The sequence below is a fragment of the Lasioglossum baleicum genome, chromosome 19 (assembly GCF_051020765.1).
Source record: "Lasioglossum baleicum chromosome 19, iyLasBale1, whole genome shotgun sequence".
Lineage (NCBI taxonomy): Eukaryota > Metazoa > Arthropoda > Insecta > Hymenoptera > Halictidae > Lasioglossum > Lasioglossum baleicum.
In genome coordinates, this window is record NC_134947.1 from 1,189,404 (window position 1) to 1,333,582 (window position 144,179).

Below are 144,179 nucleotides of genomic sequence, written 5' to 3' on the forward strand. Positions count from 1 at the left end.
GGGCCTCGTCCAGCTTCTCGTCCCACCGATTGTGGTGGTTCCCGGTGTACTGTGCCAGCATCGTTTTTACCACCCTGTTCGTCCGCTCCACTGGGTTACAGTGGGGAGCGTACGGCGGGGTTCTCCGGTGTTCGATGCCCGCCGCCCGCAGGAGTGCCGTAAACGGCTCGCCGATGAACTGTCGCCCGTTGTCCGATATGATGATTCACGGTGCCCCGTGGCGTAAAATGACGTCCTTCTGTATGGCGGCGGCGACTGCGGTACTGGTGGCTTTCCGGAGTGCCGTGAGATCTACCCACTTCGTGAACCTGTCGAGTGCGACCAGTAGCCAAATGTGGCCTTGGCGAGACCTCGGGAGTGGACCGACCAGGTCGACTGACACCGTGTGCCACGGCTGCGTCCCTGGGTTTGCATGCAGGCGTCCCGGTGGCGGTTGCGGCGGTGTTTTGTATCGCTGGCAGATGTTGCAGTTTCGCACGTACCGCGCGACCTCCCTGAACATTCCCGGCCAGTAAAAGTACTTGGCGATCCGTACTATCGTCTTGGCCACTCCTAGGTGTCCCGCAGTCGGGTCGTCGTGAAACTTCCGGAGGTTGGCTTCCCTTTCTTCGGTCGGTACACACAGTTTCCACGCGTTGCCGGGTTCCGGTTCATTATAGTCTAACTGGTGTAGTATTCGGCGGTATAGCTTTCCCTCCCGGATCTGGAATTCTGGCACGGAGGCGGGGTTCCTTTTTACATCCTCGACCTTCTTCACGTACCACGTGTCCCGCCGTGGTTTCGGCCCGAGCAGGCTAACAGCGGGTGTGTGCTCGATTCTGGATAGGGCGTCGGCCACGTGATTTAGCTTTCCTGGGCGGTACTTGACGTCGAAGTCATACTGCTGTAGCTCGAGAGCCCACCTCGCTAGTCGTCCCGTCGGGTTGTCAATTTGTTGCATCCACCGGAGCGCCTGGTGGTCGGTGACGACAGTGAAGCGGTAGCCCTCGAGGTACGGTTTCATCTTGCGGATGCCCCAGACCACCGCGAGGCACTCCTTTTCGGTGGCACTGTAGTTCCGTTCTGGCTTGTTCATCGTGTGACTGGCGTACGCGATGACCCGCTCATCGGTGTCATCGCCCTGCGTGAGTACGGCGCCCAGGCCATGGTCACTGGCGTCCGTTTGTAGGGTGAACGGTCGCGTGAAATCCGGGCATGCGAGTACCGGTGCGGTGACTAGTTTTCTCTTCATTGTCTGGAACGCCTTCTCCTCGGCTTCGGTCCATCGCCACTTCGCGTTCTTCCGGGTGAGCTGCGAAATCGGCTCCATGATTTCCGCGAAGTTGGGCACGAACCTCCGGTACCACGATGCCATTCCGTGGAAGCGTCGTACTTCGCGGATCGTTTTTGGCGCTGGGAACTGTGTGATGGCACTTGTTTTCTCCGGGTCGGTGCGGATCCCTTGCTGGTCCACTATGTGTCCAAGATACCTCAGGCTGCTGACGCAGAACCGGCACTTCTCCGGGTTGAGTCTAAGCCCAGCGCTGCGGAGCCGACGGAACACTTCTCGCAGGTGTTCCCGGTGTTCTTCGAGGGTGGCACTGACGATAATAATATCGTCCAGGTAGGCGAATGCGTATGGTTCCAGCTCGGGGCCGATGATGCGGTCGAGTAGACGTTGGAACGTTGCGGGGGCGGAGTGCAGGCCGAACGGCATGACCCTGAACTGAAGCAACCCTTTTCCAGGTACCGTGAAGGCGGTGAGCGGTCGGCTAGTGGCCTCCAATGGCACTTGCCAGTAACCACTCTTCAGGTCCAACGTCGTTAGGAATTTTGCGCCCCGGAGTTTGTCGAGAGTGGCCTGTATGTGTGGCAGTGGGTAGGCGTCCTTCTCGGTTCTCTCGTTGAGGCGGCGAAAGTCCACGCAGAACCGTGGTTTTCCGTCTTTTTTCTTCACCACCACCACAGGTGAACTCCAGGGGCTGCTGGAGTGTTCAATGACCCCTTCCGCCAGCATTTTCTCGACCTCCTCGGTAATGACCGCTTGCATCGCCGGATTCCGGGGTTGATACCGCTGTTTGAGCGGTGTCTCGTCCAGTAATTTAATCCGGTGTTCGGTCAAGGTAGTTCGGCCCGGGACGTTGGTGAACAGGTTCATCTCGGTGTCCAGGAACCGCTCGAACTCGCTCCTGTCCGCTTCACCGGGGACACGGAGGCCCATTTCCTGGCATGGTTCGGCTCTGCAGTCGGCGGGCCACGAGGCAACGTTTATCGGTGGTTTCAGTTCCAGCTGGAGTGCTGCGATTGCCTGTATGCCCAATAACACCGGAGGGCCCATGTTCGGCAGCACTGTAAAGTCTTGTAACCACTCGTATCCTTTGGTACAGAACGGCAGTTGAATGACACCGGTGGGTTGCATTTCGGACCCATCTGCCAAGCTGATGTCGTTGGCCGGTGTCGTGGGTCGACGGCCTTGTTGCATCGCCCAACCTAACACCTCGGCGTTGATGCAAGAAATCTGGGACCCGGTGTCGAGCAGAGCGTCGATCTCCCGACCGCAGATCAGTATCGGTAGTAGTGGGCGCGGTGTATATTTTATTGCGGGGGCCGGTATTCGCCCATCGGTTGTGGGCCCCGCATTCCGTTTCCCGGCGGGTGACACTCGCGGGTGAGCACGCCGTCGCGTCCGCAGCGTGAGCAGAATTTTTGGTATTTGTTCCGGCACTCAAATCGTACATGTCCACGTTGTTTACAGCGCCAACAGTGCGTGACCGGGCTGTAATCGCCGGGGTTCTCCGAGGTTGTCGGGGTCTGGTGCATCGGGGGCCTCGGGTTCATGGTTGCGGTCGGCCGATTCGTATTCTGTGTGCATAGGGCCTCTGGTGTTACTCCGGCTGGCCCGAGTGTCGCGGTGGCTACGGGGTTTGTCCCTGCTCGCTCCATCTTAGTCTTTCGTTCGATCGCCATCTCGATCCGTTGTACCTGTCGCAATAAATCGTCCAGGTCGGTGAGACTGTCGCTGCTGATCAGCATTGCGTAATCTGGCAGCATATTTTCGTACGCTGTCTCCAGGTGTTCGTCTTTCGGAATCTGGGCTCGCCGCAGTTTCGTTAACAGTGCATTTAGGAACAGATGGAACGGCTCCCCGGGGCGTTGTGTTCGGGCCCGAGCCTCGCGTTCTTTTTGCAATCGGGTCTGCAGCGGCGTGAAAAAGGCCAGAAATTTTTCACTGAACACTGCCCATGACGCGATCTGGTCCTCGTTGTTCCGGTACCAGTCTTGGGCGTCTCCTCTCAAGAGTTCGGGTATGCCCAGCAGCAGGTCCCGGTTCGACAGGCGGAACGTCCTCCGTAGTTCGCTCACGCGTTCCAGGAACGCGTACGGATCCTTTCCGTCTGTCGTGCATCCAGATTTACGCATCTGGATTGCCCCGAAACTTTCCTCCTCGGCCGTGTCCACATCGTGGATTCTGTCCTTCCTCGACGTGCCCGGCGTGGGATCGCTCTTCTCGGTTGCCATATCGAACAACTGTTCAGTCTGTGCACGTATGATCTCGTCCCAGCTTCGTTGGAGGCCACTCTGCCTGTCCAGGACCGGTAAATTTCTTCTCTGGAGCTCGGCGGTGATCCGTCGTTTAGTCGGCCGTAACGAAAATTTCCGCATACCCGCCGTATTTTTCGAATCGGCACGTCGACATCGCGTAGTGTCTCACTTTCTCGAGAGATGTCGCGCGCGGTACTCACTGGCGGCCGTTCCGCGGTCCGTTCGCGATCCGGTGTCGCTAGATGTCGCACTTTTCACTTTTCACTTTTCATTTTTACCTAGCAGCGGCCGGTTAACCTCACTTTGTCTCGTCGGCCACGTGTTCGTTATTCGCACTATGTCTGGTTTACACACGCCAGGTCCCTGTTCGGGCGCCATGTAACAACCTGGTTTCGTCGTCACGTTCGGAGACTTCCTCTTCGTCCTTATAGCTCGCCGATCCAGAGTTCGATGTTCAACGAGAGGAAAATGTCGATGGGGAACTGGACGTGATACGCGGGTTTCGAAATAACGACACAGGCGGTTTCACTGACGATGCTCGCTACCGGCGCGTTCGCGAACGCGGTTTTCTGGATTCGCTCGTCGCGAATGTTCACTCGGTAACCGCGACTTTCGGATACGATTACGAGTACTTTTCTCGGACGCGCACGTCGCGGTTTTCAGGTACGGAACGCGTTACTTTCTCGGACGCGACGCGGATATATTTTCGGGACAGGTAAACGGAAGGATCAGAAGGTCAGGAAACCCCTGCCCGAGTCAGGTCGGTCGGATATGTGACGTGGCGGTTCGCCGTACGTCATGATCCTCTCGGGCGGTTCTACGGCGGCGAGTGACGGTTCGTCGTGCTCGCCGTTCGTTCTTGTCGACGGTACGCCTTAACAAGCTCGCTGGTGGTACACCTTGGCGAATAGAGTGACGGTACGTCGTGCTCTGGCTATGCTACAGGAAAAAGGACATTTTCGGGAAGGGAGGAGGGCTCCCTGCCTGAGTCGGGTCGGTCGGACTTCAACGTGGTGGTTCACCGTGCGTTTACGTCCTCTCAGGCGGTTCTACGGCGACGAGTGATGGTTCATCGTGCTCGTCGGTCGTTCTCGTGGACGGTACGTCGTGACGAGGAGGCTGGTGGTACACCTTGGCCTTTCAGGGCGGCGGTACGCCTTACCCTGTTGCAGTGGAACGTAGTTCGTCACCGGTGGAATGCCTCCATGGAACGGGAACACTGGTTGACAAAATGGCGGTGCGCCGTATTCTGTTCAGTGAAATGTGGTTCTTCACCGGAAAGGATACTTACAGGAATACTAAGCGTAACGATCTTCTCTTAGTAACGTCTCGGCTAAGAAGAGCTCTCCCGGGGACGTGTGGCGCCTTTTATAGATGCGATCTCGGCTTCTAGAACGTTCTTCGTCGATTTCCGTACGCGTGGGGGAAACACTGTCGACTCCTTCCCGTCGGTATCGGTTTCGCGGCGCGGTGGTCGCGCGGCGCGGGGCGCGTATCGGGTGTGCGCGGCGGTTCGGTTCGGTCCCCCTTCGGCTCGGCTCGGTTCATTTCGGCGCGCCTTGATATCCGGTTCTACTAGTAACAGGCCTGCCCAGTGCAGGTCTGTTACATTTCAATACCACGCGCGGAAAATTTTTTTTAAATTTTTGCTATATATCATTTCCCGTAGATTTTTTCACGCCGATTTTAAATCTGGTCTCAAAATTTGTCTACGACCTCAGGATATTGCAAAATCGATTTCTTTAAATTCTACATGTTTAACGAATTTTCTCGGTTAAAAAACGTTCGTACCATAACTTCCGCATTTTTCCCATATTCTGCAAAGTTTCAGCTTTCATTTATAAAAAATTTCATCGCTCTACCTCATTTCTATCGTGTTGAGGGTTCCAATGTCTCCCGTCTCGTTATCCGTGCATACGGCACTGCGGACCGCCGGTCTGCGGCAAGGTGGCGATACGGCCACCAAGCGAGCGAGACAGTAGAACGTTCATGGCGTTAGCCACGGAACGATGTTTCGTACCACGTGTAGACCCTGATGGGTGCTTCTTTCTATAATATTATATAATAAAGTGTTCAGTCATATTGAATATCCACTGTGCATTAAATTGCCTGCCCATATACTCTAACAGGTTATGGGCCCAGTTTTACGAAAGTTTTAATAGAACAGTTAGTGATTTCAAGTTTGAGGTTAGAATATCCACGTGCACGTTGTGAATTGGCGGGATGGCTTCCAATGAATATAGAATTGAACGTTTAGCGAGAGATAATTATGAATCGTGGGTCATACACATGAGAGCTATTCTCAGAAAGAAAAAGCTATGGAAATACGTGGACGGATCTGTAGTTAAACCAGAGCCAAATGCCGAAAATGCCGCTATTATCCAGGGATGGATAGAGAAAGATGAAGACGCGAGGGCAGAAATAGAATTGGCCATTGCTTCCTCGCATGTAAACTTGGTAAAGAATTGTGTAACGTCGCGCCAAACGTGGGACAGAATTAAAGAAATTTATCAGTCAAGAGGACCTGCCAAGAAAGCCATGCTGTTAAAACAGTTAATAACGACAAAAATGGACGAAAATGGTGATGTGAGGCTACACTTACGACAGTTTTTTGACATAGTCGACAAGCTGGACGACTTGGATACCCACATTAATGATGATTTACTGGCTATAATATTGCTGTACAGCCTACCAAAAATTTATGATAACTTTCGATGTGCGATTGAATCGAGAGACCAGCTTCCAGCACCGGATATGTTACGAATTAAGATAATCGAAGAGGGTGATGCACGTAAGGAAAACCCTTCGGGTTCTGAAGTACCTAATGCAAATGCAATAACCAGTAAGACTGTAAGAGATCACCATGCAGGGTATCAAGGTAAGCCAAAACCATCTTACCAAAATAATCAAAATACCTCTAGTCATTACAGCCAAAATAAACCTAAATGCTATAAGTGCAATAAGATGGGCCACAAATCGTTTGAATGCAGAACGAAAGATAAGTTTATGCGAAACAGACACAATAATGACATAGTTATGTTAACCATGACTAATAATGTAAGTTACGGAAGAGACTCGTGGTGGTGTCTAGATAGTGGAAGTACAAGCCATTTGTGCAATAATCCAGATAAGTTAACAAATATACTTGCTTGCAAACCAGAGACTCTAAAGTTGGCTAACGGAGATTCAATCGGTGTAACCGCCAAAGGAAGGGCTCAGATAAAGATAACGCATAGACACGGTGATATTAATAATGCTAATCTTGATGATGTTTTATGTGCACCGCAGTTAAGTATGAATCTACTATCAGTAGGAAAGATAACAAATAAAAATTTAGAGGTACTGTTTCAAAAAGACAAAGCATTAATCCTAAATGCAAATGGACACGTGGTGCTGGAGGCGCAACGGATTGGTGACCTATACTATGTAATAAGTAATAATAAGGAAGAGGTACATCAGATCCGCAACCAATGCAGTGATATGGAAATATGGCATCGAAAACTGGGACACTTAAACTCCAAGGATGTATTAGAATTAGAAAAACGAGGAATAATACCAAATCTGAGGAACAAGAATCCTAACATGAACTGTGATGTATGCCTGAGGGGTAAGCTAACCAATATACCCTTTCCTAAGAAATCTAATAGATCGACCAAATTATTGGAAATTATTCACTCTGACGTGTGTGGTCCAATGAGGGTCGAATCTCTGGGAAAATCAAGGTATTTCTTGACGTTTACCGACGATTATTCAAGATATACAGAGGTTTTCTTCATAAGACATAAAAGTGAAGTATTTCAGAAATTTAAGGATTTCAAGGCAAAGGCCGAAAATTTAACAGGCAAAAGAATTAAGTATTTACAGAGCGATAACGGAAGAGAATATATCAATAATGAATTTAACGAATATTTAAGAAGGAACGGTATCCAGCGAAGAATCACGACGCCATATTGCCCGCAGCAGAACGGCGTAAGTGAAAGGAAGAATAGGACATTGGTAGAAATGGGCAGATGCCTGCTAATGCAATCTAATTAACCTCCAACATTTTGGGCGGAAGCCATTGCCACGGCTAACTATATTAGAAACCGATGCCCGACCGCAAGTTTAAATGGAAGAATACCATTCGAATTATGGTATAATAAGTTGCCATACACGATGCATTTTAAGGAGTTTGGCCTAGTCGGATATGCCATGAGAGCTGGTACAAATAGTGGCAAATTTGATCCGAGATCTGATAAATGTATATTTATTGGATATAGCGACGAAACCAAGGGTTACAAGGTATGGCTAATTAATAAAAGAAGATTCGAGATAGTTAGAAATGTCAAATTCATAAATGCAACGATGGATAATGGAAACAACTACCAAGATTTCTACTCTGAGAGAGATTCAAATCTGGTAGGAAGCTCAGAGGAAGACCGGATCGTCGAAGACTCGAATCCGCAACCAAAACCCAAAGAGTTGGAAGAGTTGGAAGATCCAATTGAAAATGAGTTGGAAGATCCAATTGAAAATGACAACGAAACGGATAACGAGACAAATTCTCGAACAAATGAAGAAAGGTATAATATTCAAATGTTCTCGGCGCAACGGTTCGATCAGTTAATAGGAAAAAAGCAAAATTTGCACGTCGATCGACATCGATCGACGATTGACTTTGTTTTGATCGATCGACCAGTTACGTTCTGTGTCTAACGACTTTGATGGTCTATGATCCAGTATCCTGTCTGACGACATGAAAGCAGCATGTGCTAAGACAATTTCAATTCCGTATTTATAATCTTTATAAAGCAATGTAAGTAAATTATTGCAGTATCTTGTTACATTGTTACATTCTGGTTACGCAGATATTTTAAAGTTTCTGGTTTTACATTGTGAAAATATATTTTTCAGACGCAGTTTTTTCTACTTTCTTGAAAATGATCTGAATGAAGATCGAAACGTTGAAAGTTCCTAACTAACGTGCAAATTTTGCTTTTTTCCTATTAACTGATCGAACCGTTGCGCCGAGAACATTTGAATATTATACATTTCATTATCTTGCGATCGATATTTCAAACAACATTTACAAATGAAGAAGGTGATGACAATCCTACAAATGAAAATATCGATTCAGAAGATACACCAGTAGGTAAAAACTCGAGAATTCAGAGAGGTCCCGGCCGCCCAAGATTAGAACGGACAGGGTCAAGGGGGAGACCTCGGAAGTTGTACAATGAAATCATTGTAAGAGAGAACGATGAGACGAATCTCATTGAAGACGGATTCGTATATGCAACTGAACTAAGGATCGATGACATAATGAAGGATTCAAATATAAACGGATGGTTAGAGGCTATGAGTTCAGAGATCAAATCTATAATAAAGAACAACGCCTGGGAAATAATTAAACGACCAACCGATCAAAATGTCATAGGCAGTCGGTTTGTACTTACCCTAAAAAGAAACTCAGAGGGTATAGCTGAGAAGAAGAAGGCAAGAATAGTTGCCAAGGGTTTTGCTCAAAGATATGGCGTGGACTTCAACGAAACTTCATCACCGGTAAGTCGTATGAGCTCGATTAGGTTAATAATGTCTTTGGCTTCCAGGTTCAACATGAAGGTAAACCAAATCGACATAACAACAGCCTATTTAAATGGAACTTTGAAGGAGGATATTTTTATGGAAGCTCCTAAACACCTTAAGATTGGGCTTGAGTATTTAATTAAAAACGAAGCAGACAATAGTAAAATAAAAATGACAGCTAAGAGAATGTTGGCTGAATTGGAAAAGGGAAATCGAGTATGTCATTTAAGAAAAGCTTTGTACGGTCTTAGACAGGCCGGTCGACAATGGTTCCAGGAGCTGAGCGAAAAATTGTTAAATTACGGTCTGAATCAATCCAGACATGATCCCTGTGTATTTTTCTGTAATAGGTCACAGAATCTATTGATCGTCTAAGTCTACGTTGACGATATTCTAATTTGTTGCCAAAATGAAGGCAGAATTGACAAATTGAGAGAGCACCTGCAAAGGTACTTCGAAGTTAAAAACCTTGGGGAAATTTCAAATTGTCTAGGTGCTGAATTTAAAAGACAGGGCAAATACGATCACCATGAAGCAGTCGAATCACATTCAAAACCTGCTGGAAAAATTTAATATGAGCGACGCAAATGCGTGCAAAACGCCGATGGTGACCGGTTTACGATTGGAAAGGGCAACCGAATGTGACAACAAGCCCTACTGAGAATTAATCGGTGGTTTGATGTACCTAGCCACCACGACAAGGCCGGACATTGCTCATGCGGCCAGTGTATTGAGTCAGTTCAATGACTATCATAATGAAGAGCACTGGATAGCCGCAAAACATGTCCTACGATATTTAAAAGGAACGAAGGATATTGGCCTGGTATTTGGAGCCAATAATGATTTGCTGACGGGGTATGCAGATGCGGATTATGCGAATGATATAATGGATCGTAAATCATATACTGGCTATGTTTTCTCCTTTGGAGGAGGTGCCATATCATGGGAGTCACGAAAACAAAGATCCGTTGCCACGTCCTCCGCGGAGGCAGAATATATCGCAATATCCGAGGCTGCCAAAGAATCATTATACTTGAGCGATTTTCTGTTAGAATTAGGTTTCCACGATCTATCGAGCAAGGTTATCTACAATGATAATAAGAGTGCTCAATTGATAGAAGAAGGTGGCGGACGATATAGCAGAACCAAGCACATTGATGTCAAGTATCATTTCTTGAGGAGCTTGGTGCAGGAGAGATCCATCATTATACGATATTTGCCGACAAATAATATGATTGCAGATATTCTGACAAAAGGTCTCCCACGAATGAAACATGAGGATTTCACGGCAGCTATGGGTTTGTCAACATTGAGGGGGAGTGTTGAGGGTTCCAATGTCTCCCGTCTCGTTATCCGTGCATACGGCACTGCGGACCGCCGGTCTGCGGCAAGGTGGCGATACGGCCACCAAGCGAGCGAGACAGTAGAACGTTCATGGCGTTAGCCACGCAACGATGTTTCGTACCACGTGTAGACCCTGATGGGTGCTTCTTTCTATAATATTATATAATAAAGTGTTCAGTCATATTGAATATCCACTGTGCATTAAATTGCCTGCCCATATACTCTAACATATCGAAAGTTCTTTGATTTTGAATCGAGTCTGGTCCAAATTTTCCACTGTGCGCCGACGCGACGAAATCTCTCCGTATTTAATCATTGTTTAAACATGTTTAATCAATCATAATGTATTAATATTGGATATCACGGTATTCGGGAAAGTCTACAGAATCTTTTGCCAGAAAGAACAATTCAATATCTTTTATAATAACATCACAATATTTGTTTGAAGTTGAAAAATATGTTTTTTTTCAAAGCCTTGTTCCTGAAAAACTGTGCGTATAGGGAAAAAATTGAAAACAGATTCGGAATCAGCGCGAAAAACTCTATAAGAAGGACCCTACAGTAATTGGGGAACATAAAAAAAGTTGAAATTTGTTGGACAGTGTAATTCTACTCCATTCAATAAAAATAGATCAGTTAATGAAGCCTCGTTTCATTTAATTCATACATGTTAAGAAAGACACGCTAAAAATATGTGTATAAAGAAATGGAATTTCTAATGTTTCATAAACAGAAATTTTGTACGCAGTTCGCACGGTCTGGGATAGATACGGGCCTGAGCTGTCTCGAGGATAAAGGCCGTTACGGAGAACGAGACGTGCGGCCGGTGAAAGGAGGCGGCCTGAAAAGTCTCATCCGTGCCGACCACTGAGTTGACAATTTCAGAATTTCCAAGAACAGCAAGAAAAGAAACTCGAACCGTTTCACGATATCTAAATTGCTTTCGAAAACGTCGATAAAACTGGGCAATTACTTTGACCGTCGCGAGGGCCAATAAGTCCTGGGTAGTTACCAAAACAACTCTGGATTTTCTGCACGAAATTACCTGAACCTTTTCCCAGAATGTTCGTTTGACAAGCAAATTTTCACATAATCATCCATTTCATTTCCAAAGTACAGTACCAGGACCTCGACGAACCGGCTTGATCGAGAGACAAACAGCCCGGACAAATTAAGGCCCGATGGATAATTGAGACCCGAGGGAAACCACGTCTTACCCTGCCATAGTCCGGCCACTCTAAGCGACCGTGATTATCCTTACGGGCACCGTCGCGTCGGTTCTTCCACGCCATAATTAATCCTCCGGCAACCCTCCCTCTCTTCCCAGTTTTCCCCGAAATTCTATACTCTATACAATTGTACTTGCAGCTTGCAGCTATTCCTTCTGACGCGATAACGGTAACGTTAGCGTATCTGCTTTATAATATTTGTCATTGTTGTAATATCCTGCAATTTCTACCATCTTTAACCCTTAGCACTCCAGTGGTGACTCGAAATCACCACTAAAAATTGCTGTCCCATTATGCAAAATATTGTTTACATTGTTAAACATGTTGGTAGCTAATCAATTACTAAACCTTTAATTATTGTATGAGGTATTACAATCAATTTCATATCCATCAAATGAAAAGAATCGTATAGAACGAAATTATTCTACCTAGAACGAGATGTTTCATTTTCGAGTTAAAACAGCTCCGAAATTAAAACAGCTGCAAATGGTTAATTATTATAACTATCTTTTAAATTTTCAATATAGGCCCCACATAAAAAAGTTGTGAAGTGCAACATTTAGTACCTATTTTCTCTACAATTCCGGCCAACTGCAATTTCTGGAAAAATATCTTTAGGGTGACGGGTAATTCAGTGTCTATGATGTTTCGCGTGGTTAACAGACAACGATATAGATATTTATTAAAACAATAACACGTAACAATAACAAAACAAAACAAGATGTAATAATAATAACAATAACGAGAAAACTAGATTATAAACGTTAATGACTATCGAGTACTAACAAAGTACAGAGATATAAATTAACGTAGCGCGGGCAACTCTAGAGCGATGCGTTCTCGACGAGTGCCACAAGCTTTTTTTTCACTGGTAAAAATCCTTTTTGGTGGGAGGATTAGCAACGTGAGAAAGACCGTTAAAATAAGGGGAGGAATTCTCCGTTCCTCAAGAGTAAGGAGAAAGTTTCCTTCCCCAAAACAATTCAAAGTCGTCGCTGCCAAGGACATTGCAACGGTTGAGTCAGGGTTCTGGTAATCGTCACTTTTACGACCGAACCCTCAACGCAACCGTCCACAGCGCGCACTTGAGAAGGATGAAATTTCCGCGTCCGGAAAGTCCCTCTTTCCAACGCGCCATGTCCACTACATATCTTTTCACATCGTGCAGTAAACTAATTTCTCCAACTTCTCACGAAAAGTCCAAATCCATATAGTCCAACATTAAAAAAGTTACAGTTACTCGAATTAATACAACCCCTGGCAGAAAGTTTCCGATCCGGAGGCATTGATACGGATTTTACAGAAAACTATTACTTTATGGAGTTGAAACTGATGGGAAATTAAAAGGGGCTTATTAAAGAATGAAGAACAACAAATTAACATAAGCTTCCATTTATTATAACAAAGAAACGAGAAAATAAACAAAATGTTACACGGAAAAAAGTTAATAGACCCATTAATAGATCTGCTGGAAGAAAGTTTCCCATTTGATTTACAGTCTCCGCAACACCAAATTTCTTCAACAATTACTGTTGGATGATTCTTATAGAGTTTTTTGCGCTGATTCCGAATCTGCCCTTAATTTTTCTCCTAGATACAAATTTCGGATCACGAATAATAGATACAAAATTTGTAATTAGTTACTCGAAGATATAGATACACAGGGGACCACCTGTAGCGGTATTTTCGAATACCTCGAAACCATTCTGCACTTCGCAATCATAACTTAAATTGTGTTTCTTTTTTTTCAATTACAGAAAGTGGACAGCGAAAGTCGACAGCGCGAACTGCATCAATTCTTTAAGTTGAAAATAAATGTAGACAATTAAAAAATGTTTTTGGTTAAACTTTTCATTAAAACTCGAAGCAATAAGTATTTACCGAACAAAACGATTATAGATGCGGGATTCGATTCGGGGCCAGAAGATTCCCAGCCGTATATATGTACTTGTTTTGTTAACGACTACCCAACCTCTAAAAAATTATAAAAAAATTAAGAACGGTTGCTTCAATAATATACAAGTACTGAATTCTTATAAAACTGGAGTCTCTAACACTTCAATACAAAACATGCATTTTCTTGGAATTTTTGGAGGTTTTCAATTTTTTAAAACATGTTTCCGTAATCCGAAAAATCTGAAAAATACACATTAATAATCAGGATGAGACACAACTAACGTAATAATATAAATGTGGTCAACTGAAGACTTTGATGTATGTATATACATAAAATCGGCAATTTTATGTTTTCCGATTTGTTTAAAAATCGATTTTGCAACCAAAAATTTTGAAAAAAATCTCAGTAGTGTATGCTATTCGGTAGAATATTCATGAATTTTTTCATAATTTTCTGTTGAACATGACGTGACTAAAAACAAATTTGGTTGGATACTTCTGACCATCTTTTCCGGCTATACCTTAAGAATCAACGAAAACATTATTTAAAAAATACAAAATATATTTCTTTTTACATCGTTAAAACCGATTTTTCAAAAAAAATTAGGCCTAATTTCTCTTCGATATCTCTTTTAGATCAAAAGTTATAGCAAAATGTGCGTCGCGCCGCGTGCTGTGCCCGAGATTCAAATGCGCGCCGTCTCCAGATTCCGACTTTTCGCCTCATGCTTCCGAAACTTCGGCAACATGAAAATCGAAGGAACGCCTCGGCGTCGATCAGTCGAGCAGGTAGTCACACGGACATGGTAGAGGTACGTTTGTGTGTAGCGCGCGTGCAATCGAACATGCACCAACACGGGCAAGCGCGGTCGACACCGCTCACGGATACGACGATACGTCAGGGAAGGGGAAACTGCCTTTCAGTTTTCAGCAGTTTTCAGTTATTCTCTCAACTCTCAACAGTTCTCAAGTTCTCGTTCGCTTAGCTCGGTCGTAATATCTGTGGTTGTCAGGAGGACGCCGCCGCATGTCACATTGTACTTTCACTTTCGAGATATTGTCGTTTAAAGTTTTGATCACTAATGCTTTGACAAGAACATTGGTTATAAATTGTATTATTTTTTCGAGCCTTTTGAATTGATTTTCGTGACGTTTTTTCTGGTAAATACCTAATTCTACACTATAAAGTTCAATAAATGCATAAACTGAAATTTTTTGAAATTGTGACATGCAGCGTTTTTCTTGACACAATCACAGATATATTTACATAACTTCGCTCTGTGGTTACACGTTATGCTTCGTACAGACTAGAACATTCCGACGAACTGCGCCGCGGACCGCGCCGCAACCCGCGCATTTCGACAAACATTTCGACGAACGTTTCGACGAATGGCGATCGGAACGGATTTGTGTTATTTCCAGATTTTCTTGCGAACAACTATGGGAGCTGCAGCGGTATATACTACACAAAGAAATACAGAAAATGTTGGCACTTTATTTAGATGTAATGTTCAGGTCTCTACGAAGCATCAGATTCGAGATTAAATGACTTGAATTTGTGGATATTTTATGACATTTCGACGAACATTTCGGCGAACATTTCGACGAACATTTCGACGAACGTTGCCACGAACGCCGCCACGAACTTCGCCGCGCGCATTTCGGCGTGCATTTCGGCACGCATTCGCGCGAACGGTCCATCCATCAGCTATGGGAACGCCGCCGCGCGCATTTTGGCGAACATTTCGACGAACATTTCGACGAACGGTGCCACGAACGGTGCCATGAACGCCGCCACGCGCATTTTTGCGCGCACGAACGCGAACGGGCTGGCACTTACAAATCTGTTTGCAGGACAGATAGCATATCCTAAATATTCATAATATAATTTATAAATGTCAAGAAATGCACATAAATTTATAAACAAAGACATCGGTGATTTAAATTATATATTGTAGTAAATTAAATTAAATTATAATTTGTCTCAAATTATTAAAGATGCCCTTGCTATGAAAACATTGCATTTTTTCCCCTGATATTTTACGCGAATTCTGAACATTTTCGGTAATCTTGCACACCCCTGCAGAAATCCCGAAAAAATTCACGGGAAACCCGAACACCACCGGAAATCCCGAATATTCTCTGAAAAAACTCAGGATTTTTGGGATCCCGTTCCGACATGATATGAGGCTTCCCATCTCGTTCCCGGCATCGGGATTCGGGAACTCCCGGGTTTTTAGCGGGGTTGCCTCAAACTTTTTCTATAAGAACTTTATTTCTCTCGATATTAAATAAAATGTATGTCTCTTGACAGTAGCAGCATCATCGCGCAGCCCAATGACGTTCGTCGAAATGTTCGTCGAAATGCGCGGTTCGCAGCAAGGTTTAAGGCGCTGTTCGCGGCGCGGTTCGTCGAAATGTTCTAGTCTGTACGAAGCATTACACTCGCGAGTGCGGTCAGCGTTGCGGCATTTGACTATTTGACTATTTATTAGATTGACTTGCTTGGATTATGTGATTACGTGGATTACTTGGATTACGTGCACTACGTGGAAGGAAGGAAGGTTTTAATACCTTTAATTTAATCGGTTTCATTTTGCTCAAATGTCTCCCAAAATCTTCGCGTGAAAAAGCGTGAGAACGCTTGTCGGCACACCACGCGACAGTGCCATTTGCCATCACGTATGAGGTGCTACGGGGCGAGTATGTTCACTTCAATGTAGAGTCCAAAATAGTAAATTGTTTGTTTCTTTATCACTTTATCACTCTCTTTTCATTATCATTATTATCATTTATCACTTTAAACAAATCCAACACAATTCAGCTTTGGCCCATTCAGATTAGAATTAGCTTAGCAATATTCTAAATCGGCAAAATGATGGCTTAAACCAATTCAGTAAGGCAAGTATTTAATCTTCTTCACTTGCTTCCCCAACCAGCACACATCGTCTCATAGATGTCTGTTTCATGTCGTCGTCCCGTCTGAACGTCTATGTCCCAAAGATACGTCTTTTAGTCGTCAAAAAGATGTCTTTATGGAGACGTTGTTTTCACAGCAGAGGGTGAACGTCTTTCAGCTGTCTCATTTCAGTCGTAAAAGCAACGTCTCCATAAAGGATATCTTTTTGGCGACTGAGAGACATTTTCCGGAGACGTTGTTTTTCCTACGCCGCCGGTAAAGGGTGGGGTGGAGTAGGGGGATACAGCTTCTAAGGAAGAACTTTTTTCTGTACACTTTTTCGAAAAAAGAGCTCTGCATGCTAATCCGCAATAATACAGAGAGTATTTCAACGCAAAGAGCATTTGGAAAAAGTGTACAGAAAAAAAGTTCTTCCATAAAAACGCGCTCCGACTTCGGGTATCAACAGGATCACGCGAGGATGATCCACCAATCATCGATCCGTTATACTCGCGTGATCCTGTCGAGCCAATCATCCAACGACACCGCCTTGAGGAATCTCCGGGTCCTCGCAAACGGACCAGAGATCCATGACTCGTTGTAATCGCCAGTCGCGGCATAATCACCTCATTCATTTTTCTACTTTGTCTCAAACGGAGTACAAAGCCGTTTCTCAATTTTCTTCTGTAATCATTACAATAAATAAATACACGCCGCTCGCAGTCACTCAATTCTGTGTTGAATATCAAGTTATTTTCCACGGGATTTCACTTTCTCGCACAGCGCTGTGCGAAGTCACCGGCGGCACCGCGTACGGTTCGACGAAGTGTTCGACTCGTTCCGCTACATAAATTTGGTCCTTCGAGAATACTCAGCGTTTATGAGCGACTACGAAAGACTCGGCCACATGGAGCGCGTGCACACCGGCTCCTCACTCCCTGATCGCACAATATACATCCCGCACCATCCAGTTCTCCGGCCCTCTAGTTCGACCACGCGATTGCGTGTGGTATTCAATGCTTCGGCACTCACATCAAATGGACGCTCATTAAACGATTTCTTGTTCTCCGGGCCGAAGCTTCAGACGGACCTGCCATCCGTCATCCTGCGATGGCGACATCATCGGTACGTATACACCGCTGATATCGCGAAAATGTATCGTCAAATCCTAGTAGACCCTCGCGATACAAATTTCCAACGAATCCTCTGGCATGACTCTCCGTCACAGGCGCCTCATGAATTTTCGTTACGCACCGTCACATACGGTATGACATGCGCTCCATTTCTCGCACTTCGAGTCCTCCAGCAGCTCGCTTCCGTCGAAGGCGCAGATTTTCCACTCGCGATTCCCATTCTAAAGGATCAAATTTACGTCGATGATGTTTTATTCGGGGATGATACACTCGACACCGTTCGCACTCTTCGTGACCAACTCGCTGGTCTCCTTCGCCGAGGTAAATTCGAACTTCGAAAATGGGCAAGTAATTCCCCCACACTCCTGCAGGACATCGATCCAACCAATCATGGGCTGGCTTGCTCAAAAGATCTCGCCGTAGACGACAGCGTAAAAGTCCTTGGCGTTTCTTGGAACCCGTCGCGCGACCAGTTTATAATCAACATTGCGTTGCCGGCGGTTCCCCAGCGTACCAAACGTTCGATCCTTGCAACCATTGCAAAATTATACGATCCATTGGGCTGGGTCACCCCTGCGACTATCACGGCAAAGATATTCATGCAAACTCTATGGCGTCGTCACCACCAGTGGGACGAACCCCTTTCGTTAGATTTGGTCAATCAATGGGAAACCATCTATTCAGGTTTATCACAATTACACGACCTTAGCTTAGCCAGATGGACTGGCCTGTTATCAAATGCCCATACCGTCGAACTTCATGGGTTTTCAGACGCCTCGTCCTACGCTTACGCGGCGGTCGTCTATTTGAAAGTCATCACTCATGACGGAACGGCCGTCATATCCCTCCTAACTGGGAAGTCAAAGGTCGCACCGATCACTCCAACCTCCATTCCGAGGCTCGAATTATCTGCGGCCGTGCTATTAGCTCATCTCATAGAATTCGTCCGCCCGTCGCTGGGCTCGAGATCCATTTCTTGCTACTGCTGGACGGATTCGTCCATCGTTCTCGCCTGGTTACGCGATCACCCATCGCGATGGAAAACTTTCGTTGCGCACCGAGTCCACGATATTCAATGTCGCGTTCCTGATTCCGAATGGCGCCACGTACCTACGTCTTGCGATCCAGCCGATTGCGCTTCACGCGGTTTGATCGGTCAGGAGTTGCGCGATCATCCATTGTGGTGGACGGGCCCCCAATGGCTACGCGGGCCTCAACACTGTTGGCCTTCCGATCCCCCGGCCCCCTCTGACGAACCGCTCTCGGAGGCAAGAGCCGCTGCGGTGCACACCTGTTCGCAAACTTCTCCATGGACTCTCGCTTCTCGCTTCTCATCCTGGGCGAAGTTAATCCGGATCACCGCGTACATATTCAAATTCATTCACGCCCTTCACTCCCGGAAAAATACTTCAGCTCCGATTTCCTCTGACGGTAGCACCGTGTCAGTCGACGAGTGCTCGGAAGCTCGCATCTTTTGGATAAAGTCCATACAACGCGAACAATTCTCTACTGAGCTTGAAGCTCTCACTCACGGTCGATCTGTTTCCACCAAAAGCTCAATCATTTCTCTTAATCCCTTTATCGACAGTGACGGCGTACTTCGTGTAGGAGGGCGACTTCATAAAGCTCCGATTCCCATTGCTCAAAAACACCCCGTTCTGTTGGCCTCTCACTCGCTAGTCGACTTAATCATCTCTCAAGCACGTCTTCGAACATTACACGGAGGGTTACAGCTCACCCTAAGCACGCTCCGTCGAGAGTTTTGGATATTGAGCGCGCGATCTCTTGTCAAACGCGTCATTCACCGATGTGTAATCTGTGTGCGCGAACGAGCGAAAGTTCCGGAGCAACTCATGAGTAGCTTGCCCGCCGCGAGAGTAAGTTCACCTCCCCGATGTTTTTCGCATTGTGGCGTTGACTATGCCGGACCAGTTCAAGTCCGAGCATCCGCCGGCCGAGGCATTAAAACCCGGAAAGCGTACATCGCACTCTTCATCTGCTTAGCCAGTCGTGCCATCCATTTAGAGCTTGTCGGGGATTACTCTACCCCGGCGTTTTTAAACGCATTTGATCGATTCTGTTCGCGGCGTGGGCTTCCGTCCGACATGTATTCAGATAACGGTACGACTTTCACCGGCGCCAATAATGAAGTGGCTCGTGCGTACCGCGCAGCTTTACGCGACCCTAACTTTCAGAATAAATCGGCCCAGGACAAGATTTCGTGGCACTTCATTCCTCCAGTAGCACCACATTTCGGCGGGTTATGGGAAGCTGGGGTGCGCAGTGTAAAGCGCACGACGCTTCTATGTCGAATCGAGGCCTGCTTGAATTCGAGACCGATCGCCCCCCTCTCCGATGCGCTGGACGACTGCGAACCATTGACTCCGGGACATTTCCTCATAGGGACTGCTCTAACTACTTCTCCGGAGCCTTCCGTTTTACACCTCAACGAAAATCGACTGTCGCGATGGCAATTAGTTCGCCATAAAGTCGAACGTTTTTGGAGATTGTGGCAATCTGACTACGTCAACACCCTCCAACAGCGTAGTCGATGGCGACAAATTCGAACCCCGTTGGAACTCGGACAACTAGTCCTAATTCGACATCCGACAGCCCCCCCCCCCCCCCCGGTAAATGGAAGCTGGGTCGAGTCACGCGGCTCCACCCTGGGTCGGATGGACTCACACGAGTCGTCACGGTACGCACCGCTCAATCCGAATTCCAACGACCAATCGTGCAACTCTGCGCTCTGCCTGTGAGCAGTTCCTCGACTTCGAATTAGATCGCGTCTATGTCTCGCGACCGTCAGTGTACTCAATCACAACATTGTCGATTTTAGTTCTCAAGTACTCGCTTATTAAAAAAAAAAAAATGACGAAAAGCATTCTAGCGCCTTCGTTGCGGCGTCGGCTGCGTCCGACATTACTTTAAGTCAATCTTCGCGCCTCCCTCGATAACTGTGTTGAAATCGAGATTTCAAGGCTGGCAGTATGTTCGCGAGCGAATCGAGCGAGCGTCGGCGAGCTCGACACACCGTCATTCGTCCCGTCGTGACGTCAGCGTCCGATCGCGATTTCACGCGAAGTCGCTCATCGGCTCGCGCTCAGGGGGTGTAAGCTGAAATGGAAATAGTTGGTCCAGTATATGTAGTTCGACCCTAGTACTGAGGTGGCGTTGGTGTCGCTGCAGTTTTTGCGATACATATACCAAAATTTTCAATGCTTTTATAAGATCGTCGGTGGGCCAATCAGCTAAAGAGTTGGACTACCAAGCGGTGGACCGAGGTTCGAATCCTGTTGGGGTAAACAGTTTTTTTTACAACCGTCTACCGCTTTATATCTATATATACTGCCATTAGTTCGGCCCTACTACTGAGGTGGCGCTGAAATACTGGCCACTTCTTTAACACGGCAGCTTGCACCCCCTGCTCGCGCTCCGACTTCGGGTATCAACAGGATCACGCGAGGATGATCCACCAATCATCGATCCGTTATACTCGCGTGATCCTGTCGAGCCAATCATCCAACGACACCGCCTTGAGGAATATCCGGGTCCTCGCAAACGGACCAGAGATCGATGACTCGTTGTAATCGCCAGTCGCGGCATAATCACCTCATTCATTTTTCTACTTTGTCTCAAACGGAGTACAAAGCCGTTTCTCAATTTTCTTCTGTAATCATTACAATAAATAAATACAGTCCGCTCGCAGTCACTCAATTCTGTGTTGAATATCAAGTTATTTTCCACGGGATTTCACTTTCTCGCACAGCGCTGTGCGAAGTCACCGGCGGCACCGCGTACGGTTCGACGAAGTGTTCGACTCGTTCCGCTACATACACTTTTGTTGTTTACAAAGTTCCAAGAGCCAAATTGCAAAAAAGGGCTCTGTACGGGACCCCGCAATAATGCAGAGAATATTTCAACACAAAGAGCATCAAAAAATATTGCTTCTTCGCGAAATGCGGCTTACCCGCGTGATCGAAAAAATCAAGCTGTTTCATATATTCTCTGTCAGTGTCTTTCCTGCGAGAAACATATCTGCTTCTCTGTCTTCGTAGTTCACCCCGAGTGGCGCTGTTGAAGTTACTATTTTTGGTCCGGCGCACATGGTCGACACCCCCTGGTCGGTTTAGAGAAGTGTCTAATTGTATTAGTGTATTGTAATAGTGATAATTTATCCGACGAGTGTATATTTACAAAAGTAAGTACTTCCATTGCTGTTATTTGTTACCGTTAGTGTTTTTTGCTGATGCCCTTCCGCTATATTCGAAGTTTACTATTGGGTTGGCAAGAAAGTCAAAGAAAGTACTTTCGGTATTGTAAGGGGGTAGACTGCTTTTTCCAGGATTGCAAGGGTGCGGGATTGCAATTGATTGCAATCCTGGAAACGAGTCTACCGCCCTAATGTGTAAATAAGTGTGAAGTCAAAAAATGAACAAAAATTGGTCATATTTCCATTCCTTCATTCTATTTGCTATTTTTCTAAATATATTCTCTAATTAATTATATTTACGTCGTAATTACATATATGTTTAAATTAGTCTCTAAATTTTACCATACTTTTCAATTCTTAGAATATATACACACAAATGGAGATGCCTACAAATACATGGACCGTTGTCCAATTTTTGGCGGACGGAACGGTAGAAGCAGTGCCAAATAGTTGGCTGGAAGGCGACAAATGTTATTGGCCACCGGTACACAAATCAAAATTGAGCAACGTAATCCAACAATGTGAACTGCCTCAACCTTCGTGGGAGCACTTTTCTGTAAAGATCTTCAAAAACAGTACCTTTGGTAAGTTAAAGTAGTTACATACCATACATGTACAATTAAAATAATAATTATATAATGCTTCTAGACGACTACACGAAGGCTAGAAGAAAAGCAAAGGAGGCCGAAGAGACCAGCGACTTGTTTAATAAATACACTTAAAATTATACTGACATTTATCTTTCATTTTCATTAAATTAGCAGAATGTGATATGCTACATAACAATTTTTTATTTTAGGCAGCAGAAGTGCACAATACGGGGGGCACAACAGCTACAACTTTGCCAGCAAAGTCTAGAATCATTATGACTGACGTGCTGGGATGGCGGTCTGCTATAGCTGATTGGGCCGAAAGGGCAAAAAACCGTTTGCAAATTATCGAACGGCCAGCCTTGTTATATGTAATTATCACCCTTATTTTAATATTATTATTATAATGATTATTCATGTGCAAATTAATAAACAAAGATATTCTTATTCAAGGTGCAGCGGAGAAAGCCAAAGTGGACGGCAGCTGCAAGAAACATGAACAAAGCGAGTGTGACCAAGTGATTTTAATTTCAATATATCTGTGGTTATCAGGAAGAACGCCGCATGTCACATATACTTTCACTTTCGATCGCTAATACTTTGACATAGGAGGTTGGTTAAATTGCATTGTTGTCTGAGCCTTCCAAACGTGTTTCCATGACTTTTTTTCTGGTAAATATGTACAGTAGCGGACAAAAGTGTAAGACCGCTCTAGAGAAAACGATAACTTTTTTAATATTTTACTATACGATTTGAACTTTTTTGGGAAACTACAGCAATTAGTTTACTAAAGGACGCGAAAAGAAATTTTTTCAAAAATTGCAATTGATCGGAATTGTTGAAAAAATACTAAAAGTTGATTGTTTATTTAAACATATCCTGAAAATTTCGTCAAAATCGGTCGACGTTGCAATGAGCTACAAACGTTTAAAGATGGTAAAAATTGCAAATTTTCGGCAATAAATCGTGAAAATCTGCAATTTCTACCATCTTTAAACGTTTGTAGCTCATTGCAACGTCGACCGATTTTTACGAAATTTTCAGGATATGTTTGATTGACACAGATGTACACAAAACGTGTTTTTTAAATTTTCAATATAGGCCCACATAAAATAGTTAAAAAATCAACTTTTAGTATTTTTTCAACAATTCCGATCAATTGCAATTTTTGGAAAAATTTCTTTTCACATCCTTTAGTAAACTAATTGCTCTAGCTTCCCAAAAAAGTTCAAATCGTATAGTACAATATTAAAAAAGTTATCGTCTTCTTTAGAGCGGTCTTAAACTTTTGTCCGCTACTGTAAATCCTATACTCTAAAGTCTAAAGCTCAATGAATGCATAAACTCGAATTTTTGAAATTGTGACATGCGGCGTTTTTCCTTACAACCACAGACATTATCAGTAATATTTTATTTTCACTTTTATATTTTATTTTAATTTTTATATTTTTTAATTTTAGTATACAGGGTGAGGCGCCAGAAACAGGCCCCCTGAATAAGCATTAATCAGATGTTAGTAGCTTTTTTGTAGATGGACGCGTAAAGGACATGTGAAGGTCAACTTAATTTTTTTAAATGGAATGAGGTATTTTTTAATACATCAATGATGCAGCTGGACATTCATTATAAAAAGTACTAACCTATGTATGTCGAAAAATTAGTAGTTCAGGGGATATTTCAATTTAAATAACTCTAAAATACCATTACTGTCGTACTAAGACGTTAGTGTTTACTTATTTATGTAACGTCTTAGTACGACAGTAATGGTATTTTAGAGTTATTTAAATTGAAATATCTCCTGAACTATTAACTTTTCGACATACATAGGTCCAGCTGCATCATTGATGTATTAAAAAATACCTCATTCCATTTAAAGAAATTAAGTTGACCTTCACATGTCCTTTACGCGTCCACCTGTAAAAAAAATAATACACTACATAATGTACCCCTTCAGACCATGCAACTTCTGTATACAAAACTTTTTCGTGCAACGCATCCCAGACAACCAAGCGGGTCGAATAATAAGTGGACACCCTTAAAAATCGCACAACTTTTTAGAAATTGGTCCAAAGGACTTGAATTCTTTTAAGATGTTAGACCGGTTAGTTCGCTAGAGAATAAGTAAACAAAAATTTATTATGGTTGCAATTGGTAGTAATTATACAAAATATTAAAAAATGATGTTTTGACAACTTTTTTATCTGGGCCTGTAACGATAATTTAAAAAATGCGTTTTATAGATTTCGGTAACTTATATGTTTGGTAGATCTCTAGTGAATTATATTAGAGATTCCAATAAATAAATTAAGATGAAGTTTATTAACAAAACTTTAATAGAATTAAATTCTTTGATCACAATATTTTTAGATCCAACTTCATTGATGGCAAACTATTGATTAAACAAATTGTATTTTGTCAATGACAAGAAAATAACTAATTTAAACATTTGAATTTAACGCCAACTTCACAACGCTAACTTCACATTGGTGAGTGTCGCTACAGTCGCCACATTTACTCCCCCTAATAGTTGAGTAACTTATAACTTTTAGGTTATGAATCTGACTCTACGTTTAGGTTTACATTTTCCATTAATCTTAAAGGAATCTAAAATGATATTATCATCGAATTTAGAACATTCTTGAACTTCTAGAACATTTTCTAAAAAAGCTGGTTTTAATCTATCTATGTTAATGGTGGTAGGAACACCTTTATAATTAATTTTATACAGAAAATCTGTTAATCTTTCTATAATCTGATAAGGACCTTCATATGGAAGTTCAAGAGATGTTTTAAGTTTGTCTACTCTAACAAAAACATATGTACAATCTTCTAATTCCTTGTATACAAAAGGTTTTCGTGAAGCGTGATGAGATGTAGGTGTTGGACGAATTGCTCGAATATGTTCCCGCAACTTTTCAAGAAAAATTTGAGGACACCCAATAGGATCTTCAGCTGCAAAAAATTCTCCTGGAATCCGTAATGTTGTACCGAAAACCATCTCTGCAGCAGAGGCCTTGATATCATCTTTATAACTGATTCGGAGACCTAGAAGAACCATAGGAAGAACATCTACCCAATTAGAGGAATTATGACACTTAATTGCCGATTTGAGAGAACGATGCCAACGTTCAATTATTCCATTAGATTGAGGGTGATAAGCCGTTGTCCTAATCCTTTGACTACCAATAAGTTTTATTAATGCTTGAAAAAGTAGTGACTCAAATTGAGCTCCTCTATCAGTAGTAATAACAGCTGGTGCTCCAAATCTTGCGACCCACGTAGCAAAGAATGCATTAACCACCGTATCTGCAGAAGTATCTGGAATGGGTGTAGCTTCAGGCCATCTTGTACTTCTATCAATCATAGTAAGACAAAAGCGAAATCCTTTTGAAACTGGTAAAGGACCAACAATATCAATATGTACATGTGAAAATCTAATTTTAGGAACTGGAATGTGTTCAGAGTTTCGAATAACATGTCTATGAATTTTCGCTCTCTGACAAGATAAACATGTTCTAGTCCAACTAATAATGTCTTTACGCATATTTGGCCATACAAAACTTTGAGAAATAATCCTTTTAGTTGTTCTACCGCTTGGATGAGATAAATTATGAGAGACGTCAAAAATTCGTCTTCGAAGACTTGTTGGAACATATATTCTAATATCTCTACTCACGTCACAATAAATTGTCTTTTCACCGTTATCTAACCTGAGAGGTTTTAAGGAAAGAACTGTTTCAGACTCTAATAGTGATTTAAGTTCTTCATCTTTCTGTTGTTCCTCAAAAAGTTCATCTGTAGAAACTATTACAGGTAAGTTAACAGCGCCTATTCTTGAAAAAGCATCAGCAACTTGATTATTATGTCCTGCAACATGGATAATTTTAGTGGTAATTTGACTAATGAAATCAAGCTGTCTTCTCTGTCTTTCAGAAGCTTTTTCAGAAGATTGTAGAAAGGCATATTGCAACGGTTTATGATCAGTGAAAATGGTTACATCCCGACCATCAACCATATGACGAAAAAATTTTAGTGCAGCATAAATTGCTATTAACTCTCTGTCGTATGTACTATATTTTTGTTGAGATTCTGATAGCTTTTTGGAAAAGAATCCAAGTGGTTTATACGACTCATCTTGAAATTGTTCCAAAACAGTTCCGATTGCTACATTCGAAGCATCTGTTCTAAGAAAAAGTTTTGAATTTTCTAAAGGATGAACTAAAAGTGTATTTTCCGCTAAAGATCTTTTACTTTCTTCAAAAGATTTTTCTGCATCAGCGGTCCAATTAATTTGTCGTTTATCTCTTCTTTTAGCACCTGATAAGTATTTGTTTAATGGTGCTAAAATTGATGCTGCATTCGAAATGAATCTATGATAAAAATTTATGATTCCAAGGTACCGTCTCAGTTCACTGATATTATTTGGTTTCTTGAAATCAATAATAGCTCTAACTCTTCTATCCAAAGGACGTATTCCAAAACAATTGACCATATAACCAAGATATTCCACTTCATCTTGTGCAAATTTACTTTTAGCAACGTTAATGGATAACCCATATTTCTTAAGACGAAGAAAGACCTGCTCCAAATGAATACGATGTTGCTCTTCATCCTTCGAAGCAATCAGAAGATCATCAAGATAGGCTTGACAGAAACTTAATCCTCGTAAAACAGTGTCAACAAATCTTTGGAATGTTTGTGCAGCATTCCTTAACCCAAATGGCATCCGAGTGAATTCAAATAGTCCAAATGGAGTTGTAACCGCAGTTTTGTGAAGATCTTCTTCAGCAACAGGAATTTGAAAGTAGGCTTTAACTAAATCAATTTTGGTAAATACCTTACATCCAGCTAGATGATGAGTAAAATCTTGAATATGAGGTAGAGGATAGTTGTCCCTAACTGTAATATTGTTTAACCTGCGAAAATCTCCGCAAGGTCTCCAATCTCCATTCGGTTTGCGAACCATGTGTAACGGACTTGCCCATTGAGAAGAAGATGGTCGACAGATTCCTTGTTCCAGCATAAATTCAAATTCTTGTTTTGCTGCTGCAAACTTCTCAGGAGTCAATCTGCGTGGTTTCTCAGAAACAGGAAATCCAGAGGTAACAATTTGATGAGTTACATCATGAACTACTCTAGTAAGAGCTGATGGTTTTGTTATTTCTATATATTTGCGAAGTAATTCTTTAAATTTGCAGGAATTACTTACTGTTGCAACAGAGATTTGTTTTTTACTTGTTAATTTAGCCTTAGTGCTTAATAACGTCTGTTCATCAATTAATCTCTTGTTCCTTAAATCTGGAAGAAGACCATGAAATTCCAAGAAATCTGCACCAATAATTGGATGCTTGACATCAGCAATGATAAACTGCCATCTAAATGGACGTCGAAGACCTAAGTCTAGTATCCTTGTACTACAACCGTATGTATTAATTACAGTATTATTAGCTGCATATAATTTGAAATCGACAACAGATTTAACACCTCTGACCATATTTCTTGGAATAACCGAAACATCAGCTCCAGTATCAACTAAATAGAATATGCCATCTTTCTTATCAGAGATTATCAGGCGTTTATTCCTCTTAAAACCGTCAACGACCGCCTGAGCACGTAACGGTTGACTTAGTTTTCCAACAAGGTTTTGTCACCAAATGAACATGGTTGTACACATTTGTGTGCTTTATCACCAAATTTATCATGATAAAAGCAGTACTTCTTACCTTCTTCATTTTTCTTTTTACTTTGACTAGTTGACCATCTTTTGAAGTTCGATCGTCCTCTTGAAAAACTGCGTTCTCTCCTTTGATTCTGATGAGTTAATCTTTCCATTTGTTTCCTTAACTCAGTAATTTCCTCAGACATTTTCTTAATTAATCCTCCTTGCGAAGATTCGATGGAAAATACTGAAGAAGATGTTGGCCGAGACATATCTAAAATCTGATCAGCTTGAATAGCTAATTTGGAAAGATCTTTAACTTCGCTAATTGCAAGAATGGATCTAATATTTTCCGGAAGTTGTTCTAGGAAAATAGATCTAAGGACCTCATTATTAATTTGTCCAGGTGCTAAATTATTCAGTCTGTGTAGAAAAACTGAAGGTTTTTCATCCCCAAGCACATGTGATCCAAGTAATTTTCTAATTTTAGCCTCTTTACTTTCTCCAAAAGCGTTACATATTCGTTCTTTTAACTTTAAATATTTATTATTTTCAGGAGGACAAATTAAAATATCCTCAACCAAAGGAAGAACTTTATTATCTAAATATACAGTAACGTATCTAAATTTTGACTCATCTTTTACTATTCTATTTATTAAAAATGCCGCCTCTACTTGCGTAAACCATAGAACAGGATTTTCCTTCCAAAACGGCGGTAAACGCACTTTTTGAGCAACTTCGATACTCGCACCATCAATAAGACTGGCGTTTTGATTTAAGCTAAGATTATCTTCCGATCTCACCGTTTCTTCGAAAGTTACTTCAGTAGGTTGTTGCATTGTTCTTTGTCCAGAAAAAGCTTGACGAGTAGGTGAATGTTCTAACGGCATTTTCTTAAATAATCGGGGTCACCAATTTGGTAGATCTCTAGTGAATTATATTAGAGATTCCAATAAATAAATTAAGATGAAGTTTATTAACAAAACTTTAATAGAATTAAATTCTTTGATCACAATATTTTTAGATCCAACTTCATTGATGGCAAACTATTGATTAAACAAATTGTATTTTGTCAATGACAAGAAAATAACTAATTTAAACATTTGAATTTAACGCCAACTTCACAACGCTAACTTCACATTGCTGAGTGTCGCTACAGTCGCCACATATGCATACTGAAAATTTCATCGAAATCGGTCAACATTGCAATGAGCTACATACGTTTAAAGATGAGAGCTTAAGGGTGAAAGTCGCAGATTTTCAGCCTTGCCAGGGCATTTCGCCCTTACGTGATCATCTTTAAACGTTTGTAGCTCATTGCAATGTTGACCGATTTCAATGAAATTTTCAGTATGCATATAAGTTACCGAAATCTATAAAACGCATTCTTTAAATTATCGTTACATGCCCAGATAAAAAAGTTGATAAAACATCATTTTTTAATATTTTGTAAACGTTACACAAGTATGTAAACGCTAACGTCTTAGTACGACAGTAATGGTGTTTTAGAGTTATTTAAATTGAAATATCTCGTGAACTACTAACTTTTCGACATACATAGGTTAGTACTTTTTTTTACAACAAATGTCCAGCTGGATCGATTGATGTATTAAAAAATACCTCATACCATTTAAAAAAGTCAAGATGACCTTGATATCTCTAAAAAAATGACATAAAACAAAATTTTTTTTGGCATCGTGTCAGCCCCATTGTACCATTCAACTTTGTCCTTACCATATTTTTCGTATCTTTAGAAACAACAAAGATATTTGAGGTACAAACGTTAGGTGACTCATCCTGTATATATTGTGATTATTACACGTTGTTGCCTCTGCTTCCCCAAACTTGTGGCCCGTAGTACGTTCTGGCATAGGCGGGATACCTCAAAAATACAAAGAAAATCAATAATGTACAATATATGTATGTGCGTTGAATGGCATAATTAGATATACGTACCACGCGAAAAATTAGAGGTCTTCCTCTTCCCCGGTTGCCGCAGCTTCCTTCTCCTCCTTCCTTGGAGAGCACATTATATTTTTCCTCCGTTCTGTAAATTAGATTTTCAATTACACAGTGAGTAAATGTGAGTATTTAATCTTCTTCGCTTATTTCTCATCTCAACGAATTTTCTAATTTCTGGTGCTACAATTACAAAAGGTCTTCTGATGTTTTTCATCAACTAATATATCTAACTGATTCAAATATTGCAATTATATTAATAAAAAATCGATTAAAGTTGAACGACAAACAAAAAAATGTACTACCAGAAATGAAAAAATTCCATGATGAGAAGCAAGTGAAGAAGATTAAATACTTGCCTTACTGAATTGGTTTTAGCCATCATTTTGCCGATTTAGAATATTGTTAAGCTAATTCTAATCTGAATGGGTCAAAGCTGAATTGTGTTGGATTTGTCTAAAGTGATAAATGATAATAATGATAATGAAAAGAGAGTGATAAAGTGATAAAAAAAAGTGATAAAGAAATAAACAATTTACTATTTTGGACTCTACATTGAAGTGAACATACTCGCCCCGTAGCACCTCATACGTGATGGCACATGGCACTGTCGCGTGGTGTGCCGACAAGCGTTCTCACGCTTTTTCACGCGAAGATTTTGGGAGACATTTGAGCAAAATGAAACCGATTAACCAATATAAATATGTACACATACCTTCCTTTCTTCCTTCCTTCCACGTAGTGCACGTAATCCAAGTAATCCACGTAATCACATAATCCAAGCAAGTCAATCTAATAAATAGTCAAATAGTCAAATGCCGCAACGCAGTCCGCACTCGCGAGTGTAACGTGTAACCACAAAAAATTTCAGTTTATGCATTTATTGAATTTATAGTGTAGGATTAGGTATTTACCAGAAAAAACGTGATGAAAATAAATTCAAAAGGCTCGAAAAAATAATACAATTTAAACAATGTCCTTGTCAAACCATTAGTGATCAAAACATTAAACGACAATATGTATCTCGAAAGTGAAAGTGTGTGACATGCGGCGTCCTCCTGACAACCACAGATATTACGACATTTACGACCGAGCTAAGCGAACGAGAACTTGAGAGACTTTTGAACTGTTGAGAGAACAACAGAGAACAACTGAAAACTGAACGGCAGTTTCCCCTTCCCTGACGTATCGTCGTATCCGTGAGCGGCCGGTGAGGTGTCGACCTGTGCTGGGTCGACCGCGCCTGCCCGTGTTGGTGCCTGTTCGATTGCACGCGCGCTACACACAAGCGTACCTCTACTCTGTCCGTGTGAACTACCTGCTCGACTGATCTACGCCGACGCGTTCCTCCGGTTTTCACGTTACCGAAATTTCGAAAGCATGAGGCGAAAAGTCGGAATCTGGAGACGGCGCGCATTTGAATCTCGGGCACAGCACGCGGCGCGACGCACATTTTGCTATAACTTTTGATCTAAAAGAGATATCGACGAGAAATTAGGCCTATTTTTTTTTGAAAAATCGGTTTTAACGATGTAAACAGAAAAAAATATATTTTGTATTTTTTAAATAATGTTTTCGTTGATTCTTAAGGTATAGCCGGAAAAGATGTTCAGAAGTATCCAACCAAATCAACGCGCGCGGCAGCGCGCGCACCAAGTTCCCCTCCCGCCACCTCTAAGCTGCCGAGTAGTTATTCTCGTACGATAGTTTTGCGCTTTTTAGCCATATTGCCACCGCCGCTGCCGCTCTCCCCGGTAACCTAGGTCAACCAAAATTTTTATTTGAGCTAGATATAATATCAACTAACTCTCATGTAAAAAGCAACTTTCTACCTAGCCTGAAACCTGAGATAAAAATACCCCAAAAACGCATAATTCTTGGAATATATATAGGAGGATGATGATGATGATGATGATGATGATGATGATCATGTTAATTCTAACCCACTTCCAGACAAGCTAGAAACTTGAAATTTTGGAATCAGGTTTCTTTTATATCCAAACCAACAGGAAAAATCGAAAATCCCGAAAAAAATTTTTTTTTTTCGAAAAACCCGAAAAAAAATTTTTTTTTTCTTAAAATCAAAATACCACCTACGTCATGTGGTTGGGCATAGCGTATATGCTTTAGGTTAAAGCCTTTCGAAAATTTCGTTATTTTTGCGATAGGACGCACCGTTCCCGAGATACAGCCACGTGCGTGTTTTAAGTGAGATGCATCATGCTATTTTCTGCAAATTAACTTCCGTCTATGAATCCTCCGAATATCTGGTCATTTCTTACAAAAATAACATGATATCCAAACCAAAACACTTCGTGTAAAGGTTGACCAGGTTCCCCGGCCCATCCACTTCAGTGATATGAAGGATGGACCAAGTTCCTCTCGCCTATCAAAGTTGTGATACGATGGATGGACCAAGTTCCTCTCGCCTATCAAAGTTGTGATACGATGGATGGACCAAGTTCCTCTCGCCTATAAGGGCTGTGATATCGGGAAGGACCAATTCCCAGAGGCCAATGATTGTTGTATTCAAACTTTACAACCTACGGAACTTGGCGTCTGCGCTGGCAATAGTATTTTGAATTGCAAGAGAAAAATTTATATCCGGATTCCCAACTGCTCAAGCAAAAATCTTACGAATTTTTTTAAATCTGCCGTTGCTGCGTCTCCTGCAGTATCGTCTCCTTCTGCGCCGTATCCGGATATAAATTTTTCTCTTGCAATTCAAAATACTATTGCCAGCGCAGACGCCAAGTTCCGTAGGTTGTAAAGTTTGAATACAACAATCATTGGCCTCTGGGAATTGGTCCTTCCCGATATCACAGCCCTTATAGGCGAGAGGAACTTGGTCCATCCATCGTATCACAACTTTGATAGGCGAGAGGAACTTGGTCCATCCTTCATATCACTGAAGTGGATGGGCCGGGGAACTTGGTCAACCTTTACACGAAGTGTTTTGGTTTGGATTTGTTTTTAGTCACGTCATGTTCAACAGAAAATTATGAAAAAATTCATGAATATTCTACCGAATAGCATACACTACTGAGATTTTTTTCAAAATTTTTGGTTGCAAAAACGATTTTTAAACAAATCGGAAAACATAAAATTACCATATTATTACATATTATTATTGCCATATAAACATATTATCACATTAGTTGTGTCTCATCCTAATTATTAACCCCGACGGCACAGTCTGCCCGAGCCCACCGCCGGACCCAGCTAGCCGAGCCCCAGCCCGACACCTTACGGGCTAACGCAATGCTTGGCTCAGCGTTGAGACCAAATCAGGACGATTTAGCCTGGCCCCTGTGCACAAAAGGGCGCGATTTTCACCTGCCGGGGGCTCGAGCCCAGAGCCTGACGGCCGGACTGGGATTCAGCCTGTTTTTGAGAGGGCAGCACGGTATCACACTAATGTGGCCAATCAGTGCTTCGATTGGGCCCAACTTTTCTCGCGCATGCGCGACACAGGGCGGGTTGCATCAATGTGGCAGTACTTTGCAAATGCGTAGCAGTCTCCCTTGTTACCGACAAAAGTATAATAAGTTAATAAATAAGACCTTTGAGGGCGATTGCTGCCTAGGTTGACCTTTATCTGGCGTTTTTGACTACTGAAAAATCCGTGTTTGTATTATCACGCAATGAGAACGCGAATCCCGCACCCTTGCAATCTTGCAAATCGGCTGAATCCTAGCCCGGCCGGCAGGACCTGGGCTTAGAGCCCTCGGCAGGTGAAAATCGCGCCTTTTTGTGCACAGGTGCCAGGCTGAAACCGAGCCGGTGTGCCGTCGGGGAATGTGTATTTTTTCAGATTTTTCGGATTATGGAAACACGTTTTAAAAAATTGAAAACCTCCTAACAAACTTAGTTTCAGTACTTACAATTAGATACAATTCAGTACTTAGATATTATTGAAGCAATTGTTCTTAATTTTTTCATAATTTTTTAGAGATTGAATCTTCGGGCCCCGAATCGAATCCCGCTGCTAATCGTTTCTTTCAGTAAATACTTGTTGGCTCGGGTTTTAATGAAAAGTTTAATCAAAAACATTTTTTAATTGTCTGCAGTCTACATTTATTTTCAACTTAAAGGACCGATGCAGTACTTTAAGTTGAAAATAAATGTAGACAATTAAAAAATGTTTTTGATTAAACTTTTTATTAAAACCCGAAGCAACAAGTATTTACTGAAAGAAACAGAAGCAGCGGGATTCGATTCGGGGCCAGAAGATTTGCAGCCACATAGTTGTTTTGTTAACGACTAATCTCTAAAAAATTAAGAACAGTTCCTTCAATAATATCCAAGTACTGAATTTTTATAAAACTGGAGTCTCTAACACTTCAATACAAAATATGCATTTTCTTCGAATGTTTGGAGGTTTTCAATTTTTATAAAACATCCCAGACAACCAACTGCTCCGTTCTGCAGCTGTACTGCGCCGCAGCTATGTCGCGTTTTGGATCCCTGCTGCCGCGCCACTGCACGGAGAACGGGGCTCGATTTTGCCTCGCCGTAAGAGGGCAACACGGTCGCGCCAGGTCGCATTAATGTAGGACGTGCTATGTGGTAGATGTCGCTAAAGTAAATGTCTATTATACAAATGTGTAGCAGCAGCAGTCTTTCTTTTTACTGACAAAATTAATATTTTTATTTAAATTACATACTACATACTATCAGGTCGTTCGGAAAGTAATTTCGTTTATCGTGTAGGGATGGCAATGCTTCCGTTTGTCATTACTAGACTGCGAATCTTTCTGCAAAGTAGAAATTGACTACATCGATTGCAAGAAATAGAAATCAAATTGAATGTTATTTCTTCAGCAAAGGAGAAAACGAAATGACTTTCCGAACGAGCTAATACATTAACATATTACAAGGAGAGCTGCATAAAGTCTAAATAAAATCAATCTCATCACTTTCATACAAAGAAACATTTACCAGTTACTTTTAAGGTTCGGTAGGTGTAGAGTGTTGAAATTTATAATTTTCGGCTCGAGCGCGTTTCAAGCTACCCGAGTGCATCGGGCTGCCAAGGGGTTTCGAGCTGCCCGGGAGTGTCTCGATCTCGTCGGGCGGGTTCGGAAAGAATCGGACAAGTTCGGGCGAGCGAGTTTTCGCGCTACTCGAGATTCAATTCTGCGTTCGCACGAACTTGTCCGCTTCTGTCTGACGTCTGAACGCGCTCGACGAAGTCGAGCCACTCTCGGGCCACCGGGCCACCTGATAGTGTGTCACGGATAGACTGCGGATCTTTATGCAAAATAAAAAATGTCAGCGTCGATTACAGGAAATAGAAACTAAATTGAATGTCATCTCTTCCCTTAATGATTTTAATAGAGGAGAAATCATATATTGACATCTTCAATTTAAAAAATTTTCCAACAACTACCAATTTCATCTACTCAAGTTTGCTATAAATGCATAAAGATCCGCAGTCTATTCGTGACATATCAAGCGGCCCGAGAGTGGCTCGACTTCGTCGAGTGATTTGAAAATTACAGTCAAAACGTGTTGGTCGAGGAAGTGTCGACTTCCAGCTCAATAGTAATGACCTGTCATAAATCTCTCTGTAGAGAACAGCCCCGGGAACGGCACTGAAAGAAATCGAGTCTACCGGGTTGGGTCTGCCTAGGTCTGCCTAGACCGACCCCAGCCGCGCGCCCGTGGTCTGCCTAGCCCGACCCCAGCCGCGCGCCCGTAGTCTCAATGTGTTGACTTCGATGGCGCACGCTGCGTAGTATGTGTGACCGGTGTAATAAGTATTTCAATATAGCCGAAAATGCATGTGAAACGAGTCCTGCCTCCTCCACTCTGATCCAATCGTCCGCGCATTCGCACCTAGACACGTCACCGTAATCCTGCCTGGGAACCTTCTTCTCAGGCTTACACCAAGTACAATGTCACCAGTTCGAATCCATGCGTGTTGGCGTCTTGCCGCCATCCCCTACAATTGCGTAGTATGTAGTGGGCGGTAACGGTATCGTATCCTAACCCACTGCTGTTCCGCTATCGCTCGTACTTACGAGGCAGTGTATTGGATCACTTGTTGGACATAGACAAATCTAAAATGTTTTTTGACTACGTGAATGAAATATGTAATTTCAGGACCGACGCTGTCGATCCTTACGTCAGAAAATGTCTGTTCCAGGGTTGTTACCTTTCACTTAAAAAGGCATCGTTGGTCAAGACTGGTTGCTAATATTATTCTCGAGGTGTAAATGGGGTTATTTAGTCGTATACAGCGTCCGTTGCCAGCTCCTTGCGACGCCAATTTTTATATCTCCATTTCTTTTGAAGGGCTCATTTTACAGTGGAAACTCCAAGGAATATAAACATATTTTGTTCAAAATTTAAATCACTGACGCACAGTGGTCTGGATTGGAAAATCGTGTGCCATTTTGTTATAACTTTTGAACCAGTAGAGATACTGCAATGAAATTTTCACTAAAAATATTTAAAAAATAGTCATTTTTAACTATAGGTAATTAAATATTTTTTGCATTTGTTAAACAATAATTTTTTATAAATTTTCATTGATATTTTTGATTTAAAAAAAAATTTTTGGAATATAATCGTACATACTATTTTTCACTTTCTAAATATGTATTTTTTATATTTATGTTTCACACATGTGTAACGTTTTATGGAATACGTAAAATATAAATTTGAGAAGTCTTGTTGCAATCAACATACACAAAAAAAATTACCGTAAAGGTAAAAACGCATTACAAGCGTGTCAAAGATATTTTTTATAATAATTTATAATGATTAAAAAACGAAACGAGCCTACTACCTTATATCTTTATTTTACTAGAGGTGAGCGAAATATCAGAACGAAACAGAATTGAAAAACTTCTATTATATTTTAATACTAAAGAATTACCTCGGATGCAATATTTAACACTAAAATCTTACATTTTTCGCTATGTGAAGTCATCTGATAATAATTTGTACCAACAATATACCTCGCAAACATTCTATTACCAACTTTAATGGCTTTAAACAATAATAATTTGAGCGGGCGGAGAGGGGCGGAATTAATTTTTTCATGATTATTTAGAAGGAAGGTGTACTAAAAATATTCCAATTAATTAGAAAGCTAAACTCGGCTAAACTTTAAAGATATACCATCTTAAATGGAAAGGACTTCACAAATTTTTCTTACGGCATTGAGCATTATTATATAAATAGAGTATTTACGTTAATAAATAATAGAAAGATATGATTTTTATCACAAAAGTCTGCTCTTCAATATAAAAAAAAAAGCGAGAGATAATATTAAATAGGAACGTCAGGGCACCGCATCACAGAGAAGCAATTTTTCTCGTGAAAAATCCTCCTCTTAAAATGTCCTATTTTCAATGTTTATTGCAACTATTATATTTATTAAATTGTACTATTTTCTTCATTTCCGAGGTCTGTGAACATTTGGGAAGCAATGTTTATAGATATCGATACGAGAAAGTTCGTTTTTGGGCAGAAAGGCACACGATTTTCCAATCCAGACCACTGTGTGACGGCTCATCGAAAAAGACGTAAAAAACGAATTAGTTTAAATTTTTCGACTCCATACAGTTGATGGTCGAGGTTAAAAAAATAATTTTGCAATAGCCCAATCCTTTCCTAATAAAACCACCAAAAAAAAAAGTGTAGCTCAATCGGATTTCAACGAAAATATGATTTCATGATGTTTCGTTGACAAAAAATTCGATTTTTTGGAAAATCCTGAGGTGGTAGACAAATTCTGAGACCAGATTTGAAATAAGCGTGGAAGAATGTATGGGAAATGATGTACAGCATGTTGCAAAAAGGTTTTATTGAAATTGTGCAGGTTTAACGAATTTTGTCAAGGTTAAAAAACGTTCGTACCATCATTTCCCTACTTTCCGCATATTCTGCAAAGTTAGAGCTTTAATTTAAAAAAAAATTCATCGTTCTATCTCTTTTCTATCGAAAGTTATTCGACTTTAACACAGAAACTTGCGGCGACCCGTGCAGCGACCCTTGCAGCGACCCTTGCAGCGACCCAATAGCTGCACGGGTCGCTGCAAGGGTCGCCGCCTGGATCGCGACGGAATGGCCAAAAAAGGTGTGTCACAGCTCTGACCGACCAGTCCTGAACCGCTAGAGGACTCATCAGTAAGGCGGGCCCTGCCCGAGACGCTGCGATATCGGAAGGTGGTTTAAGACTGTATATATAGAAATCGGTGACGGATCAGGTAGCAGCGAGAAAGGTCTTTCTTTGACTATCTGTCCATCTTGTGGCAAATGTAGGAAATTAGCTGCCACAAAAGAGAGCGAGTTATTATTGTCCGCTTCTGTCCGAACGCGCCCGACGAGGTCGACCACGTTCGGGCCACCCGCCCGATGTGTTACGGATAGACAGCGGGTCTTTATGCAAAATAAAAAACTTCAGCGTTGATTACAAGAAATAGAAACTCAAAAGAATGTCATCCCTTTCCTTAATGATTTTAATAAAGGAGAAATCATATATTGACATTTTCAATTTTAAAAATTTTCCAACAACTATCAATTTCATCTGCTCAATTTTGCTATAAATGCATACAGATCCCAAGTCTATCCGTTACACATCGGGCGGCTCGAGAGCGGCTCGACATCGGCGAGTGATTTGAGGAGTTGGTGACAGATGAGTTGGGCATTTAATCGGTCATCCGATTGACGATTGATAATCGTTAGTCGCGATTAACGACTAAAGTAGAAATTTAATCGTTATCCGCAATTAACGATTAATAAGTATTTAATCTTATCCGCAAATATAACGATCAATCGGTATTTATTCGTTAACCACAATTAACGACTAAATGAGGATATTAATTGTTAATCGCGATTAACGATTGAAGTAGAAATTTAGTCGTCAATCGTCGATTGAATTTTTGCCCAACACTGGTTAGTGATTTTATTTTTATTCTATTTTCTCGAAAATGAATAAATCCATGAATACTTTCGGCCAACTCGAGGCTACAATGAACACGACCGACGCCCGAGGGTCGAGCCCTGAGGCCTGAGCCCAGAACACAATAGTAGTGCAATAAACACGGCCCGACAATCCCCCGGCCAGCCAGGTAGCTCGGCATGAAACCGCTAAGGAGCGAATGCTGAACTTAATTATTTTCCGTGCTGCCCTCACGAAAGTCACACGAGCCAATTCGTGGCGTTCTGCCGATTAAGAAAAGCCTAAACTCGACGGAATTAGGACCGTTTCTAGTGGTTTTATTCATAACGGAGTGTACACTTTCCACCTTTAAATATAAGAAATTTAAAAATATGTGCTAGGTGTCTCTTTTTATTATGTCGAGCACCCTGTATATGAGCACCAAAAACTAATTTTCATCGTTTTGTTAGTGTTTGACACGCGATTGTAAATACGTTCAAAGCATTGTGCTACCGTCTCGTCCCGTGTTATTGTCTTTACCGTTCGCGTTCAGTTTGAACGATTTCTAACGAGCTCCCCAGTATGAGAGTATGGTGGGGATGCCCGCGTATTACGCGAGGACCCCGATCCGCTACAGTCGAGATTGATGACTGAGAGAGATCTCTGTTCCTCCGAAACGAGAACCGTGAGTCGTTCCTCCGAAACGACATCTCAATTGTCAGTTATTTGTACCGCGTGTTTAAAATTATTATTAAAAGTGATCTTGAAGTCGCAGAAACCCGGCTTCCCTGTTTAAACCAGTGGTTTTAATTCACCCACTTACACTTTCTCCACTACTGGACTGATCCAACCCTTCATACCTGATTTTAAACGAAGTGCTCGTGTCGGGGTAAACAGTTAGTTTGGCCGTTATAATTTAAGGGAAAACTTGTGACACCTCATATTACACGTCCGTAAAACCAACAATTTTCAAAACTTCAAGGAATTGTTTGAGATACGTTTTCTCATATTTCACTAAAGACTGCAACATATCCAAATTTGAACAAAATCCGAAACAGTAGTTCTATTTCGCATGGAAATATGGATACTCGAAAACAATTAAAAATTAAAACAATTATAAGAAACTGCGATTTAGATCAATCGTGAGCAGAAAAATTCAAAGATTCTTTTCTTTACATCTTTCAATGCCTACTATGTATATCTGGTTTATGTGTTGACCGTTTTCGATGACATTTCGGGTAATCGGATAGTGTTTTTTCATTTTCTTAGTTTTAAAAATCTTAAGCTTAATAAATATGGATTCGAAAAAATCGTTTGTCCCGCTGTTTCCAAAACCGTTGTTCAACGCGCGCGGCAGCGCGCGCACCAAGTTCCCCTCCCGCCACCTCTAAGCTACCGAGTAGTTATTCTCGTACGATAGTTTTGCGCTTTTTAGCCATATTGCCACCGCCGCTGCCGCTCTCCCCGGTAACCTAGGTCAACCAAAATTTTTATTTGAGCTAGATATAATATCAACTAACTCTCATGTAAAAAGCAACTTTCTACCTAGCCTGGAACCTGAGATAAAAATACCCCAAAAACGCATAATTCTTGGAATATATATAGGAGGATGATGATGATGATGATGATGATGATCATGTTAATTCTAACCCACTTCCAGACAAGCTAGAAACTTGAAATTTTGGAATCAGGTTTCTTTTATATCCAAACCAACAGGAAAAATCGAAAATCCCGAAAAAAAAATTTTTTTTTTCGAAAAACCCGAAAAAATTTGTTTTTTTCTTAAAATCAAAATACCCCCTACGTCATGTGGTTGGGCATACCGTATATGCTTTGGGTTAAAGCCTTTCGAAAATTTCTTTATTTTTGCGGTAGGACGCACCGTTCCCGAGATACAGCCACGTGCGTGTTTTAAGTGAGATGCATCATGCTATTTTCTGCAAATTAACTTCCGTCTATGAATCCTCCGAATATCTGGCCATTTCTTACAAAAATAACATGATATCCAAACCAAAACACTTCGTGTAAAGGTTGACCAAGTTCCCCGGCCCATCCACTTCAGTGATATGAAGGATGGACCAAGTTCCTCTCGCCTATCAAAGTTGTGATACGATGGATGGACCAAGTTCCTCTCGCCTATAAGGGCTGTGATATCGGGAAGGACCTATTCCCAGAGGCCAATGATTGTTGTATTCAAACTTTACAACCTACGGAACTTGGCGTCTGCGCTGGCAATAGTATTTTGAATTGCAAGAGAAAAATTTATATCCGGATTCCCAACTGCTCAAGCAAAAATCTTACGAATTTTTTTAAATCTGCCGTTGCTGCGTCTCCTGCAGTATCGTCTCCTTCTGCGCCGTATCCGGATATAAATTTTTCTCATGCAAGTCAGAGTAGTAGTGCCAGCGCAGACGCCAAGTTCCGTAGGTTGTAAAGTTTGAATACAACAATCATTGGCCTCTGGGAATTGGTCCTTCCCGATATCACAGCCCTTATAGGCGAGAGGAACTTGGTCCATCCATCGTATCACAACTTTGATAGGCGAGAGGAACTTGGTCCATCCTTCATATCACTGAAGTGGATGGGCCGGGGAACTTGGTCAACCTTTACACGAAGTGTTTTGGTTTGGATTTAAGTGTTTTAAGAAATTGTTTTTCCGGTTTTTCGATTTTCGATTATAGTCATGTTTAATAGTTAGAAGCCTTTTAGGGGGCAAATAACGGATGGGTTTTATGAGGAAGCGCGGCCTCGACGACCACGAGGTCTGCCGCGGGGTCGTGATGGACCTCTTGTTGATCCACGACTTCTTACACTGATAGAAGACCTAGGGGGTCGCATGCGTGTACGTTCTCTTCCGCGACCACGACCCCGTACCACGGGCTGTGACGTATCATCCTGGATCTCGTCAATCCCAGGCATGGCAGTCCACGGACGGTCCAATGATCGCTTAAATCGCGTTATGACCGTCGGATAGGGTTTTAAATCAGGCCTGAAGCGGTAGCGTAAACGATTAATTTCTGTTAAAGCAGATGGAGAGGCTTTGATTGAGTTGGGATCTAAGTTGATCAATTGTAAACCGTTCAACGAAGTGACTCTTGAGAGTGCCACGTAGGCCTGACCTGGCGCAAAAACATGCTCGCCTAAATCAACAATGACGTTACTTAGACTCAAACCCTGGCTCTTGTGTATTGTAAAAGCATATGCCAATGTAATAGAGAACTGCTTTCTGTGAACAAATGCTTTGGGTAGAATCTGAAACTTTGCTTTCACAGGTTCCAAGGAATGGATGCCACTTGCAAAAGCTATCTGCAATGATTTCGCCTGCGTTTTATCATTCACATCCCAAGTAACGCCTTGGAGTGTACCTATTGCTCCGTTAACCAGTCCAATGGTGACATCAATGTTACGTCGAAGCATTACTTTCGCCCCTAACTTTATTACTATCTCCTGTTCTAGTCCGGCTGTTGCTGTGCTGTCATCATCAGTCTTCTTTAGCAACGTCTCGACCCGTTTCCTTAGATATTTAGAACAATCAATAGAATCAATGGCCTTCAAGCTAATGACAGGTGTAGGTAACCTATCAAGCATTGCTTGATTCAAAACAGAACACATGTGCCGGGTTGGTAAAATGCACACGGTATCCACAGGTGATGTGGAAAACGCCTGAGCAACAACAAGCAGGTTAGCAGAAATGTTGTTTGGAACCAGATTCATTTTTCTACTGTTGAAGAGATCGATATCGTTAGGAGTGAGTGCCCCAACCCGGGCTCTATCTAAAGCGGCAGCGAACGTTGCATCGGACCGTTGCCTCATGTTTATGGTTAGTTCGTCATAACGAAATAGTTCTTGCCAGATATTAATGGAACACATGCCGCCGACATACTTGTCCATAGCTTTTGGGCTGAGTTTAACATAGACTGGGTCTTCATGTACAGGAGGTAATTGCAGTAAATCTCCAAATAACAAAATTGACCGTTTTCCAAACCATCCATTAGCATCGCCGTCAGTGCCATATATTTCTGTAAGTCGTAAATGTATATACATGAACATCAGATTAGACACCATAGAGATTTCGTCAATGATGAAGAGCACTGTGTTTTTCAGTTCTTCTCGAAATCGTTGAAGAGTGATGTCAGGAAGATGAGCAAACGGGGGTATCGAACCATGTTCCACTGGCAACTGGAGCAACTTGAAGATCGTCAGGCCGTTAATATTGTAAGCTGCCACACCAGTTGGAGCACTCACTGCAACAGATTTGGAAAGGTTTTTGGCCACCCATTCGGGAATCGTTGAAATAAGGAAGCTCTTGCCGGTGCCACCAGTACCACTGACAAATTGATGGATAATCCGTCCTTCAGATAAAGCTGCTTTGACATTTTCGAAGACACGCAACTGATCAGGGTTTAGGGCGTTGACCATAGCATCAACATCAGACACTGGCCGAGGAGCATTAACGAGTTGCAAATCAGCTAGTCCATCATCCTGCGGGGAAAACTGTAGGGCATTATCAGGACCATCTTCATCGTTAACAATTGGTTCATTGTCATCTGCATTCATGCGCTCTACTGCTTCATCTATCAGTTTAAAAGCCTTCTCAGTTGATTCTTCAAATGCTATTTGTGCATCAACGCGCGCGGCAGCGCGCGCACCAAGTTCCCCTCCCGCCACCTCTAAGCTGCCGAGTAGTTATTCTCGTACGATAGTTTTGCGCTTTTTAGCCATATTGCCACCGCCGCTGCCGCTCTCCCCGGTAACCTAGGTCAACCAAAATTTTTATTTGAGCTAGATATAATATCAACTAACTCTCATGTAAAAAGCAACTTTCTACCTAGCCTGGAACCTGAGATAAAAATACCCCAAAAACGCATAATTCTTGGAATATATATAGGAGGATGATGATGATGATGATGATGATGATGATGATGATCATGTTAATTCTAACCCACTTCCAGACAAGCTAGAAACTTGAAATTTTGGAATCAGGTTTCTTTTATATCCAAACCAACAGGAAAAATCGAAAATCCCGAAAAAAATACCACCTACGTCATGTGGTTGGGCATACCGTATATGCTTTGGGTTAAAGCCTTTCGAAAATTTCGTTATTTTTGCGATAGGACGCACCGTTCCCGAGATACAGCCACGTGCGTGTTTTAAGTGAGATGCATCATGCTATTTTCTGCAAATTAACTTCCGTCTATGAATCCTCCGAATATCTGGTCATTTCTTACAAAAATAACATGATATCCAAACCAAAACACTTCGTGTAAAGGTTGACCAAGTTCCCCGGCCCATCCACTTCAGTGATATGAAGGATGGACCAAGTTCCTCTCGCCTATCAAAGTTGTGATACGATGGATGGACCAAGTTCCTCTCGCCTATAAGGGCTGTGATATCGGGAAGGACCAATTGCCAGAGGCCAATGATTGTTGTATTCAAACTTTACAACCTACGGAACTTGGCGTCTGCGCTGGCAATAGTATTTTGAATTGCAAGAGAAAAATTTATATCCGGATTCCCAACTGCTCAAGCAAAAATCTTACGAATTTTTTTAATTCTGCCGTTGCTGCGTCTCCTGCAGTATCGTCTCCTTCTGCGCCGTATCCGGATATAAATTTTTCTCTTGCAATTCAAAATACTATTTCCAGCGCAGACGCCAAGTTCCGTAGGTTGTAAAGTTTGAATACAACAATCATTGGCCTCTGGGAATTGGTCCTTCCCGATATCACAGCCCTTATAGGCGAGAGGAACTTGGTCCATCCATCGTATCACAACTTTGATAGGCGAGAGGAACTTGGTCCATCCTTCATATCACTGAAGTGGATGGGCCGGGGAACTTGGTCAACCTTTACACGAAGTGTTTTGGTTTGGATTAAACATGTTTAAACAATCATACTGTATTAATATTGGATATCACTGTATTTGAAAAAGTCTACAGAATCTTTTATATGGCGGGGGTAGCGAGCATACGGTAACCCCAAGGAATCTGGTTAGACCGATTTGGTCTTTAATGTCTTTATGGTTATTACGGCTATTAACTCCTAAGGGTACGGCTGGTGGCACATTGCAGTTCGGCCATGGCACAACAAAAGCCCAAACTTCGTTTTTCAGGAGCTTTTGCTCGAAAAAGTATATTAACGGTTTCGGTGTTATTTCAGCCACTTGGCATAGTACCGTTACCGGTATTGTTCGGTATGTATATATATTTTACCGAGATTAAGTCCCTGATTTCACACAGTGAATTAAAGTTTCAAAGCGAAATGTTCAGCTCTGTACGAAGCATTAACGACATTAGATTCGAGACTAAAAGACTTGAATTTTTGGAGATGTTATGACATTTCGACGAACATTGCGCCGGACGGCGCACACGGTTTTCGCCGACATTTCACCGACTCCAGATTTGACCGGCAACAAATTTGATCGAATTGATTCAATCGATTGATGAAGTTAATCGCCATACGGTCTATCCATCTGTCACCAACTCCTCAAATCACTCGCCGATGTCGAGCCGCTCTCGAGCCGCCCGATGTGTAACGGATAGACTTGGGATCTGTATGCATTTATAGCAAAATTGAGCAGATGAAATTGATAGTTGTTGGAAAATTTTTAAAATTGAAAATGTCAATATATGATTTCTCCTTTATTAAAATCATTAAGGAAAGGGATGACATTCTTTTGAGTTTCTATTTCTTGTAATCAACGCTGACGTTTTTTATTTTGCATAAAGACCCGCTGTCTATCCGTAACACATCGGGCGGGTGGCCCGAACGTGGTCGACCTCGTCGGGCGCGTTCGGACAGAAGCGGACAATAATAACTCGCTCTCTTTTGTGGCAGCTAATTTCCTACATTTGCCACAAGATGGACAGATAGTCAAAGAAAGACCTTTCTCGCTGCTACCTGATCCGTCACCGATTTCTATATATACAGTCTTAAACCACCTTCCGATATCGCAGCGTCTCGGGCAGGGCCCGCCTTACTGATGAGTCCTCTAGCGGTTCAGGACTGGTCGGTCAGAGCTGTGACACACCTTTTTTGGCCATTCCGTCGCGATCCAGGCAGCGACCCTTGCAGCGACCCGTGCAGCTATTGGGTCGCTGCAAGGGTCGCTGCAAGGGTCGCTGCAAGGGTCGCTGCACGGGTCGCCGCAAGTTTCTGTGTTAAAGTCGAATAACTTTCGATAGAAAAGAGATAGAACGATGAATTTTTTTTTAAATTAAAGCTCTAACTTTGCAGAATATGCGGAAAGTAGGGAAATGATGGTACGAACGTTTTTTAACCTTGACAAAATTCGTTAAACCTGCACAATTTCAATAAAACCTTTTTGCAACATGCTGTACATCATTTCCCATACATTCTTCCACGCTTATTTCAAATCTGGTCTCAGAATTTGTCTACCACCTCAGGATTTTCCAAAAAATCGAATTTTTTGTCAACGAAACATCATGAAATAATATTTTCGTTGAAATCCGATTGAGCTACACTTTTTTTTTTGGTGGTTTTATTAGGAAAAGATTGGGCTATTGCAAAATTATTTTTTTAACCTCGACCATCAACTGTATGGAGTCGAAAAATTTAAACTAATTCGTTTTTTACGTCTTTTTCGATGAGCCGTCACACAGTGGTCTGGATTGGAAAATCGTGTGCCTTTCTGCCCAAAAACGAACTTTCTCGTATCGATATCTATAAACATTGCTTCCCAAATGTTCACAGACCTCGGAAATGAAGAAAATAGTACAATTTAATAAATATAATAGTTGCAATAAACATTGAAAATAGGACATTTTAAGAGGAGGATTTTTCACGAGAAAAATTGCTTCTCTGTGATGCGGTGCCCTGACGTTCCTATTTAATATTATCTCTCGCTTTTTTTTTTATATTGAAGAGCAGACTTTTGTGATAAAAATCATATCTTTCTATTATTTATTAACGTAAATACTCTATTTATATAATAATGCTCAATGCCGTAAGAAAAATTTGTGAAGTCCTTTCCATTTAAGATGGTATATCTTTAAAGTTTAGCCGAGTTTAGCTTTCTAATTAATTGGAATATTTTTAGTACACCTTCCTTCTAAATAATCATGAAAAAATTAATTCCGCCCCTCTCCGCCCGCTCAAATTATTATTGTTTAAAGCCATTAAAGTTGGTAATAGAATGTTTGCGAGGTATATTGTTGGTACAAATTATTATCAGATGACTTCACATAGCGAAAAATGTAAGATTTTAGTGTTAAATATTGCATCCGAGGTAATTCTTTAGTATTAAAATATAATAGAAGTTTTTCAATTCTGTTTCGTTCTGATATTTCGCTCACCTCTAGTAAAATAAAGATATAAGGTAGTAGGCTCGTTTCGTTTTTTAATCATTATAAATTATTATAAAAAATATCTTTGACACGCTTGTAATGCGTTTTTACCTTTACGGTAATTTTTTTTGTGTATGTTGATTGCAACAAGACTTCTCAAATTTATATTTTACGTATTCCATAAAACGTTACACATGTGTGAAACATAAATATAAAAAATACATATTTAGAAAGTAAAAAATAGTATGTACGATTATATTCCAAAAATTTTTTTTTAAATCAAAAATATCAATGAAAATTTATAAAAAATTATTGTTTAACAAATGCAAAAAATATTTAATTACCTATAGTTAAAAATGACTTTTTTAAATATTTTTAGTGAAAATTTCATTGCAGTATCTCTACTGGTTCAAAAGTTATAACAAAATGGCACACGATTTTCCAATCCAGACCACTGTGCGTCAGTGATTTAAATTTTGAACAAAATATGTTTATATTCCTTGGAGTTTCCACTGTAAAATGAGCCCTTCAAAAGAAATGGAAATATAAAAATTGGCGTCACAAGGAGCTGGCAACGGACGCTGTATACGACTAAATAACCCCATTTACACCTCGAGAATAATATTAGCAACCAGTCTTGACCAACGATGCCTTTTTAAGTGAAAGGTAACAACCCTGGAACAGACATTTTCTGACGTAAGGATTGACAGCGTCGGTCCTGAAATTACATATTTCATTCACGTAGTGAAAAAACATTTTAGATTTGTCTATGTCCAACAAGTGATCCAATACACTGCCTCGTAAGTACGAGCGATAGCGGAACAGCAGTGGGTTAGGATACGATACCGTTACCGCCCACTACATACTACGCAATTGTAGGGGATGGCGGCAAGACGCCAACACGCATGGATTCGAACTGGTGACATTGTACTTGGTGTAAGCCTGAGAAGAAGGTTCCCAGGCAGGATTACGGTGACGTGTCTAGGTGCGAATGCGCGGACGATTGGATCAGAGTGGACGAGGCAGGACTCGTTTCACACGCATTTTCGGCTGTATTGAAATACTTATTACAGCGGTCACACATACTACGCAGCGTGCGCCATCGAAGTCAACACATTGAGACTACGGGCGCGCGGCTGGGGTCGGGCTAGGCAGACCACGGGCGCGCGGCTGGGGTCGGGCTAGGCAGACCCAGGCAGACCCAACCCGGTAGACTCGATTTCTTTCAGTGCCGTTCCCGGGGCTGTTCTCTACAGAGAGATTTATGACAGGTCATTACTATTGAGCTGGAAGTCGACACTTCCTCGACCAACACGTTTTGACTGTAATTTTCAAATCACTCGACGAAGTCGAGCCACTCTCGGGCCGCTTGATATGTCACGAATAGACTGCGGATCTTTATGCATTTATAGCAAACTTGAGTAGATGAAATTGATAGTTGTTGGAAAATTTTTTAAATTGAAGATGTCAATATATGATTTCTCCTCTATTAAAATCATTAAGGGAAGAGATGACATTCAATTTAGTTTCTATTTCCTGTAATCGACGCTGACATTTTTTATTTTGCATAAAGATCCGCAGTCTATCCGTGACACACTATCAGGTGGCCCGGTGGCCCGAGAGTGGCTCGACTTCGTCGAGCGCGTTCAGACGTCAGACAGAAGCGGACAAGTTCGTGCGAACGCAGAATTGAATCTCGAGTAGCGCGAAAACTCGCTCGCCCGAACTTGTCCGATTCTTTCCGAACCCGCCCGACGAGATCGAGACACTCCCGGGCAGCCCGATGCACTCGGGTAGCTGGAAACGCGTTCGAGCCGAAAATTATAAATTAAGTTTCTTTTCCCTTCTACGACACATTTTTTTTTGCACGAAGAAGTTTCAACCCTCTACACCTACCGAACCTTAAAAGTAACTGGTAAATGTTTCTTTGTATGAAAATGATGAGATTGATTTTATTTGGACTTTATGCAGCTCTCCTATTGTAATATGTTAATGTATTAGCTCGTTCGGAAAGTCATTTCGTTTTCTCCTTTGCTGAAGAAATAATTCAATTCAATTTAGTTTCTATTTCCTGTAATCGACGCTGACATTTTTTATTTTGCAGAAAGATCCGCAGTCTAGTAATGACAAACGGAAGCATTGCCATCCCTACACGATAAACAAAATTATTTTCCGAACGACCTGATAGTATGTAGTATGTAATTTAAATAAAAATATTAATTTTTGTCAGTAAAAAGAAAGACTGCTGCTGCTGCTGCTACACATTTACTTTACCGACATCTTAATGTGGAAGATCCACGTCAGCGCGACCAGCTCTGTATCACCTTACCGGGGCGAGAGACCCCCTGCTCCCTAGTACAAGGCCTGTACGTGCCTGTATGGCGCTGCGTACGGCATTCGAAACATTGGCGCGACTGTGTTGCCCTCTTACGGTGAGGCAAAATCCCCCACCGTTTTCCGTGCAGCCTCGCGGCAGCAGGAATCCAAAACGCGACATTGCTGCCCGGTGCAGCCCTGGTTGTCTGGGATGTTTCCATAATCAAAAAAACCTGAAGAAATACACATTAATAATCAGGATTAGACATAACTAACGTAATAATACAAAATAAATGTGGTCAACTGAAGACCAATATAAAATCGGCAGTTTTATGTTTTCCGATTCGTTTAAAAATAGATTATGCAACCGAAATTTTGAAAAAATCTCAGTCGTGTATGCTATTCGATAGAATATTCATGAATTTTTTCATAATTTTCTGTTGAACATGACGTGACTAAAAACAAATTTGGTTGGATACTTCTGACCATCTTTTCCGGCTATACCTTAAGAATCAACGAAAACATTATTTTAAAAATGCAAAATATATTTCCGTTTACATCATTAGGCCTAAAAAAAATTTAGCCCTAATTTCTCTTCGATATCTCTTTTAGATCAAAAGTTATAGCACAGTGCGCCGCGCGCTGTGCCGGGATTCACATGAGCGCCGCAAAGTGGGGCCTTTCGTCCTAATCGGAGACAAAATCAAAGAACTTTCGATAGAAATGAGGCAGAGCGATGAAAATTTTTTAAAATTAAAGCTGAAACATTACAGAATATGGGAAAAATAGGGAGATTATGGTAAGAATGTTTTTTAACGTTGCGAAAATTCGTTAAACTTGCACAATTTCGAGAAAATTGTGGTTTTTCCAATACCACGCGCGGAAAAATTTTTTTTAAATTTTTACCATATATCATTTCCCGTAGATTTTGTCACGCTGATTTCAAATCTGGTCTCGAAATTTGTCTACGACCTCAGGATATTGCAAAATCGATTCCTTGAAATTCTACATGTTTAACGAATTTTCTCAAGGTTAAAAAACGTTCTTACCATAATCTCCCTATTTTTCCCATATTCTGTAATGTTTCAGCTTTAATTTTAAAAAAATTTCATCGCTCTGCCTTATTTCTATCGAAAGTTCTTCGATTTTGTCTCCGATTTGGACGAAAGGTCCCACTGTGCGCCGTCTCCAGATTCTGACTTTTCGCCTTGGCCTCATGCTTTCGAAACTTCGGTACATAACGTGAAAACTCTGCCCGTCTGAGTGCCTGTTCGATTGTTTGCGCGCTTCACACAAGCGTACCTCCACTCTGGCTGTGTGAACTACCTGCTCGACTGATCGACGCCGACGCGTTCCTTCGATTTTTACGTTGCCGAAGTTTCGGAAGCATGAGTCGGAAAGTCGGAATCTGGAGACGGCGCGCATTTGAATCCCGGCACAGCGAGCGGCGCGGCGATAACAGAACATACGGACAATACATAGAACGTCCGTATATTAGGATATTCGGATAATGGTGGTACGGATACGGGAGTCTCTACTGTATTTAAAGAACAAGTAGACATAATTGAAATCGTAATTCTAATTGCAATTTTATAGCACTCAATATAAATAGTACCGTATACTCATCTTTTTTTTATCGATGAATATGATCACTAACTAAAATAAATTCCTAATAAGATAAAAAAATGTTAACAACCCATTCAACCCATTAAAAAGTGTTAAACACGCGACTGAACATGTTGGTGAAAGTCTCATTTGGGGGTGAACGGAACAAAATTTAAGCTAGTGCTTGGTGTTTTCCAGCCATCTGGAAACCAGAAACGGTGTAGCTTCGAATAATTTTCTGTCAGGGCGGCGAAGGCTTCGGTCGCCATGGCCAAGTGGTGCAATAAATACGGCCAGGTAACACGACGCGCCACGGCCAACCAGGCATATCGGCATGAAACTGCATGAAACCACTAACAAGTAAATTGCAGACCTTGTTTATTTTTCGTAATTGTTTCATGTAAATGACGCTAGCTGCTTCGTGTGGCGTTCTTCCGATTAAAAAAAGACTAAACTCGAGATAGAATTTGGACTGTGGATAGTGGATTTATTAAAAGTCTTCGAATAACGGCACAATCAATTTTCTACCGAAACCGAAATAATACCGGTATTTTTTCGGTTTTTCCAATGCTTAGGTTGCTCCAAATGAAAAAGGAACTACATAAAACATTCAGCTAAAGACCTTCCAGATGTACCTCCCAACAAAGTGATTTTTAGCCAGCCGAAAGAAGCACAGCCGATGTAGCCAGATGTATTCTTTATAACCGTAGCTACCTGCAACCGAACATACTCCTTGGTTTCAAATCCTTGCTTTAGTTTATTAAAACGGAGTAGACTCGTTTTCAGGATTGCAAGGGTGCGGGATTCGTCTCTTCTCATCTCTCGATAATAATACAAACACGGGGTTTTTCACTAGTCAAAAACGCTAGAAAAAAGATCGATCTAGGACACTATCTGCCTCAAAAGTTCTATTTTTTCGTTTACGAGGCGTAATTGGCATTATTCGGCAGCATGTAGCTATGAAAATAGCTTGTATGCTTCCGAATAATGCAAATTACGGTGACGACTAATGCAAATTTCGCCTCGTAAACGGAAAATAGGACTTTTGAGGCAGATAGTGTCCTAGATCGATCTTTTATCTAGCGTTTTTAACTAGTGAGAAACCCCGTGTTTGTATTATTATCGAGAGATGAGAAGAGGCGAATCCCGCACCCTTGCAATCCTGGAAAAAGGCTATACGGGAACTGCAATTACTCGAATTAATATTCGGACATTCTAAAAAAGACGAGAACTTTTTTAATATTGTACTAAACGATTTGAACTTTTTTGGGGAGCTGGAGCAATTAGTTTACTACAGGATGTGAAAAGAAATTTTTTCAAAAATTGCAATTGATCGGAATTGTATGAAAAAATACTAAGAGTTGCATTTTACAACTTTTTTATGTGGGCCCATATTGAAAAATTGAAAAATACGCTTTGTAGATCTGTGTCGACTAAACATATTTTGAAAATTTCGTCAAAATCGGTTGACGTTGCAATGAGCTACAAACGTTTAAAGATGGTAAAAATCGCAGATTTTCAGCCTACATCGAAGAATTCTTACATCTTTCAAGGCCTGTCGTTTTTTCCCGCATCAACCGATTTCGATGAAACTTTCACAGTGCACATTATTTACGCAGGCCTACATAACGTACTTTTTAAATTTTCAATATAGGCCCGCGCGAAAAAGTTGTAAAATGTAATGTAGCGGCCATCGGCACGTACATTTAGTAGCATTTGGCGTGCAAATGGTCGAGCGAATTTATGGAACCCGTTGGCACACAGCTGTTTTTGGGAAAGCCGTTACTCGTCTTAGCGAGCGTTTTAGAGTCTTTGTTGTATCACGTTTTGGTAGTTAGACCCTGTTACCTTCGGCCCCAACAGTTAGTGCGGGTGCCGTAAATCTCGAGATTCCGAAGGGACCGCGAAGCTAGGCAGGTAGGCGATAGCCGGACACGTCATGAACCGCGGGCCCGTAGGAAATTCCGTTGCATTACCAAACTTCTGGGACCGCCCCCGCGTTCAGACAAAGCGCGCCAAGGGCGCAAGGAATAAGGGAGGCGCAAAGAGAGTCCCCGAGAAAATAGCCGATTGGCCGAAAAAGGCGAATACAGGCCCGGCCAATCAGGACGATTTGAAGAAAATCGCAGCTATCGAGCATCGAAGACGGACGACAAAAAGTCAGTCTAGCCCGAGCGCACAGCGAGACAACTTGTAGCTACTGAGAACAAATAAAGAGTTCACTCCTGTCAAGCATAGGACACGCAAAGTTGATTTCTACCTCGAATCCACTTAATCCTACATTGGTGACATCGACGTTTCAGGAGTAACGGTCTCTTTTGTACGTGTTCGCGTAACATAGTAAGTGTTCGCGTAAAGTAGTGAGTGTTCGTGCGTGGCATTAGTTTCGAAATGGCAGACCCTGCACCTTCAACGTCAACCTCAACCACGATGGCCGAAGTGCATCGAGTAGCGGTCCGTGTACCACCTTTTTGGCCGGAACAACCATTGATTTGGTTTAGCCAAATCGAGGCACAGTTCATTTTGAATGGGGTCACAGCTGACACGACAAAATTTTACTATGTCATGTCACAGCTGGAAACTAAATATGCAATTGAAGTGCAAGACATTTTTACCAACCCGCCGGTAAAGGACAAGTACGAGACGCTGAAAACTGAGCTGATCAATCGCTTGTCAGCGTCGCAAGGCAAGCGGATTCGGCAACTGCTGGAGCAGGAAGAGATCGGAGACCGGTCCCCTTCGCAGTTCTTGCGTCACATGAGACGTTTAGCAGGGACCACTGTGACCGACGAATTTTTACGTACCCTTTGGGCAAGTAGGTTGCCGAACATGACGCGGGCCATCGTAACAGCGCAAGCAGACCTGCCGCTGAACAAATTGGCGGAAATAGCAGACCAGATCCACGCGGAGGGAGCTGGACAAGCGCAAGTAGCAAGCGTCGCGACGGACCGCGGGACAGAGATGTTGCTACAACGCTTGGAACAATTGGAGATGCGTATAGCGGAAATGTCATTTTCACGCCCGAAACAACGCGGAGGGGCGTTTTTTAGACGCAGGTCGCGGTCGAACAGCAAACATCGGGAGCAGCAGCCATCGTCGCAGTTAGGAAAGGAACGAATATGCTGGTATCATCAGGTATTCAAAGAACGGTCAACCAAATGTCGTGGACCATGCAGTTACAAGTCGTCGGGAAATGGGCCAGACCGACACTGAACGCGGCAAGCAGTGACGGCCCGATAACCAGCCGCCTTTTCGTTACGGATAAAGTAACCAAAGAAGAATATCTGATCGACACCGGTTCGGACCTTTGTGTATATCCACGCACACGCGTTAAAGGCAAACTGGAGAAGACGTCGTACGAGATGTTTGCGGCAAATGGTTCCACCATATGTACGTACGGGATACGTACAATCAACGTCAACCTGCGGCTCCGACGAGCGTTCCAGTGGAGGTTCGTGATAGCAGACGTCGACAAGCCCATTATTGGAGCAGATTTCCTGAGCCACTATGGACTACTTGTGGACCTGCAGAACAGACGCCTCCTAGACCAGGCTACGTCACTATTTTCGACCGGCAGGATCGCTGTGGACGAGGTCGGGTCAATCAAAACCGTCGTGGGAAATTCGCCGTATCACCAGATCTTGGCGCAGTTTCCCGATATCACGAGACCGACAGCGACCTCACGCAAGGTAAAACACGACGTTGTACATTACATCACCACGACTGACGGGCCCCCGATTTATTGTAAAACGCGTAGGCTATCCGCGGAAATGTATCAGGTCGCGCGAACAGAATTCGAGGAGCTATTGAGCCTGGGTCACATCCGTCCATCCAAAAGCCAGTGGGCTTCGGCCCTACATATGGTGTCCAAAAAGGATAACGGATGGCGACCCTGTGGTGATTATAGAGCTCTTAACGCGCGCACGATTCCAGACCGGTATCCGATCTCACATATAGAGGATTTTTCACGAATGCTAGCAGGGAAAACGGTTTTTTCGACAATAGATTTGGTGAGAGCGTATCATCAGATCCCGGTAAATGAAGACGATATTCCGAAAACAGCGATAACCACTCCGTTCGGATTGTTTGAGTACACCGTGATGCCGTTCGGCTTGAGAAATGCTGCACAAACATTCCAGCGCTTTATAGATACAGTGTTAAGAGGTCTTGATTTTTGTTATGTATATCTCGATGACATTTTAGTGGCATCAAGAGATGAAACAGAGCATAAGGAACATTTAAAGCAGCTTTTCTCACGACTGAATCAATATGGCATTATAATCAATCCGAGCAAATGTGTCTACGCCGCGGCAGAGGTAAAGTTTCTCGGGTATATCGTAAATAAAGATGGCACTAGACCACTAGCCGATAAAGTCAAAGCGATAGTAGATTTCCCGAAACCAGGGATCGTCAAACAACTCCGAAGGTTTCTAGGGATGATAAATTTTTACCGGAGATTTATACCTAACGCGGCAATCGTGCAGGCACCACTCAATCGGTTACTTTGTGGTCGCAAAGTTAAAGGAAACGCTCCGATTGAGTGGTCGTCTGAAGCAGAAAAAGCTTTTCAAGCATCCAAGGAAGCTTTAGCAAACGCGGCGTTATTAGCGCATCCGTCAAATCACACGCACCTCGCGATCATGGTAGACGCGTCAGATTTTGCGTTAGGTGCGACATTACAACAACGAGAAAAAGGTTCATGGAAACCGTTAGCTTTTCATACGAAAGCCTTGTCTCCTGCACAACGCAACTACAGCGCGTACGATCGCGAGTTGTTAGCTATATATGCTGCCGTAAAGCAATTCCGACATGCGGTCGAGGGCCGAACGTTTACGATATACACCGATCATAAACCCCTGGTGTTCGCATTCAGTCAAAAGACGGACAAATGTACACCCCGGCAGTTTAGGTACCTCAACTACGTAGGCCAATTTACAACCGACCTAAGGCATATTAGTGGTAAGGATAATGAGGTGGCAGACGCCTTGTCTAGAATCGAGTCCGTAGTCGCACCGTTAAATTACGACGAGTTAGCGCGATCACAGGATACGGATCAGGAATTAGAAGAGTTCCTGACTGCATCTGGCACCTCATAACAATTAGAACGCGTAAAATTATTGGACAGCGACGCTGATATTTATTGCGACATTTCGATGGGAAAGGCCAGACCGTTCGTCACAAAGCCTTTTCGACGTCAGGCATTTTTATCCACACACGCGATTTCGCATCCCGGAGTTAAAGCCACCGTGCGACTAATTAAAGAACGTTTCGTGTGGCCGTCTATCGAGAGGGATTGTCGCGAATGGGCCCGAAGTTGCATCGAATGTCAGCGCGCCAAGATAAGTAGGCATGTAGCAAGTCCTGTAGGAACATTCGCGTTACCGTCCGCTAGGTTCGAGCATGTTCACGTCGACCTAGTGGGCCCGTTACCGATATCACGCGGGAACAGATATTGTCTAACATGTGTGGACCGGTTTACGCGATGGCCAGAAGTTTTCCCTATCGAAAACATAGAGGCCGAAACCGTCGCAAGAGCGTTCGTTGCTGGATGGGTTGCACGTTTCGGTACACCTTTAAGGGTTACTACCGATCAGGGGAGACAATTTGAATCCCAATTGTTTAAACAGCTCAACGTCCTACTAGGCACGACGCATTTGCGTACGACAGCATATCACCCGGCAGCGAACGGCTTGGTTGAACGGTTCCATAGACAATTAAAGGCAGCGATTAAATGTCACGGCGATGAGCGTTGGTCTGATGTGCTTCCCATAGTTTTGTTAGGCATCCGAGCCGCGTATCGTTCAGATTTAGAAGCATCAGTCGCTGAGCTAGTGTACGGCGAGAATTTAAGCTTGCCAGCAGAATTTTTCACTAACGGAACAGGAAATAATACAGAACCGGTAGAACTCGTAAAACAACTCCGTGATCGTTTTCGTGATGTGAGACCGGTAGCGGGATCGCGTCATGGACGGAAGAAAATTTTCGTTTTCAAAGATTTGTCCACGACATCACATGTGTTCGTACGAGTAGATTCGGTAAGAGGTCCGTTAGAAAATCCATACGAGGGACCATTCCTTGTTATTTCCCGTTCGGAGAAGACGTATGTCGTTCGGTTTAGAGGCAGGGACGTAACAATTTCTATTGATAGACTCAAGCCGGCGTACGTATTAGAAGATATTGAGGGGTCAAGTCAGACCCAAACGCAGACGTCATTACCTACCGATCAGACAATGACAAGGGATGATAGGTCGACTTCCGCGCAGGAGCCCGTAAGAACGCGTTCAGGTAGGCGTATTAACTTCCCGACGCGTTTACAGGTTGGTCGGTAGCTCGATTATAAGTACATAAGTAAGCAATGTAAATAGTAGTGTACATAGATAAACAGTTATACTTAAGTTAGTTAATAAATTTAGTGCTAGTTATAAGATAATTAAGCGTAATAGGACGTTTGCACTGGCAGGGGGGTGATGTAGCGGCCATCGGCACGTACATTTAGTAGCATTTGGCGTGCAAATGGTCGAGCGAATTTATGGAACCCGTTGGCACACAGCTGTTTTTGGGAAAGCCGTTACTCGTCTTAGCGAGCGTTTTAGAGTCTTTGTTGTATCACGTTTTGGTAGTTAGACCCTGTTACCTTCGGCCCCAACAGTTAGTGCGGGTGCCGTAAATCTCGAGATTCCGAAGGGACCGCGAAGCTAGGCAGGTAGGCGATAGCCGGACACGTCATGAACCGCGGGCCCGTAGGAAATTCCGTTGCATTACCAAACTTCTGGGACCGCCCCCGCGTTCAGACAAAGCGCGCCAAGGGCGCAAGGAATAAGGGAGGCGCAAAGAGAGTCCCCGAGAAAATAGCCGATTGGCCGAAAAAGGCGAATACAGGCCCGGCCAATCAGGACGATTTGAAGAAAATCGCAGCTACCGAGCATCGAAGACGGACAACAAAAAGTCAGTCTAGCCCGAGCGCACAGCGAGACAACTTGTAGCTACTGAGAACAAATAAAGAGTTCACCCCTGTCAAGCATAGGACACGCAAAGTTGATTTCTACCTCGAATCCACTTAATCCTACAGTAACTTTTAGTATTTTCTCTGCAATTCCGACCAAATGCATTTTTTGAAAAAATTTCTTTTCACATCCTGCAGTAAACTAATTGTTCCAGCTCCCCCAAAAAATTCAAATCGTATAGTACAATATTAAAAAAGTTATCATCTTCTTTAGATCGTCCGAATATTAATTCGCGTAACTGTACGTATTAGGGGATAATTAATGTATTACTAGTTTATTGATTTATGTGTAGGTTTACTCTTAATGTAACTGTAAAGAAAATTACGGCGAGGGGGGAAGAACGTAACATTCAATTTGTACATATAGTTTCCATCTCTCTTGCGATCAATGCAGACAATTTTTATTTTGCTCAAAGATCCGCAGTCTAGGAAAAATAATATAGATATAATAGAAATAAATAAAATTTAATATTTTTTCATATCGGGTTTATTATTTCGTTTTCATTCAGAATCGGTATTTGGAATTGTCGGTAAAAAGGAAGACTGCTACATATTTGTACAATATGTAGAAATTCATTTCACCGACATTACCAACATTACTGACATAACATCACCGACGGTGCTGCCCTGTATAACGGCATCCGCCGCTCCACACAGACTCCACGAGCTGCCTTCCATTTGGACGGAAGAAGCTGCCCTCTAGATGCTGTGACGGCGGTGGACGGCGGACTTTGTTACATCTATGCGTATTTCTGGAAGCCCGCTGGCATGAACTCCACACTCTTTCTAGATGTACTCCAACCGTTGCTCCGAGCAGCCAATAAGCGGCGTCTGGAACGATACTGCCCTCCAAATTCACTCCACGCTCTGGACTATTCCTGGCAGTTCCAAACTGTGCTATCAGGGTCAGCTTTTCTTCGTAACTCCTCTCGTGAATCGCTCGAGTACAGTGCTGCTCTCACCGCATTTCTTCTTGGTTGAAAATGGTTGAAAAGAGGATTGTCTTATTATACAGACCTGCACAGACCTGGGCGACGCTGGCTCGAAAAATACATGTTGCTGTTGCTGCTTCTCACCAAAGAGGACTGAAGAGGACTAATCCTGACTAATCCTCTTTGCTTCTCACCTTCTCTTGCTCAGTAACACTCAATTACACTCATTGTCAGTAAGACAGTTCCAGTCCCCACGTCATCCACTCCGACAAAGGAGTTGCAGGCTGCAAATGGCTGCAACTTGCAGCAACATGTGTTTTTCGAGCCAACGTCGCCCAGATCTGTTATTATATTCGCCAATCACATCATCACATCAGTACGACTCGACGGTACTGCCCTCTTAAACAAATTCAGCTTCGGCCGGCCGGCTGCCTTCAATTTGCCTTCGGCTATTGCCCTCCGCTATTAGACGGCAAAAATAGCTACTAATACGCGCGGAGAATCCCAGGCAAAAATCGAGTTAATCCCACCTTGAGCAACTCGAACAATAACGCAGCTCGGAACGGGCCAATTCTTAGCTCTAGGTAGGATCTACCCTCGGCAGGCCTGGTTATCAGGGTATCGAATATTTAGTCGATAGTTTTTAGTCGACTGAAATTTCGTTTTAGTGGTTATACGTCTAGATTGCGGGCTATAGTCTATGCCTACGTATAGATCTCATTTCTCACTCACTCTTACAGCATTGTACTGCAGTGCTCACTTAGTATTATAGGCACAGTAAGAGTAAATTGCGGTAAATATACCAGACAATAATTAAATAATTAATAATAATAAAAATAATTTTTTTATAATTTTTAATAATTCGATATCGCTAATGAGTGAATGTATTTGATAGTAAATCTTATAAAATTTATTCAAAACATCCGCCGTTAAAATTCAACCAATAGCTCGATAGTTAGTTTTCAGTCGTTTACAGGTTATTCTCGTATCAACGCGCGCGGCAGCGCGCGCACCAAGTTCCCCTCCCGCCACCTCTAAGCTGCCGAGTAGTTATTCTCGTACGATAGTTTTGCGCTTTTTAGCCATATTGCCACCGCCGCTGCCGCTCTCCCCGGTAACCTAGGTCAACCAAAATTTTTATTTGAGCTAGATATAATATCAACTAACTCTCATGTAAAAAGCAACTTTCTACCTAGCCTGGAACCTGAGATAAAAATACCCCAAAAACGCATAATTCTTGGAATATATATAGGAGGATGATGATGATGATGATGATGATGATGATCATGTTAATTCTAACCCACTTCCAGACAAGCTAGAAACTTGAAATTTTGGAATCAGGTTTCTTTTATATCCAAACCAACAGGAAAAATCGAAAATCCCGAAAAAAAATTTTTTTTTTCGAAAAACCCGAAAAAAAATTTTTTTTTTCTTAAAATCAAAATACCACCTACGTCATGTGGTTGGGCATACCGTATATGCTTTGGGTTAAGGCCTTTCGAAAATTTCGTTATTTTTGCGATAGGACGCACCGTTCCCGAGATACAGCCATTTTTTATTTAAGACTAGCTCGGCTAACCATCCCCACCACTTCTGTTACGCATTTTCGTGTCATGAATTCCATGACGCGGATTAGGCTTACACCCTGCCAAAAGAAGTTTCACTTCAAAAATTCCTTACAACATTTAAGTAATTAAGTGATTCAGCGAGAATTCTAACTTTGCCATTGAAGAGGCAGCAAGTTCAAACTCGACATTTCATTTCAAGTGAAAACACTATAATATCAATTCGGTGAGTTTTTCCTTTGTCCTGGCCGCCTTTGTTCCGGCCAACCGTCACTATTTAGGCCGATCCGTCTTGCTGGGATCTCATAACGCGCGGTTGACGTCACACAGCCGATCCGCCTTGCCAGATTATCGCTACGCTTCGGTTACTTTGCGACACACTTGCTCCGTTTATACACAACAGCGTATATACCGCGTTTTTGCGTACCGTTCTATCGTCTAACCGCTCTTCGTTTAACCGCCTTTTCGTGGGATCGCTTGTTCGTCGCGTGTAGTTTAAGAATTGTGTTCATTAAACATACGTGTTTGTTAAGTACATTGTTCGTTTTCTACGCTCCCACTCACGATCGGTCACTTCGCGTTCCGATCTCAAACAGCCTTCAAAATGCAGTTCTTTACAGAAAACAATGATGGACGCGAAAAAGACTGCAACTCAAACGTAGACACTGGCAATTATGATACTCTTATGTCTCCTAATGTCGATGCAGAACTAAGTAGCAGAGCAAATCCTTCACCTGTCCCAAACGAAGGATACTATCTGGCTCCTGCAGTTGATACTACATCAGCTGATAATATTCTTAGTTCGGCACATAGTTCTAAGAAAGGTCGTCCAAAGAAACGCCGTACAGGTCGTCCAAAAACATCTCAAATAACAGCGGCAGAACAAAATCGGTTAGCTGCTGCTAAGTACCGGGATAGTCACCCTGACGCCGTTCGTGCCGCTAAGGACAAGTACCGGGATAGTCACCCTGACGCCGTTCGTGCCGCTAAGGACAAGTACCGGGATAGTCACCCTGAAGCCGTACGTGCTGCTAAGGACAAGTACCGGGATAGTCACCCTGAAGCCGTTCGTGCCGCTAAGGACAAGCACCGGGATAGTCACCCTGAAGCCGTTCTTGCCGCTAAGGACAAGTACCGGGATAGTCACCCTGAAGCCGTTCGTGCCGCTAAAGACAAGTATATACACAAAAATCATGAGGCAGTTCGTGCCTCTGTTAATGCATACCAGCAAAGCCATCCTGGTGTCGTTCGCGCCGCTATGGACAAGTACCATCAGAGCCACCCTCAGGTAGTTCGCGCTGCCAAAAGTCGATGGTCTCAGAGGGATCAAGCTGCTAAGAAGATTTACAGTCAACATTACCGCACTCCGTTGTCCACTCTATCTGACGAAATGCAGTCCATAACCATCAATGGCGAAGCGGCGCCAATAGTTAAGATGGCCGCTGATGGCAACTGCCTCTTTAGGGCACTATCTCACCATGTATTTAAAACTCAGGATGATCATTTGCAGATGCGTAGGCGCTTGGTTGAACAAGTATTCAGCGACTTTCACAGATATCAAATTCACACTGTTCGTGCTATAGGCGACATTTATCCTAGCAAGGAAATGTATAAATTCGATATGGGTCAATTTGGATGTTATGGTTCACTTGCAGAAGTGATGGCAGCTGGTGACATCTTTACACAGTTTTCCTTTGAGGTCTACCAACTCGAGAAAGGTGTCAGCGTTTGGAAGGGAACATATGGAACAGGATCTGTCATTAAAAGGATTTTATATGACGGAAACGGACTTACAGGTCATTATGATGCCATTGGTGACGGAGTATTAGTTAATATGCAGGCTTCCCGACTGCCTTCTGATGTGATTAAAGTCGAGAATAGTAATCCGGCCCCTACCTCAAGTCTCTTGTCACAACCGCAATTTCAAAGCAAAAAGTTGCACAAAATCGTAGACTGCACACTACTGTGAAACATATCAGCAAAAAGCACCGCAAACAGCAATCCATGCGTTTGCGTGGTAACAGAACAAATGCTATTATGAAAATTTATTTAAAGATAAAGGAGCGAGACAAGAGCAAGAGACGTTTGGAGGCAGAGCGTATTTATAAATGGGCTATGCAGCGAAGACAACAATTGATTCGCTATTTTACTTTAAAGTGTCAATATCTGTCATCCTTTGCTCAAACTCTCTTGGCAAAGTACAAAGTTTCAGATCTACACGAGGACGTCTTTGATAATTTCATGATCTTGCTGGCCCCAAGTGTACATGTGCCGTCTCAACAGCCATACTACAGTGAAACTTCATATGTGTGCATGCCTCGCGGAAAGGAACCTATAGCTGTTGGAAGGTCAGGCATTGCTTACTTGGTATTTCCTCCTATATCTACCGAATCAAAACGGTACCAAGACATTGCTTCTACATTTTCATGCTCCCGCGATCTATGTAACTTCACTCATGAATGTTTCCAGTCGCTTATAAGCACAATGAAAGAATTGGCCGCTGCCACTCCAACAACTTTGGTAGAAGCAAACATTGGCAATTGCATCAAATTATTAAGTCCACTACATGCACACTTTCCGAATATGCGCACTTTCATACGGCGATTGTATGAAACTCAGCATTGTTTGAACTCTATAAAAGACGTAGACAATGCCCTTAATCAACCAAATATCACATTGCTCCAGAAATTCATGAATGAGGCCCTAGCTGCATCTCTTATCTTGCAAGTTGATTCTGAGGACAAAGTAGACAACGAAGACTCAATACTAGAAAAGTACTCAAAAGCTTTCAAAATCCATAAGAAGACATCCCGTGATATCCCTATACATGACTGCATCTCGTGTCATCAACTGTGTTCCCAAGCGAAGGGCTCTTATTTAGGCAAATTGCAAAAACCTCTGAAAAGTGATGAGTGGAAAAAACTTCTTGACCACTATTCCATCAATAATGTGACGAGAGAGAATGATTTTATTTGCAATTACTGTCGTGAGAAATACCGCGCTAATACTATGCCTTCAAGAAGTATACTCAATGACTTATTTGTAACCACGCAGCCATCCGTCATCGCTTGTCTAAGCGACTACGAAAAGCTTCTAATTCAGCGAGCCAAGGCCTTTCAAGTAGTGGTGACCATGCAGCCTGTAGGAAATAAGCATATTCCTAACCGTCACCTTGTGAAGAAAGTTAAAGGTCGAACATTTCATCTCCCGTTGCCGCTTGAAGAAACTATCAGGAAGATGCCTGATCCATCAGTGGCAGTCAATTTGACGGACTTTTTTATACTTCTGCGCGGTGTTCCAACCAAGAACAAGGTCGTTTGGGAGGATCTCGTGGATATGAATAAAGTTTATGCAGCATTGCAACACTTAAAATTTTATAACCCATTATATCAGGATATACAGTTACCTGATACAGCAGAGAAATTGCAGCCAACAAGTTTGGATCCAATTTTTTCAGTTAATAGTGAAATCCGGCCCAATGCTCCTGATGAAGAAGACCTAGACAGCAATGCAATGATTACTCAGATGGCAGCTGACAAAAATGTCGAGGAGTATTATGAAAATTACACTATTCACCCCATACATCATCCTCGAGGCAGTGCCTCGAGTTCAGATCTCTATCAACTTAAAAAGGTATTGGCTGTTCCTATTGACTCTAGGGACAAGCTTTTGGATGTAAAGTGCTTCCCAGACTTATATCCTGAGGGCAAGTTCGGCCAATTCCAAGTCAGACCTGTCAATTTGTCTCACGCTGAGTACATTAAGTGTAGAATCAAGTCAATCCACTCAAGGTTCAGGCTAAATCATCAGTATTTGTTCTTCTTACTGCATGATGCCAACATACGACACCTAAATGCTGGCATCTTCTTCACAATGAATGTTACTCGCGTGGGCGGAAGAATGAGTGCCGGTGATTACATGAAAAAACTAGAGGGTTATTGTTGCTCGCTCGCTTCGCTCGCTCGCGAGTAGGGTTGTTTTTGCTCGCTCGCTTCGCGAGCTCGCGGATAGGACTGCTCTTGCGAAAGGGTTAGTGGTACGCATGGCTAGTAGTACCTATAGCTATTAATGTTTTTTTGATTTGGTGTGTGACTCTCCACGAGCCACACAAAGAACTTCCCGATTCGTTAGTTGCAGTATATTATTATCATTATTTTTAGTACGTTTTAAGAAGATTATACGTTTTCAGGGAAATTCAATAGTTTTCTACTTATCAAGATGTTTGCTATATGGCGTCGCCTTAAACGAACATCGTAGACTCGTTGCTCGCTTGGTTCCTTGTTATAGCGTACTGATGTTGCAAAATAAATTGTCTTAATTATTATAGTTTTTCGCAAACGATACGACTCCTCATTATCCGGGTTAGCAGTATTGACCTTGGTTTTCTTCGATACTGTTAATTTAAATTGTCCCAAAATATATAAACCGCTCAATTTTGAAACTCTGCTCAGTGCTACATACAACATGTGTAAAGTTCGTTTTTCTGATGTTTTAAAATTCAAACATACTTTTCTCGTATGTTTGTCCCTGACTTTTATGAATCGTAATCGCTTCAGCAGGAACCACTGGAAATTGACTACGTGTGATTTGATATTTTTCCTCACTCGACATATTTACTTGATTCGATATTTTTATTATTGGTGGCAAATTTTGATGAATATTTGCATTTTTCATATAATCACGATAACGAGTTCTTACTTTCACTCCTACTCTGGCCAATTGAAAATCTAACCACAATATAGACGGAATTTTAGTATTTTCTTGAAAAGTAATAAATTTTAATATTCCGCATGTGTGCTCCATTAACCAATCCGTTTTCAACATTAATGTTATTAATAATTATCATATTGTTTATATTAATTTTCAATTTAATCTCAGTTAATAATTCGTTTTGAACTGATTGTTTTTTTAAAGATTGTAATATAAATTTTTTTTGTACTTTCATCGATATTCTTTGAAAATGTATTCTCGGGAGTAGAGATGATTAACTCACTCTTGCATTGGGATAATTTTCGATTATTGTAAGCGGAAACATTAGCGTAAGGTACAAAAAAAAAATTTTTTTTTAAATTAAAAAAATTTTTTTTAATTTAAGAAAAATGAAAAAAAAATTTTTTTGTGTAATTACGTTTGTTTCTTCGGTGGAAACTTTCCATTCTCTCGTATAAATTGCATTGTAGAATCAACTCCGTTCGAAAAAAACTAAAAATCTAAAAAACTACTTGACCAATATGGACCAAAATCTAATCAGTTCTAAGTTACGACGGGGCACATCGATTGCATCATTCATCATTCTGATCGCGTTGTTACTTTTTCAGAAAACGTTAACGAAAAATTTGATACCATAGAAACAGACATACGCACACACACACACACACACACACACACACACACATACGAACATTTTGCTTAAAATAGTCTAGAATGACTGCAATGACCATGAAACGTGAAGATCTGCTAAAAAATCGATTTTCGATTTTCGGGGTCATTACAATTACTTCCCTATAAAATCGGGAAGTTAACTAGCCAATGAGGAACTCGCAGGTGACATTAATGCAATTTTTAATAAGCTGCGAAACACTGAGGAATTCTGGTCCCGAATACGTAACGACGTCAATTGCATGACGAGACACTATGGCCCAGCAACGTGGTTTCTTACTTTGAGTCCCTCAGAGTGGGAGTGGGAAGATCTGGGAGAATATTTAAGAGAAATTAACACTGTGAAATGGTGTAAAAAGTCTGTTAGCGAGCTAATCTCCCTGGATCCCGTAGCTGCATCGCGGTTTATCGACATCCAGTTTCATGCTATGATGAGTTTCCTCCTTTCCCCTGACAACCCATTGGGAGAAATCGAGCATTACTTCTGGAGACGGGAATATCCAAACCAAAACACTTCGTGTAAAGGTTGACCAAGTTCCCCGGCCCATCCACTTCAGTGATATGAAGGATGGACCAAGTTCCTCTCGCCTATCAAAGTTGTGATACGATGGATGGACCAAGTTCCTCTCGCCTATAAGGGCTGTGATATCGGGAAGGACCAATTCCCAGAGGCCAATGATTGTTGTATTCAAACTTTACAACCTACGGAACTTGGCGTCTGCGCTGGCACTACTACTCTGACTTGCATGAGAAAAATTTATATCCGGATACGGCGCAGAAGGAGACGATACTGCAGGAGACGCAGCAACGGCAGATTTAAAAATATTCGTAAGATTTTTGCTTGAGCAGTTGGGAATCCGGATATAAATTTTTCTCTTGCAATTCAAAATACTATTGCCAGCGCAGACGCCAAGTTCCGTAGGTTGTAAAGTTTGAATACAACAATCATTGGCCTCTGGGAATTGGTCCTTCCCGATATCACAGCCCTTATAGGCGAGAGGAACTTGGTCCATCCATCGTATCACAACTTTGATAGGCGAGAGGAACTTGGTCCATCCTTCATATCACTGAAGTGGATGGGCCGGGGAACTTGGTCAACCTTTACACGAAGTGTTTTGGTTTGGATATCATGTTATTTTTGTAAGAAATGACCAGATATTCGGAGGATTCATAGACGGAAGTTAATTTGCAGAAAATAGCATGATGCATCTCACTTAAAACACGCACGTGGCTGTATCTCGGGAACGGTGCGTCCTATCGCAAAAATAACGAAATTTTCGAAAGGCTTTAACCCAAAGCATATACGGTATGCCCAACCACATGACGTAGGTGGTATTTTGATTTTAAGAAAAAAAAAAAATTTTTTCGGGTTTTTCGGAAAAAAAAAATTTTTTTTCGGGATTTTCGATTTTTCCTGTTGGTTTGGATATAAAAGAAACCTGATTCCAAAATTTCAAGTTTGTGAGGAAAAGGATATACGGGTGCGCGATCATTGTCATCTAACAGGACGATATAGAGGCCCCACGCATCAAGATTGCAATTTAAATTACAAAAATTCGTTTTGCATTCCCATAGTTTTCCACAATTTATCCGGGTACGATTCACATTTCATTATCGAAGAAATAGCTAATGCGTTTGAAGGTAGTGTCAACGTATTACCAATAACTAAAGAAAAGTATATTTCATTTACAAAAATGTTGAAGATCAGCAATCAGATTCGCGTAATTGTATTAAATTACGATTCATCGATTCGTACAAAAATGTTTGAACATGTTACGAGCCAGGGCCGCGAGAAGCACGAGTGGCCGGCGAAGGGTTATAAACCCAGGAATATGGTATCAATTTGTTAGTTTAAGGTACGCGGACGAACCCAATGCGAAATTGGGGAGCCGCTAGGAATGTAGACAGTGAGGACGAACCTGACGCGAAATCAGGGAGCCTCTAGGAATGGAATCAGACGCAGACGAACCTGATGCGAAATCAGGGAGCTGCTGGGAAGGTGAAACTTCGTGAACGAACCCAATGCGAAATTGGGGAGTCACTAGGAAATGACGCGCAGACGAACCCGATGCTAAACCGGGGAGCTGCTAGGAGGTTGTAGAACAGCGCGGACGAACGCAATGTGAGATTGGGGAGCCGCTGGGAGGTTGAATAAAAGCACAGACGAACCTGATGCGAAATGAGGGAGCTGTTAGGATGCGGACGAACCTGATGCGAAATCAGGGAGCCGCTAGGATGGTATAGTTTTCGTGGACGAACCCAATGCAAAATCGGGGAGCCACTAGGTAGGAAAAATCTCTATTTGATAATTGGTAAGGCGCGAACGAACCTGATGCGAAATCAGGGAGTCGCTAGGATAGTTAGTAGACCTCGTAACTTATATAATCTAAATGATACAACCCGAGCGGTAAGGTTGTATCGTGTGGGAACGTTCAATTACTATATAAGGATTTTGGACGATAATTATAGGTTCAATGAACTTGCTCTAATTACCAATAACACAAATATATTCTACTTATAAAATTCTGTAGTACAAGTGTGTATGTGTCGCGATTGGAAATGAGAGAAAAAGATATGAAATGTGAAAGATAGAATTTACCTAAACTACGGTGCTCGGTTTTCACGCACTGGCAATGCGGGGGACTCGGAAACAACTTCAACACTGACCAATAGACTATAAACCGAACAAACGGAATCTATAATGTTAGACTTTGATCCGAAAGGTACTTTAGCCCGATCTCGGTAGAAGTTAACTTTCCGAAATGCAGCACGACGTGACGCGATACGTGTCTACTGCAGTACTAACCCCCGAGAGTGAGAATCTAAGGGTTTATATACCCCTACAATGAATGGAATACTTTGTTCATTATCTAATCGCGCTTAGAGATTAGGGCTTAGGGCCAGACTCTCAATTTTGTCACTTCTAACGAAATCGGAGCCAGGGCTCGGTCCTAAATCAAAGGGTTCGAAAGGTTATCTAGGACGCTTCCCGCCAGAGACGATCTGGAAGAGATTTATTCTCTATCCGTAACATCTCCCCACCAAGAAGAAACATCGCGGTTCGCGTGATGCTTTCTCGGAAGGAAACGTCCTAGATACTATTGATTTTTAAGAGAGCAAAAAAAAATGAAGTGAATAATAAAATTTTTGAATGGAGAAAGAAAGAGAAAAAAAAACAAAGAGAAAACGCAATAGTAAACGTTAAAAGCAAATGACGGGTGTAGTGTATGTGTAATGTATACTTAAATCTAAGAACTCGTTCAAAGCGGGACCACGTATCCCAGCTGCAGCCATCCATTGGTAACGTCATAGGGTGACTGGCCCGGGAGCCTGTCGAGGAGAAGGCGCCCTTCGATAAGTCCATCTTCCGCCCTCGATATCCTCGTGACGCAACCCCTTCTGTTGCCCATCATGTGCTTTGCGATAGCCACGATTCTCGCAATGGGGCGAGCGCTGCGAGGTTCCACGCCCTCCAGGCGCAAGCGGATCGGCTGCCAGGGGAGGGTGCGGAAACGCGGCGGCAGGATCCACACCTGACTAATCTCCCGCTCCACCGTCAGGCCGCTGTCCCCCAGGAAGACGGAGACGATCCCCTCGTTCACTGCAGTCACCTTCCCCCTGGACCAGCAGGATCCTTCCCTCCTTACGGCCGCTAGGAGGCCCGGTCCAACTGCGGTCAGCAGAGGCACGCACAGGCAGTGGCGCTCCTCCATGTGCCTGCAAAAAGCTCTAAAAAATGACCTCACCTCCTCCGGGTGGTGCTCGGCAGTGATCCATGCCGTTGTTGGATCTTCAACTTCGCCAACAATGCAGCGAAAAGGTGCATGCACTTCTTCAGCCTTCATTGTACCCTCGTTTTCTTTTTCCACGGTTCCCCTGGAGTCCAGTCACGTATGTTGATGTCCGTGACCACGAAGAATTCGAGGTGGTGTGGCTGCTTCTCAGGCTTGACTGGTAAACGCTTTGTCCCTTTGGTCGTCGTACCTCTGCCCTTTACAACTCTTCCCTCCTTCGCAGGTTGATAGGGTCGAGGGATGATCGTTTTGGCACCCTCCTGCGACACGTGCTCGCTATTCTCCGTCTGGACTGTAACACTGTGCCTGCCCTTCGGAGACTCTGCTGTTCTGTCCTGCATGGAGGCTGCGACTGTGGTTTTAGTGACCCAGTGCTCCGCTTTTATAGGGGCTGAGGTCCTTTTCTCTAAAGATGCAGAGCGTCGCCGCGGGGTGGGGGTAGTCCTGTTGCTCAGAAAATTGAAGCGGAAGGCTTCGTATTTGGGGGCAACTTGCCTGCCTCCGGAGATTCAATAATGTTTATCTCCGTCTGTTCTACACTATCACGGCGTACCTTGTATTTATTAAAAATTCTAAATTTTAAGATGAGCATGACAACGAAGATTAGGCATGCTACTACTATTCCCGTGGAGGAAAAAATTGTAACCTGTTGGTGCTTGACCAATTCTCGATGAGTCACAATACCCTTCACCTGTTTTTCTATTTCACCGAGAGAGATAGCTGCCGGAAGTTGATCCCAATGATTGACGAGCTGCTCTTTACTCGGTGCATTTAATTCTATTACCTTGAAATGATGTTCCGATAGCTCTGGTAATAAAAATGACAAATTGTATGAAACGGCAGGACAGTATACTATTTCTTCTGAGGTCTCTATTATATCCAGCGCCTTCAACTGTACGGATTTGATCGTGGTCTGGCATCCTGCTTCTAATTTGAGAATTCCTGTTTTATGAAAAGTCTTTACTAACGCCTTTTTCCCTTTGCAATAAATTTGCGCTTTCCTTTCCTCCGGCATAAAAAATAGCCACGCAGCGGGTGCATTTAGCGCTCGCCAGTAGGGTTCCGCATGGCCGGTCACCTTTATATTGCAGGTACTCCAGTCTATTGTGCTGGGGTTCAGCAACAGTGTAGTTTCGCAGGTGGCATGTTGACTCGTCTGGTAAACGGGTAGTGTCACTGGCCCTAATAACTGCTTATGGTGATGATGGCAGGCTCTTAAATAATCCTCAGTAGGCAAAAAATATTGCTGTTCATCCGAAGATATTGCAATGTACGTAAACCGCGGCTGAATGTATGATGTCACCGTTTTCGACCCCAGTGATTGAACAGACGGACAAGGATAAACCTTATAGAGATTGAATATCTGATGATCTAACAATGGTACGGTAAGCTCAAAAACTATCCTGCCCTTTGTGAAAATTATATTCAGCTTAGTAATTCTTTCGAGCTGTTCTGTTAAGAGCTCTTCAGGTGAGAAAGGGAATTCATGAGAGGAAGTCTGCCTAATTTTCAAAGCGGAATTCAATAGTTGTTGAGGTGAGAAAATCGCTGGATGGAGGATACCCTGCTTCGCCAGAAGTATTGCATCTATTAATAACAGTAAATTTGTACTATAGTCATCTAAACCTTTTTCAATTTCGAATAATGCTTCCCTTATAACGTTCTCCAAACGCAACCTGTCCAATTCTGACTGAGTTTCTTGTAATTGTTGGGAATGTTCCGATACTGCCTTCATGAGTTCAGACATTCCCTTTGTTAAATTCAGCAATCTCGTATGTACCGTCGAGAACTCACCCTTGATGATATGCGTTTGTCTTGCTATTACCTCCGTGATCTCCTGTTGGTTCTTGTATATTTTGTTCAACTCTTGATTGTAGAAGTCTGCATCCTCTTGAGTCAGAGTCCCGAATAAAATATTGCTGATTGCACCCATAAATCCAAACGGCGCACTTCGTCGAGGTGATTTTACCTTCAAATATGGGTGATCACCTATGGCTGATTTTATCAAGTTCCGATAGTAGCGCGTATTTTCCTCCTTCTTAACCAACCGAGGTCCGAGACCTTCGTTGAGGCATTTTGTTGCCTCATGCCTTTTGCAAAGTTGGTTAAGCATGGAGATGAGCTGTTGGACCGGGGGTGCGTGTTGCAAGTATTTCTCAACATCGAGCGAGGTTACCAGGTGCCATTGAGTTTGATAAGTTCTCAGGTCCGGCAGCTTCTCGAAAAATAACCCGACTTCTCCTTGTACCTGCTCTATTGTCGAACTACTCTCCTTTTGAAGTTGGCTCGTTGTCAGCGGCATCAGGAGTAGACAAAAGAGGATCATGTTCATCTTCGGCTGTTGATGTAAAATAAGCATGCTTTAGTTTATCCTGATGCTTAGTGATTATTTTATTATGAGTCTGTAATACTACATTATTCGAATCTGTCACGTCTATTATTTTGTACGGCCCGACATAGTGGGGGTCAAATTTACTAGTACGAGGTTCTAAAAGAACGTAAACAAATTCGCCCACGTTGAATGTAGCAGATCTAGCTCGAGAATCGTAATAACCCTTAGAACGCATCTTTGCTTTATTCAGATTATCTGCTGCTAAATTGCGGATTCGAACTACATTCGTTATTAGCTCTGACAAATAATCTCCGTATGTTCTCAAGTTTGTGCCCGTCGGAAATGAGGTTAGCTCTCGTGCCTGTTTTCCAAAAACCAATTCATATGGTGTAAAGTTAGTTGCTTCATGAACTGATGTATTGTAAGAGAACATTGCAAAAGGAATTAACAAATCCCAATCTTCGTAATTCTCCATATAATGTTTGAGGTACTCTGTGAGAACAATATGGCTACGCTCTAATGACCCATTAGTTTGCGGTCGATACCCGGACGTAGTAATTTGTTTAATTTTGAATATTTCTGCTAGATTGGTCATAAGAGTACCAATAAAGCTGGTTCCCTTATCCGTGAGTATTGCCCGTGGCGTTCCATAAATTGCAATAAAATGACGTGCAAATGCATCTGCGATGGTAGCGGCCCGTATATTAGGTATCGCTACTGCTATACAATACTTGGTTAAATTATCCTGCATGGTGAGAATGTGACGGTTCCCTCCTGATGTGATAGGTAATGGCCCAACGGTATCTAAAGAAATTTTGTCGAATGCGTCCAACGGTGTGTCAGTGATCAACATCGGTTGACGAGTTTTCGTTCTGACCAATTTCTGTTCCTGACAACTTTTACATTTTCGAATGTAGTCTTGGATTTCATTGCGCATGTGTGGCCAATGAAATCTCGACCGGACACGATTGTAAGTCTTTGTCACTCCTTTGTGTCCTCCTATCAAACTATCGTGTGCTTCTTGAATGATCTCTTGTCTATTTTCTAGAGAAGGCGTAGTAATAACGCAGTTACAGATTGTAATTCGGTAAATCGAATCTACGAAGGCCTCCTTCAATGTTCTAAAAAGTTCATTGGCCGATAATCCGTGATGATCTCCGGTAGCGGATATTCGAAAAGATTTGCTTCTATTTTCTTCTAGAGTAGATCGAAGAGTGTTCAAACCATTAACTATGTCTATTCTTTTCGGCTTATCGTAAAAGTTGTCAGAAATTACTATGCTGAAGGTTTTGAATAACCCATTGTTTGAAACTACAACCTGTCCCTTCTTTGCTCGTGCAGCTAAAAGTTCTTGCTTATTTATTGATCCTGTGTCTAGCAACAGTTTTCCTACGGGAGTTATTAAGTTACAGTCAACTGATACAAAATGAACATAGTGGTCCTCCCCTGCGGTGAGGGTGTCTGAGGAAATTCTAATCCCTTTTTTCGAAGAATGGGTAAGGCTCTGCTGTGTGGTCAGAAGGTTGACGCACACTTGCCTCTCGTACCGTATTGTTTGGAAAGCCAATTACAGTAGGCTGCAAAAGCCCACCTGTTTCAGGAAATAGTATTTGCGGTACATTGGGGGAGTCCCCCTGTAAATTATTCGTATTTTCTATAACAGTGGTTTCTAACGGTGTGTCAAATGAAATTAGATCGCCCGACAGACTCGTATCCTTTTCCGTAGAAAAAATGTCTGTGGAATTCGCTGCGGGTAGAAAATGGTGAGGGGTGTCCTGGTTTTCGTCAGGCATGGTCACCTCTCGCGACAGACTAGGAAGAGATCTGTTTCTATTTATTATCGGCGAATGCTGTACCTTACCCAGGGTGGGCTCTCCTATTTCGTCTGAACTGCTTGTATCCTGATACTTGGGTCGTTTTTCTCGGTCCCGACGTAACTGTTTGATACGTTGACCTATTGTATTAGTGTCAACGACTGATTTAGGTACGGGAATCTTAAACTCGGGGTCCTTGAGTTCCCTCGGTATGAGTGGCAAACACATGGAAACAGGATTGCGTGATAATGCATCTGCATTTTTATTTATCTTTCCAGACTTATGAACAACCTGATAATCATACTCTAAGAGTCGAAGCTTCCACTTCATGAGTCTCGATGTCGGATCTTTTACAGAATGTAACCAAACTAACGGACGATGATCAGTAACCAGTGTAAATTTTGTTCCGTACACATACGGTCTGAAATATATGACGGCGTATACCATTGCTAAACATTCTTTTTCCGTGGCTGAATAATTTCTCTCAGCCTTATTGAGGCTGCGCGAAGCGTAAGCAATCGGTAAATCGCTTCCTATTTCCCCTTGACTAAGTACTGCTCCGATAGCATATTCGGAGGCATCTGTAGTAATAATGAATGGTTTGTTGAAGTCTGGGAATTGCAAAATGGGTTCTCGACAGAGTTCGTCACGTAACTGTTTGAAGCTATTCTCTTGCTCTTCAGCCCATTTGAACTTCTTGCCTTTTCCCAAAAGGTCAATTAGAGACTTTGCTTTTGTAGTGAAATCTGGTACGAACCTGCGATAATATCCTACTAGACCCAAAAATTGCTGGATATTCTTCTGTGATTTCGGCATTGGAAATTCTTTGACTGCTTTTACCTTTCGGGGATCGGGTCTTACTCCCTGTCTTGAAATAATATGCCCTAGATACGCAACTTCCTTCCGTAAAAATTCGCATTTATTAGTCTGAAGAGTTAGACCATGTTCTCGCAAACGGTTCAACAATTTCCTGACTTTAATATTGTGTTCGTGTAGTGACGAGGCGTGAACTACAACATCGTCTAGGTAAATAAAAACGTCCGTCCCCTGTAGCCCAGTTAATACCTGATCCATGAGACGTTGAAAAGTAGGTGGAGTATTTTTCAAACCGAACGGCATTCGCGAAAATTCGTAATGTCCGTTAGGAGTCGTAAAAGCTGTCTTCTGTCTGTCTTTCGGATCCATCTCTATTTGATGAAATCCGCTGGCGAGATCGAAAATGGAGAAATATTTGGCCCCACCAAGACGATCTAATATCTCGGTAATTTGAGGTAATGGATACTTATCGGAAATAGTTTTCTCATTGAGCGCGCGAAAATCTATTACCATACGCCAACGTTTGTTACCCTGCGCATCTGGTTTTTTGGGTACAATCCACAAAGGCGAATTGTACGGAGAATTCGATGGAGTAATAATACCTTCGGACAATAAACCATTAATTTGCTTTTTGATTTCCTCTTGGTGAACAGGAGGATAGCGATACTGTCTCGTGTTAACCGGAATCTCATCAGTAGTATGTAAAGAATGCTTGAAATTGGAGGCCTTTCCTAATTTATCTCCGGGAAGATAAAATATATCGGGAAATTCCTCTATCAGTGCGGTAACACTGCCCCGTTCTTCCTCGTTCAAATGACTTAACTGTAGTGATTCGGATATTCCCTGTATTCTATCTTCTCTAGTCTTGAAATTGCAATGACGTTGTATGTCTGAGTAACAATCCTCCTCTGAAGAGTCTAAAATGTCGTACGGTTCTATGAATTGTGGTTCTATTTCTACATCTAGGATTTCTTCACTAGTATTTGTTGCCATAACATGACACTTTCCTTTATCGTTCAAGACGGCAGCCTCTCCTATATAGAGTTTCTCATGCGTCTTTACACGCGGCAAATAACCTTCCTTAACCTTCGGATTAGCTATTCTTATGGAAATCTGTTGAGATGATCGGGCATCGATGCGATGTTTAGTCGGCATCTCTGATTCTAACTGGTAATTTGAAAAACGAATAGGCCTAGTGGGCTTGTCTCTTAATACCATTGTCCCATGATAATAAGAAATTTCTGCTTCCTCTTGTTTCAAAAATGGACTTCCTATAAGACCGTCTGCTTCTATTGCAAGGTGCTTCACTACATAGAAAAAAGCAGGAGCTTCATGTATGTGAAGTATAGTAGTTCCTAGCGTACGAATTGGATTTGCCGTAAGGCCTGTTATTTCGATTTCCTCGCGTGAAACAATTTCTGCCCCTTTTTCCAAAACGTCAAGGACTACTAAATTTACGGATGCTCCACCGTCAATTAGAAATTCCCCCGTGCCTGATTCCAGTTCTGGGATTTTGACTTTGATTCGTGGTGCTGGAGCTTCCTTGATGAGGGTTTTTCCTCGAAGCGGACAGTTCGAGGGCGAACTTCTTTGTTTTCGCTCATCGTGTCGCCTGTACGGTGAGCGTGATCGAAGTTTAAAGACTTGCTCGATTCTACTGACGAATCTCGTGAATCTCGTCGAAAACGCGGACTACGTGGTCGATTTTTACAAAATTTTCCATCATGTCCGGATGTACCGCAATGCCAACAATACGACTTTGACATGCGATCCTTATCGTTATTCTTTAAAATTGTATATTTCTTTTCTCCGTCCCTTACAATTGACGAATCTGAACGATAGGAAGGGGAGTGAGAAGGGCTCCTATGACGTAAGGTCCAAGCGGACGCTCGTCCTTCCCTATCCGCATCGAAACCAGATGGTCTCGAGCGTCGGTCCCTATGTCTATCGTATCTGCTCGGAGATAGAGGATATGACACCTCACGCTCGCGATAACGGGAACCCTGATCGTATGACTCTTGGCGAGACCACCTCGATGGTGATTCGTTTCGCGGCGACTGTCGTCGGTTTCTCAGTCTTTTGTCTATCTGTAGCACGGCGTCGTAAGCATCTTCCAAATTTTTTATGTCCCCCTGAGATGCCGACACCTTCAGGGAAATCCGATCGGGTAATCCGTCGATAAAGTTTTCAATGACGTCTTTTTCCATCAATTCAATAAATTCTTCGGCATGTTCTTCCCCGTATTTTTCCCTTATGGCTCCGCGCGTACAGTGGACCAAATGGCTTGTCCTATCGATGTATTGTCGTAGGTTTTCTCCTTCGCGGATGCGTAACCTCGCGATTTCTACCTGATAATTCGACAGGCTCTTACCGGGAGCGAACCGTTTCTTTAAATGCTGAACCAATGCTTTTGTGGTAGTAAACTTGTGCCCTAACGTACATCTACGTGCTGGCCCGACGAGTTTAGTAAGAACAATTGCCAGATACTCGGCCTCCGTACCATCCGGAATCAAAGTTAACCCGTCCTCTATAATTTGCGCGAAACGCGTTAAAGAAGGGTCTTCCCCGTCGAAGGTCGGAATTGTCGAAGTAATATTCTGTAAGCATGTCTTTTGCGTCAAAAGCGACATAGAATGCGCAAGCGAAACCGTCAAGTTCATTATGTCAATGGAAGAAGTATTTGCAGTTGAATTCGGCATTTTAAAAGAATGTAACTAGAGAAAACTAGTATATAATTAAAAGTAGGTAACTAGTGAAAACTAGTATATAGAAATCTTTTAACTAGGAAAACTAGTATATTATTGACTTTTAACTAGGAAAACTAGTATATTATTGAAAGAATGTAACTAGGAAAACTAGTATATTAAATCTTGTAACTAGGAAAACTAGTATATTATTGATATAAAAGCGTGACTAGCGAAAACTAGTATATCACTAATAATATCGAGACGTAACTAGGAAAACTAGTATATTGTCGATACTCAGCTACGAGTAATTTAACGTAGTGAACCCACAATTAAAGTAATCCTAAAATAATTGAACTAATCCCACCTCTGTCACCAGTTCTGTTACGAGCTAGGGCCGCGAGAAGCACGAGTGGCCGGCGAAGGGTTATAAACCCAGGAATATGGTATCAATTTGTTAGTTTAAGGTACGCGGACGAACCCAATGCGAAATTGGGGAGCCGCTAGGAATGTAGACAGTGAGGACGAACCTGACGCGAAATCAGGGAGCCTCTAGGAATGGAATCAGACGCAGACGAACCTGATGCGAAATCAGGAAGCTGCTGGGAAGGTGAAACTTCGTGAACGAACCCAATGCGAAATTGGGGAGTCACTAGGAAATGAGGCGCAGACGAACCCGATGCTAAACCGGGGAGCTGCTAGGAGGTTGTAGAATAGCGCGGACGAACGCAATGTGAGATTGGGGAGCCGCTGGGAGGTTGGATAAAAGCACAGACGAACCTGATGCGAAATCAGGGAGCCGCTAGGATGGTATAGTTTTCGTGGACGAACCCAATGCAAAATCGGGGAGCCACTAGGTAGGAAAAATCTCTATTTGATAATTGGTAAGGCGCGAACGAACCTGATGCGAAATCAGGGAGTCGCTAGGATAGTTAGTAGACCTCGTAACTTATATAATCTAAATGATACAACCCGAGCGGTAAGGTTGTATCGTGTGGGAACGTTCAATTACTATATAAGGATTTTGGACGATAATTATAGGTTCAATGAACTTGCTCTAATTACCAATAACACAAATATATTCTACTTATAAAATTCTGTAGTACAAGTGTGTATGTGTCGCGATTGGAAATGAGAGAAAAAGATATGAAATGTGAAAGATAGAATTTACCTAAACTACGGTGCTCGGTTTTCACGCACTGGCAATGCGGGGGACTCGGAAACAACTTCAACACTGACCAATAGACTATAAACCGAACAAACGGAATCTATAATGTTAGACTTTGATCCGAAAGGTACTTTAGCCCGATCTCGGTAGAAGTTAACTTTCCGAAATGCAGCACGACGTGACGCGATACGTGTCTACTGCAGTACTAACCCCCGAGAGTGAGAATCTAAGGGTTTATATACCCCTACAATGAATGGAATACTTTGTTCATTATCTAATCGCGCTTAGAGATTAGGGCTTAGGGCCAGACTCTCATTTTTGTCACTTCTAACGAAATCGGAGCCAGGGCTCGGTCCTAAATCAAAGGGTTCGAAAGGTTATCTAGGACGCTTCCCGCCAGAGACGATCTGGAAGAGATTTATTCTCTATCCGTAACAAACACAAGTCTCGACAAATTAGCATCTTTCCTCGACACAAACAAATTGACAATTTTACGCGTTCCGAATTTCAAAATCTTTCCATAGAAAATTTCATGTTGTTGACGCGAAAGGGTGACTCTTTCCATACGAATATCTCGATTGCGTAGAAAAATTAGACGATCTTTGTTTGCGAGTCATTTTACAGTTCGTTGACAGGCGAAACCGTATCCGAACGTGATTATTAGACTGCGGATGGAAGTTACATCCTCGTACCCCCCCCCCCTTTTTGGTTTCTTTTTTTATTTTTACGGGGGGGGGGGGTACGAGGATGTAACTTCCACATCACCTTGCGGGAAGTGACGTCACCACAAGCGGTTGTGGATCACACGTGTTGAGCGAAGTATTGTTCATGAATTTTTTCAGATTTTTCGGTTTGGTGCGCCGTTGTTAAAAAAAATAAAAACCGATTTTTTCGACGTTTTTTCCGCGAAGAACTAAGCTAACCTTAAAATTGTTACGTTCTATTTATTCTGTAAGTCTATCAGGCTCTGATAAACCTTGAGCATTCTACAGAAGTAATTAAAAAATGAAATCAACTTAATTAATATTTCTACAGTATAATCATTACATCTAGAAATATAAATCACATTTCCAACAATTCAATTGGCTCAGTGCGTTAGATCATGTTCATTCTATATATTACAACCTTTGTTATTTCGTATTATTTCATGTATGTGTAATGTGTTTATAAAAGATGAAAATATGAACAAAAATATAACACATATAAAAGATAAGCCAATTAATCTTAGCAAAACGTTTCTAAATTGATGTTCACAGGTAAACTTTTGGTCCATTTGTTTAGTTTAATTAATTATTAAATCTGCAGCTTCTGGATATCTGCAGGCATAAAAACTGAGATTAAAATTATTATATTCAACAAATATTGTCAGATATAAAATGTAATCTAATTAACATACTGCTTTATCTGCATAGATAAATTGACAGATATACTTACCCAAAAACAGTGATACTCACTAAGGAAAACTATGAAACTCTTAGTCCAGTTATATTATTACCGTTCGTTATGTTTTTAACAATAAAATTAATAGATTAACTATATTATTGTTAAAAATTACATACTTGTTTTAGGTAGGTACGAACTTTTAATGCAATTGCAAAAATATTCATATTTGGATGGTATTTAATGTATGTGAGTTGCTATGCATCAGGTGAGACGTCCCCGATAACTTTAAACAATCATAATTTCCAAGATCGGATCGGTTCGGATATGATTTTTTTGTGGGGATATGTAGAGGAAGGTCTAATGAAAATGATCTGTTTATACGATTAGGTCCAGTTAGGTCCTCTAAAAAATACACCTTGCAAATTCTAAGAAAGTATATAGATTTTATTCATTTCATTAAATATTAATTTTTAATACATTGCGAGCAACCATCCTCAACTAACGGCGTTAATTGTTACCGCAAAGGACTGTTTTTCATTTACACAAAAGACCCAGAATAAATATTAAATAGGGTAATCAGGACACCTCGATGAAAAGAAGCAATTTTTTTGGCTGAAAAATACTGCATCCCAAAATGTCTATCTTTGTGAATTTATATTAACTACAGTTTTTGTGAACGAACATTAATTTTTTCAGCTTCGATGTTGATGGACATTTAGGAGGCAATATAAATTTATTAGAAATCGATATGAGAAAGAGAGAGAGAGAGAGAGAGAGAGAGAGAGAGAGAGAGAGAGTCGACTCTTTCGTGAAATGTCACTAAATTTCTCGATCCGGCCCACTGTGTTAATAATTCAAACCTAATTTTATATGTTTTAGCATAGCATCCCACGTGAAACCTGGTAAAGTGTAATAATATGGTGGATCTAAACTGTAGCTCTTAATGCAAGTTTTTATGAAAATTTTCAAAAACATCAGCCAGTAACAAAACATCAGCTTTCAAATACAGATCGCTGTATTCACCCAAAGTTTTTGTGTTGAAACGCTTCCACACATTCTCGGCATGCACATAATCACTAGACTGCGGATTTTATACATTTATGGCAAAAATGAGTATGTGCAATTTAAAGCAGTGGACAGGTTAACAGGATTTAAAAATATCAATGTACTCGTTTCAGCTAATTAATATCATTAGAGAAAAAATTATATTTCTATTTGGCTCCTATGTTGTGCAATTTATGAAGACAATTTTTATTTTTCATAAAGATCCGCAGTCTAATAATCACGTTCGGATACGGTTTCGCCTGTCAACGAACTGTAAAATGACTCGCAAACAAAGATCGTCTAATTTATCTACGCAATCGAGATATTCGTATGGAAAGAGTCACCCTTTCGCGTCAACAACATGAAATTTTCTATGGAAAGATTTTGAAATTCGGAACGCGTAAAATTGTCAATTTGTTTGTGTCGAGGAAAGATGCTAATTTGTCGAGACTTGTGTTCAAACATTTTTGTACGAATCGATGAATCGTAATTTAATACAATTACGCGAATCTGATTGCTGATCTTCAACATTTTTGTAAATGAAATATACTTTTCTTTAGTTATTGGTAATACGTTGACACTACCTTCAAACGCATTAGCTATTTCTTCGATAATGAAATGTGAATCGTACCCGGATAAATTGTGGAAAACTATGGGAATGCAAAACGAATTTTTGTAATTTAAATTGCAATCTTGATGCGTGGGGCCTCTATATCGTCCTGTTAGATGACAATGATCGCGCACCCGTATATCCTTTTCCTCACATGGTTTTTCACAAATGTTGCAATGCGCTGCGTTGATAAGTGCCTCGCACTGTTCATTCGTTAGCTGTTTCATAATTTATCAAATAAAAAAATTATAAGAAAGATCTTATTTTTTATTTAAAACCAATCCTCCTCCTCCGCCTCGTCCTCCTACTCATACAATTAACTCGTATTTATTAAAAAGAAAACAATTACAGTAATAATATCGCCCCCTCCCTATACAGCGAGATATTTTTTACATTAGTGAAAAGTTACTCTTATCTACTCTTTAATTATACAAATATACAAGTATTAAAAAATAATTAAAATATAATTATTGCAGCGAATTTCTTGTCATTTGTCTTCATTATTTTTGTTTCCTGCGAACAGACAGGTAGACAGTTATATATCATGTTATGTACTTTGGGATATTCTTTCTTTGAAAATTTATTTACCTTCGAGCGACGATTCTTTGACGAATCCTCAGACGTCCATACCGCGCTTCGCCCAGAATCAATCTCCAATTTCGCAATCATTGTGAAACACTGTGTGAAAAAAATAAAAAAAACGTAAAAAGAGGTGTCATGTTTGTGGTTTTGACGTGGAAAAAATTCAAAGTCGCGTCTTTATAACTGATACTTTACGTGTTTTTATAATTGTTAACCCCTGCTCGAAATGTTTGTACTTCGCGCAGACTGCAATGGTATGTGATGTTTTTTTTCGGTTGCCAACAGTGAAGTCGACACGGTTCGTCATCAGCAATTTCATACACGGGATCGTGAACTAGTACATCGTATTTCGGAGAGTTGAAATCTTCCAAATTTATCGAGTTTATTTTCATTTTTCGAAGGATGTCTCTCTCTCGAAACATCCACCTTTGTACGCTACGACAGGATTCGCATAATCGCGCACAAAATTTTGAATTACTTCGAATATATCGTGCTGTTGATATTTTTCATAGCCGAAATCTTTAAATGGAATCCCGTGTATGAAATTACTGACATACCATGCAGACTTTTTGTCAGCGTCGGATAAACAACGTTCTTCCCCAAGCGAAATTCGAAGAGTTCGAACGAGCCGTCATGACAAACATCGATCACATGGCTAACTCTTTGCATATAAATTTTTTTTCCACAATTTTTTCCACTAGATTTTACATCGTTTATTAATTTTTTTTATTGTACTTACCGTTGAAGAAAGGGGGATGCGCGAAGTTGGCTGGTCGGATGATAAAAACACACACGCGATGTAAGTTCGTATAGCGATCCTGATTGTCGACGTTTTTTCTTATGGTATAACTTCATACGACGACTGTTACGAGCAATTTATAATGGATACCCCTACCCACTAATGTAAAAAATATCTCCATATAATATTCCACACACACGCAACAAGTCCAACGGGCAGTACGCGAAAACCGTCACGTATGGAAAAATGGTTGATCTTTGAATCTCAACACGACAAACGCTTGCAACGATGGAACGTTCACGAAGACTTCGCGTTCCATCGCGTCCTGTTCATTCATTCTTACCATCCCCACCAACTACGATAAAAAGATGGAAGAAATGATTTGAAATGCTACTCTTAATGAGCGTTTACGATAGCTGACTGTATGGCGATGGCAGACAGAAACAGCGACACGGTCCTCTTACATCTTGCATTACATCGATAAGAAGATCTTTCAGAGGGGACCGTTGTATATTTACGAAATTAAACAAGACGTTCATCGAACTCGTGAGATTAGACGTTCGTCGAAATCTCCGCTCGATAACAAAATCGTCGATAAACTTTATAATCGTAAAAAATTTACAGCATGATTGATTATGTTCACAAATATTAATAACTATACTAATTTAAATGATAACAAAATGAAATCTGTGCGAAAGTGCTCTGTACACCTAACTGAAAAACTTCTGTAATACAAGAATTTACACAATTTTCCTCAAAACCCTTGAAAATTGCCAATGAACGGATGCTGTTTCAGAAAGCGTGGCGTAAAATCTCTTGGCTTTCAATGAAGTATACTACAAGCAACCTTTAGCTACGTTGGATAGAAAAAATTCCATGACAAACGGAAAAATTTAGAAATTGACTTCTTTCTAGATTTTCGGCCAAATACCCCAGAGTTGGGCATTAATCGATTAAAATTTTAGTCAAGATTAATTAATGTGTATGATTAAAAGAAGAAATCATCGAAAAATCGAAGACTGATTCAATCGATTGATGAAGTTAATAATCACCATACGGCCTATCCATAAATTGTAATAACCAGGGAGATAGAGACAGAGAGCGGAGATGAAGAATTGACAGAAATATATCTCAAGAGAAACTCAGTTTACATTTTTTTCAGTATTCATACAGTTTTGATTCCGTATTTCATTTCGAAGCTCCAGCAGTTAATCATTAATGGAACGTTTGCGAAGACTTCGCGTTCCATCGCGTCCTGTTCATTCATTCTTACCATCCCCAACCAACTACGATAAAAAGATGTATGAAATTATTTGAAATGCTACTTTTAATGAATGTTTACGATAGCTGGCTGTATGACGATGGCAGACAGAAACAGTGACACGGTCCTCTTACATCTTGCATTACATCGATAAGAAGATCTTTATCGAACTCCTGAGATTATACGTTCATCGAAATCTCCGCACGTGAGAAAAACCGTTGGTCCTCGACAAATCGATGTTGAGAAAAATTATTGACTGGCTGTATGGTCCCCTTACATAAATCTTTCAGAGGGGACCGTTGTATATATTTATGAAATTAAACAAGACGTTCATTGAACTCCGTTCAAATGAATGTTTTACGATAGCTGCATGGCGATGACAGACATAAACAGTCTTGCATGTAGAGACGTGAAAACATAAACACGTTCGGACACGTTCCCAAGGATCACCCCTCCCCCTCCCCCTCACCAGGCAATACCAGGAAAGTGGTCTCGAATGCAATACCTGGAAACTGCCCCCCCCCCTCCCCCACCTTTCAAGATATGGACTGTACCCCCCCCCCCTCCCCCGCCCCAACAACATGATGCAATAATTCCATTAAAAATATAAAAACATGATGCAATAATTCCATTAAAAATATGACGTAATATATGCTCGTGCAATACCGCTCGGCGGTACCGCACCCCCGTGAAGTGGCGGTACCGCTCTCCCGTGAAGTGAAAAGTGGCTTAGAACCCGTGTATAACATCTACTGTGGACTGTAATAATAAGTGTTTACCAGTGCCAAAATAAAGTGTTGCAATCAAGCCTACCTGTTACCCGAGTATTATTTCGAAAGCCTATCCAGCGGTAAATCTCCGGGGTAGCACATTTGGCGACGAGGATTCGCGAACCTTCGCGTGTGAGAATATCAATATTCACGGAATAAATACTGAGGAACGGCTGTGAGCCGAGACGCAGTGTTATTGCGAGGCGGCTGTGAGCCGAGACGCAGTGTTATTGCGAGGCGGCTGTGAGCCGAGACGCAGTGTTATTGCGAGGCGGCTGTGAGCCGAGACGCAGTGTTATTACGAGGCGGCTGTGAGCCGAAGTGCAGTGTATTGCGAGGTAGCTGTGAGCCGAAGTGCAGTGTATTGTGTGAAAATGGCGTTAAATATATCGGGGATAGGAGTAAAACCATTCCTATGTGAAAGCATAGACAAGGCCATAATCAGAGTTGAATGGGAAAGATGGCTCCGTTCGTTGGACCTTTACCTAGTATCTGAAGATATAACAGACTATGGAAAAAAAAGAAGCAAGCTTTTACACTTTGGGGGCGAGCAACTACAAGAGGTTGCCTACAGTTTGCCTGGTGCTATTGTAGCGGTGGACACTGATAAGCAAAAGGATGTTTTCAAAGTGCTAGTAGACAAACTGTCAGAACATTTTTCCCCAAAACAGAACTCCACCTTCGAACGTCATCTCTTCAGGAACATCAAGCGGGAAGAAGGAGAGAATTTCCGTAAATTCGTACTAAGAATTAGACAACAAGTAAAACGATGTTTCTTTGGTAAAAGTGAGAATGAAGCAATAGAAATAAATATGAAAGACAAAATCATCGATAGCTGGTGCTCCATGGAATTACAAAAGAAGATCCTGGAGAAGGAGCGGACACTAGACGAAATTATCGAATTGTGTCAAGTACATGAACAAATAATGAATCAATCGACAGCCATGAATGCAAGTTTAGCAGGACCGAGTACATCGTCGAATACATACGCCTCAATAAATAAACTGGAATTCCAAAAGAGTGGACAATCCCATCAATGTATCAGATGCGGAAAATCAGGACACACCGACGATATAAAAGCATGTCCAGCAAAGAGTGTGAAATGCCACAAGTGTGGTTTCCAGGGCCACTTCGCTAGATGTTGCAGGACGCGTCACCAAAGGAAAAGACCTGCTACTCCAGAACGATCCGAACAAAGGCAGAAACGATTTAAATCAAGGATCAACTATGTCGATTCAGGCGTCTCAACATCCGATGCACAAGACAAGATTAAAGACTTCGATTGCTTCAAAATTAACTCGGAAGAAGGAATCATAAATAACTCTGACGATTTAATTGAATGCCTTATTGGAGGCGTACGTCTAGTAGTACTCATAGACTCTGGGTCCAAGGTGAATGTAATAAAAGGGGAAAGATTCTACTTCTATCTAGCGGGACTAGAATTCGAACTTGAGACCGACCATAAACCATTAGAAATGATATTTAGACCATCTTCGAAACCACCCGCACGGATTGAGAGATGGCTGCTAAGACTACAAACCTTCAAGTTTAAAGTCATATACCAACCCGGCAAGCTGAATATTGCCGATTCCGTGTCAAGGTTATGCAAGTTACAGGACGAGAATTCATTCGACCCAGAGGGCGAACAACACGTCTTCGCAATAGTAGAGAGAAGTGCTCCAAAGGCGATGAAAATTTCCCAAATAATCTCAGAAAGCAGAGAGGACAGAGACATAGTCGACGCAGTCAGCAAAATTAATAACGATTCTTGGCCATTACAGGACAAAAATATATATTTCCCTTTCAGAACAGAACTGACGTCAATGGGCCCGGTGATACTGAGAAACAACAGAATTGTAATTCCTCAAACGCTAACAAAACAAGTATTGGAACTAGCCCACGAAGGACACCCAGGAGAAACCGTAATGGAGAGACGTGTACGAGTTAAAGTCTGGTGGCCGTCAATGGATAAGCAGATCGAGAAATTTGTTAAAAATTGCAGAGACTGCTTACTAGTCTCACAACCAAACAAGCCACCCTTGATGTGTAGACACCAATTTCCGGAAGGACCTTGGCATTGTCTTGCCATCGATTTAATGGGTCCATTACCGAATAAAGATATGATATTAGTAATCATTGATTATTATTCCAGATACTGTAACCGTACCAATTACATATCGAGTGAGAGCGAGAGGGACTATCGCGAATCCCCACCACAGCGTGTCGCGACAAGATCTGCGATCCTTGTCAAAATAAAGGACCGCAGATCATCATCGCTAATTAGGATGCGCGCGCACCGATCCCCACTCGATACAGATCGAAGGAGGTCGATGCGCGAAGCAAATTCATCACTCTACGCAGTGATGCCAGAATCATGGGTCGTGGGTTTTTTCCCCTCCGCTCGCTCAGCCGACTCGACCCCCCACTCTAACGCACCGTCGTCGCCAGGTTGCTTCTACTGCGCACGCGCTACACGAACGTATCTCTACTCTGTCCGTGTGAGTGCCTGTTCGATTGCACGCGCGCTACACACACCAGCGTACCTCTACTCTGTCCGTGTGCGCTGCTTGTGCGCTTGCGCCAGCCACAATCTATTTTTAGCACTCTCCATCCACATCCACGCCTGCTTGACGGAAACGAAACTGAATCTGAAATTCGGCCGTCGAGCCGTCGAGCGTATCAATCGCAATCTGGAGCTAGCCTTCGAGTCCCCGCGTGCAGCGAGTTTTATTTTTATTTTTCATTACTTTTTTAATTACATTTTTTAACCTTCCAAAAAATTTAAATATATATTATATGTATATTCGTAAGTTTGAACCCTTTATCTCAACCAGGAGGGTAGTGAAAGGGTAAAAACTAATTATTGGTTTTTCCCACATTTTCCCTATTTAATGGTATACTTAAAAATTCTAGAAAAATTCTACAAAATTGTAGATATTATTCCCTATGATTGTGAATTTTTTCAGATTTTTTGCAAATAGTAAGTATGAAAAATCGTATAGCCGGATATAAGATGGTCAAAAGAGCTCATCCAAATTAATTTTTAATCACACGTTCAATAAAAATCACATGTTCAATAAAAAATTACGAAAAAATTCATGAACATTCTGCCTAATAGCATACACGCGATTGAGACCAATTTCAAACTTTTTGGTTGTAAATAGCCAATGGGTATAGCCCAGGGGTCGGCAACCTGCGGCTCGCGAGCCACATGCGGCTCTTTGGATGTGAAGCTGCGGCTCTTTAGTTCCATACGCAAATATTATTTATTTTATAAAAAAAAACATTTAAAAATCGTTCTGAACTGATTAACGAGGATTAGGCACCGATTCTATCTCTCAGCCACTTGTACTCGCTTTTCACCGCACCCCTCCCCCGTGACACGAGTCGTCACTGTCGTCAGTCCGTCGGAAGCTCTCGAATGACGCCGTCGTCGGATATTTCTATGTAGGTTTTAATTCGCTTTCGACGCAAGACATTTTGCCGTCTTCACCAGTGCTTTGGCTGTGACGTATAGTTTGTTATTTCAAGTAAAAGAGTTATGTATGTAGATATATATAATACAATATACATACATATATATTATCTAATTTGTTGTGAAAAACACTACTTATATATGAATAAACAGATATTTTTTCTTATGAATAAATAGATTAGTTTTTTTTCTCAAAAAACTTTATTTATGCGAGTACTATTTATTGTTGGCAAGAAAAAATGTTGTGGCTCTTTAAAAACTTTGAAATTTTGTAAATTGTAATTTTTGACTCTTCCGACTCAAAAGGTTGCCGACCCCTGGTATAGCCGGATAAGATAGTCAAAAATGCCCTTGAACCGAATTTTATCGACGATGTGCCATTCGATAGAACACAAAGAAAAAACATACTGTGCAAAATTTCAACCCTGTATTTCGATCGGGAGGGTAGTTATGGGGTAAAATCGAAAAATCAGTTTTGGGCCTATTTTCCCTAGTTAATGACGTTTAGAAATTCTGAAAAAAATCTGACACATGTCAAGAGAACCCAAATACATACTTTGCAATTAGTTTCAGATTTTTAAAAGGGAAATCCTGCTTGTAAAAAATCAAAAACCTCATAAAAATCGAAAAAATGCAGATTTCACATGGAAGTTCTAGAGTGTCCACATTTATATTTTTACAGTAGCAGTATATTGTTATAAGTATTGTTCATGAATTTTTTCAGATTTTTCGGTTTGGTGCGCCGTTGTTAAAAAAAATAAAAACCGATTTTTTCGACGTTTTTTCCGCGAAGAACTAAGCTAACCTTAAAATTGTTACGTTCTATTTATTCTGTAAGTCTATCAGGCTCTGATAAACCTTGAGCATTCTACAGAAGTAATTAAAAAATGAAATCAACTTAATTAATATTTCTACAGTATAGACATTACATCAAGAAATATAAATCACGTTTCCAACAATTCAGTTGGCTCAGTGCGTTAGGCGATCGATTGTGGACCGGCCTATGGTAGGTTCGCGCCCGTCGTAGGTCTATTTTTTTTATTTCATCAATTCTCTTCTTTTTTATATCTGACTTCACACTAGTCAAGGATATTTTTGTAGAATTCTTTTACAAGCAATATTGAAATATTAAAAAAGTATTTTAAGGTAAAATACACCAAATATAGTAGTTGTGTCTAACAGAGTCGTAAGGCGAGTAAAGAAAAGAAAAGGTAAACGTATAAAGATGAACAAAGGTAAAAGTTAATGAAACATCAAAAGTTTGTCATTCTAAATATGCTTTTATAGATCCGTTAGTTTATTGACAAGTATCGGAACATCTGCTTTCACTGTGAAATATTTCATTAGCAACCCTGAGTGGTACATACACAACAATTGCTGTTCCGCATAAGAGACGAGGTACCAAATTGAATGCCTCAAAAGAAGTAAACAACAATAGAGCCATTTCTACAACTTGAATTTCTTTCTTTTCTCTATAACAAAGTATTTAAAACTCGAAGACACATAAATGGAATTACTGCTGAAAATGTCGAGTACTGCCAGACGTTCCTCCAATTTTCAACATAAATAAATCTTTCAATTCATCGATAAAATAAAATATGCTTTACAGAAAACACGATAAAATGAAACTGAGATACTTAAGATCCGCACAAGCTATGTATGTATTATAATTTTTTTGCGAATTCCACCTTAAAATATTTTTTTTGAATATGTAGATATTGCTTCTAAAAGAAATCTACAAACACACCATTGGTTATTATATAGTCAGACATAAAAAAAAAGAATTAATCAAGTAAAAAAAATGTATACCTATGCCGGGAGCGAACCTAGGATAAGCAGATCAACAGTCGAACGCCTAACGCGCTTTTTTTTTAAACATGTTTTTTGAATATATTAGTACAATCAGAGTTAACAGGAGTCAACAAAAATAATAAAAATCTCCACACAGTATTGCTATGTTAAGCTGACTGTTCGCTCGCGTGCGAATCTCGGTGCTTGACAAATCTTTGGACGGTGGAAGAATAAATAGGAACTGTGTAACGGTTGGATTACTTGTAAGCTGAGGCGCCTTAACGGATAATGGAAGGGAGAATGGGGAAAAAGTTTTATTTAAAAAAAACCCCTTAACAGTCTTTGGTATAGGATGTTTGCTTAAGTACTACTTAGGGACTAACTTATTACTAACAACGATATATACATATTGTATACCCCGACAGCACAGTCTGCCCGAGCCCACCGCCGGACCCAGCTAGCCGAGCCCCAGCCCGACACGTTACAGGCTAACGCAATGCTTGGCTCAGCGTTGAGACCAAATCAGGACGATTTAGCCTGGCCCCTGTGCACAAAAGGGCGCGATTTTCACCTGCCGGGGGCTCGAGCCCAGAGCCTGACGGCCGGGCTGGGATTCAGCCTGTTTTTGAGAGGGCAGCATGGTATCACACTAATGTGGCCAATCAGTGCTTCGATTGGGCCCAACTTTTCTCGCGCATGCGCGACACAGGGCGGGTCGCATCAATGTGGCAGTACTTTGCAAATGCGTAGCAATCTCCCTTGTTACCGACAAAAGTATAATAAGTTAATAAATAAGACCTTTGAGGGCGATTGCTGCCTAGATTGACCTTTATCTGGCGTTTTTGACTACTGAAAAAACCCGTGTTTGTATTATCACGCAATGAGAACGCGAATCCCGCACCCTTGCAATCTTGCAAATCGGCTGAATCCTAGCCCGGCCGGCAGGCCCTGGGCTCGAGCCCTCGGCAGGCGGAAAACGCGCCCTTTTGTGCACAGGGGCCAGGCTGAAACCGAGCCGGTGTGCCGTCGGGGTACATATGTATAATATTAGGTAGCTATCGTGCCACGGTACAATATGATAATGTTGAGTTTTACATGTAGATCTCTCAAGTCATTTAAGTGGCCCTAGTGTGATGTTGGGCACTATAATTTTCCGCTCGAGTAGCTCTCGCATGTGAGTGTCATTTGGTAAGAGTCACCAGCATTTTTTTTTTATCTAGTCGATGAAAATCTTGATGATCTTTCCTAGGTATGAACGCCTAACGCACTGAGCCAACTGAATTGTTGGAAACGTGATTTATATTTCTAGATGTAATGTCTATACTGTAGAAATATTAATTAAGTTGATTTCATTTTTTAATTACTTCTGTAGAATGCTCAAGGTTTATCAGAGCCTGATAGACTTACAGAATAAATAGAACGTAACAATTTTAAGGTTAGCTTAGTTCTTCGCGGAAAAAACGTCGAAAAAATCGGTTTTTATTTTTTTTAACAACGGCGCACCAAACCGAAAAATCTGAAAAAATTCATGAACAATACTTATAACAATATACTGCTACTGTAAAAATATAAATGTGGACACTCTAGAACTTCCATGTGAAATCTGCATTTTTTCGATTTTTATGAGGTTTTTGATTTTTTACAAGCAGGATTTCCCTTTTAAAAATCTGAAACTAATTGCAAAGTATGTATTTGGGTTCTCTTGACATGTGTCAGATTTTTTTCAGAATTTCTAAACGTCATTAACTAGGGAAAATAGGCCCAAAACTGATTTTTCGATTTTACCCCATAACTACCCTCCCGATCGAAATACAGGGTTGAAATTTTGCACAGTATGTTTTTTCTTTGTGTTCTATCGAATGGCACATCGTCGATAAAATTCGGTTCAAGGGCATTTTTGACTATCTTATCCGGCTATACCCATTGGCTATTTACAACCAAAAAGTTTGAAATTGGTCTCAATCGCGTGTATGCTATTAGGCAGAATGTTCATGAATTTTTTCGTAATTTTTTATTGAACATGTGATTTTTATTGAACGTGTGATTAAAAATTAATTTGGATGAGCTCTTTTGACCATCTTATATCCGGCTATACGATTTTTCATACTTACTATTTGCAAAAAATCTGAAAAAATTCACAATCATAGGGAATAATATCTACAATTTTGTAGAATTTTTCTAGAATTTTTAAGTATACCATTAAATAGGGAAAATGTGGGAAAAACCAATAATTAGTTTTTACCCTTTCACTACCCTCCTGGTTGAGATAAAGGGTTCAAACTTACGAATATACATATAATATATATTTAAATTTTTTGGAAGGTTAAAAAATGTAATTAAAAAAGTAATGAAAAATAAAAATAAAACTCGCTGCACGCGGGGACTCGAAGGCTAGCTCCAGATTGCGATTGATACGCTCGACGGCTCGACGGCCGAATTTCAGATTCAGTTTCGTTTCCGTCAAGCAGGCGTGGATGTGGATGGAGAGTGCTAAAAATAGATTGTGGCTGGCGCAAGCGCACAAGCAGCGCACACGGACAGAGTAGAGGTACGCTGGTGTGTGTAGCGCGCGTGCAATCGAACAGGCACTCATACGGACAGAGTAGAGATACGTTCGTGTAGCGCGTGCGCAGTAGAAGCAACCTGGCGACGACGGTGCGTTAGAGTGGGGGGTCGAGTAGGCTGAGCGAGCGGAGGGGAAAAAACCCACGACCCATGATTCTGGCATCACTGACTCTACGTCTGGAAGCGGGTCTAATAACACGCGACTCTAATAGATCTGGCGAAAACCGGTACTCGTTCGAGAAGTCAAACCGACTTCGCATTTCTAGTCAAACCGCCTAGATTGCCTTCGTCTTGTACGCGCCTCAAACCGAGGAGTCACAAGTACAAACCGTACTGTGGCACAGCCGAGATTAATAACTATTATCGTGTGTAACGATCGTGTCGGCGTAGAGTCAAGAGTAAAGGTAACGTACGAGAAGACGGCAATCTAATAGGAACTGTCGATAGATAGAGTCGTGTGATTATCATTAAAATCATAATTGAACGACAGAAGGATTTAGTACGACTCTTATTTGCGATTCTAGAACCGGAGTGGGATCAGGCTCGCTTAATAGCGCAGACGAATTCACTCTTTCGGTGAAGCCTAGTAAAAGGAGTTTTGTACGTGTCGGCATGTATGTACTTCTCCGAGAAATCGGCAGAGTACATATGTGATACGACGATCGTCATCTGTCGGGGTTTTGTACGTTCAAATGACAAAGTGATTATGTACTGTGTTGATTCACTATTCCAGAACCGGAGTGGAATCAGGCTCGCTTAATAGCGCAGAAGGATTCACTCTTTTGGTGTTGCATAGTAAAGAGGCGCTTTGTACGTGTTGGCATGCAGCATACTTCTCCGAGCAATCGGCAGAGTATCTATGTGTTTCGACGGTCACTGGTTGTCCGGATTATAAACTGTAGAATTGATTAGCACAATACGAGTGATTAGACACTGAACCGGAGTACAAACGGGCTCACCGCTTGGTGCAGAAAGGGTGTATTCTTTTGGTGAGGCAAAGGTGACGAGTATTGTGCGTGTGATCAGGGGCGATACCTCTCCGAGGAGTCGGCAGGGTACGCTCGTGTATAACGATCGAGTCTAGCAGTCCATATACGTTTAACATCTAAATCCAGATCAATAACGATTGTTGAAATAATTCCAGACGTAGCGTCTCGTGGGTGTACTGGGAGCGTGGCTATAATTTGAAGTATCGCGTTTGGCGACCGTATTTGTAGTGGGAGTTTTCGGTAAAGAATATATTATCTTGCCTGCGTGCAAGTTTCTTTGATAATCGCATTTAGCGAGCGTCTCTTCAAAGTTTATAGTAATAAACTCTGACTGGGTTGTGAACCCTGATTTGAAGAATCGCGTTTGGCGACCGTATTTGTAGTAGGAGTTTTCGGTTAAAAATATATTATCTTGCCCGTGTGCGAGTTTCCTTTGATTCGCGAGCGAAACCGTATTCGTCACGGTTTAGATATTTTCATTATAAATTATATAGAACGGTTCCTCTGAGGAATTTAGTATTTCGGAGAAGTAGGGTACCTCACGGCATGGATTTACAACACCGAGTATATTAATTGTCGGCGAACGAATGTGAAACATACCAACGTATTGACGCCGAGAGTCAATAATCTAGACGGATGATCTCTACATAGAAAAACTTGTATACAAAGATTGGTACAATATACCCTACTTTTACCTCCTAACTGGTTCTCAACTTATTTATCAGATAATCCAAACCTCTCCGCTTCCAGTGCCTGGAGGCACGAACAAAGTATATAGTATCTTAGTCATACATTATCATTAAATAGTGATGAAAACATATTCTATTAAATTCAATCAATAGTAATTCAGGAAGTAGCATTAATACGGTTACAATACCAAGAAATTAAATTCCTGAAAGTCACAACTTCATCTGTGGTAATAAGCCATCTCTCGGAAATGTTCTCGCGTCTGGGATTTCCAAAAAGTATTAGGGCTGATAACGGAAGGCAATTTGCCAGCAGTGAATTTAAAGACTACCAAGTGGAAGTACAAAAATTCTTGTTAATGTACAACGTCACACCTCACGGAACAACTGGAAAATCTCCGTCAGAACTTTTACTGGGAAGGAACATCAGAGACAAAATACCGTCGATAACAGAACTAAGAGCCACAGAAGGAGACACCGAAGCAAAAGACAGTGACACTGTCGAAAAACAAGCAGGGAAAGATAGAGAAGACAAAGCAAGAGGAGCAAAATCCAGCGACGTACAGCCAGGAGACAAAGTGATAGCACAAAATATGACAGCCTCAAACAAACTGGAATGTAGGTTCGGAAAAGATGAATATAAAGTGATAGAAAGAAAAGGGAATGAACTTACATTAGAAAAAGACGGAAGAACATTCAAAAGACATACGACACATGTGAAGAAATTGCCAGCTAGCCCAAAACAAAGTGAGGTCCCTAGTAGTAGCACAGCGACATACGTGGGATCAGACGAACGGGGTCAACACGAAGATAATGGAAATTCGCAATTAAAGACCCAAAAGCTTAAACTGAAAAAGAAGGAGGGATTGTGGTGATCGGAGCTGGTCGAGGAGGAGGCCGAAGAGAGAGGGAAGGACCCTATCGGCAAAGAGGGGGTAGGCGACCGCGGGTGGGACGCCAGACCCCACGAGTAGTTGTTGATAGACGACCGAGGAACGTAGTGTCGTGGACTGTAATAATAAGTGTTTACCAGTGCCAAAATAAAGTGTTGCAATCAAGCCTACCTGTTACCCGAGTATTATTTCGAAAGCCTATCCAGCGGTAAATCTCCGGGGTAGCACATCGACTAAACATATTTTGAAAATTTCGTCAAAATCGGTTAACGTTGCAATGAGCTACGTTTAAAACGTTTAAAAATGGTAAAAATCGCAGATTTTCAGCCTATATCGAAGAATTCTTACATCTTTCAAGGCCTGTCGTGTTTTTCCCGCATCAACCGATTTCGATGAAACTTTCACAGTGCATATTATTTACGCAGGCCTAGAAAACGTACTTTTTAAATTTTCAATATAGGCCCGCACGAAAAAGTTGTAAAATGTAAGATTTAGTATTTTCTCTGCAATTCCGACCAAATGCAATTTTTGAAAAAATTTCTTTTCACATGATGTAGTAAACTAATTGCTCTAGCTCCCCAAAAAAGTTCGAATCGTATAGTACAATATTAAAAAGTTATCATCTTTTTTAGATCGTCCGAATATTAATTCGTGTAACTGTACGTATTAGGGGATAATTAATGTATTTCTAGTTTATTGATTTATGTGTAGGTTTACTCTTAATGTAACTGTAAAGATAATGGAACGGCGAGGGGGGAAGAAGTAACATAAGGAAGAGATAACAAAAAGGAAGAGAGTGCCCTGTATAACTTACGGCATTCGGCACATTAGTGCGACTGTGCTGTGCTAACAAATAAGATTGTCACGCCTTCCTTTTTAAATGAAATAAAATTTGATTCGTTTCTAATGAATATTTATGTGAGCATTATAAAATAAATGTAGCTTTTATATGACGAGAATTTTTTTTTGCATAAAAAAGTAACATTCAATTTAGTTTCTATCTCTTGCAATCGATGCAGACAATTTTTATTTTGCATAAAGATCCGCAGTCTAGGAAAACTACTACAAATACTACAATAAATAAAATCTATCATTTAATTTTCCCGCCTCGAATGCGTACAAAATAAGTAAAAAGGAAGAGTTAGTGCGGCTATGTGCTGCCATCTTACAACGGCCACATCATGTGCCAAGATTGTGTCCAGGGGAACACTACGAGCCAGTGATGCCAGAGCTGTGGTACTGTGGTACTAAACCATACCCCCACCATAGCCTACTATTGCCCCTACGTTGTTTTCCAACGCGCCCGCGCGCTACACTCACCAGCGTATCACTCTACTGTATTCGTAGAGGTACGCTGGTGAGTGTAGCGCGCGGGCGCGTTGGAAAACAATGTAGGGGCAATAGTAGGCTATGGTGAGGGTATGTTTTAGTACCACAGTACCACAGCTCTGGCATCACTGCTACGAGCCCACACGCGCATTTGTGGCTTCGACCCGCTTGGTTGTCTGGGTACCTGAGATTCGTGGAGAGGGGCTCGAGCATTCGCTTGTTATTGTTTACTTTAACCGCCGTCCCAGGTATACAAATTCCTAGGCTCGTCCTTGCATGCCACCACATGCGTAATGACTTTCGCTAGACGGTTATTGCTTTATGTTCACAATTGTATTTCTTTTCTTTTTGTCTTCCTGAACCTCGCGACTCTTTGTAGCCTGGCGGCCCCGGATCCACCTTTCGGTTTCCCCGTGCTCGCTAGTAACCTTCATGTGAGATATTCACCAAATCGAGGTTTTTTGCGGCCTAAGGTAAGACACAATGTGTCTACCTTTACACGCTATCGGCTTGAAATGCAACAAACGCTATCGCGCAGTCGCCAGCGTCGACGAGATTCAGGTGCATCTCCTACGCATTATACATGATTTCGTACCAATCGACCAGCAGTAGCCTTTCTCCATTAATCCCTTACAATTTATCACACTTCATATTTCGTGATACTTTCGTATACATGAGTCCACCGTTGAGAAAATTATAAATGTATTTCTATCCGTAACAGTCTTAGTACGACAGTAATGGTGTTTTAGAGTTATTTAAATTGAAAGATATCCTGAGATATCCTGAACTACATAACGAATGTCTAGCTGCATCGATTGATGTATTAAAAAGTACCTCATTCCATTAAAAAAAATATCAATGACCTTGAAATCTTGTAAAAAAAATGACCTAGAAAATTTTTTCCCTTACACCGTTACATGTGGCCCTTCAAACCGTGTAAAGTCCTAAGAAGTCTTCTTTCTACAACGAAAAGTAACAGAGATATTTAGGTGTTCTGTTTCTTCGGACTCACCGACTGTATATTATATGTAATATAATGTACAATAATTTTTGATTTGTGGATACTGGTAAGGGTTTGGCAGTTTTCCTTACCCTAGCAACAAATGTTGGTATTCTTTAATTGATTCTGCCAAATGAAGTATTTTCTTGTTTTATTATGTATTCTTTTGCTTAGTTATTGCAGCGCTCTTTACCTATCCCATCCTCAAAATAAAGAATAAGTTTCAATTATGTTAAATTTCAATACTTTATTTGTATGTATACATTAATAATTTTTTAAAAGTCGCGGGGTGCTCTCAAGCTACCCGATTTCATCGAAATGGTTACGTTACTGAGGCTGAAATTCCCGTGCATGCTCGAAAACCGGTGGGTTCAATCGGAACACTGACTTCGAGCAGCTTCGAGCGTCATCTGCCCGCCATCTGCTCGCTAGGCTGTGCTCGATATCTGCTCGGAGCAGGCCTGGCTGACTGGGTATCTTTATAAAGAAAAAGTGTCTGTTAGTCTGTTGACGAAAGACATTTATGGTGACACGATCATATATAATAATTCAACTGCATTTCTTCGATAATATTAAATTCTTTATTTCTCCCTTCAGTATGTATATGTACATCATTATTTAGTACAAAAGATATCACACGCACTCGCAGGCTCACTCATAATTAATCGCACCTAATGACATAATTTAATTCATAGTCATTCAATTTTTTTGTCAGTGTCAACTGTTAAGTGTATTCATTTTTCAATTATCATATCTAATTGATGACTTGAAAGGGTACAAAGTATTACAAAAATTCAATGATCTAGGAATATTGTGTTCGATCCTTAAATATTTATTATATATTGTTTGAAACGGCAATCATTACTTTGTCATTCTTACTGTTTAGAATCGCTTATTCGTTAGTGAAACGCGCGCTCTCATCAATGTCGTCAGTGAGTACTTCTTGGAGCTCTTATACCATAGATGAGTTATCGTGGATATTTAAAAGATGACACGTGATGTAAGCGCCATCTACACAAGGGATTTAGAAACAACTTAAATACAAACGTACACAGTACTCTATTACAGATAAAAGTAAAATCTAACTCTTCCTTTCATTATGGAGTCATCAGATTCGCACAATGATAATGGTAAAAATGTTGGATCAGCATATAAGATCATGACATATCAAAGCCATCATATACACACAGCATACTCTAAATTCTTGAAAAAAAACTTAATCATAAAAATATTCGGTAGATATATAAGTCAATTAAAAAGGAATAATTACAAATCATTTCTAGTTTATCCTTACTACGAGATACTATGTATAGGTATTGATTCGACAGTTACATATCTTGTAACTTATTCCATTGTGTTTGAATAATTTAAGTTGATATTATGATATATGGAAACAGAAACAAGAAGTTTCGAGTAAGAAGATTGTTTTTAAAATTTCCTTGTTTATGAATCCGAATTAAATATAATTTCATGTCTCGATTTTTTAACTGCTTGATTCTAACTGTGTTACTAATTTTTTGAATACTAAGTTTGAACTGCCGTATATTGCAGAGAAAACATATACTTAAAAATTGTTTCTGAATCTTTTCCTATTATAAACAATAATAATTAGAATAAATATAGGAAAGAAAAGTGACAACAGCGTGCGATTCGAGTAGTTGTAAAGTTGTTTAATAGACTGAATCAAGCAAATAACACTGTTTAAAAGTCCTCGACTGTTTAAAATTATCCTCGACCACCCATCAATCTATTCTGGGAGGATCAGTGACATTTTAATTATTTCAAATAGCTAAATTAGATGATAACAGGCAGAGCTCCAAAAAATAATCACATTGATAACTTATTGTTAAATTTCGTTTAAATTCATTGTTTTTAATGATAATTTCAAAAATTAAATAATTCACAAGTAATTATTTCATTCGAGTTATTTCAGTACATTCTTAGAAAAGTAAATTACGAATACAATATATGTATAAGTACAATCGGATCGAATGCATATTATTAATTACAATAAAAAATTGCTTACGTTGCTGGAATTCAATTTAACTGGTTTTAACTTTAACATAAAGATATTTCTATAGTTTTCCTTTTTCTTTTCGTTGGAAAGAATCGAACATTTGTCGGATCAACTTCTGGAGGATATAGTTTAATCTGATTCGTTACAGGTAATCAGATTTGACGTAGCTTGAGCAGTACCTACTCTCTTGAATTTCTTATTTTACAATTCCACGAGACAAGATCTGCTACCACTTAAGACTAATTCTCATTCATTCATTCTATTTCTCTCATTCTCATACACATTTTATGGCTATACAAAATCAGAGTTGGACTAACTTTATTCGAATAACAACCGATGAACAATAGTATCTAAAAAAATTTTTATTCTATTATACACATATGTATTAGAGATCACGAGTTTGAACGTGTATTGAAAATTCACGTGTACACGTGTAACGAATATATACGTGTTTCACAGTTCATTGTTTAATACACGAATACACGTATATTTTACCCAGACAGCACACGACGTCCATCAGACGTCGTTATCGCGTCGTTTTTACGTCTTATGCTCAAAAAGACGCCGTTTAGATGTCCAAAAGACGTCTTTTTGGAGATGTCGTTTTCACGGCTGAAGGAAGACGCCTTTTAGACGTCACATTTCTGCCATAAAAACATCGTCTCCAAAGAGGCGTCTTGTAGACGTCTAAAAAGCGTCTTTTATGACGTAAAACGTACAGACGTAAGAACGACGTCTAAAAGACGTCTTTTTGGAGATGATGTTTTTACGGCTGAAGGAAGTCATCTTTTGACGTCTAAAAGACGCCTTTTTGGAGATGTCGGTTTTACGGCTGAAGGAAGGCGCCATTTAGACGTCTCATTTCTGCCATAAAGAGGACGTTTCCAAAGAGGCGTCTTTCGTGACGTAAAAACGTACGTACCTAAAAACGACGTCTAAAAGACGTCGTGTGCTATCTGGGTAAAATATACGTATATCCGTGTATCTAAAAACACGTGTATCCGTGTAGTAAACAATACACGAACTTCAACACAAACATCCGAACTACACGTGTACACGTGTATTTCCGGTACACGTGAAATCGAGATCTCTAATATGTATATGTATATTTCCATTAATGTTAATTCAATATATGCATGGTTATAAATTGCACGTTTCGTTCGAATGATAAATCTTTAATTAATAATAATTACTTAATTATTTATACTCGTCTTTGATATCATTAATAATTTGATTGCAATATTAATAACGTCGTATCATATTAAGTATCTTAAAGGTTCTATCATAATAGAATCTTTCATGTTAACTTGTTCAATTTCATCATTAAACTTTTCTGCTAATTGCTATTTAACAGTAGAATTAGATTACACGTTCCAAATTTAATCCTGAATTTTGTTGTAGCAAAATTGATTTTCTATTATTGAGTTAGTTTCTTTTGTACTTTATTCTTGATTCAATAGTTTCTATGAAAAGAATTTGTGTACATTGCACGTTTATTCGACCGATGATGTAAACAAACAGATCTGTAAATAATCTTTTAAGTAAACGGAAAATTACCACGAGTAAAAATTGATTCAATTTAATTACGTATATGTATGTTAACGATGCATACCACGGAAGTATGAATAATACAGTGACAATAATAATAGCAGAGTGTGATATTGATAAGAATAATAATTTATTCGAATAACGTCCAACTCTGTAGAAAGAGTGAAATTACAATATGTACGTTAGAAACGTGGCTTTCAAGCATTTTTACATGTGCATTAAGAATACGAAAATGACAGTCTCTGCGGAAAAGCCAGTGGTGCCAATGCTTGGCACAGAAAATTCTATTATAAATACAAATATCACGATTATTAGCATATATATATCATTTTTTATACTGAATAAAAAGAAGCGCTAATGTTTAATCATTTGAATAAATAAATGTCAAATTATCAAGTACTTGTTAATACAAACAAGAATAACGTATATCAATACAGTTCATTTATAGCAATCGAAAGTACATCAAGACTATTTTCTTATGATTTATGATAATCAAATAGCTCCTTTTTATTGAGGAAAATTTATCCATAGAAGTTTCGACACTGACATTTTTCATCATTTTCAAGCTTTATTTTAATACCTTTTGTATAACAAATAAACTCGGAAATCAGATGTTTTTTTATATATACCAAAATACCTATTCAAAAGTAAATTTAGATAATAGTGCATTCACAGACTTCTAAAAGTTTTTAGCTATCAAGTAAAGAAGAATAAATAAACTTTTCACAATTTCAAGAGTTAATTCGAAATACAGATTCACGTCCTTAAATTATGAAGACACGGATGATTGGAAATCCATTATGCTTACTTTTCTTTTTCATTGAAACTTGAGTGATCAATCAAGTACGGCGAAATATTTAAATGTTTAAATGAATAAATTCTCAAGGGATTTTACGATTTTTCAGTCTCTGAGAAATGTAGATCTTCTGAAATTACAGAAAGTCAACATATATATATTATCAATGGTTCTTCCGTAGAGACAGTTGGATTCCCTGACAAGACAAAGGATATTGTTTTATATAAATAATAAATGGTACTCTTACAAGTTAATCGATCGATCAATCAATCAATCAACCAACCAAGCAAGCAAGCAAACAATCGACCAATCAACCAATCGACCAATCAATGAATTAATTACGTATTTACAGAGAATACAAGATACATCGCATCATCGAGGAGGAGACTAGCTGTCTCGAAGCTCACTCACCGCTCATCGAGCACGACGATCGTATGAACTACGAAATTGAAGAGAATTGAACAGACACCTAGCTGACTCATGATCAACTCCATAAAATTTTCCTAAAACAGATGAATTATCATTTTGTTAAATTCAAATTTGAAATCGTTTGCGTCTTTATTTGCTATGAACAAAATGAATAAAAATATGAAATTGCTATTACTAGACTGCGGATTTTATCTACTTATAACAAAAATGGTCACGTACAATTTAAAGCAATGGACGTGTTAAAAATATTTAAGGACATCAAAAAGAAGAATACAACTTTTGTTTGACTCCTGTGTCCTTTGATCGATGCGGACACTTTCCATTTTGCATAAAGATCCGCAGTCCAGTTATTACGTCCACAGAAGTTCGTGACATTTAATTATCATTTAATATATGACTGTGAACAAATTATGTAGCACTTCAATATGAAATTTTTCTATAATAATCCCGACGAGAAGCCCCTCATTTTGAGGTCATATTTGCGTTCTTGGGGTTATTTCAGGAAAAAAATGTCTGGTTTAGCCGGTAAAGTAGATTTCCTGTATTTCTATAAACCTGCAAATATCTCGCAGACTATGCGAAATATGGCAAAATATCAGGAGACTTTTTTGTAGAAAATTGAATTTCCAACAATTTATGTCCTATGACATTTTTTTATCAGCTGCGCAGTTTCCGAGTATACTTATATTTCGGTAAAGTTGCAGAACAACTGCCTCCGGTAAATACAGGGTGTCCCACGCAACTGGAACAGGCTGTACCTCCGAAACGATCGGGAGAAGAGGAAAATGTTATAGGAAAAAGTTGAATGGCATCAGACGGTGCATACTACGCAACTAATTTTATGCACTTTTGTGCATCGGTACATCTGAAAAATGCAACTGCCCTTTTTTTAAAAATAGAAACCTACATTTTTGACTGCACCAATCGATGCAGTTTGTTGTGCTCTACATAAAAGTACTAACATACATATGCCTTAAACTTATTCGTTAGGAAGTTATCGAAGCTAAAAGTTCTCTGATTTATAATGGAACATAACGTACAGGTACTCCGGTACACTTGCCAATAACTTCTTAACGAATAAGTTTAGGGCATAAGTATGTTGTACTTTTATGTACAGCACAACAAACTGCATCGATTGGTGCTGTCAAAAATGTAGGTTTCCATTTAAAAAACAAAAGTGCAGTTGCATTTTTCTGATGCACCGATGCACAGAAGTGCATAAAATTAGTTGCGTAGTATGCGCCGTTTGATGCCATTCAACTTTTTCTTATAACATTTTCCTCTATTCTCGACCCTTTAGGAGATACAGCCAGTGTTCCGATATTGTCGAGCATTTTTTGTACGGTGGATGGCCGCTGGAGGCGCTTGCAGCCTCAGTAACGTAAGCTTCTCGATAAAATGGGGTACCTTGAGCACCCCGCAGAATTTTAAAAGATTTGTATGATTTGATTCTGAAAAATGAATGTATAACATGTGCATTTGTGTATATTTTGTAACTTGTAGGACACGTCCTGAAGTTTTTTTGTCCGGAACAGATTGTTTCGGTATTTCCGCGCCAATATAACTGTGTCAAGGCGCAGGGCGCAGAACGCAGGGCTCCACTACCTCGTCATCATAGATACGTTACTGTTTTTTCCGCGCAGCGCCTCTAGCGGCCACCCATCGTACGAAAAATGCTCGACGATATCGGAACACTGGATATCTACAGCCTGTTCCAGTTGCGTGGGACACCCTGTATATGTATAACATAGTGTCAAATCGGCCTGGTTTGGCCGGTAAAGTAGATTTCCTGTTTTCTATAAACCTGCAAATATCTCGCAGACTATGCGAAATATGGCAAAATATCAAGAGACCTTTTTTGTAGGAAATTGAATTTCCTGTAAGATACGTTAAAATGATGTTAAAATTCCATTTTTCAAGAGTAATATGTCACTCTCGTTATACATGTATATGGGTGACCTTCTTTTTAGAAACACTGGGTGCGTGTTAAGCACTGGGTGGGTGTGTGCGCGGTATTATCTGTGTGGGAGCTGCCTCCCTAAACGTAAAGTTTACTGTAGTTGCAACCAAAATTTAGCAAAGCTTTTGTCATAGGACATAAATTGTTGGAAATTTCATTTTCTACGAAAAAGGTCTCTTGATAATTTGCCATATTTCACATGCTTACTGATATATTTGCAAATTTATAAAAACAGGAAACTATCTACTTTACCGGCTAAACCAGGCCGATTTGACACCATGTTATATATAAATTTTTTTCTTGGAATAACCCCAAGAACACAAATATAACCTCAAAACGAGGGGCCACGGAAATCGTACTCTCCCCCTAAAAACGAATGTGGGCCTAATGCGGAAAGAGTGGCGTACGTCTAAGTTGAGCATTCCTAACAGTAATTAACATAAATTAACATAAATTGTTTTCAAAATGTATTTAAGAACATACCAGGTGGTTCACGACAAACAGGCCACCCAAATAGCTCCGTTAGGATTTGAGATAGAAGAAAATGTTAAAGGGGTCAAATATGGCGATATAAAAAAATGTTCCGATTGTAGTCGTTTTCAAGGTCTTTTGAAGGTCATCGATGATTTTCAAATAGCACCGTATATTTTGTAATTTGACAGTGTTGTTGTAGCTGATGTCAAGACGAGCTCAATGATGTGGTACGCTATGACCTTAAAGTGACCTTGGACTCATTAATAGATATAGTTTGACTACTCTGTTTGTGATCAACGGAAATTTAATTTCTTCAGCCATTATCTCTCATAACACGTATTCCGTTAACGGAAGGTGATTTCTAAGCGTACAAAAACAAGATTATCAACAAACTACTGGTATGTATGCCGAGTCAGTTATGGTCATCGAATTATTGCGAGTGTATCAGTTTATCGATAACCGTTTAACGATGCGTTACTCAAACGAGCATAAGACCGATCTTATTTCCATTTATTACGAAAGTCGTCAATGTCTTCGAGAAGCTGTTCGTCTTTACAAAGACCGATTTCCTGATCGCAGATGTCTATTTCGTTCTACTTATTCAAATTTAGTTAAAAAGTTCCGTGAATTAGGCAGTGTAGGACGGAATACGTGTTATGAGAGCTAATGGCTGAAGAAATTAAATTTCCGTTGATCACAAACAGAGTAGTCAAACTATATCTATTAACGAGTCCAAGGTCATTTGAAGGTCATAGTGTACCACATCATTGAACTCGTCTTGACATCAGCTACAAAAACACAGTCAAGTTACAAAATATATGGTGCTATTTGAAAATCATCGACGACCTTCAAAAGACCTTGAAAACGACTACAATCGGAACATTTTTTTACATCACCATATTTGCCCCATTTAACGGTACCACTTTTCTCTCTAACATTTTCTTCTATCTCTAATCCTAACGGAGCTATTTAGGTGGCCTGTTTGTCGTGAACCACCCGGTATACGTATTTGAGTTCGTGTAATGTTTAATACACGTGTACACGTGTATTTCGATACACGGATATACGCATATTTCGATACACGGATATACGCATATTTTACCCCGATAGCACATGACGTCCTTTACACGTCGTTCTCACGACGTTTTTATGTCTAATGTCCCAAAAAGACGCCTTTTTGGTGATGTCGTTTCTACGGCTGAAGGAATACGTCTTTTAGACGTTTCATTTCTGCCATAGAAACGACGTCTCCAAAGAGGCGTCTTGTAGACATCCAAAAGGCGTCTTTTTGTTACGAAACGTGTACAGACTTAAAAATACGTGTAAAAGACGCCTTCAGGAAAATGATTATAAATTACACAGTACTTACGCAGGTTTAGAGGCCTTCGCAGAAGAACTCTCAGTGGTTTTCTTCTTACTGTTTCTGCATTTCCTTACATAAGCTTCTATTAAATGGGCAATCTTTTTCGGATTGATTTCCCCCGTCTTGTTGTGACATATCTAACGAAACAATAAAATTCGAGTAAGCAATCAAGTAAATAGGTAAAAAATCCTCACAGATTGTCCTCTCTCTCATCTCTAATATTATATATTATTTACTTTGGGTACTGCTTTTCGCATAATATCCTTGTACTCTTCCTTTGTAACATGTTTCTTCGTGTAGTGCGGCTTCAACACTAATTTTACTTCTTCCACCACTCGTTCTTGACGATTTAGTTTCTTTAGGAACTAAAACATAATACTAATTAGTCACAAGGCAATTGCAACGATTCAAGTTTCAAGAAAGATATTATTTCGTATAGTTCAATTCTAAAGACAACTTTGAACGATTTGTAATATAGTACAACAGTAAGAGGTGCAGAAATATTTTGATTGAATTGATCGAAGTGGATTGAAATCGTTTGATATTTATGGCTTCTTAAATGTGACGAAACTTCTTTAATGTACTGAAACTGTGTAGTTGCAACAAAAATCAAACCTTATCCTTGACCTGCATCTCGACAGCAGAACTTGGAAGATCATCCAATATCTGAAGCTGATTCTCATCCATGCGTACACCAACCTTTGGATTTGTCGGTTTTTTCTTTTTATCCTTGTCAGGTTTTTTGCTTCTGGCGGGCTTGCTAGCAGTCTTTGTCGTTGGTGCAGCTCCAAAAAGCGTATCGAATGTATCCTTTTTCTCTGCACTTTTCGTTGCCTTCGAGTTGCTATTTTTCGTAGGTTGTGCTCCTCCAACGGTTCCTCCAGCAGTTCCCGCCCCAGCTCCAGGTGAACTATTGAAATTTCCAGGACTCGGTGGATCGAAAATACCGTCGCTGAGAGTCGATCCAGGCGAATACGGAGAAGACATATCCACATTATCGGTTGTTTCTGCACAAGCATCGTTTCCATTTTGCCCATTATTCTTTGTCTGTCCGGACTTTGAACTCCTTGGTTTTCCCGAATTCGCGAAGACTGTCGATGCTTGAGAACGATCACCGGAGCGTTGTTTCTGCTGGTTGCTCGGTGAAATTCGATTCGACTGCAACAAGTTACGCTGATTGCTGTTCGCATTCGAAGAGTTGAACACTCCGCTTCTTTGTACCGCTGCGGCCACCGTGGCAAGTACAGGATTCATTACGTTAAAAGGATTATTTTGATTCTGTACATTCTGCTGACTCTGCTGTCCTTCTAAATTTCCTGTCGAAACCGCAGCATCTTTGATATTTTCATTCTCATTCGCATCGTCTCTTTGCGGCGAAGCTCTTTTGATTGTAACCATAGAAATAATTTTCGGCTTCTCCAATTGTTTCTCCTGGCTCTGCCTTTCTTGCTTCTGCATGTTCTCCTCCTCGTGAATATTTACATCCACAGAGTCATGTTTTCTCGGGGATCTTCTTCTCTCGTCGCTGGAATTTGCTTCTTGACTGGCATCGGGCGTCGGAGATCTAGATTTCGTTGGATCGAACGGATCGTAAGCGTCTGGACTAGTCGGAGGAGATGTCGGAGGCTCCGGAGGAGTATTTGGTCCAATTTTTAATCTCAATTCTAATTCCTCTTGCGCTCTCATCTCTAATTCCTCTTCGACTCTTTCATCCATCTCTTCTTCCTCTTCTTCATCTAAAAGCGGATTTAACATCGATGGCCGTAAGTTACTAGTTTGTTTGTTTATCGAGAATTTTATTTGCGGTTCCGGAGGAGTTTTTGGTCCTTGCGAAACAAACTGTTCTCGCTGCGGTGAATTTTGCGAAGGTTGACACTGATCGGGAGTTATTTGTTGTTCTTGTTTGTCGTCGTCGTCGCTGAGAACTATCACGTCTCGCGGAGATGGAGTCTGTTCTCTGAACGGCGATTGATCCAAATCGATCACCGCGACTGGTTTTTTCGTGGCTGCTATTTCAGCAGCTTTCGACTTTTTCTTTTTGTCTTTTTTCGGTTTCGGTGATTTGGATCGTTTATCTTTCGATTTCTCTTTCTTCGAACGTTTCGGAGGATCGGTTTGAAGCGGCTCTCTGCGGCGTCGTTTCAAAGGAGGAATCAAAGGAATTGTTTCCGGAAGTTCTGGAACTCCGGTTTGAACGTTCTCGTTGTCTTTGTTGAAACACACGCTGACTAAAATATTATCTCCGCTCGCGAAAACTTCTTTCGAAGGTGGCGGAGTTCTGTTTCTCTTTCCTTTCCTCTTTTTCTCGTCTTTCCCTTTCTTGTTCTCTTTCCTGCGATCTTTCTTCTTCTTCTTAATGGCTTCCTTGTTTGTTAGAATTACAGTCAGATTTTTCGGTGGAACATTCACGTTGTCCAGCACCGGAGACCATTCTCTAGAAGCGATTGGTTCTTGTTGTACATGCTGAGGTGTTTTCGACCTAGATCTAGACCAAGATGGTGTCCACTGAGCACTCCAGGAGTCTCTTTCCTCCCTGTCCCTTGAGAAATCTTGTTCGACGATTTTCTCTACTTGTTCCCAATTTCTCGAACAAGATCTTCCTCTGGATCTCGATCTACTTTGTGCTTTTCTCTTCGGGAGCTTCCTCTCCCTAGATTTCGAAGATTTTCTCGGTGATTTCGACCGAGATCTCTTCCGGTTCTTCGATCGGCTGCGAGATTTGTACTTTTTCTTATCCTTACGCCTATCGCGAGATCTAGACAAGGACCTTCTGGATCTCGACAAGGATCTCTTCTGTCGAGACCTCGACAAGGATCTCCTAGACCTTGAGACCGATCTCCTGGACCTTCTCCTCGACAGAGATCTTCGTTTGCGAGATATAGATCTCGATCGCCTTCGTGACAGCGATCTTTTTCTCGACGAAGATCTTCTTCTCGAGGTTGACCTTCTTTTCGGCGACTTGCGTCTTCCTCTGGAGAGGGATCTTCTCCTCGAAAGAGATTTCGAATAAGATCTACGATCCCTGGACCAAGATCTTTGGATTCTAGTTCTGGATCTGCTTCTAGAGCGCAGCTTCGAGTACGATCTAGATCGTTTCGAGCTCAGACTTCTGGATCTGGTTCTTTGTCGCGACTTCTCCCTTATGTCCCGCCCGTATTCGTCTTTTCTAGGTCTCGAAGGCCTCTCCGCGACTATTTTCCTGACGTCGTACCTAGGCAATTCTTTCCTTTTCTCTTTTTTCTTTACTACTTCCTTCTTCTTCTTCGGTTTTTCTTTTTCTTTCGATTTCGATCTTTTCTCCTTGTCTCTGTACGATCTCTCTTTCGTACTCTTCGACAGTTTCTTCCAAGCTACTTGATTCTCCGATGCAATATTTTCTTTATTCTTCTCCGTTTCTTTATTTTTCTCCTTTTTCTCCTTTTTCTTGCGTTTCTTCTCTTCCTCTTTCTCCTTCTCTATCTTTTCACCTTCCTTCGCAGTCTTTTCTTCAACTATCTCGCCATCTTCCATTTCCTTTTCCTTTCGCAAACTCAATAAGGTTAGCTCATCCTCGAAATTCATTGCTTCATCCGTTTCTGAAATAGCTTCAGTTCCCAAGACATTGTAATCCACCGGTGTTCTGCAGCTGTCCAAGTCGTCCGGCTTATCCTTCGTCGGTGTAATCGGTTCCAAGCCACTTTCAATCGGTGGCAATTGCTCCGACGATTTAGACTCCTTCAGAGGAAGCTCATCTTTGCAGGGAGTATAAGCTCCATCGGATTCCCAATCCTTGCTTTGTTCGACAGGTTCTTCAACTGTTGCTTGCTCGTTCGATTTCTCTTTCTCGATAGGAAATCTTTCTTTTTTATTCTCGTTCTCCTCTTCTTCTTCCTCCTCTTCTTCCTCCTCCTCCTCCTCCTCCTCCTCTTCTTCTTCCTCGACAACGAAACGATGCGGCGGTTGTTCTCTCTTTTTATTCTCAGGATCTTTGACTTTGACTTGACATTCTTCGATGTTTGTCGGCTCTTCTGGAATTTCCTCATTAATATCTGCATTTGAAGTTTTAGGAAGCGAAGCAGGAGACTCGCTACCACCCTCCGACACCAGTTCTGAGGAACACTCATTGCTTAACTCACTTTCCACTTTTTTAGGAGATAACTGAGTGGTTTCGGTTGGTACATCTGATAAAGATACTTTCTCTGTTGCAACAACTGCGGATGCTCCTGCCGATTCTTCTTCTTCTTCTTCTTTCCGATCTTCGTTTGCACTTTCTACTCGTTTCAGATCTGGAATTGCGACAAATGTAGAGGACACTTCTGGCTCCTCCTCCTCCTCTTCCTCCTCATCCTTCTTATCCTCTTTTGCTTGACTTTCTTCAAATCTACTCTTCGAAATTTTCTTTCTTTCTTCTTCACGGTCGATAGAGGTTTCCTCCTCCTTTACTGGCTAAAAAATTCATATAAAAATGTCATGTATTGCACGTACATTGTCAAATGAATAGTGGTGTGCGGGTACCCGAGCTTCGGGTCAAGTCGGGCAATGTTCGGGTCGGGATCCCGAAAGTTTATAAACTTCGGGTACCCGGAATTGCAGTCGGGTCGAGTCGGGATCCCGAAAGTTTGCAATATTTGGGTACCCAAAGTTAAAGTTGTATTTATATATGTAAGTATAATACTGTTTCATGATTTTTCAGTTGAATCTTTTATTTTCACTGGCAGGTTCAATGATTTTTGCATTTCCCGTGTAATCGATTCTCGAACTTCGCGACGAAAAGGAATAATTTCGAATACATTACTTGAAATAACAGTATTTTATTTTAAATTCGCGTGTAGGAAGCATAATTGTTCTACTTTTTCCGATACAAGTTTTGTTCTCGTGACTGTGACAATATTTCCAGCGTCAGAAAACAATCGTTCGCTGGATACTTGAGTGGCAGGAATGCCAAGGTATTGTCTTGCTGTTTCTGCAATCATCGGTTCTAATAATATTTCGATTTGTAGTAAACACTGTTTCCTAAACAGTGCTCTTATACTAGGCGCGCAAGTTTCCGGGTTTTTCTCGATCAATTATCCAGATAGCACAAACACGTGTTAAAGATGCCCCGAATGTCCTACGAACGTCTTCCGAACGACTTGTGTTAGAAAACGGTAAGACGTCTCTAAGACGTCTAGAAGACGTTCATTAGACGGTCGTAGGACGTCCGGGAGGTCTTCAAGACGTCCCTAAGAAGTCTTAAAAGTCCATAAATGTAAATTAATTTAAAAGAAGGGGGGGGAAGAGTAAAAATAGATTTCGACAAAAACGAGTTTAAAGTTAAACCTAGCTTTATCAGAAGCACGCATGTGGAATTGACATAAAGTTTAATAAAAATAACAATTCCAATTAAATCACTATAAAAGTAATAAAGATTGAAGTTGAAATCGAACAAGTTCAAATCGAAATTGAAGTTGAAATTGAAGTTGAAATGCAAATAGAAGTTGGTATTGAAGTTGAAATGGAAATTGAAGTCGAAGTTGAAATTTAGGTCGAAATTGAAAAATTGGAGTTGAAATCGAAGAGTTGAAATTGATGTTGAAATTGAAATTTGAAAAATTGAAATTGAAGCAAAAACACTAACTCAAACAAATAATACCAATGTTAATACTACTAGATTATGGGTATATAATATCGGAAAAAGTAGAGCAATTATGCTTCCTACACGCGAATTTAAAATAAAATACTGTTATTTCACATAATGTACTCGAAATTATTCCTTTTTGTCGCGAAATTCGAGAACCGATTACACGGGAAATAGAAAAATCATTTCTGAACCTGCCAGCGAAAATAAAAGATTCAACTGAATAGTCTAAAAAATATAAATACAACTTTAACTTCGGGTACCCGAATATTGCAAACTTTCGGGACCCCGACTCGACCGGACCCAACTGCGATTTCGGGTACCCGAAGTTTATAAACTTTCGGGATCTCGACCCGAACCCGAAATTTCGGGTATCCGCACACCCCTACGAAATGAATAACATACTAACAAATATATCACTTACCTCATTCTCCTTTTTCTTTTCTTCTTCAATTTCTTTTTCCTCCCCCTGCAACCCTAATAATCTGTTATTAATCTTCAGTTTTGTTCCAATCTTGAAGGTAATTTTACCCCTGCTGTCATGAGAGATTTTCTTCGGAGGAATTTTGCTTAATGTTTGCCTCTCTTTCCTCAATGCTTCCACATACGGATCGGATGGCTCTGGGATATCGGCAAGATCACAAGCCTGAACATCACCAACAATAACATCATCATCGTCTGGTATTGAAGGTGGAAGAGGGGGTGGTTCAAGAGGTCCTATCTGTTGTGATAATTGCTGTTCGGTGTGTCGAGCAACGTCCATTGTTTGAGAGGAGTAGATCGAAAAGTTAGGGCAGTCCGCTTGAGAATCCTCTTCCTCTTCATCGTCGTAAGCTGACAAACGAATCGATGCATCTTGAGGTTCAGGTGGCGGTGCTACATTTTCCATCGCCTCCTCCTCTTTTTTCTCTGCCTCGACCTCATCGTTCTTTTTTCCTTCGCTGTCGCTATCGCTATCCACAGAAAAGGGATCGTACTTATCATTTTTTGGAGTGTCTTCTTTATGACTATCGTCGATAACTAACTCCTGATCGCTGTCCTTATCACTCCTCGAATTTTCTTCGAAATCTAAGAGACCCGACGGTGGTTCCGGAGGTGGTAAAAGTGCCACCGATCCATTTTGCTGATCTTGAAGTTCTCCGTCAGATTTCGTTTCAATGTCGCAATAGATGTCGCAATCCTCTTCTTGTCTATTCGAAGCGTTTTCAGTGTCCTGCGATTGCTGCTCTACAGACTGGTTGCCAGCAGAGTCGTCTGGTAAGTTCGCAGGCATATTATTCTGAGGCCGTTCAACGGGAGTTTGCGGCGATCTAGGACGATTGAATCTTTCAGGAAAGGAATGGTGCTCGAATCCTTCTGTAAAATTGAATGGAGGTCTCCCTGGAGGCATGAAACGGAATCTGAAAATTTCATAAAATACAGTTCAAGTTTAACGAATAATAGAAATATACTTGGTAGTACAGCTATATGTAAAGTACAGTTAATTAATACCTCTCATTTCGAAAGTGTTGAGGATTGCGATTCCTGAATGGAGGACTTCCTCCAAACATGGGAGGGCCGCAGTGTTCAAAGTTTGGATTGTAAAACGCAGGAGGTCCAAAATCCCTTCCAAAATTCCCACCACCACTTCCGCCATAACTATGTCTGCCACTTCCAGCTAGGGAATCTCTTCCATAATTTTGCCCGCCGTGACTGTGTCTCGTGTTATCCCTGTAGCCACCCCTGAAGTTACCTCTATTTCCTCCTCCACAGGGATTATTATACATTGGAGCCTGTGTAATTAACTCTGAATTAATCCCGGACGCTTCCAGCGGTCCGTCCGTGCTAGATGTTTTCTTATCCTTTACATCAGGATCTGTTTTCTCGATATTAGCTGATATTTTATCTTCTATCTTTTTGTTCTCCGAATCGTCAGGATCTTCCTTCTTGTCGATCAATAGAAGACCGTCTGACTTCAAAATCACATTATTGTTTCTCGAATGCCACATTTCCTGGCTGCATATTATGCTGCTGAGAAGATCAGTTTCTGGTTGTTGAGGGATAGCAATACTTTTTACACGAAGGTGTCTCCGGGAAGACATTATAGAGCGTCTATGAATAGTTATAGTAGGACCATTGGCTGTTTGATAATCCTCGGTATCGGAACTGCAAAATCAAACATTCGAAATAGTTTTGATTTCCATTAATCTAGGGGTCTGGTCTAGCAGACTAAGATTGGTCCAGCGGCCCCCCACCCACAATTTTTATTAATATTGTGCGGAGAACAATGGTTTTAGGTTGAAAGATAACCCCCTAAAATTCCAAGTCGCTAACCCTTCGTATAAGGATGATATGAGGGTAAATCCCCTTAACTAAAAAATTCCCATTTTTTTCTCGGTTGTTAATTAAGATATTCGGATAAAAAAAACGAAAATACTCGAACTTATCTCCTTCATATCGTACATTTTTTTCACCATTGTGATTAAATTATCAAGGGTAGAAAAAAATCATTCTTTGGAAGTGGTCACTCGAAGGGTTGCTTGCATTTCCCACCTCTAAAAAATTAAATGTTTTTTTCTATCCTTAATAATTTGATCACAATGGTGAAATGAAGTATGTATGATATGAAGGAGGTAAGTTCGAGTATTTTCGTTTTTTTTATCCGAATATCTTAATTAACAACCGAGAAAAAAAATTATACAGTTAAGGGTATTTACCCCCTCATATCATCCTTATACGAAGGGTTAGCGACTTAAAATTTTAGGGGGTTGTCTTCCAACCTAAAACCATTGTTTTCCACACAATATCAATAAAAATTGTGCGTGCAGCCGCTGGACCTGCTATTAGTCTGCTATTAATCAGAAATATCAAGTGTAACATTTACCCTGGAGGACTATAATTCAAACCCAGACCATCTCCGAGAAGACTAAGCCTCGTGACTCCAGCTTCGTATCGGGCAGTGTTCAATGCAGATCTTTCCGACAGAATTGTACGATTTCTAACGCTAGGTAATAAAACTGGAACACCTTTGGCTGGCTTACAAATACCTAAAGAAGCTGCGAGTCTCCTTTTCGGGTTAGTTAAAACGCTCGATACAGTTCTAGCTGGACGTGCAACCTTTCTCCTCTGTGAAACATAATATGATTATTTGCTTAAAATGATAAATACATTGAAAATTCTAAGCCATTACCTTCTTCCTCGTTTTTCTTTTCTTTCTTCGTACGCCGATCGGAGTTACTTTGACAAATGTAACAATCTCTTCTTCTTCCCCTTCTTCGTTACGCTCCGTGATTCTAACTTCCTTTAATATTGTCTGTCTACTGGAAACTTTCCTCGGCTTTCTAGACTTAGCTCTGCTTCCTCTCTTCGTCGAACTGCTCCCAGACTTTTTACTACTACTACTACTTCTCAAAGTGCTGCCCTTTTCTCTAGAATTGCCCTTCGGACGACCGCTGTCAGAATTTTTCGAATTATTTCTAGTATCGGCTCTTCCCCGAGAGTTCGTGAAAGTACTTTCGTAGCTAGAATCACTCGAGCTGCTTCTAGATCTCTGATATCTCCGTGAACTTCTATCTGAACAATTTCGATCCCCGGAGCCCCATGTATGAAAAGCATTGCTCGGAGAACGACTTCGACTGTTGTCACCGTATGACTCCAAACCAGAAGAGGTGGAAGGCTGGTTTGGATCGAACGTTTGTTGACGGGTTGGTTGTGGATTGTCATAAATTCGATTTCTTCTGTTAACACAATTATATATTAAATAATGTTGTATTGTGTATAATATAATATTGAAAAATACAAAAGAAAACAAACTGTATTACAAAATTGAACAGAACTCTATGAAGAACCCTTATTATAATTTTATTTTATTCAGCGATTCGGTACCTGCGAATAGTGGCTCTAACACGTTCTGTATGTCTAGTACGAGGTAAAATTCGTGGTTGAGTGTCTTGAGGTTGACCAGTACGTGTTCTGCCGTATGATACGCCGAGTCTTCGGGCTTCTTCCATTAAGTCTGGTATCTCGTCCAAATCAATCTCCACCTAGAAGAATAGATACGAAACGTGGTCGTGAAGAACAGAAAATACACTAAAATTCGGTTTCCGCTTATACAAAGAAAATTTCTAAGGGTCGTTCCATGTCAAATCGATCACTTTTTGCAGGCACCATCGTCGATTTTGTTCTAAATGAAATAGAGGGTGGCTGAAAAGTTCCCGGAATTTTTTCAAGCATTCCAGCAGTGTAAAAATACCGCACGGACGAATGAATCCACACACTTGACCGAATAATAAGTTTTATTGATTCGTTTACAATGAAATGAACCAAAAGCATTTACAACAAATGTTCGAAATTGCCTCCTTTCGATTTGATACATTTACGGAGCCGTTTTCTAAAATTCCCGACGATGCACCGTCGCGCACTCTTCCACCGTAATCTCGTCCCAGGCACGCGTCAACGCCGCTTTCAGTTGCTCCACCGTAGTCCAGTCAATGAATGCTCATAAGGGGGGTGTAGAGGGAAATGGAAGGAAAACAATTTTTAACTTTGGGACTTTGTTTGGACTAGTTGGGAGATAAACATACTAAAAGCCCCTACTCCTACGAGGTGAGCGGGGTGCAGGGGGGCACGTAGATCCCCTTTTACGGTTTTCCGTTTATATCTCGAAAACTATGCGTCCTAGCGATAAGACCATTCCATACAAAATTAAAGCTGACACAATGTGTCACAAGATTGATTCGACTCAGTTTTTCGTTATCTCGCATAGTTTCCGAGATATCCGCGCTCAAATTTCACTAATTCTGCTGAAGAGTCAATAAGGCAAAAAACGTGAGGCAAAAATTTCTTTTTCACAATTAGAGAACTTTGAGCGCGGATATCTTGAAAACTATGCGAGATAGCGAAAAACTGAATCCAATCAATCTTGTGGCACATTTTATCAGCTTTAATTTTGTATAGAATGGTCTTATCGCTAGGACGCGTAGTTTCCGAGATATAAGCGGAAAACCTTCTACGTGCGCTCCGGTACCCCGCTCACCTCCTAGGAGTGGGGACTTTTAGTATGTTTACCTCCTAGCTAGTCCAAACAAAGACCAAACTTTAAAAATTGTGTTCCTTCCATTTCCCTCTACAACTTTCCGTTGACTGGACTAGTGGCGTGTCGCCTTCCTGAAATTTTTTGCTACATGATGGACTATACTGAGTAATCTATCGGGTTAAGATCCGGCGAGTTCGGCGACCAAACATCCTTTCCCCAAAAGCCGGGAAACAGGTATTTGCAGACGACGATGGTGGATTCGGCGGAATGCGCCGGCGCCCAGTCCTGCTGAAGCGTGAATCCGCCCTGGACGAAGTGTCGCGTTGCCCACGGCTTTAATTCCCTCCGGAGGACACGTTCCTGGTACTCGGCGGCGTTGATTTTTACGTTTCTCGGGATGAACACCAGTGGCGTCTTCCCAGTGGTGCAGATAGCGGCCTAAGCCATCACCGAGGCTGGAAAATGGCTGCGGCCGATGGTTTTCGCAGCCTAAGTCTCCTGCTGGCCCTTCTTGAGCAGCTGGCGGTGATTTTCGCGGTTTTGTAGGGGTTCGACCGTGAAAATTTTCTCATCCGTGAAAAGAACCTTCTTCAGGCCATCACCAGCGACCATCGACGGGAATTTTAGAAAGCGGGTTCCGTAAATGTATCGAATCAAAAGGAGGCAATTCCGAACATTCGTTGTAAATGTTTTTGGTTCATTTCATTGTTAATGAATTAATAAAACGTATTATTCGGTAAAGTGTGTGGTTCCGTTCGTTTGTGCGGTATTTTTATGTTGCTGAAATGCTTTAAAAAGTTCCGGGATCTTTTCAGCCACCCTGTATGTTGTAGTCCATGTGAAATTAAGGGGGGAGGGTTAAGTCATTATTTTGCTGGTTTCGAATTTTTTTAGAAATGGCAGGCTTTCGAACATTTCAATTTTTGCCCATTTTTGTGAAAACGGGCCTCGCTTGCAAATTTTTATCTCAGGAACGGTCGTCCGATTGAGCTACATTTTTTTTGTTTTATTCGGAAAGGATTGGGCTATTATAAAATAATTTCTTCAACCTCAACAATCAACTTCATATAATGTCGAAGAATTTAAACAAATTCCTTTCTTTTACGTTTCTTTCGATGAGGGAGCTCAGTGATTTAAATGCAGAAAAAATATGGTTATATTCCTTAAAATGAGCCCTTTAAAATAAGCCCTTCAAAAGGAATATAACTATATTTTTTCTACATTTAAATCACTGAGCCCCCTCATCGTGAAAAACGTAAAAGAAAGGAATTTGTTCAAATTTTTCGACATTGTAAAGTTGATTATCGAGATAGAAAAAATTATTTTGTAATAGCTCAATCCTTTCCGAATAAAACAAAAAAAATGTAGCTCAATCGTACGAACCGTTCCTGAGATAAAAATTTGCAAGCGAGGCCCGTTTTCGCAAAAATGGGCAAAAATTGAAATTTTTCAAAAAAATTCGAAACCAGCAAAATGATGACTTAAACCCTCCCCCTAATTTCACATGGGCTACAACATATTTCATTTAGAACAAAATCGACGATAGTGCCTGCAAAAAGTGATCGATTTGGCATGGAATATACATAATTCACATTTCAGCAATGTGATAAATACTTGGAAAATAATGAAAAGAAGATGAAGAATCCTTACAGCTTCCGCATCGTTCTGACTGTTTTGTGAACATTCTGGGCAAAACCATTCTTCCATAGGTACTTCTGTCATCGGAGGTGATAAACATTCTAGATGGTAGCCACAATCACAACCATCGCAAAGAAGCATGCGATCTTCTCTATCGCTTTGGTGGCATATTTCGCAAAACGTAGGATCTTCCAGCAGTTCGTCTTCTACGCGGGAGGTCACTTCTACTGGGACTTGTCTTATAATCTATAAGAAAAATAAAATTAAGTTAATTTGTGTTAACCACTATTAGAAATGGGATGTCAATTGTAGAAGAACATACCTGTCCTCCAAACTCATTTCTAACATGGATCGTTGTGAACGTTTGACGATCCACTGGACAAGTGTTTACATTTTTGCTCCATTCCAGTAGACATTCCAAGCAGAAACAATGTTCGCAGGAAGATGGAGTGCCTAACTGTTGCCTTCTAAAAGGAAGTAAACATATAGGACATTTTTCTATCTGATCATCGCTGGTGTCTGTATCTACATCCGACAAAATTTTAGGGGGCTTTTTAGATCTTGATTTTCCAAGAACCTTTCGTTTAATAGGTTTCTTTTCTGATTCCGATGAACTGCTCCAATCCGACTGCCATTCGCTAGTATCGCTGCTTTCTCCTGATAAATAAATTGTGCAAATATTATTTCAAATTTAATCGTATGTTTATTTACAAACATTTCAATTTTTTCTAATATATATCACTCCAAATGAAAACTCATGGAACCAACCTAATTGGTTATAATTATTTGAATCTGTACTGCTGCTTCTATAACTTGAATTGTCCTCGGTAATAACTCTCTGAAACTTTGAAATAGATAAATATCGTGATATTTCAAGCACACTACAGTTTATAATTCTTTTATTAGTCTCGAATGTAACTCACTCGACTTTGTCTTGTTACAATGCGCCGTTGAACGTCTCCGTCTTCATCGCTAGATTCACCTTCGCTTATGACCCTCTGCGTGTATAAAATTACGATTCTTAAAGTTAATTATGTTTCTTCTATCGATCGTATTTGCTGTTAATAAATGTTAAATGCTTTCGGCGCAACGGTTCAATCGTTCATTACTAAAATCAATGTTTCAATCCTAGTTCGGATCCTTTTCCAAAAAAATCCAAACTAGGATCGAACCATTGCGCCGGAAGCATTTAACATTTATCTAAAGTTAATAATATGAGAAAATCATTTCGGCACAACACTTCGATTGTTCATTACTAAAATCAACGTTTCAATCCTAGCTCGGATCCTTTTCGAAAAGGATCCAAACTAGGATCGAACCGTTGCGCCAAAAGCATTTAACATTTATCTAAAGTTAATAATATGAGCAAAATCATTTCGGCACAACGGTTTGATCGTTCATTACTAAAATCAACGTTTTGATCCTAGCTCAGATCCTTTTCAAGATCCTTCTCGAAAAAGATCCAAACTAGGATCGAACCGTTGCACCAAAAGCATTTAACATTTATCTAAAGTTAATAATATGAGAAAATCATTTCGACGCAACGGTTTGATCGTTTATTACTAAAATCAACGTTTTGATCCTAGCTCGGATCCTTTTCGAGATCTATTTCAAAAAGAATCCAAACTAGGATTGAACCGTTGATTTTGTTCGATAATTAATGATAAACGATCGAACCGTTGCGCCGAAAGCATTTAACATTTATTTAAAGTTAAAAATCATTTCGACACAAATATTAATATAAATTGATACGTACATGAGTTTTCGATTTCCTGCGAGATAGCACGATAGTTTCGTCACTATCTTCGCTATCAGGTACGACAAGTTTCTTCCGCTTGCCGGATTTGGGTGTCTGATCGTTGTCGCTGGACATTTTAACTTTGCTACAAAATCATACCCGCCTTGTCACATGTCCCACTTGTAATTAAAAACACAAAACGTTAACACAATTCCTTGCTTCGTTTCACTTTATTTTTTGGTCTAAGTTACTTTTCTTTCCTGCTTATCATTCTGTTAGTAAACAAAAAAATACAGAACTGAGTACGCATAATGAAACACTTGATAATAACCGTGTTATAAAATGAATCAACAAAAGAATTCAGAGGATACTCTAACAAAAGAAAAAAATGTAGATTAAAATATAGAAATTATGAAAAATCTATCGAACAAATAAACTAAATTTGAATAATCTAAATGTAAACAAACGTCTAGAACGATAATAGTATAAGCGAACTAATATTTCAGTATCGAGTACAGAAAATTTCGAGAATTATTTAACATCTAACTAATTATATCCAAGTATAATTTGAATCATAATGTATATTGAAATAAACGTCAAGTTATTAGTTTTATTCATAGTTCGATCAATATAATCATAGAAAATCTGTTAAAACTCAATTGAATTACACACTGAAAACTTATTGAAATACTTTGTGAGTCACTGTATATAACCACATTAACACACCACTAATTTCGTTTCTTAAAAAAAAAATATCGTAGATCAAGAAATTGTATCCTCTAACGCGAACGGTGAATATTTTGTTGAAATAATCGATTGTTTGGATTCGGCCGGAAAAATCTTACAAAAAATTTCTCGTATATTGAATGAAATTACACAGAGAGAAAAGGACAAGGATCGAGCAGTGTCGAGGGTGAACCTAGAAAATGTCAATTTACCTTCGAAATTCCGAAGATTCCGATTTAACACTGTATCAAAGGAATCCAATATCGATCATACATTATCAATTATTCAATTATTGACTGATTCGATGTTGACTTCGATGGAGATTCACAAATGTTGACAGAGGATACGCTTAGACTTGAGAAACTGCCGACATTTTGGCTGCCGACGCCGTTCGCGACGTTGCGCTATTTTCTCACTGTTTCACCGAGAACTCCGAAAAATGAAAATTCTTCGTTCATTAACGTAAAACAAATGATAATTCCTCTGAGAACAAATTTTTATGCTTATACCAAGCTCTTTTATAACTTACAGAACTTACAAACTGAAAATTTCATAAATATTCACTTGATTTCTGTTGTGAACATCCGCCGGAAGTTCTATAAAGCACCGAGTTTAATTTTAAGCTGGTGGATATGTAAAGAAAAATGCGCCCTTTGGTAAAATATCAAGAATCAACTTCTTTTCTTTATAATAGATAACATCTAATTTTTCACGGTTTATACTATTGTTGATAATGTTAGCGTACTGTATAAAATTTCAACATTTCTTTACCTTTTTGAGATGCAATACGTGAGATAATAATAAATCATGAATGTAATGTTACTTTATAATTTATTCTCAGTATGTTTACTCGATCGAAACATAATTTTTTATTATAAATAATTAAATGTAAAGAATTAAAGTGTTTTCTTTGCGCAACTGCTTTGTGATTAGTTTTTAATTTTCCCGCACAGATTTTGAATTAATACACGATTCTACTACTTGCTGGCTGAATCCAAACGGCGCTACTGTCTCTTGTCGGATAAAACCACGCAAAGATGGGTCGTATGCACGCACCAGGGTAAACTAAATTAAATATTTAAAAAATTAATAATCGTGAACAATTTTGAAAGCACTATTCCGTCGTTGCCTTCATTTTTCTCATTGTTACGATATAAATTTCTGAATTTCTTGTATGGAAAAATGATCAAGTAGCTTTCCGTTCACGACCATGTGTTGCTTACTTAAATTACTAATAAATAAAGTTTAAGCGTTTATTTTTCTATGTTATAACATATTTTAACGAAGATTAATGTGTACATTTAAATTCAGAATCGTGAAAATTCGTGCCTGAGACACTTGATAAATAGAAATTTTAGTCTTTCATGAACATAACCTTAATATTTTTAATTTACCGACATTTTTACGTTCATAGTTTCAATACTTCAGAAAGCAAACGGTTCATGTATTTAGTGATTGTCTTACATCACTTTTATAATTCTACATTTGTTCGTAAGTCTCGAATCAAATTAGTAGCTTCCTAGATATTGCTTTCCATGATTATTATAAAAAATGTTGTTATAAAAAGTTGGTTGTGATACCAAGATTTGTAATAATGGGAACTTCTTATTTTATAGAAAGGGTATATCCCAGTCGGCATTGCCATACAGACGCAGCGTACCAACATGGTTAAAGTTGACGCCGGAAGATTGTAAAGATTTAATTTACAAACTTGCGAAGAAGGGTCACACACCGTCTCAAATTGGTAAATCTTTTTAATCTTTTGTCGTGTTGAACATTTATAAATAATTACTTTATAGATTGTATCATTGTGTGTGTGTGTATCAGGATCTGACATGGGGGCATTGACAATACATATAGTTAACCAATACGGCAACGAAGTGCTTCGTGTTAACATTGTGTTCATTGTGTTCTTATCTCTGTAGAATTTACTTGCATCCGAAAATATTTAAACGTATTTAGGAGCAGGAGTACTTGCTTTTATGAATGTTTCTATGCCTGCTTGTTCATCGCACTCGCTGTCTTCTCTCTCTCTCTCTCTCTCTCTCTCTCTCTCTCTCTCATTTATATTATTCATCTACATAGCTGTATCTGCGACTTTGTCCACGTGCAATAACAAATACAAAAGTTTTAGCAGAAACGTGCCCAAAAGAAGGTGGAAAAGGCATCTTTGGTCACTAATGACGTCACAACTTTTGAACGAATGGACTTTTTCGAATACAGATTTCTCCTAAATCTTCCCGAAGAAACGCCGCGTTCAGCCGTTCTCAGGCGATGCCGTCACAAACAGACAGACAGACACGATTTTATTATAGTATATAGAGAGAGATAGAGAAGAGATTCATTTCGATTATCTTCAATATTTAATCCAGTTTCGTTATCTGAATGTATGCGACTACTTTTTTCTTCTGAAATTATTTCTGAATGTACTTTTTCTACTATTCATTCCTTTGTTGTTGATGACAATGATGACATTGTGAAGCCCTTTTCAACCTTCTTTCTAATCTAGATCAGATTAGATCAGGCATGGGCAGAAATAGCGCCAAAGCTAGGGAATTCTCGGTGGACGCCTACTTCTCCCGCCCGCGCGTCTCGCTCCCCGTGGTGGCCATAGTCCCGTGGAGCTCCTCAGGCCCGTCCCTACCGCATGCCGTATGCACTGCGCGTGGCGCGTTGGGGCGACTCGCGTACCCATAGGTTTCCACATTACCCATGAGGTACTATGGTCAATGCGTTTTTTTTTGTAAGTGGTTTCCCCTATAGGCCTATTCCACTGCGCGACACGATAATTTTGAAAAAATAAATGTGGAAAATTGTCATGGGTAATGTGGAAACCTATGGGTACGCGAGTCGCCCCAACGCGCCACGCGCCGTGCATACGGCATGCGGTAGGTACGGGCCTGAGGATCTCCGCGGGACTATGGCCACCACGGGGAGCGAGACGCGCGGGCGGGAGAAGTAGGCGTCCACCGAGAATTCCCTAGCTTTGGCGCTATTTCTGCCCATGCCTGGATTAGATTATCTTCTGGGTTTTATAAACGTTTTTTTTTCGGATCAATATCTGTAATAAAATGTAGTACAGCTTGTCGAATCTAGCTGTGCGGTGGTTGACCAAAACTTAGGAACGCACAGACAAAAACAAAGACGCCACATGCATCGTTTGACAGGTGACAATCAGTTCACCATCGTTGCGAGGTTCCACCTATTTACCATTGCGCAGAGGGGCACATTCAGCCGCACAGCTAGATTTGACAAGCTCGTAATGTTGACAACACGTTTATTCAGCTTTGGAAAAGCGTGGAAACGGAACAACAAATTTCTACTCGCTCTATTATTGCAATCTTTCGCTGGACAGTAATCAAAATTTGTTTTCGCTATGCTGTGGAAAAATTGCAGCTTCCGTAACGTTGTTTTTAACGAACGCTGTAAGTTTATATGCCAAACTTAGAGTATTTCTACTTTCCAGCAGTAGTACTCAACATGTCAGATCCCGATAATGCTATTTGGTAAACATTATACCCATAGATCATTCAGATTACAAATAAATACATAAGTTTAGTGTTCTATATGATAATCTCAGAGTTTGCAATATCAAAGCAGTGATATTTTGAGGCAAACTGTGACAAAAATACATTCTGCGTAAAATATTGAGATTGTACGAGGTGCGTTAGAAAAGTAATGAGACATTCTTTTTACACCTGAAGGTGGTCACCTTCAAAATAATTCGCTTGGGCAGCTACCAGCGACGGAGGCGTTGTTTCCACTCTCCGTAGCACTCTTTTGGAAGGCTTCTGTTGGAATACCTTTCAGCTCGTCGGTTACGCTCTTCTGGATATCATCCACAGTGCTAAAATGACGCCCTTTCAAGTGGTTTTTATCCGGGGAATAAAAAGAAGTCACAGGAACTGAGATCTGGCGAATAGGGGGGCTGAGGAGTCACAGGAATGTTATTTTTTGCAAAAAATTTATTAATAGAGATTGTCGTGGTGCAGCTCCATGTTTGTAACGCGCTTGATAGTCTTCAGACTTCACTTCAGACGCTCTCGACAATCTCCTAGCAACAGTAGCAACTTGAAACAAGTGTGAACAACAAAGTCACGATTCAACCTAACTGCCTTTCCAATGTAGAAGTCAACAGCGATGTCGGTTGATGGACAGTGTTGCCAGTTTCATTACTTTTCTAACGCACCTCGTATATTTCCAATTACTTTCGTACATACAGCTTGTCAAATCTAGCTGTGTGGTTCACCAAAACTTAGGAATGCGCAGACAAAAACAAAGACCGCACTTGACGAGAGAAGGATGCAACATAAAGAACAGTGAGGTACACACCTTGTCAAAATTGTGTACTATCCATTATTTCTTACAGCAGTAAACATACAAAACAACTGTTTATATGTTTCTGTGAATACACTTGTGTCACTTTACTTTTTAACTGAACTGTTGCCACGTGCATCGTTTGACAGGTTACGATCAGTTCACCAGCGTTGCGAGGTTCCGCCTATTTACCATTGTGCAGTGGGGACATTCAGCCGCACAGCTAGATTTGACAAGCTGTACATAATAATCAAATAGTAATCAACCATGATTTACAGGTGTCATCCTCAGAGATTCTCATGGTGTGGCTCAGGTACGTTTTCGAACCGGAAACAAGATTTTGAGGATTGTGAAGAGTATGGGACTCGCTCCGGATTTACCAGAGGATCTTTACTATTTGATCAAGAAGGCGGTAGCTATCAGAAAGCACTTGGAAAGAAACCGCAAAGATAAAGACAGCAAATTCAGATTGATTCTTGTCGAATCGAGAATTCATCGGCTTGCCCGTTATTATAAGTCGAAGGGTACTCTACCTGCAAATTGGAAATACGAGAGTTCTACTGCTAGTGCTCTTGTCGCATAATTACCTTTTTTCATTTCTCAATAAAATAAAAATTTAAACACAAATTTGTTGTTTTACAGAATCCATGCTTCGATCATATAGGCAATAAGTTAATGTTAAGTTTAATCTTTAGCAATGCAATTCTTTTGATACTGTGTTCTTTAACCACGAATTCAAATTAGTTCCGGAAAGTTCAGAGTTTAACAACAGATCAAAACAAGAGAATCAGATTTTTAAGCGTGTGCAGATTTATCATGAATCATTTATATGAAAAAGACATTTATTTTTGTATAAAAGAAAGTACCAGTTGGCTTTTGTACAGCGTTCTAGCCCATCGCAAAAGTTGGCCCAGTTTTGACGTCACGGGGTCTGTCCAGAGTCGGAGAGTGATCCACAAGGAGGTAAGAATTGCGCATGTGCTTCCTTCGTCCTCGACTTTTCTTGAGGACAGCACAACATGCGTTCACCAAGCAGTGATGGGACATTGGACAGGTTTTTTTCGCGAAATACTTTCGCAAAATGTGTTACGATTTCATTTTTATACCAATCGAATATCAATAATAACTTACGAAAAACTCGTAGCATGTTTGTCTCGTCGCCTCGACCTGGAGTTTTTCGGTATTTTCCCGCCAATAATAGTAGTCCGCTACTTTCCCCAGAAAATAGATTGTAGATACCTTAATGCGCTGGACGCGCATGCGCGAAAAAATCCGTCCAATATCCCATCACTGTCACCAAAATGGCGGCTGGATTCTCATTCTCCAGTAGCCAAGGCTCTTTCAGAGGTGCGCCATATTAAAAAGCGACAGAAACATTTCACTGATTTTCGGGCTGTTCGGTGCATATGGATTCGCATTGAAAAATTCGATTCTACGGTCTATTTCGTTTTTCGTAGTGTAGTTGATAGACTGCGCGGGTGCATTCGACGATTTCAGGAAGTGAATTATGGGTAACGGAGAAGACGCGAGTGCCTTTGACGTTTGCGAACCATATTGAAAGGCATTTGGAGGAGTTTCGTTGCCAAAGAGAGGTATGCCAATTAACAAAACAATAATACGTATCTCCGCAATATTTAAATGGAGTTTAGAGCATCGTAATTATGATAATAGTTCGAATATCGTGGACGATTGTTGACCGCACTCGTAGCGGTGATTTGAATGCTGGTCCGCACGAATATTATTTAGTTATCCTGAAAATTAACTATAAAAGAGATGAACGTTTCAAGCGAAACCCTTTGTTGCACCGTGTTATTTCAATGCTGATCATTTACTTTATGATTGACGAGCATTCTAGTCGGTACTGCGAGAAATGTTTCAGATTTTTTTAATAGCTGCATTGCACCTAAAATGGTATAACATATGGGATTAGTTCGTTCACATAGACGGATGTCTTCGTCCTCGTGAATTTTTTTCCGTGAAAACTTTCTTGTTCCGCGTAACACGAACAGAGACACGGTTTAAATGTTACGACATTGTACAGTAATTGTTCGAAGATCGAAATAATATTCGAACAGTTTACCTTCGTGTTTTAACAAATGAAAAATGTCAAACGTATAAGGAAACAATAGAAGGGTTAACAAAATTTTACGCTACAGTGATATTCGCGATTATTTGGCAAAAAGAAACGTCTCTCCGTGATCTAAAAATATTTGCCTGGCGGTTTTCGATTATTATTTGATCGTTTATGACAGTGAAAGTGAGCTGGAATCGGAGAGATATTTTCATAGTGTAATAATACTAGCACTGATAATGGCGGTGATATTATTTATAACGTAACCTTATCGGATAGTTTAACGTATGTATATGCTTGTCAACAATTAGTGAGACTTTCTAGATTTAACAGACGTCTTTAAGACCTCTTTAAGTCGTCTTTGTGCTATCTGGGATAAAAGTTTCGTGCTGTTCGTTTTAACCTAAAATTCAGATTTTTATATTGTCGATATTTCAATATTAATATAAACATTTTTTCACGTAACGATATCGTCCTGTGTTGGTATACACAAAGAGAATAATAAAAATAGATAAACAACTAAATTTGGACAATCATAAATGGTTTTAATATCTGTCATAGTATTGTATAAAAATGTAATGTACAATTCCATGTATGTACTACGATGTTATTCACGCTATTGCGCAATAAGATAAAATGTACTTTTCTTTTCTATTTCCTTAACGCGCAATGCACGAAAGTACATAGTCTTAAGCGTTAGTTTATGCACAGGTTATACGCTTTTCTTAAATCAACTTTGACTCGACATTTGCGCGAACTCTATATCGTGAATTTCGCTTGCGGAGGGAGATTTCAACGTCGTTGACTTGCACAAGCGACGTCATGAGTTTACACGCGTACGGCTCAAGAACTCAAGACTCAAGGCTATTAACATGTTTTAATTGTCCGAATAACCCGAAACTCATTTGAATACGTAGACACGTAGATACTTATATTCTCGTTGCATTTGTATAATAATTAAAACGATAACACATTTCCACGAAATTTTGCGCAGCATTCGTTCGAAAGTTCAAATTATGAAATTCCTCGAATCTCGTTATTACTAGACTGCGGTTTTTTTATGCATTTATGGTATATAAAAAATTTCAAAAAAGCTGGAGTATCAAATTCGACAGAATTGAGTACCATTTTTATTTATTTTGGACTTAGAAATATGTTATTACCAATAAAAATAAGATTTCATTTGGCACCACTTTCTTGAGATTTGTCTAGAAAAAATTGAAAACTGCGTTAACATGTTCGGTCTACTTATTATACATATGTACATGTACATACGTATTACGTATACATATACAGTGGCCCACAAAAGTGTTCGTACGCCCTTTACAACAGAATAACTTTTTTATAATTGTAGTAGACGACCTGATGTTTTGCAAGCAATTAGAAGCATTGGTTTATTAAATGATGTGCAAAAAAATTTGTCCAGAAATTATAATTTACAAGGCAATGCAAATGCAAAAATAGAAAAAGCATTTTTTAAAGCTTTTTTATTTGGGCCCTTAATGAAAATTTAAAATATATTATATGTGTTGTAGATATCTATGTTAGTTGTACACCATACTGGTAATTTCATCGAATTCGGTTGACGCAGGAAAAAACAACACGCATCGAAAGATGTACGATTCTGTGGATTTTAAACAGAAACTGGATCGAAAGTCGTGAAAAACTACGATTTTTCTCCATTTTTAACCGCTTGTAGCTCGTAGCTCGTCTCTATCTCAATCGATTTCGATGAAATTTTCAGCATGTGTATAACTAATACAGATCTACACAAAACATATATATTTTACATTTTCATTATAATGCCCAAATAAAAAAGTTTTAGAAAATGCCTTTTTTATTTTTGCATGCAAACTCGTAAATTATAATTTTTGGAAAGTTTGTTTTGCACATCATTTAGGAAACCAATAGATTAGATATCGATACGAGAAAGTTCGTTTTTCGGCAAAATGTTACGGAATTTCTCGATCTGGACACTGGACACCAACCACTGTGCGGCATTCCAAGTGTTGAAGTTCGTGAAAAAGAGATTTGAACCGAGGTTCGTGTGACCAGTGATCAGATAGGAATCCATAGGAATAAACTCGTACATAATTGTTGCAACGTCCGTTATAAGAACGCTTATTTGACACCGAGCACCAAGGGAACGAACGCCTGTGCTGTAAACTCGTGCACGAATTGAATACAAATGCAGCTCCATTTAAAAGTTCGTACGCGTCTTGCGCAGCTGAGCGCGCATGCATATTAATGTTGGCCGAGTACTCGAATATTTTCGAGTAGCCCGTTGTCGACGATGACGACTTTGATGGCTCGATAATTCGTGTAACCTGAAATATGTTGTACCCGTAAAACGTAATAATATAAGGGGGCCAGGGGCGGATTGAGCGGTAAGCGGACTAAGCGGCCGCAGGGGCGATTTGGTTTTGGGGGCAGAAAATGTTTAGTTTGGAAAATTGTGCAACAGCTATGGCTACCGTTAACAGGTATCTTTGCTAAAAAAGAAGAAAGGTCATTCATTGTGTTGCATCTTATTATCATAGAAACCGTAGGGCCCCCTAGTGAAATAATGGATCAAATCTAGAAACAAACTGTTGAATGTATAATAATGTATGGCCTCCAAATTGCACTCTGTGGAATTTTTCATTACATTTTTATGTTTTTGGGTATAACTTAATGAGAGTTTTTCTTGAAACTTTCTTTTAGGGGGGCGGGGGGCCTGGAATTTTGACCGCTTAGGGCCTCGTCTTGATCCGCCACTGAAGGGGCCACTCTTGTGTCGCGAGGAAACATAGAGAATTCAATTTGTCATTAGCAAGTTGAAGAAATCACGGCTCACCATTGAGAAGGTGACTAAGGTTACTTCATTAGTTAGATCATTTGGTATATGTATACATGTTTTGTGAACATTCATTTCCGGTTGATTCGGAGAGAAAATTTTAGCGACCTTGATCGTCCGGACGATCCGAAAAGGGAATTTCTACTGCTCGTTTCGTGCAATTCGATCGGTTGAGTGATTCACAAGGAACTCGAGGCGCGAAAAATATTGAGTAACCGGATACAATCCACATGAGTCAAAGGAATTTCGAATAACTGAATTATTTGCGCAAGCAGAGGCACAGTTGTATGCTTGGATAAAATTTGGAAACCAGGTTGCCAGCAAAGAATACTACCCAGATAGCATACGACGTCTTAAAGACGTCCATTATACGTCTATTTCAAGTCTAAAAGTCTTGCGTCCTAAGAAGACTCTTTAACGTTTACGTCTTTAAAACCATAAACAGTGTGGTTTTTATATACTCTAGCACAGCGGTTGGCAAACTTCTTTTGAAAAGGGCCAGAACGTAAAATTTTTAGGCTAGGGGGCCGGGTAGCAAGCTCGAAGATATTTAGGTAATTCTACTCATAGATCAACGAAAAAAACCGGTTCAAAATGTTTTTTATTTTACGTAATTTTATTAATTTTTGTCGTGTTCATTAATCTCACGGGCCTGATTAAAGACAGGCGGCGCGGCGCGGCGGGCCGGATTTGGCCCGCGGGCCGTAGTTTGCCGACCCCTGATCTAGCATAATCTAGCAGTATTAGCATTGGTATTATTTGTTCGAGTTAGTGTTTTTGCTTCAACTTCAATTTTTCTTTCAACATCAATTTCAACTCTTTGATTCCAACTTCAATTTTTCAATTTCAACTCTTCGATTTCAATTTCAACTCTTTAATTTCTCAAATTTCAATTTCCATTTCAACTTCAATTTCAACTCTACAAATTTCCATTCCAACTTCTTCGATATCAACTTCAATTTTTCAAATTTCAATTTCACCTCTTCGTTTTCAACTTCAATCTTTCAATTTCAACTCTTCAATTTTTCCAATTTCAATTTCCATTTCAACTTCAATTTCAACTTCGCCTTCAATTTTAATTTCAACTCTTCAATTCCAACTTCGATTTCAATTTCCATTTCAACTTCACAAATTTCCATTTCAATTTCCATTTCAGCTTCAATTTCAACTTAGCCTTCAGTTTCCATTTCAACTCTTCGATTTCGACTTCAACTCGTCAATTTTAACTCTTCAATTTTTATTATTTTTATAGTGATTTAATTGTAATTGTTATTTTTATTACACTTTTTATGTCAATTCCACATGCGTTTTTCTGATAAAGCTAGGTTTAACTTTAAACTCGTTTCTGTCGAAAAATCTATTTTTACTCTTCTCTTCTTTTAATTTAATTAACATTTATGGACTTTTAAGACTTCTTAGGGACGTCTTGAAGACCTCCCGAATGTCGTACGACCGTCTAATGAATGTTTTCTAGACGTCAAACAGACGTCTTAGAGACGTACCGTTTTTTTCACACAAGACGTTCAGGAGACGTTTGGAAGTCGTTCGTACGACATTCAGGGCGTCTTTTAGACGTCTTTGTGCTATCTGGGTAACGGTATTATTAACAAACGATAGATAAAATAAATGTACAAAGCAATAATACTCCAAACACATGCAGTAATGAAGAAAAAATGAATATCTCTTCTCTTTTTTTATTGCGCTACCGGAAATATTATTTTCAATCTTTATTAGTCGATGACCTTTTTCTTTTTTTACGGGTATGCACAGTGGCCCACAAATGTGTTCATACGCCCTTTAAAACGGAATAACTCTTTTATAATTGTACCAAACGACCTGATGTTTTGTAAGAAATTAGAAACATAAACATTTGTTAATTTCAGACGTTAGACGTACGTCCCGAAAAGACGTCTTTGTAACGTCTTATTTCAGACGTTAAACCGACGTCCCGAGATAGACCTATTCGAAACGTCTTTTTAGGACGTAAGACTTTCAGACCTAAAATATACGTTAAATGGACGTCTTTAAGACGTTGTATGCTATCGGGGTAATGATCATTGCTTCCCAAATGTCCAAGACCTCGGAAGTGAACAAATTAGTACAATTTAATAAATATTATAGTTGTAATAAACATTGAAAGTTGGACATTTTAAGAAGAGTATTCTTCACGAGAAAAATTGCTTCCCAAATAGCACAAAGACGTCTTAAAGAGGTCTTAAAGACGTCTGTTGTCGAACATTTATGACATCTGTAGGATGTCTTGAATGACCTAGGAACGTCTTCTGAACGGCTTATGTTACAAAACTGCAGACGTCTTTAGGACGTACCGTTCTCTAACACAAGACGTTCAGGAGACGTTCGGAAGACGTTCGTAGGTTATTCGGGACATTTTTAAGACGTCTGAATGTTCAATTGCAGACGTCTTTAAGACGCCTTTGTGCTATCTGAGTTAATATGTTTTATAGGTTGAAAACAATATAACAGCATTTTTTAAAATTCTTGTAATGATTTTACTGTCTAAAATTACACGTACTAATTTTTGCCATAAATGCGTAATAACCGCTGTCCAATTATAAAATTTAAGATGTTACCTTTTCACTGTTTAGCGAAATATCGAGAGGAGAATTAGAGTAGGAGATGTCTGCTAACACGTTTAATAAAGAATATTTCTAAATAGACATATAACTTTTGGGAAACGATTAATTAGAACTTACATTTCTCACACGTATAGTTCTCTGCGAATGCAAAACGAATAGATGAAAAGATTCTAGCAATCTGTTGTACTACATATAATTTTATTAGTGCTCCTTCTCAAACAGATAGGAAAATCTGCTCGAAATCTTTGTGCAAATCAGCACGCAACGTAAGCGTAGAGAAATGTTGCCGCTGCAGCAGCCCCGCAACTGCACCGGATGCACTCAAGTATGGTTCACTCCGTGTGTTCGCAGCGATCTGGGAATTTCTGAATGTGTTCGACGAATATCGAATTCGAATATCGTCCTACATACCGTGTCCCGTAACAAGAATCTTAGGAATTTCGTACATGGAACCAGCACACTTAATGCGACGAGATACGATTTCGTGTCGTGGATTGGAAAGCGTTTTCGATGACGTGAACGGAAGCGAGATCGTAAACTTCCCAGATAGCACAAAGACGTCCTTAAGACGTCGGCAGTTGGCCATCCTGAACGTTATGCGTTAAAAAAACGGTACGTTTTAAAGATGTCTTTGAGACGTCTGTTATTGGACATTCAGAAGTCTTAAAGGTGCCCCGAATGTCCTACGAACGACTACCGAACGTCTACTGAACGTCATGTGTTTAAAAAACGGTACGTCTTTGAGACGTCTGCAGTTGGACATTGAGAAGTCTTAAAGATGTCCCGACTTTCTTGTAGTTCGTAATTTCCTAAAAAGGAGAACATTTATATCTAATGTATGCCTACATGTTCTTCAATAGCTGTACATTAACAAAACCAACATGGAATTTTATTTCGGTTTAAAGGAAATTGATAACCTGACAGACACGATATTGTAGGGGGAGGGATTAACAAAGCTGAGGAAAGGAATTTTCATTTTCGCAAAGGAAAAAATGACTTCAAATGACCGTAGCTATATCATCCCTTTCAAAGAAGTACAATATTTTTGGGACACCCTGTATATCTGTTTTCAATTGCACTTGTTCTTTTGCAGTTTAATTAGAAGATGTTTTCCTCTCTTTTTTTCTGACTACCCTGTGTTTCTTCCATGCCCAGTATAGTATTTCTTATTGGTTTTACCTTATAGTACTATCGTTTACCTCGGCAGTGTGTAACGAATGCGTTGTCGTAATAGAAAGATGTTACAGACTAATTGTTTTAAATTATCATAATTTTGATGTGCTGTGGACATTTTTGGGACACCCTGTATAATACAATATTATATATTAATATTGCATATAATATTAAAAAAGCCTTCTAAACTTCGAATGTGTTTGCCGTAATGTGTGTGTGTGAGCACGTAACTGTTTCAAATGTATCTAACTATAATAAATATTATATGTATATGTATAGTATAGTCACCTATTCAGTGATTCACGAAAGTATTCGAACGCACTTTAAAACAGTATAACTTTTTTATAATCAGAGCAAACGACCTGTGCTTGTTTTCGAAATATTAGAAGAATTGGTTTACCAAATGACATGCAAAAAGATTTTGGAAAAATTGCAATTGCTAATGAATTACATGTGAAAATAAAAAAGACACTTTTTAAAACTTTCTTATTAGAGCCCGTAATGAAAATTTAAAACATGCGTTTTATAGATGTATGTTACCCAGATAGCACAAAGACGTCTGCAGTTGGACATTCAGACGTCTTAAAGATGCCCCGAATGTCCTACCAACGTCTTTCGAACGTCTCTTGATCGTCTTGTGTTAGAAAACGGGACATCTTAGAGATGTCCGGAATGTCCTACGAACGTCTTTCGAACGTCTCCTGAAAGTCATGTGTTAGAAAACGATTTGTCTTAAAGACGTCTTTCAGACGTCTGTTGATGTCTAAGAAACGTTCAGCACACATTCGTAGGACATTCGGGAGGTCTTTCAGACGCCTCTAAGAAGTCTGAAAGGTGCATAAATGTTAATTAAGTTAAAAGAAGGGAAGAGTAAAAACAGATTTCGACAAAGACGAGTTTAAAGTTAAACCAGTAAATAGCTTTATTAGAAGAACGAATGTGGAATTGACATAAAAAGTGTAATAAAAATAACAATTGCAATTAAAATACCAATACAAATAATAACTAGAGGGTTATTGTTGCTCGCTCGCAGGGTTGTTTTTGCTCGCTCGCTTCGCGAGCTCGCGGATAGGACTGCTCTTGCGAAAGGGTTAGTGGTACGCATGGCTAGTAGTACCTATAGCTATTAATGTTTTTTTGATTTGGTGTGTGACTCTCCACGAGCCACACAAAGAACTTCCCGATTCGTTAGTTGCAGTATATTATTATCATTATTAAGTGTACGTTTTAAGAAGATTATACGTTTTCAGGGAAATTCAATAGTTTTCTACTTATCAAAATGTTTGCTATATGGCGTCGCATTAAACGAACATCGCAGGCACGTTGCTCGCTTGGTTCCTTGTTATAGCATACTAATGTTGCAAAATAAATTGTCTTAATTAGTTTTTCGCAAACGATACAACTGCTCATTATCCGGGTTTGCAGTATTGATCTTGGTTTTCTGCGATACTGTTAATTTAAATTGTCCCAAAATATATAAACCGCGCTCAATTTTGAAACTCTGCTCAGTGCTACATACAACATTTGTAAAGTTCGTTTTTCTGATGTTTTAAAATTCAAACATACTTTTCTCGTATGTTTGTCCCTGATTTTTATGAATCGTAATCGCTTCAGCAGGAACCACTGGAAATTGACTACGTGTGATTTGATATTTTTCCTCACTCGACATATTTACTTGATTCGATATTTTTATTATTGGTGTTAAATTTTTATGAATATTTGCATTCTTCATATAATCACGATAACGAGTTCTTACTTTCACTCCTACTCTGGCCAATTGAAAATCTAACCACAATATAGACGGAATTTTAGTATTTTCTTGAAAAGTAATAAATTTTAATATTCCGCATGTGTGCTCCATTAACCAATCCGTTTTCAACATCAATGTTATTAATAATTATCATATAGTTTATATTAATTTTCAATTTAATCTCAGTTAATAATTCGTTTTGAACTGATTGTTTTTTTAAAGATTGTAATATAAATTTTTTTTGTACTTTCATCGATATTCTTTGAAAATGTATTCTTGGGAGTAGAGATGATTAATTCACTCTTGCATTGGGATAATTTTCGATTATTGTAAGCGGAAACATTAGCATAAGGTACGAAAAAAAAAATTTTTTTTTAAATTTTAAAAAAATGAAAAAAAAATTTTTTTGTGTAATTACGTTTGTTTCTTCGGTGGAAACTTTCCGTTCTCTCGTATAAATTGCATTGTTGAATGAACTTCTTTCGAAAAAAAATAAAAAAACTAAAAAACTACTGGACCAAAATGGACCAAAATCTAATCAGCTCTAAGTTACGACGGGGCACGTCGATTGCATCATTCATCATTCTGATCGCGTTGTTACTTTTTCAGAAAACGTTAACGAAAAATTTGATAACATAGAAACAGACATACGCACACACACACACACATACGAACATTTTGATAAAAATAGTCTAAAATGACTCCAATGACTATGAAACGTGAAGATCTGCTAAAAAATCGATTTTCGATTTTCGGGGTCATTACAATAACTTCCCTATAAAATCGGGAAGTTAAAAATAAAAATTACAATAACAATTAAAATCACAATAAAAATTGAAATTGGAATCGAAGTTGAAGTTAGAATTGAAATTGAAATTATTATAGAATGTAAAATAGAATTAAAATTGAAATAGAAATTGGAATTGAAGTAGGAATTGAAATTGATATTGAAATTAGAATTTAATCAAATAGAATTGAAACTGAATAGAAATTGGAATTTAAATTGGAATTGAAATAGAAATTGGAAATGGAATTTAAATTAGAATTGAAATTAGGAAAGTGAAAGTGATTGGAATTGAAATTGGAATTGAAATTGAAGCAAAAACGCTAACTCCAACAAATAATACCAATGCTTATACTTATTGCTAGATTATGGCTATATAAAAACCACACTGTTTGTGGTCATAAAGACGTCTTTTTAGGACGTAAGACTTTCAGACCTAAAATGGACGTCTTTAAGACGTCGTGTGCTATGCAGGTAGTTATACACATGCTGAACAGTCCACCGAAATCGATTAACATACTCACAAGCTACAACTGGTTAAATGTGGTGAAAATCATAGATTTTTTTCGCGACTTTGGTCAGTTTCTGCTTAAAATCCACAGATTCTTACATCTTTCGATGCGTGTCGTCTTTGTCTGCGTCAACCGATTTCGAAGAAACGTTGTGAAAACAAATCCGATGAATTATGTTACAGACTAATTGTTTTAGATTATTATAATTTTGATATGCGCCAAACTATATTTTCGAAGGGGAGGCTGAAAATAATTCGTGAAATTTAGGCTGAACAGTGCCAAGCTACAAGCGAATTCACTTTGTCGGTGTCTGAACATCCGTTTCTACTGTCTCGATTTCTAATTTCATTAATGTATGGATGATGAATAGCTTCGATTTTATCGCGCGAAATTCCATTGCAAGGTTGATAAATATGTTGCACGGTTTTTTAATATTCACTGGAACGCATCTTAACGCTCGTCGCCCCCCCCCCCCTAATTAGAGGAGAAATCTAGGTGATTTTATAAGTTGAGTAATGCGGTTGAATCTCTCTGTCGTTTCGATCATGACTAATCAGGTTCAAGGTTCTCTTATCATAGATCATCGAGTTCGTCCATGCATCAGCCGCATTATGTAAAAGTAAATACGATGTTTCATGCAGAAAGTTCAAGGCAACACGAAGCAAAAGAAGAACATTCTATTCCGAGTCGTTTGCTATTAATCCACTGAAATAGTTCTTTAATTATCGCACAAAATATTGATTCAAGACCTTACAACTATTTAACGGGAAGAAATGGGAATGTAATAAAAGATAAAGCTATTAATTGATATGAAAACATTTATTTGCTTTTATTATTCAATGAGGAATGATTTTCTTTTTTGACTTTGGCAGGGGGGCACGTAGAAGGTCCCCTTTTTCGGTTTTCCGCTTATATTTCGGAAACTATGCGTCCTAGCGATAAGACCATTCTATACAAAATTAAAGCTGACGAAATGTGCCACAAGATTGATTCGATTCAGTTTTTCGCTATCACGCATAGTTTCCGAGATATCCGCGCTCAAAGTTCGCTAATTGTACTGAAGAGTTCTTCTTCACATTTAGTGAACTTTGAGCGCGGATATCTCGGAAACTATGCGTCCTAGCGATAAGACCATTCTGTACAAAATTAAAGCTGACAAAATGTGCCATAAGATTGATTGCATTCAGTTTTTCGCTATCACACATAGTTTCCGAGATATCCGCGCTCAAAGTTCACTAACTGTACTGAAGAGTTCTTTGTTCACATTTAGTGAACTTTGAGCGCGAATATCTCGGAAACTATGCGTCCTAGCGATAAGACCATTCTATGCAAAATTAAAGCTGACAAAATATGTCATAAGATTGATTGGATTCAGTTTTTCGCTATCACGCATAGTTTCCGAGATATCCGCGCTCAAAGTTCACTAACTGTACTGAAGAGTTCTTTTTTCACATTTAGTGAACTTTCAGCGCGAATATCTCGGAAACTATGCGTCCTAGCGATAAGACCATTCTATACAAAATTAAAGCTGACAAAATATGTCATAAGATTGATTGGATTCAGTTTTTCGCTATCACGCATAGTTTCCGAGATATCCGCGCTCAAAGTTCACTAACTCTTCAACGCAATTAGTGAACTCTGAGCGCGGATATCTCGGAAACTATTCGTCCTAGCGATAAGACCATTCTATGGAAAATTAAAGATGACAAAATGTGCCACAAGATTGATTTTTATCTCTCGAGTGAGTTCGATACGAAGTTATAATAGCGGTTGATATTTAATGATATTTGAACTGGTTTCAACTGCAAGGAAATAGTTTCGCGCACCGATGCAACATTCTGCCACGAAATCCAGTTTATTGCGCCATTAAATGACCCATTCCGACAGACCTGTTAAAGCCCACCCGGTTCGACATTATACCTTCAGGTTGTAAAATAAATGTTTGACCGAATAATGTTGAAATTACGAGATTCTGGTTATAGTCGATGCGCTGTACATTTAGTAATGAAAACGAAAATACACTGCAACTAGTTAATAATTTAGTTAGAAATAGTAAATCGACCCGTAGGCGTGTGGTCTGACAATGAGAGCTAGTCAAATGTGCGAGAGAAAAAAAGTTGAATGATTTTTTTGGTTTTGTTTACGCCACGCTCACGTCGAGAGAAAAATTATCGCAATGTAACCGAGCCGAGACGATGAAAAAGGAGATTCGATTCCGCGTCGAATTTCCCTGAAACTCTTGGCTTTCACTTCTCTCCGAAGAATGCGAAGGCTGAGCGCCGCGCCGGCAGAGCCGTACCAACTGCCCCCTTCACCAGTCGCAATACGTTTAGAAAATTTTTCAACGACCGAGCCACTCTCGTTCGCCCATTTGTTTCCCCTTCCCCCTGCTGATCCATGACGGCAAGAGGCTGGCCGCTTCTCCAAATGGCGAATTATTACCGGACTCAGAGTGTTTATGCATTTCCAGCATAAGCAAACACGCGAAATACAGGGTGGACCGAAAGTCGGCACGACATTTTTTCGGACAACTGTTCAATCTTTTCAAACCGTTCCTGGAACAAATGATTAGCTTACGCACAGTGGTCTGAGAGCGGCAGAAAACGGCAAAAACCCTAGGAAAGCTTTATTTCGGGGAAAATCTCGACAAAAAATGTTTGTAACCGTTCTTGGTCACGAAAAATAATAAATACATTAAAAAATAAGTAATAAATTAATAATAAATAATAAATTTTACACTTAAATTGAATATAAAATAAATTTAAAATGAGATATAATTCAATTTAAATTAAAGATAATAAAAAATGATTCCTCTCCATATAAAATAACTACTTAATTTTAAAAACAATAATTTCATGTCAATTAAAATAAAATGAAATAATTTCATGGAAATTTATTATGTACAGTATACAGGTAAGGTTTATTTACATTTTGGTCACGAAAAATAGTAAATAAATTAAAAAATAATTAATAAAATAATAATAAATAATATTACATTTTACACTTGTTTTTACATACAGTGGGTAACGGGTTCGCACATGTTCTTTCAATAGTATGCATTGTGAGAATTGTTAACACGATTTTTCAAATATTTCCGATGATCTGACAAAAAATTTTTCAAACGAAAGTTTATCAGTGTTCACTTTTCTACAAACTTCAATACAAAAAATTAAAGAAAAGTCTCTTTTTGTATAAAAAATGAAGGTCATCTCAATTTTTAAAAAATTAACATATATTTTTTACTTCATAATATTTTAACTGGTATTAAGACGAATCCAACGACCTATAATAATATAACATTAAACCTTCAAATAACGCTACAATAGTTTTGTCAACGTTCGGAACGTCAAGTGTTCCAGAAAGCAGAGCGTTCTTTGACGCGTTCTCACCGACATTTCATGAGATAAAACCCAAAGCCGCAAGTTACCGCAGATGAACTTTGCATTTATTGTTTACTTAGACATCTACAAACGTTATTTTTCCATTGGCACCTTGGCGCAGTTTGGCGCAAGAGAGATATCGTCTTTCAAACTTCATTAACGTTGCTCTTTTCCCCGTTTAATAGCATTATCTGCAAAACTACTCGAAAAAATTAAAAATAAACATTTTTTGCGATTTACTCCGGGTCTTCGTACTTGAAGGAAGTCAGAAAAGAAAACATTATTTACATTACTATTTTTACAGGCTCATACGGTTTCTTCAAACATGCGCTTGAATTTATGCTGAAAACTAGGTATGCTTAGCATGGCCAACTTTAAGACGTTCTACAACAAAGTGAATTTGGATTTTGAACTGATTCATCCTAGAAATGTTTGAATTTACTCTCCTACTAGTCAAAAATATAAAAAATTTGGTTTTTTAAGAAACTTGAAAATATGAGGTTTTTGCCGCTTTCAGACCACTGTGCGCCGCTCTGGAACAGTTTAACTTTCTATCGGATAATTTGCAGAACTCTGTGCCCGATTTGAAAATAAAACAAGAGCGGTCGCGTTTGATACTAAATAATTTTATGAATCAATTATACAGGATGACCCAAAACTCCTTCGCTTCCCAGAAGTCATTTGAAGCAACATTTTCCTTTGCAAAAATGGCCGCCGCGACTTTGTTAGGTAGTTATTAACGAAAAACACGGAGCAATCAGAGCGCGACATAGACGCGTGTTGTCAAAGTCGGCTCGCCCCGATAGCACACAACGTTTTAAAGAAGTCCATTTTACGTCAATTTTAGGTCTGAAAGTCTTACGTCCTAAAAAGACGTCTCTAAGACGTCTTTAACACCATAAACAGGGTGGTTTTTATATAGCCATAATCTAGCAGTAAGGATTAGCATTGGTATTATTTGTTCGAGTTAGTGTTTTTGCTTCAATTCCAATTTCTATTCCAAGCCTAATTTCAATTCCAATTTCTATTTCTATTTATATCTCTATTTATATCTCTATTTCTATTTCTATTTCTATTTCTATTTCTATATCTATCTCTATCTCTATCTCTATCTCTATCTCTATCTCTATCTGTACCTCTATCTCCATTTCTATTTCTATTCCAATTTAAATACCAATTTCAATTCCAATTTCTATTTCAATTTCAACTTCAATTCCAATTACTTTCTCTTTTTTAATTTCAATTCTAACTTCAATACCATTTCCAATTTCAATTTCAATTCTATTTTAAACTCTTATTTCAATTACAATTTCTGTATTAATTCCAATTTCAATTCTAATTTCTATTTCTATTTAAATCTCTATTTCTATTTCTATATCAATCTCTATCTCGATCTCTACCTCTATCTCTATTTCTATTTCTATTCCAATTTCTATTTCAATTCCAATTTATATTCCAATTTCAATTCCCACCTCTATTTCAATTACAATTCTATTTTAAATTCTAATTTCAATTCCAATTTCAATTCCAATTTCAACTTCAATTCCAATTAATACTTTCTCTTTTTTAATTTCAATTCTAATTTCAATTCCATTTACAATTTCAATTTCAATTCTATTTTAAATTTTCATTTCAACTACAATTTCTATTTCAATTCCAATTTCTATTTCAATTCCAATTCCAATTTCAATTGCTATTTGACTTCCAATTTCAATTGCTATTTGACTTCCAATTTCAATTCCTACTTCTCAATTCCAATTTCTATTTCAATATCAACTTCAATTCCAATTAATACTTTCTCTTTTTTAATTTCAATTCTAATTTCAATTCCATTTGCAATTTCAATTTCAATTCTAATTTCAATTCCAATTTCTATTTCAATACCAATTTCAAGTTACATTTCACCGTTAAATGTGGCCCTTCAAACAGTGTAACTTTGTCCTAAGAAGTTTTTTTGTATGATACAACGAAAAGTAACGGAGATATTTAGGTGTTCTGTTTCTTCGGACCAGTGATGCCAGAATGAGGTCGAAACCAACCTCATTTCCCCCTCCAGGCTCTCCACCTTTATCCCCTTCCACTATCCTATTCCACCGTTCAGTCCCTGTCGCGCATGCGCAATGTGTCTCCCATTCGCCTCGCTCTGCCTCATTCTATTCTCGTCGTGCAACGTGTCACATATTACTCTGGTCATCAGAGAGGGGGTACTTGTATTCCCCCGATTCCTTTTCGATTACCCCTGTCTGGTAACACTGCTTCGGACTCACCCTGCCGTCCTCACCCTGGAGTCCGAAGAAACAGAACACCTAAATATCTCCGTTACTTTTCGTTGTACAAAAAAACTTCTTAGGACAAAGTTACAGTGTTTGAAGGGTCATATGTAACGGTGTAAGGGAAAAAATTTTCGAGGTCATTTTTTTATGAGATTTCAAGGTCATTGATATTTTTCTAAATGGTATGAGGTATTTTTTAATACATCAATCGATGCAGCTGGACATTCGTTATAAAAAAGTACTAAACTATGTATGTCCAAAAGTTAGTAGTTGACGAGATATTTCGATTTAAATAACTCTAGAACACCATCCGGTACCCGAGTATTGCAAACTTTCGGGATCCCGACCCAGACCCGAACCCGAAATTTCGGGTACCCGCACACCCCTATTATTTACATATTATATTGCTTTTCAATAGGATATTATGAGTGCATTTTTCATGTGTAAAATCCGATCAATTAAAGTCATTTAGAGTAGATAAACTGAAAAGAAAAAAAGGAAAAAGTGGACAGGGGGATTTGAACCCTGGCCCTTCCAGTAGCAACCTAGTGCGTTACCACCACGCCGTTTAGCACTTGACAATTTCTTCAACCGAAACTGTACTTAACTATACGGAACTGTAATGAAATTTCAATTGTAAATATCTGAAAAGTTATTGAGTATCTGACCCTATAATGCTACATTTTCATAAACAGGAGAACGAAATCTATCAGTATGTAAAGTTTCGAGAAAATCTGAGACCCCATGACCGTGCCTTCTCCTTGTGAGATGACATCATAGAAATGTTTCTTTTTTTTTAGTATAAAAGTGTAACGATCCGACTTCGCTATGCCCTGTAGCTCAAGAGTTACCAGGGTTCGTCAGGATGGAAGTAATGAAGGTTGTGCGAAGTCTGGTAAAAACTCAGGTTTATTGAATCATAATTCCTGGTGCCTGGACGAGTTTCTGGCGGCGGCGATCTCTGTCGTGACAGCGGTAGCTGACGCGACGACGGCGACGGCGGAGTTTCGCGGTTCTGCGAGAACGCGGCGGAGAAACGGCCGGCGAACAGTCAGCCTGGTCGGTCAAGGCTCGGTCGGCGCACTTACAACTAATACTACACTAATTTACACGCGCACTTACAACTAACACTATCCTACTTACGAACTACGGACGCGGGTTAAAAGACGGGCCGGGTGCGGTCCGGACAAGCGAGACCATGCTTCTTGCGGACACGGTGCGTTGGCGATTCCGGACTATGCTACCGCGGCTGGATTCTGGACGCGGGTAAAACGGCGATCTCGTCGTCCAGCGGTATCTGGCACGACGAGCCGGTCTGGTACGGTGCACGAATATTCTCGCGACTTGCGGGAACGTCTTTCCGGAGACGGTTCAACGGACACGCGGATACTTCGCGGATTCCGGTACGTCGCGGTTTCGACGGGGAGCGTCTCCTGGAGCGGTTGTCTCAACCTG

The 144,179-nt window shown here is 40.3% G+C and overlaps 4 protein-coding genes and 3 long non-coding RNA genes across 15 annotated transcripts in view; 4 read left to right on the top strand and 3 right to left on the bottom strand.

The window, feature by feature from the left end:
- Window positions 1–10,527: 10,527 nt before the first annotated feature.
- On the bottom strand, window positions 10,528–43,462 carry LOC143218562 (ATP-dependent DNA helicase PIF1-like). Its single transcript, XM_076443794.1, has 2 exons — window positions 41,780–43,462; window positions 10,528–10,581 (listed from the first exon to the last, which is right to left on the bottom strand). The coding sequence occupies exons 1-2, from the start codon at window positions 43,460–43,462 to the stop codon at window positions 10,528–10,530; spliced, it is 1,737 nt and encodes a 578-aa protein (XP_076299909.1).
- LOC143218512 (uncharacterized) lies at window positions 16,245–28,689 on the top strand. 8 transcript variants are annotated; one of them, XR_013011093.1, is made up of 14 exons: window positions 16,245–16,259; window positions 21,647–21,789; window positions 22,163–22,385; window positions 22,450–22,762; window positions 22,845–24,877; window positions 25,242–25,756; window positions 25,836–26,204; window positions 26,325–26,454; window positions 26,706–26,787; window positions 26,928–27,195; window positions 27,327–27,493; window positions 27,590–27,794; window positions 28,253–28,522; window positions 28,607–28,689. It is a non-coding gene; the product is annotated as an uncharacterized LOC143218512 (long non-coding RNA). The 8 variants fall into 8 exon arrangements; XR_013011094.1 differs by lacking the exon at window positions 16,245–16,259 and having other exon boundaries at window positions 21,633–21,789; window positions 26,325–26,617; XR_013011095.1 differs by lacking the exon at window positions 16,245–16,259 and having other exon boundaries at window positions 21,633–21,789; window positions 26,928–27,220.
- A 36,837-nt stretch (window positions 43,463–80,299) lies between the features above and the next one.
- LOC143218467 (uncharacterized) lies at window positions 80,300–84,685 on the bottom strand. Its single transcript, XR_013011077.1, has 3 exons — window positions 82,974–84,685; window positions 82,241–82,330; window positions 80,300–82,165 (listed from the first exon to the last, which is right to left on the bottom strand). It is a non-coding gene; the product is annotated as an uncharacterized LOC143218467 (long non-coding RNA).
- Window positions 84,686–91,050: 6,365 nt separating this feature from the next.
- The window catches only part of LOC143218514 (uncharacterized), a 145,773-nt gene continuing 92,644 nt past the window's right edge, over window positions 91,051–144,179 (top strand). Inside the window, exon 1 of the long non-coding RNA XR_013011101.1 lies at window positions 91,051–91,301. This is a non-coding gene — a long non-coding RNA (uncharacterized LOC143218514). The remainder of the gene's footprint in view (window positions 91,302–144,179) is intronic.
- Window positions 101,411–121,436, bottom strand: Phrf1 (PHD and ring finger domains 1). 2 transcript variants are annotated; one of them, XM_076443692.1, is made up of 15 exons: window positions 121,244–121,436; window positions 120,324–120,577; window positions 119,491–119,565; window positions 119,336–119,405; window positions 118,890–119,224; window positions 118,580–118,813; window positions 115,780–115,937; window positions 115,085–115,631; window positions 114,779–115,020; window positions 113,407–114,060; window positions 112,340–113,315; window positions 106,935–110,744; window positions 106,556–106,684; window positions 106,326–106,456; window positions 101,411–102,596 (listed from the first exon to the last, which is right to left on the bottom strand). In XM_076443692.1, exons 2-15 carry the CDS (start codon window positions 120,438–120,440, stop codon window positions 102,578–102,580), a joined length of 7,497 nt encoding a protein of 2,498 aa, XP_076299807.1. In that variant the 5' UTR covers window positions 120,441–120,577; window positions 121,244–121,436; the 3' UTR covers window positions 101,411–102,577. The 2 variants fall into 2 exon arrangements, with proteins under 2 accessions (XP_076299807.1, XP_076299806.1); XM_076443691.1 differs by having other exon boundaries at window positions 119,336–119,411.
- Rps13 (ribosomal protein S13) lies at window positions 121,982–125,975 on the top strand. The gene is made up of 3 exons (XM_076443699.1): window positions 121,982–122,091; window positions 122,648–122,775; window positions 125,627–125,975. Exons 1-3 carry the CDS (start codon window positions 122,069–122,071, stop codon window positions 125,929–125,931), a joined length of 456 nt encoding a protein of 151 aa, XP_076299814.1. The 5' UTR covers window positions 121,982–122,068; the 3' UTR covers window positions 125,932–125,975.
- Exp (expansion) overlaps window positions 126,624–144,179 on the top strand; it is a 63,066-nt gene continuing 45,510 nt past the window's right edge. Inside the window, exon 1 of the mRNA XM_076443695.1 lies at window positions 126,624–126,940. The gene's annotated coding sequence lies outside the window, so the exon portion shown is untranslated. The remainder of the gene's footprint in view (window positions 126,941–144,179) is intronic.

Excerpts from the sequence above, each read along its gene's own strand:
- LOC143218562 (XM_076443794.1), bottom strand. The coding sequence starts at position 43,462 with ATGAATGCAGATGACAATGAACCAATTGTTAACGATGAAGATGGTCCT. Across the intron at positions 10,582-41,779 it reads ATGATACGTCACAGCCCGTG|AAAGAAGCACCCATCAGGGT; the intron begins GTACGGGGTCGT and ends ATAATATTATAG.
- Phrf1 (XM_076443691.1), bottom strand. The coding sequence starts at position 120,440 with ATGTCCAGCGACAACGATCAGACACCCAAATCCGGCAAGCGGAAGAAA. Across the intron at positions 119,412-119,490 it reads TTGTAACAAGACAAAGTCGA|TTTCAGAGAGTTATTACCGA; the intron begins GTGAGTTACATT and ends TCTATTTCAAAG. Across the intron at positions 119,225-119,335 it reads AAATAATTATAACCAATTAG|GAGAAAGCAGCGATACTAGC; the intron begins GTTGGTTCCATG and ends TTTATTTATCAG.
- Rps13 (XM_076443699.1), top strand. The coding sequence starts at position 122,069 with ATGGGTCGTATGCACGCACCAGG. Across the intron at positions 122,092-122,647 it reads GGTCGTATGCACGCACCAGG|AAAGGGTATATCCCAGTCGG; the intron begins GTAAACTAAATT and ends CTTATTTTATAG. Across the intron at positions 122,776-125,626 it reads TCACACACCGTCTCAAATTG|GTGTCATCCTCAGAGATTCT; the intron begins GTAAATCTTTTT and ends CATGATTTACAG.